The 140,988-nt window shown below is 37.7% G+C and overlaps 4 protein-coding genes across 14 annotated transcripts; 1 reads left to right on the forward strand and 3 right to left on the reverse strand.

Moving 5' to 3' along the window:
- Window positions 1–13,974: 13,974 nt before the first annotated feature.
- LOC117409475 (interleukin-31 receptor subunit alpha-like) lies at window positions 13,975–35,598 on the reverse strand. Of its 3 annotated transcripts, none has more exons than XM_058990407.1 (16): window positions 35,442–35,598; window positions 30,083–30,147; window positions 29,595–29,888; window positions 29,130–29,256; window positions 28,622–28,782; window positions 26,088–26,230; window positions 24,803–24,968; window positions 23,039–23,121; window positions 21,448–21,664; window positions 21,074–21,244; window positions 20,321–20,422; window positions 20,082–20,228; window positions 19,150–19,290; window positions 18,457–18,541; window positions 17,809–17,890; window positions 13,975–16,061 (listed from the first exon to the last, which is right to left on the reverse strand). In XM_058990407.1, the coding sequence occupies exons 2-16, from the start codon at window positions 30,135–30,137 to the stop codon at window positions 15,462–15,464; spliced, it is 2,574 nt and encodes an 857-aa protein (XP_058846390.1). In that variant the 5' UTR covers window positions 30,138–30,147; window positions 35,442–35,598; the 3' UTR covers window positions 13,975–15,461. The 3 variants fall into 3 exon arrangements, with proteins under 3 accessions (XP_058846390.1, XP_033871476.3, XP_033871477.3); XM_034015585.3 differs by having other exon boundaries at window positions 30,083–30,151; XM_034015586.3 differs by having other exon boundaries at window positions 35,438–35,598.
- Window positions 35,599–52,106: 16,508 nt separating this feature from the next.
- LOC117409552 (probable ATP-dependent RNA helicase DDX4) lies at window positions 52,107–76,401 on the reverse strand. 4 transcript variants are annotated; one of them, XM_058990412.1, is made up of 20 exons: window positions 76,279–76,401; window positions 73,751–73,799; window positions 70,258–70,371; window positions 69,651–69,731; window positions 67,878–67,925; window positions 67,319–67,411; window positions 66,960–67,031; window positions 66,558–66,614; window positions 66,371–66,415; window positions 65,890–65,934; window positions 64,327–64,466; window positions 64,036–64,188; window positions 62,372–62,526; window positions 61,590–61,719; window positions 60,042–60,208; window positions 59,591–59,736; window positions 58,991–59,090; window positions 57,780–58,050; window positions 53,880–53,987; window positions 52,107–52,990 (listed from the first exon to the last, which is right to left on the reverse strand). In XM_058990412.1, exons 1-20 carry the CDS (start codon window positions 76,351–76,353, stop codon window positions 52,910–52,912), a joined length of 2,130 nt encoding a protein of 709 aa, XP_058846395.1. In that variant the 5' UTR covers window positions 76,354–76,401; the 3' UTR covers window positions 52,107–52,909. The 4 variants fall into 4 exon arrangements, with proteins under 4 accessions (XP_058846395.1, XP_058846408.1, XP_058846404.1 ...); XM_058990425.1 differs by lacking the exon at window positions 70,258–70,371; XM_058990421.1 differs by lacking the exon at window positions 66,371–66,415.
- LOC117963651 (neutral amino acid transporter 9-like) lies at window positions 76,368–97,692 on the forward strand. Of its 2 annotated transcripts, none has more exons than XM_058990436.1 (16): window positions 76,368–76,432; window positions 81,390–81,445; window positions 81,566–81,719; window positions 85,343–85,472; window positions 85,756–85,877; window positions 89,823–89,886; window positions 89,997–90,090; window positions 91,059–91,229; window positions 91,332–91,391; window positions 92,165–92,362; window positions 93,533–93,640; window positions 94,289–94,395; window positions 94,536–94,649; window positions 95,210–95,358; window positions 96,112–96,201; window positions 96,753–97,692. In XM_058990436.1, the coding sequence occupies exons 3-16, from the start codon at window positions 81,580–81,582 to the stop codon at window positions 96,916–96,918; spliced, it is 1,713 nt and encodes a 570-aa protein (XP_058846419.1). In that variant the 5' UTR covers window positions 76,368–76,432; window positions 81,390–81,445; window positions 81,566–81,579; the 3' UTR covers window positions 96,919–97,692. The 2 variants fall into 2 exon arrangements, with proteins under 2 accessions (XP_058846419.1, XP_058846413.1); XM_058990430.1 differs by lacking the exon at window positions 76,368–76,432 and adding an exon at window positions 79,121–79,279.
- Window positions 97,693–97,776: 84 nt separating this feature from the next.
- LOC117963652 (SH2 domain-containing protein 4A-like) lies at window positions 97,777–115,688 on the reverse strand. Of its 5 annotated transcripts, none has more exons than XM_034904531.2 (10): window positions 115,451–115,688; window positions 115,198–115,271; window positions 112,132–112,477; window positions 111,279–111,438; window positions 107,116–107,278; window positions 104,475–104,616; window positions 103,997–104,192; window positions 102,574–102,704; window positions 99,238–99,458; window positions 97,777–98,799 (listed from the first exon to the last, which is right to left on the reverse strand). In XM_034904531.2, exons 3-10 carry the CDS (start codon window positions 112,304–112,306, stop codon window positions 98,707–98,709), a joined length of 1,281 nt encoding a protein of 426 aa, XP_034760422.2. In that variant the 5' UTR covers window positions 112,307–112,477; window positions 115,198–115,271; window positions 115,451–115,688; the 3' UTR covers window positions 97,777–98,706. The 5 variants fall into 5 exon arrangements, with proteins under 5 accessions (XP_034760422.2, XP_034760420.2, XP_034760418.2 ...); XM_034904529.2 differs by having other exon boundaries at window positions 115,198–115,341; XM_034904527.2 differs by having other exon boundaries at window positions 115,198–115,359.
- Window positions 115,689–140,988: the final 25,300 nt, after the last annotated feature.

Genomic DNA, 140,988 nt, shown 5'->3' on the forward strand with positions numbered 1-140,988 from the left:
CTTATGGAAACTATAATAAGATCTAAAATGGAAAATTACCTATATGGTAACAATATCCTGGGAGACAGTCAGCATGGTTTTAGGAAAGGGAGATCATGTCTGACTAACCTGCTTGACTTTTTTTGAGGATGCAACATTGACAAGGGATAATTGCAAAGCATACAACATGGTTTATTTAGATTTCCAGAAAGCTTTTGACAAAGTCCTGCATAAAAGATTAATTCTCAAACTGAACGCAGTAGGGATTCAAGGAAATGCATGCACATGGATTAGGGAGTGGTTAACATGTAGAAAACAGAAAGTACTGATTAGAGGAGAAACCTCAAAATGGAGCGATGTAACCAGTGGTGTACCACAGGGATCAGTATTAGGTCCTCTGCTATTCCTAATCTACATTCATGATTTAGATTCTGGTGTAGTAAGCAAACTTGTTAAATTTGCAGACGACACAAAAATAGGAGGCGTGGCAAACACTGTTGCAACAGCAAAGGTCATTCAAAATGATCTAGACAGCATTCAGAACTGGGCAGACACATGGCAAATTAAATTTAATAGAGAAAAGTGTAAAGTATTGCATGCAGGCAATAAAAATGTGCATTATAAATATCATATGGGAGATACTGAAATTGAAGAAGGGAACTATGAAAAATACCTAGGCTTTCATGTTGACTCAGAAATGTCTTCATCTAGACAATGTGGGGAAGCTATAAAAAAGGTCAGCAAGATGCTCGGATATATTGTGAGAAGTGTTGAATTTAAATCAAGGGAAGTAATGTTAAAACTCTACAATGCATTAGTAAGACCTCACCTAGAATATTGTGTTCAGTTCTGGTCACCTTGTTACAAAAAGGATATTGCTGCTCTAGAAAGAGTGCAAAGAAGAGCAACCAGAATTATCCTGGGTTTAAAAGGCATGTCGTATGCAGACAGGCTAAAAGAATTGAATCTATTCAGTCTTGAACAAAGAAGACTACGCGGTGATCTGATTCAAACATTCAGAATCCTAAAAAGGTATAGACAATGTCGACCCAGGGGACTTTTTTGACCTGAAAAAAGAAACAAGGACCAGGGGTCACAAATGGAGATTAGATAAAGGGGCATTCAGAACAGAAAATAGGAGGCACTTTTTTACACAGAGAATTGTGAGGGTCTGGAACCAACTCCCCAGTAATGTTGTTGAAGCTGACACCCTGGGATCCTTCAAGAAGCTGCTTGATGAGATTCTGGGATCAATAAGCTACTAACAACCAAACAAGCAAGATGGGCTGAATGGCCTCCTCTCGTTTGTAAACTTTCTTATGTTCTTATGTTCTTATGAAACACACAGATGATATCGTCAGCCTGTCAGCTGCCGACAAGAGCCTCTGGATGATATAACCATTATGACTCGGATGGTAGTCAAAGGCCAGTGGATGTTGCGGGACATGGAGCAGCTGATAACCTAAAGAAGCATGAAGTTCAAGTCTTGTAGTCGTCTGCACATTAAATCCAGCAGCTGTTATCACTTTTAGTGACTGTGAAACTCCCGGTCATCTCTTGCCATAAGCAACCTCATCTGGGTTTATATTTACCTTGCCATGGTCGAGCAAAGGGCCTGTATGTCAACTATTTGTTTAAATTCATTTGAACATTTTTTGTCACATGAACAGTTAACTGCAAATCATCCATAACTGATACCTGCATGTTTTGAGGACCATTTCTAGGCATTCCTAATTAAAGTACATTTCATTTTGAATGAATGTCTACATAACCAGAGATGAGTAAAGAGATCCTAAGCAAGGTTTGAGTAGTAAACAAAACCGTCATTGAGAAATTGAGACATATACTGCATAACGTTGCACTTTGCAGACTTGTCCCTTCAACTGAGCATAAATCCTGTGCTTTCTTTCTGATGAAAAAATAGTCTATGGATGTGAGGGGTAGCATATTAAATCACAAAACAGTAGGTTATACACTCTTGGCTCCCTCACTATCTGCTGCATTACACACCAGAAATGTCTAAAACAATGACAGCTTTTTGGCTATACACACTTTAGGATTAACAAACTATTATGATTCACTCAAGTATGCAGTCTGTTCTAATAGGGGCTGTTTCTAACAGAGGAGTGTCGTATACTGTATGTTGGTTTTATGCACTTTATTACTATGCCTGAATTATTTTACTCATGGCTTTGCTTTAGTTTCCTGGCTATGCTACAAGTGGAGGTTTCTCGGAAATGGATCCACAGCAACAACAACATTGTTGTTATAAAGAGCCTTTTTTTAATATACTTTGTTATATAAATTATGCATGTTTTTACTTTGTTATATAAATTATGTATGTTGACCTCAGTATAATGACTGTTAACAAGTTCTGCGGCATACAGGGCCTCAAAAGAAGCACTAATAACTAATGAAAAACAGACTGGCAACCACTGACAAGGGGCACGCACAATCTGTTGTTTTGAGTTCATTTTTAGTTCATAGTATTTTTTATTACCGAATGGAAATATATCCATGAATAAGGTTTCAGTTTGAAACTTACACAATTTACCGCTAGCCCCTTCCCTCCCATAACAGAAACGTCAATAAACAACATTAATTTAATTGCTTTACTTAGTTGTTACCAAAAGCACACACATGCCTGTGAGGATCGTTTCCATCAATCAGACCTATAGTACTGCAGCTGATTGGCTTTTCTGAGTCTCTGACTGGGTGGGATTGTGTGAAGCAAGAAATATTAAACAAATATAAACTTTACCTGCTATCACAAGGTTAAATGAAAGAGTGGAGGCGAGTGGAAAGTTATCTATACTAATGGTGTTGCACTGTTTTGATGGATACTGTTTACTGTATAAAAAAATTCAAGCAATACGGTTAATCGTTGTTACGAGGCTCTCCGGATAGAATCGCCACCACAATTAAACAATGAAATACATTTACTAAACTGCTCAAGCAATTCACACTCACTTTACATGTCGAATACATTGCAGTTTAGAGAGGTGAGTTAAAAAAAACCTGACCTGCCTTGTGTCCCAAGATTCTGGAGCCTGTTGACAACCCTATCTGAGAGCTAAGAGGAAAAAATTACCATGATGAGTGACGTGAATCTCCCTGCGAAATAAAACCCATGTTGATTTAAATGCACCGTTTTTTCTCTTGGTATGATCTCTAGAACACGTCTCAGATATAGCAACAAAGCACAAAAGTCTACAACAGTTTGCCATTCTATATATTACAGTTCCCTTTCAATCTCGAAATGTCAGCCATTAGGAGTTGGGAAATGACCCTCGTGGCACATGACTTGAGCTCATATTTAAAAAGCTGCTGATAGGCCCGGTGTGACCATGTGTCTGTTGCATTGTGGAACAAGACGCTACATCACACAACAACCTTCGCCATTTGATTCCTCACTCCAACCTGAGCAGGCGTGTCTTCACTTGCTCCATTTTTGTGAGAATCTCTTTCTCTTTTTGATAATAAAAGCACCTCACTATTCCTCATCAGAAGTCGGCTGCCCCTTCCTTTGGATGCAATGGTAGTTCTGTTATAGTTCATCTAAATCACACGGCTGTGTGGTTTTCACGACTGAGAAGAGGCGGCTGGATTTTGTCGACAAATTGTTTTGTGTCTCGGTTTCTGGTCTGCGTTCGCGCGTTGTGCCCTCAACAGAGGCAGCGACAGCCGAACACAGCCCAGCAGGCTCGGCAACAGCAGCAGCAAGCCTGAAGGACTCCGGCCTCAGGCCCTGTACCCGTTCAGCCAGCACCACCTTCTAGCATGGAAGCAATGTACCACTGATGCGTGGGTGCTTGCAACCGTCCACTCCGGCTACTCACTCCAGTTTCGAGCCAGACCTCCTCCCTTACAGGGGCTCGTGAACACTTGTGTTGGTGTCCCACCCTGTACAGGCCTCTGTCCTCACGCAAGAATTGGACACTTTACGCACAAAGCATGCAATTCGCCTTGTAGAACCCCCATGTCAACAGGAGGGTTTTTACTCAAGGTATTTTCTGGTACCAAAGCGGGACGGCGGGCTCTGTCCCATTTTGGATCTCAGAGGCCTGAACATATTCCTGAAGGAGAGGTAGTTCAAGATGCTAACTACCCGTCACATTCTCCAGTCCATCCGGCCGGGCGACTGGTTTGCGACCGTGGACCTCCTGGACGCGTACTTCCACGTTGCGATACGTCCTGTCCACAGAAAGTACCTCCACTTCGCCTTTCGGGGCAGCGAATTCTGTGTTCTGCCATTCGGTCTGTCTCTTGCTCCCAGGACGTTCTCGAAGTGCATGGACGCTGTTCTGGCACCCCTGCCGCTGCAGGGGGTCAGGGTCCTCAATTACTTGGATGACTGGCTCATCTGTGGCCAGTCGCGGGAGCAAGCCGTGTCTCACATGGCTCTAGTGACGGAGCATCTTACCCGGCTGGGGCTCACACTCAACCTGGAGAAGAGATCCCTGCAGCCGGTGCAAGTGACGGTTTTCCTGGGGATCCGGCTGGATTCCTGCTCCATGCTCTCTTCCCTGTCAGCCGACAGGGTAAGCGCATTGCAAGCCTGTCTGTCCCTGTTTCATCTCAGACAGTCAGTGCAGGTGGTGATGTGCCAACGGTTGCTAGGTCTGCTGGTCGCAGCCTCCTCTGTCCTCCCTCTCAGTCTCCTCCATATGCGCCCCTTGTAGGCATGGCTCTGTGCCCAAGTTGTTTACCCAGCCCGAGATAGACACCGCCGGCTGACGGTGTCTCAGTCATGCTGGCGTGCCCTGAGCTGGTGGAAGAATCCTCGCCTCCTCAGCGAAGGAGTAACTATGGGTGTAATATACCAGAGGGAGGTGCTGACCACGGACGCCTCCAACCTCGGTTGGGGGGCGGTTTGGAACGGCAGGGGGACCTGTGGGGTCTGGACTGGCAGGTAGCAGTCCGTCCACATCAATGCGCTGGAACTGAGGGCAGTGCACCTGGCTCTGCACCATTTTCAATCATTGCTGCAGGTCAGGCATGTACTAGTGCGCACGGACAATACCTCTGTCGTGGCATATGTCAATCGCTAGGGGGGGCTACAGTCCCGGGGTTGCACCAAGAGGCATTCCAGTTGCTCACCTGGGCACAACCGCTTTTTCTGTCCCTCAGAGCAGTCCACCTGCCGGGGGGTTCGAACGAGGCAGCAGACCTGCTGTCGAGGGGGCTCCTCGGTACGCCGAGTGGTGCCTGCATCCCCAGGTGGTAGCCATGATTTGGCACAGGTTCAGCAGCGCAACAGTTGACCTCTTTGCCTCAGGGGAGTCTACGCATTGCCCTCTGTGGTTCTCGATTCAGAGAGGCGGGGGCCCTCTGGGAATCGACGCCCTAGCCCACAGCTGACCTCAGGACTTGTATGTGTGACATGCTATACAAATGTATTGTGGTTTGTTCTTTTTTTTCTGCTATGTACTGTACAGTGCTTTGTGATACTTTTGTATAAAAAGTGCTATATAAATGCATTAAGTATAAATGTATGTGTGGGACGCACGCTTGGTCTGAAGTCTGCTGTTCTGTTGTTTAATTTAGGTTCAAACATACTTCTTTTTTCATAAATATCCTTCAGTATTATGGGACTTTGTTGTTTTCACCTGTGTCAATCACACACCTGTTTCTACTGCCTCTGATTAAGGATTGCTATGGAGTCATTCTTCCCTGCCGGTGTGAGCGGCAGCGTGTGCCGCAATCGTGTAAGAATATCGGGAAAGGACACTGGCTGTTTTGGGCTGTTCTGGGATGTTTATGCGTTGTGTTATTTTATAATTAGTTGTGTATTTTAAATGTTCATAATTCTTCATTTGCTTTTTATATGTCTGTAATATCTTTCCATGTGCCATTTCTCTCTGTATCTTTCTTTTGCTTTCTTTTTTTAAAAAATGTAATACTGTAACATGTATTGTTATATTTTGTTTAATTTCTGTAAGTCGCTTTGGATAAAAGCGTCCGCTAAATAATAATAATAATAATAATAATAATAATAATAATAATAATAATAATGGGAGAGGAGATTATTAAATAGTTAATTTGCCATATAAATGATATCCTTCAGGCATAATGTGAAGCTCAAACAAAATTGTTTACATTCTAGGAAAATGCCTTCTCACTAAATGACACTAAACTTAGTCACAGATCAAAATGAAACGAATTCCTAATCCCTCTCGTACTAGCATGTCCAGGTCATTCTGCACATACTCATATTTTTCTACTCCAGCTCCTTCTAGGAAATCAGCTGTATGAGTCATCTTTACACCAATGCAAAGTTCGCCCCCGTCTCCCCAAGCTGTACAACACTGTTAGTGTTACACAACTACGAAGGAAGTGACTTACATTTGTGCCTTATTTATTTATTTATTTATTTATTTATTCATTTGAAAGTTAGGTATCGTTTTGTACAGGTTCAGATGCCCTATAACTTGATTACAAATCAAACAAATCTACAGGTGTGTAATGCACCCGCCAGGTCAGTGTGCAAACTGAAGAAGAGTACAGTTAAGTTCATCCCATGATAGAATTCTAGAAAATACAACAGATTAAACTACAGGACAGAGTCGTTTCCATATGATGTGAATGAAATGCTCAGCGTACCCGTCTTTAGCAGCCACCAATGTGTTGTTGCTTTGATTACTGGGTGACTGGTTAGCTTTCACTGTATTGTTATTATTACTGTGATTTAGAGTATGTGGAATAACTTCTTGTGTTCTCACAATACATGTAAAAAAAAGTAAGGGTGACATACAGAGGTGCAAATTTACAGACAGACATTCACCCCCATACATCCCCAGAATATAATACTCTCATTAACATATGCTTGTTTAAACCAAGCTTGATCACAATTGGATAAGCGTGTTTTGAGAGACATGGACAAATGCGCTGGAACTGAGGGCAGTGCACCTGGCTCTGCACCATTTTCAATCATTGCTGCAGGGCAGGCATGTACTAGTGTGCACGGACAATACCACTGTCGTGGCATATGTCAGTCGCTAGGGGGGGCAACGGTCCCGGGGTTGCACCAAGAGGCATTCCAGTTGCTCACCTGGGCACAACCGCTTTTTCTGTCCCTCAGGGCAGTCCACCTGCCGGGGGGTTTGAACCAGGCAGCAGACCTGCTGTCGAGGAGGGCTCCTCGGTAAGCCGAGTGGTGCCTGCATCCCCAGGTGGTAGCCATGATTTGGCACAGGTTCAGCAGCGCAATAGTTGACCTCTTTGCCTCAGGGGAGCCCATGCATTGCCCCCTGTGGTTCTCGATTCAGAGAGGCAGGAGCCCTCTGGGAATCAACGCCCTAGCCCACAGCTGGCCTCAGGACTTGCTGTATGCCTTCCCCCCTCTAGCGCTGATCCCATCCTTCCTGGAGAAGGTACCGAACGAGTGCATGAGGGTCCTCCTGGTTGCGCCGCACTGGCCCAGGAGGATATGGTTTGCTGCTTTGAGCCAGCTCATTCAGGGACAGCTGTGACGGATCCCGCTACGCATGGACCTTCTCCGTCAGGCTCAGGGCCATCTGTGGCACCCAGACCCCAGGTCAGTCCAGCTGTGGGTCTGGCCCCTGAATGGGAGCGTCTGAGTGCCGTCGGACTCTCAGACTCCGTTATAGCCACAGTACAGAATGCTAGAGCCTCTTCAACAAGGTCTCAGTATTCTTATAAATGGAGAATATTCCAGGAGTGGTGCTTGGCAAGAGACCCACCTCCTGCCCCATTTCAGTTGTTTTGCAGTTTCTACAGGACCTCCTAGAGGAGGGTAAATCCCCCTCTACGTTGAAGGTGTACATGGCTGCAATATCTGTGTGCCACATCAAAATTGACTCTGTGTCTCCCAGAGCTCATTTTTTGGCAGTGCAATTTTTAAAAGGGGCTAGGCGGCTCCGCCCGCCCCTTAAACTGATGGTTCCTTCCTGGCATCTGGACTTTGTTTGCATTCAGCAGCTGCATGACGTGTTTAGTGCGTGCACCACCAGTAGGGAGTTGAGAGCCGCGACATAGTTCATCAAACATGTTCTTGTTATTAAATACAAAAGTTACATTCAATACCGGATTCGTGTCTTTTATTTAAAGAAGAACCGCACACATTGGAGGGCTTTATTAAAATGGATGTGCGTCTGGGTCATTTATTTATTTATTTATTTATTTATTTATTTATTTATTTATTTATTTTGCACCTTACGTCATAGACCCCAAGGTGCTTTACAGAACACATAATACACACAGCATAATAAAACATTAAAATAGCATAAAAAAGATAATAAAAAGACAATTTCAAATAAAAGTAAATACATTTCCAATCATATTTAAAAAAACAAACAGTAATATTAAAAAGACTGTAATAAAAAGGCCTGTGTATATACAGTGCCTTGCATAAGTATTCACCCCCCTTGGACTTTTCCACATTTTGTAGTGTTACAATCTGGAATTAAAATGGATTTAATTAGGATTTTTTCTCTCTGATCTACACAAAATAGTCCATTATGTTGAAGTGGGGAAAAAAATCTACATATTTTTCACAGTTATTTACAAATAAAAAACTGAAAAGTCTTGATTGCATAAGTATTCACCCCCTTTGCTGTGACACCCCTAAATAAGCTCTGGTGCAACCAATTGCCTTCAGAAGTCACATAATTAGTTGAATGGAGTCCACCTGTGTGCAATTAAAGTGTCACATGATCTCAGATTAAATACACCTGTTTCTGGAAGGCCCCAGAGTTTGTTAGAGAGCATATCTAAACAAACAGCATCATGAAGACCAAGGAGCTATCAAAACAAGTCCGGGATAAAGTTCTGGAGAAGCACCAATCAGGGTTGGGTTATAAAAAATATCCCAAACTTTGAACATCCGCCGGAGCACCGTTAAATCCATTATTAAAAAATGGAAAGAATATGGCACAACCGCGACTCTGCCTAGAGAAGGCCGTCCACCAAAACTCAGTGACCAGGTAAGGAGGGCCTTAGTCACAGAAGCAACCAAGAGGCCAATGGTAACTCTGAAGGAGCTGGAGAGATCCACAGCTGAGATGGGAGAAACCGTCCCTGGGACAACTATAACCCGGACGCTCCACAAAGCTGGGCTTTATGGAAGAGTGGCGAGAAGAAAGCCATTGCTGAGAAAAACCCATATCAAATCCCGTTTGGATTTTGCCAAAAGGCATATGGGAGACTGTGACAGAGATCGAATGAGTCTTAGTGTTAGATCTCCCTTTCGACCTGTGAGAGCACGGTGTACGAGGAACAGAGTACCCTTAATGAAATGGCACGACAATTTATTCCGTAGGGTAGATGGAAGTCGGTCAGTTCGGAAGGGGGCGGAGCTATGGCACCCGAGCTCAGTGACCCAGACGGTAAGCGGCGTGGCATCCGAGGACTGGAGGAGCGGATGCGCTCGTTAACCTCTGGGTCATGGGCGAGGGTATAAATAGGGGGCATGGCTTGAGTGATCTGTTCCTTTGCATATGGTTAACTCATATAACCAAGAAGGAGCCCGTATTGTGGAAATCGACCGTGAGTGTTTTTGTGTCTGTGTCCTAACACTGTGTGTCTTGTGTGTTGTTGTCTCACTAAAGATTACTGAGCACGATCCGGAGCTGCAGCCGCAGGCCAGCGAAAACCCGGACTTCACCACTCACCTTTTTCACTATCGGAACTGTCTTTGTGTTTGCACCTTTTAGCACTTGAATCACGCACTGTCTTTGTGTTTGTGTTTAGTGTGGGTGTCTGAACGGGACTTTGGGGTTGCGGGTCAAACCCGTAGGATTACAATTAGAAGTGATACACGCCGCTGTATCACTTCCAGCACTATTATTATTTACAGGTTTTGCCTTGAGGCTCTGGACATTTATTAAATTAAATAAACACCCTTGCACCTGTACCAACGTCTGTCTGTGTGATTATTCTGCACTGCACTCACCTGCACGTCATTACCACTTTGCCACAGAGACACAGCAAACATGTGGAAAAAGGTTCTCTGGTCTGATGAGACCAAAATTGAACTTTTTGCAAAACGCTATGTGTGGCGCAAAGCCAACACTGCTCATCACCCTGAGAACACCATCCCCACGGTGAAGCATGGTGGTGGCAGCATCATGTTATGGGGATGCTTTTCATCGGCAGGGACTGAGAAACTGGTCAGGATTGAGGGCAAGCTGGATGGAGCCAAATACAGGGAAATTCTGGAGGAAAACCTGTTTCAGTCTGCAAGAGACCTGGGACTGGGGCAGAGGTTCACCTTCAAATGGTAAAAATCCCAATTAAATCCATTTTAATTCCAGGTTGTAACACTACAAAATGTGGAAAAGTCCAAGGGGGGTGAATACTCATGCAAGGCACTGTAAATAAGTCTTGAATCTTGTCTTAAAAACAGGAAGACTCCGAGCTTCTCTGACAAAAAAAGGCAGAGCGTTCTATAATATAGGAGCCTGATAAGAAAAGTCCCTTCCTCCCATACTATTAGTATTTACTCTTAGAATAACCAAGAGCCCTGCATCCTGAGAGCTAAGAGTCCACTTAGGAATTTATGGGATCAACAGCTCTTGTAAATAACTGGGTGCTAATCCATTAAGGGCTTTATAAGTTAAAAATAAAATCTTAAAATCAATTTGAAATTACACAGGAATCCAGTGTAATATGATGATACCCAGCTATATTTATCCCTAAAAACAGGAATTTCTTCTGCCTGGGTGTTATTAGCTACTTGCCTTACAGACATCAAGCATTGGATATCACAACATTTTCTAATGTTGAATTAAAAAAAAAAAACAGAGGTTATGCTAGTGGGATCACAGAACCAATTAAAAGGAAATGTGGGATTACATGAGCTCGAACCTTGCAGTCTCTTCAAAACTTAAACTAGAAATTAAGAGTTTGGGGGTCATCTTTGATCCTGATCTATAATTTGAGACTCATATTAGGGAAGTTACTAAAGTATCTTTGTACCATTTGAGAAATACTTTCAAACTTAGACCAATTATTTCCGTATCTAATGCAGAGAGACGAATGCATGCCTTTGTTTCATCTAGAATTGATTATTATAATGCACTTTTTTCTGGTGTCCCAAAACATGTGACATCCCGCTTGCAGCTTGTTCAGAATACCGCTGCTAGAATTCTGACTAAAACCAGGAAGAGTGAACATATTACCCCTGTTTTGGCCTCTTTACATTGACTCCCTGGGCAGTATAGAATTGATTTTAAGATTTTGTTGTTAATTTACAAGGCCCTGAATGGATTAGCACCTAGTTATTTGCAGGAGTTACTGACCCTGTATCTTCCAAACTGCATTCTGCGATCACGGGATGCGGGGCTGCTGGTTATTCCTAGGGTCAATAAAAGCAACACGGGAGGCAGGGCTTTTTCGTGTAGATGTAAGAGGTTTGATTTCTTCTTAAAAATAATTAATCTTCTTCAGGTAAAGTAAATCAAAAATAGTTTATTCAGGAATCAAAATGCAAGCAGGAACAATGCAAATCAAAGGTGATACATCAGTGATCTCACATACAAGTGTCAGCTGATGGCGTTCTGAGCCAAGCTGAGCTTTCATGGCATCAGTGATGTATCAGCTGTGGGGAAACTCACCAGCCAAGGGATCCTGGAAAGTCCCTGCTAGGAGAAGTGGGCGGCGCCCGCCGTTACAATACTTTGTACAGCACAGATATACAGCTAGCTGACGTCATTTCCTTGACCAAATTTGGTGTAGCATGAGACAAAGCACATTAAAAGTTACATTTGAGAATGCATAATAACACACTACTGGAACACGTAGAACACGTTTTTTCTGATAAGCACGCACCTTGTGTGGGGCAGTATACACATTCCTCCAGTTAAATGGCACACGCTTTTACTGTTTCATCAGCCTTTGTTCCTTTTCATTATACAACACGATACTTATGCTTCCCATTTAAATGATAAAGAAATCATTGGAAATGTCTGTAAACATTGTGTGATTTTCCTGTGTTTAATGTAAGCTCTGAATCAACGCAGGGTTAATGAAGTCTTAACATTAAGCTGTACATCAGCCGTTTGCGATCACCAGCCTTGTTGTTCGACATTGTGATGCGTGGGTGTAGCGCCTTGCTGTCTGTGAAAATTGAGCAAAACTCTCTGTGACACCTTATAGCATGTCACTTTTAACAAAAGTAACTGGTTTTAGAACCAGTTTCAATTGTTTTGATAATGATTTGTATATAGGCTCAAAACAGCTTATTAAGCAGAAACAATTTATGTGAAAACAAAAATGTTATCTGTCCCGAGGTTACAGCTGCACTCTGAGGTATGAAGTCAGTCACACCCTACAAGGCCAGGGCAATACATAGGCAACAATTCTCACATAGAGCTCGTAAATTATGTAATGCTCTGCCTTCGTTTTCATGGAAGCTGGGACCATTACAGTTTTCAAGTCAAGACTAAAAATGTACTTTTATAAAATGGCTTTCTTAGTGGGTTTTAATGTAACTTAAAAATTGCTGCTTTTGTAGTATGTGTATACTGTTATTTAAATGAGCTGTGGCAGTTGTATGTGTGACATGCTATACAAATGTATTGTGGTTTGTTCGTTTTTTTCTGCTATGTACTGTACAGTGCTTTGTGATACTTTTGTATAAAAAGCGCTCTATAAATGCATTAAGTATAAATGTATGTGTGGGACGCATGATGGTCTGAAGTCTGCTGTTCTGTTGTTTAATTTAGGTTCAAACATACTTCTTTTTTCATAAATATCCTTCAGTATTATGGGACTTTGTTGTTTTCACTTCTGTCCATCACACACCTGTTTCTACTAACGCTGATTAAGGATTACTATGGAGTCGTTCTTCCCTGCCGGTGTGAGCTGCAGCGTGTGCCGCAATCGTGTAAGAATATCGGGAAAGGACACTGGCTGTTTCTCTCTGTATCTTTTTCTTTATTTTTCAATTTAATAGCCTACTGTAACATATATTGTTATATTTTGTTTAATTTCTGTAAGTCGCTTTGGATAAAAGCGTCCGCTAAATAATAATAATAATAATAATAATAATAATAATAATAATAATAATAATAATGGGAGAGGTGCCCATTATTAAATAGTTAATTTGCCATATAAATGATATCCTTCAGGCATAATGTGAAGCTCAATCAAAATTCTAGGAAAATGCCTTCTCACTAAAAGACACTAAACTTAGTCACAGATCAAAATGAAACGAATTTCGAATCCCTCTCGTACTAGCATGTCCAGGTTATTCTGCACATACTCATATTTTTCTACTCCAACTCCTTCTAGGAAATCAGCTGTATGAGTCATCTTTACACCAATGCAAAGTTCGCCCCCGTCTCCCCAAGCTGTACAACACTGTTAGTGTTACACAACTACGAAGGAAGTGCCTTACATTAGTGCCTTTGAAAGTTAGGTATCGTTTTGTACAGGTTCAGATGCCCTATAACTTGATTACAAATCAAGCAAATCTACAGGTGTGTAATGCACCCGCCAGGTCAGTGTGCTAACTGAGCAAGGGAACAGTTAAATTCATCCTATGATAGAATTCTAGAAAATACAACAGATTATATTTTCTACAGGACAGAGTCGTTTCCAAATAATGTAAATGGAATGCTCAGTGTACCCGTCTTTAGCAGCCACCAATGTGTTGTTGCTTTGATTACTGGGTGACTGGTTAGCTTTCACTGTATTGTTATTATTACTGTGATTTACAGTATGTGGAATAACTTCTTGTGTTCTCACAATACCTGTAAAAAAAGTAATTGTGACATACAGAGGTGCAAATAAATTTACAGACAGACATTCACCCCCATACATCCCCAGAATATAATACTCTCATTAACATATGCTTGTTTAAACCAAGCTTGATCACAATTGGATAAGCGTGTTTCGAGAGACATGGACAAATGTAAATGTGTATGTGTTTAGTACCACCTCCGCTGAAGTCTATCACCCCCACTTGGAATAATAAAATAAATTCCACAACATTACAATTTTTTTCTTTGACTTGTATGCCTGAGAGACATGGATTTTAGAATATTTTATTTTTGTCTCCGTTGTTTTTGTGGGACAAAGAAAAGGAATTACAAAATGGCTCTTAAGACATAATGCATTAATGCAGAAAGATGGGCAATGAAAAACCGTACCACATTAGGGATTAGGGTTAGGGTTAGTTTTAGGGTTAGACAAGATTGAAAAATTGCAACAAAACTGCAACATAAGCATAACAATAAACATTCAGTAATACAATCAATATAACATATTTTTACAGTTTTAAACAAAAAACTCAACGGAACTTTAGAAATGCTCTGCAATGTTTACCCCCACTTACATTGGTAGTGGAAAGAGAAAAATGAGGAGTTACTCTTGTAGTAAGCTATTACTTTAAACTGTGAACTCTGACACATATTTTGGTCCCTTCATTTAAATCCATGTATTAAATGTCACCTGACAACTTTGGGGAAAAAAACACTTCAATGCATTTTTTGTTGTTGTCTTTGCTTTACTCACCTTTACTCACATTTTAAATTATTAACTATGTAACCAAAAACACCACATGCTGGGTGGAGTATCTTTATATGAATTCTGGAAAACCACAATACATGTCTTTTGATAAGTCTGAAAGGTAGTTACAATGAATAAAGAGGATATATTTGGTTAAGCTATAGTTTGTCTTCAGACATGCATTTTCACACTACTATGTTCTTTCTGCAATAACATTACATTTGTCTCTGTATGAGGAGGCATAAAGCTATGAGCAGTGGACTGTATCTCCGGTATAATTATAATTATAGTGTCACTTGATATCTTCAAGTTCCCCTCGTAAACTTGAGGAGGATTCTGCCAAGATAAACAGAACAAGCATTCTACAATCAAGTATCAACAAGGTCTTGTGAATCATCGATATAGACGTCTCCACTCTGACTCGTACTACCATACTTGGACAAACTGCCTGTTATTGCTTGTCCTATAAATGTAAAAATATATTTAAGATGACATATTTCATACTTTTTAAAATTATTATACTTATATGGTTTTCTTTCAGTAACCTCTTTTTGTTATTCAAACTGAAGCCATTGATACGGCTGGGCCCTTTTCATGAAACATTCCTCAACTGACTGGTGATAGACCACACCCTTTTACTGTATCGTCCAGAGGAACGTCAAGTTATATTTAAAAAAAAAAAAAAAAAAAATCTAATAATGGCTGTTCAGCTATGCAATGGACAAGAGGCACATAACAACAATAATGCTTGTGGGACAGACTGCTCATTAAAATATTTTGCATATTTTAAAGAGAAGACGATTATCTATTCAGAGGTACCAGGATATTTAGTAAGTATGGGGTATGAGTGAGGAAAAATGAGCAATACAATACCCACCCCTAAATCATTTGCTGTTTCCATAATGTGTATGTACTATATCTCTCTCTCTCATATATATATATATATATTTATATTTCTGATAATTAAATTAACAGACATCAAACCCTGTTAACTGCCAGCATCTCCTTGTCTATTTTATATTCTCTTTCCGTTCCATCACTGCACTTGGATTGCATGAATTGCTTAAGTTGTGTGAAAACATGTCTACTGTAACATAAGCCTGCCCAGCACTGTTTTGTTTTGCATTACTCATAACACTTGGCTCAGGAGTTGTTCCTTTTTCATAACAAAGATAATGTTTGTTTTCTCTAACTACAAGCTCCCTGGCTTTGACAGAGTTCTTCAGGTACGCATTGACTGATGGGGTCTCCTCAAAAACATTGATCTCTGAAATGTCCTCCATGGGGCTCTCTTCATTTTTGCTGTATGAAGGAGACCCAGGTTCACTCTGCAACTCAGTGGAGGAGACTGACAGGAGAGGCTGATTCGAGAGTGACCGGTTTAACATTTTTTCTGCCAACATTTGCTTGCGATATCCATCTCCTGAAACGTAATAGTCTAATGACAATTGTGCCTGGCTGGGTCCTCTGGGAGGGTTGATCGGTGTGATGAGTTTACTCTCAGCGCTGATTATAGAAGGTCTCTGAAGAGGCAGATCTGAGGCGTTCTCAATGATTAACAAATTATACACAAAATTTTCACCGTCTTGCTTAGACTTGTTTAAATTGGCCTGTAAACAAAATTAACATTAATTAAAGTTATTTAGTGAACACTAATGCCGTTCACAGTTATATAAGCTATATTTGAAATATCATCAGCCTATGTTGGATCAAACAGGATACTCATCAATGAAAGTTGACTTTCGGACTTAAACAATAACATCAGTCTGCCTATATATTTCTACCATGATATCTGTGAGGAAGGCAGAAGCCGAAGCATTGTAGTTAATTATTAAAATAGTGAGTTTTCAGTTAGCAATTTTTTTGCAAAACTCCGAAAAAACTAATTCCAATGTATTCACACCCTTTGATAAGATAGTATTGTCTACAATGTGCTAGAAATTTCAATATGATAATGCTGAACCTAATTCTAGAAAAGTCTAGAAAATGCTGGATTGTAGGTCAACATTCTTAGAGTATAAACGGGTTAGACATAGGATGATTGCTGTCATTACCAACAAGTCAATATGGGAAAAAGTAAAGAGCTATCTGAAGACCTTAGGCAGAAAATTATTGTCATAAAGCTGGAGAAGGATACAAGAAGATTTCCAAGCATTTGAGTATCCCAATTTCAACTATTGTTTCTATTATCAAGAAGTACAAGACTCATGGTACTGTCACAACGCTCCCTCAGTCTGGAAGAAAGAAGGTTCTTTCACCAAGAACAAGTAGAAGAATTGTGAGGAAGGTTAATAACAATCCGAGATTGACTGCCAAATATATTCAAAGTGAATTGGCTGCAAGTGGGACTGGAGTTTCCATTTCAACCACAGGTAGAGTATTGCATTGTGAAGGTCTCAATGGGTCGCAGGCCAAGGAAAAAGCCACTCTTAGGAAAACGTCCGAAGGACAATCGCTTAAAGTTTGCAAAATGGCATTTGAATGATGGATATGAGTTCTGGTCAAAAGTTTTGAGGAGTGATTAAATAAGTCGAGCTATTTGGGCACGTTGACAGTCATTAAGTTTGGAGAAAGTCTGGGGAGCCATACAAAGAAAAGAACACCATATCTACTGTCAAGCATGGAGGTGGTAATATCCTTCTATGGAGCTGTTTTTCCTCTAATGGCACAGGAAATTTAGTTCCAATAGATGGTAAAATGGATTCCATACCAAAAGATATTGGCCAAATCATCTGAAATCCTCCGCTACAAAACTTGGTTTAAAGCGCAACTGTACCTTCCAGACAACGACTGAAAGCACACATCAAAATCTACTTCAGAATGGTTAAAGAAGAATAAAAACCAAGGCTCTGGAATGGCCTAGTCAAAGTCCCGATCTAAATACGATTGTGAATCTTATGAGTTGAAGGCAGCTGTGCACAAGAGAAGTCCTCAGAATTTGAATGAACTGGAACAATTTTGCATTGAAGAATGGTAAAAAAAAAAAAAAATCACTAAAGAATCATGCCAGAAGCTCATTGACAAATATCCTAATAATTTAAAAGAGTTATTATTGCTAAAGGTGCCTCAACTAGCTATTAAATTTAAGTTTCCTTGTCAGGGTATGAATACTTTCGAATCTGCATTTTTTGAGTTTTGCAACAAAATGCAGAAATAAACAATTGTAGACATCTATTGTATATGCTTACGCAAAATCCTACCTTTATTTCCTTTTGGTTTCAGTCCTAAATCTTTTTACAATGATGATACTTGTTACATAGAGGTTTTCTGAATCATGTGTATTATTGTTATTGGATTAACAATCTGTATCTCTAGAAGCTAATTGTTTCTCCTGGTTATAACATTTTAAATGTATACCGTAAAAATGTTCTCCAGTGGCATTTTACTAATACTGCTACGTGCAGGATCTGGTATTTCAGGAAGCAGATATTTTTTCGCCCTGCAGTGAAATAAAGAAGTACAATTTTAAACAGTGGTCCTCTTCACCCATTACAAACCTTTAGAAATGTTAATAACGATACATTTGCACAATCATTTTGCAACTGATGCTCTTCTCATGGTTCTACTACGCATGTATCATTGTTTACCATGACTCAACATGGTTTACCTCCTCTCTGGGCTTTACAATGCTTACCATTGCTTTTCCATGCTTGCACTATGTTTTACTACACTTTGCTATGCTTTTACTATGGTACATTTTTATAAGTGAAGTGACACACATGTTTAAGTCAAGCAATGGGACCTTGTGAAAGGCTAGGATACATGTCATACGCAACTCAGTAGACAGTGGGCTCTGAATCAGTAGTTATACAATAAAAGCTAATAGAAAGTGAAGATTTGCATGATAGTCAAAATCAAATTCCAGGGTGGCTCACTAAGGATGTCAATTATCAAAGTGTTTATTTAATATTTACACATGAACCTTAAAATAGCCACCGTACAATTCAATTTTAGTTGAATTTCACTGTAAAAAGTTGCAATATGTATATTCAAAATATTTCTTACATAGCAAAGGTAGAAATTCCTAAAATGATGATCGCGACGATACCCAGTCCAGCAGCCAGAGAGCTGTATTTAATAAAAGGGAGACCTGCAAAACAGAAATAACCAGTTCTGTTACAAGAATGCATGTGAAATGAGATGGAAAAGCTGCCTTGTGTGTATTCTTATTGATTTTTTAGACGAACAGCGCCCTCAAGGTTATGAGCATCTAGCCTGCTCTTAAAGCTTCATGTGGTTCAAGGCTCATCTTGACAAGAGGCAGCATTTCAACTAGTGAAAGAAATGACCTCACCACTGACTCACATTATAGCTACGGTACATGCCATCTGTGTATAGCTTTCCAACCACAGTACAGTATTTGTATTAAATAACGTGGGCGTCAGGATCTGTGCTGAAGATAGTCTTCACTCGTGGCGGTGCAATGGAAGTCTAAAACAAGTTGGTGAATTGTTGCCCCAGCATGTGGCCTCCATTTCACTTCATGAGCTTACCCTTCACATTATCATTATTTAATTAAAACTGGTGCTTTGCTGCATCTCAGTGGAGAGTACTGATACACAAACATGAAATGCTTGCAGCCTCTGAGTTACTGTACTGCATCTGCAGTGCTGTGACACCTTTATTTATTTTCTTAAGCTTCTAAACTGTACTTTACTGTACAATACAAAGATTTTATTTGGACTGTTAAATACTTACTATATCTGACTGTTGTAAAGAAAGTTTCAGAGCTGTTGGTCTGTCCCGCTTTAGTACTAGCCATTACATGAACAATGTACTTTGTGTTGGGCAGCAGAGAATCCAGCAAATACTCCAAGATGCTGCTGTTCACCGTTACATCTAATAAAGTTAAAAAAAAAGAAAACAATCATTAAAGCCATTTAAAAGTACAGAGAAAACAAAGTGAGGCTAAGATATCTGAATAAAAGGGGCTAAGTGACACTACTTGTTACTTGGGTTTCACATCACAGAGTTTAGGGGTCTCCCAGTGCATAGAGTCCACATCACCGACCACTACAGAGTTCCTGAAGGTGCAATTCATCACAATTAGCAGAGCTTGAGTCCTGGCATGGATGGCAGGAGAGTTTCACATTAAGACAGCACCTACATGAGTGGAACCCTTTCACTGCATGGTGTCCCTCATTTTCCATTTGCTTTAAATAAAAATCCCCCACTCCACTCCAAAGAAAACAGGTGGTTGATTGTATTGATTCTGTTTATTTGTCCTATCCGCCTTGTTGCTGGAGTGCCGGACACTATGCTGACTAACGATGCAATGATGGATTGCTCAGAGAGGACCCAATGCTGCCTGGTGTTTTGGGAAGCTTGAATTGAAGTACAGGTACGTTCAGCAGGTATAAAAGAGTGCAGGGGTTCCATTAGCAGGGCAAGCATTAACCATATATTGCATAAAGTATGACAGTGGCCTGTCAACTAGCCTGACCAGCTATTGTTTAAAATACAATTTCTTATTCTGCTTTATATTGTTTTATGGATGATAAAGGACCATAAAACTTGTACACCTTATTTATGGTGACAGCAAAGAATGTGTCATACTGCTGCAACATACCTACCAAAATTTGGAAATCGATTGTCGGGATAAAACTAGCAAGGACACAATTTGAACTTACAGGACTCTAGTCCTTTGTCATCTTTGTAAAATATAGTGTAGTTTGTGATGAATCCGTGGCGTTCATTCTTGGGGATTTCTCTCCACTTTATTGTTGCTGTGGTTTGTTGTACATTAAATGCCTGCACATCAGAAACTGGTCCTGGCGCTGAGTGAAAAAAGAAACAAGAATACATTATTTTGCACAAACTATTTTTTTCTTTTTTAAACCAATGTTAGACCATGTCGATTCTAACATACCTGCTTCCTTCAGGTATGTCTGCACTGACACCGGTGTTCCTGGCTTTCCATCAAACAGAGGGGAAACTGTAATGTTATAACGCTGATATGGCTCGGATGCACCTACAGAATGAAATACTGAATTAAAACAGGAAATCAATCATTTAAAAAAAAAATAAAAAAAGATAAAACCTGAATACGAAACTATTGCCATGGGTGAAAAATTGAAATATAGGGTCGAAGGGGCTGTGCCAAGAAGGATGTACTGTAGTGTATTCAACATTTTAGTCTGGTAAAGGCTGAGTTCAAAGCTGAGTCTGCTGCTCTTGTGCCCGCTATCAGGAATGTCTGACATTACGGTTACATATTACATTCCCGTTAGTACTGCATCTCTTCATAAATGTGTATTTCTCACAGCATTTCTCAGTGCTTTCCTTTAGATTGAACAATATTGTAGTGTACTGTAATTTGGTTGTAAGCTTTTGTTTTTAAAACAGAATGTAACATTACAATTGCATCTCAGTACTTATTAGTGGTAAAGTTACACATTATTATACAACATGTAGGTACAGTATAATAATGTGTTATTCCAATACCCCACCCCCAGATGCGTCACTAATGCAGTTGTTGAATGCAGTTGTTGAAGACTTGCAAGCTTCACCTCAGGATGATCATTGTGATGATCTTACAAAGCCTTTCACAGAAAAATAATAGTCAAGATGATGATTTTAATGATTTATCATGATGAAATATCTTAAAATACTCCAGTCTTACCATTCAGGGACACATTAGTTGTATTAGTATATTGCCAGTCTATTTCACAGGTCTCATCATCCATGCACCAATCAATTATGTATGTATTTACTGGCACATCAGGGGTCTTCCACTTGACCCATATGAGATCCTTATAAGAAAAAGCCTCTACTTCTTTCACTTGCTGGAGACCTGAAAAAAAAAAAATGAAGTGCCTGTTACACCAGAACAGTAGTACTGTTCCCCAAATGACAAAGTTTGAGTCATGATAAGTTGTCTGTATATTTTTTGATCCCAAGAACTGCACTTATTCACTATGAAAGGTTTCAAAACATTAGTTAGCACAGCTTTAAAACTAATATACAAATAAAAAAAAAAAAAGAAGTTAGAAGTACCTTTTTCACCTACTGCAGGAACTACCAATACCGCTTTGGGAGAGTCGCCAAAAGAGTTGAAAGCAACCACACTTATTTCAAAGGCTTCCTTTGTGAGATTCAGGGATGCCTTCAAACTGGTCGTATTTAAAACCAGGTCTGGCCAGGGTTTGCTCTTTGATTTGCATTGTACTTTGAACCAAAACGTGCCGTCATTTGAAGTGGGTATCTGTAATGCCTGTAAACAGATTAAACAAATTATTAGTTATGTATTTATTAGAAGTTACTTCTCCAGGATTAGTCCAAGTACCTCGTTCACAAGGACACCCAATTCTTACACATGGTTCTGTGAAAGAATTACTTTGGCAAAATAAATTTCGCTTTTAGGCCTGAAACCAGGAGAAACAGGGATTAATTGCACTCTGCTCTCGCAATAAAAATGAAAGTACAGGAGAGTCTTGCTCGTTAACATTTGTGTACTACAGTATATACATAGGGCCTGCAGAAATTCACAGAGGATTTTACACCAACCAATTTTACACCTGTTCAGTCTTCGGCTCTCCAAATGTCTGTTTAACCAATTAGAATAAAGCAGACTTGCTAATCTGAACTCCGGTAGCCCAAACTGACCTGTACTCAGAACTATCATAACAGAATGCATGCGGATAGCAGCTGCAAGAACCACACTGTGATATTATAATGCACTGATACGAGTGTAAAGCATTGACAGTTTCTGCATTTTTTATTCAACATTTTTGACTAAAATGAATGCATAAAACAAAGAGTTTGGTAAAGAGTATGATCAAACCACTAATATGAACAGGGACCTGTCCCAACTGGCTCGGATTGTCATACCGTGAGATCGCCAGAACAGCAACCACAGAAAGTCCATCATAGATTTGTTTTTAAAATAGAATTAGAACCTGTACATATAAAGTTTAAATTACACTTGATTTATATCATGACTAATGCATAATAAAATTGCTTCCTTTGTAAAATCAATCTATATAATTACACAGGTATGCAAGTTTAAAGCATTACATGTCACCACAGAGAATGAGCATTTGTGGTTGCTTAAAACAAGTGCCTCTGTCATTCACTTGTATTGGAAAAACAAGTCTGTTGTGGGCGGTCGGGCATAGATTCTTGTTTCATTATAGATTAACAACACCGCTGTAGTCTGTGGTAAACTCTAAGAGTTATACAATAAGGGATGGTAAATGTGTGCTTGTGAAGTTCAGGATATTGCAATGGTTCATCTTTGAATCTGTAAATATTCCCATTTTTATTCGTTTTGCTGCAATCTATTAAATGATTTATCTCATGATGGTATTTCTGTTAGTTCTGAAAAACATTTTCTGTATTTAGTATGCAGTTTTGTGTTCAGTAGCATTTCAGGATTATTGACAACCTCGGTCTAAAAGCAACTTAATCTAAATACACTGATGCTTCGACATGAGATGCTTTTTAACTTCATCATCATGTTCAGTGTTTCTCTTTGTTAAATACGCTACTTTGTTTTCATGCTTTTTTGTGGAAACTCAAGCTGGATAGATACAAATGATTTAGCTGACTTTTGACTGCAAACTGTTTTAATTATTAAAGAGTGTACCTTCCACAAGAGTTGAACCATCCTGTTTCCTTCTTCATCTGGAGCATTAATTTGTCTCCAAAGGTCTGGCTTTTCTGATGGCACTGGTAACAGGAAGAAATAACGATAATAACAAAAAACGAAAACGTCATCACAGTGAAAATATATATCACTGCATATTGTAACAGCAAATACGTTATACATTGTTTATTGTACAGCAGCCGTAATAAGTAACTGTGATGTATTTTCTTCTGAATATAAAGAAAAGCTTTCCGTTTCAATTTACAATAATAAGAAAACTATTCAAGACATGTTTGCTACAACTCTTACCTGCTGGCCAAGCCATTCTTTCAATGTGCAATGTCCAAAAAAACTGGGAGAAAAATTGTAATAAAAACCAACTGAACACAGCTGCGGCTACATCACAGAATACCATGTGACATGAAAGCCTCACATGACCAGAAAGTGTCATGTTACATTATCACTTCTGCTACCCTCAGCTAAAAAATACAGGGGTCAATTCATGGATATCGAATAATAACCTTGGCTTTGTGTGGGCCTATTTTTGTAAGTGCAGGTGGGGATCCATGAAATTTTGGAATAGCAAACATTGCAATACTATGGTTTCTAAATGTACCCTACATTACCAGGTATTGGTAGTATCATAAAATACCATAAATATCAGAATATTGCAGAATCCTAGGTTGTGAAGGTGAACTGAGTCACAACAACGTTCCTCCCTACAACCCAGGGGAGCCCAGAGACCAGTGCTGCTCAAACACAAAGACAGCATGAGCAGGATTCAAAACAGTAAGCTCCTAATAGCATGACTCACCCAGCACTACACTGGGATATAACATTAAAGAGTATGCCGCTTCAAATGCTATTTTGATTGAATTATTTACTTTCTGGCATTTGCAATACTTCTAAGTGGTTCACATCGTAATTGTGATGGAAAATGTTTTTTTCTGAACACAGTACTTGAGATGGTGCATGCGCAGAAAGCAGAGATTAGAGCTTCACAAAGTACATACAAGACAGGTGCAAATATAAACATGGATATATACAGTATATATAATAGCCCATTTGAAGAAGACCCAGACACAAGATCTGTAGTCTTCAGCACTTTCATGCGATGTTTTTTAAATTACAGAAATAAAAAACAAAAACCTGACTCACATGGAGTGCTAACTAAAACTTTTCACAGTTCCAAAACTGGACAGCTAAACTGTTTACCAGCCACCAAACATAAAAAGTACAACACAAACAAAATGGTTTACACACTACCTTTTTAACAACACACCTTGTGGCTGTGCAGGGACAGAATTTAACCCTATCCCTGCCAATCCCACAACACATTGTTTCCAGATCTGCTCTGCCACAATGTATATCTTTTTTTGGGACCAATTTATTGGAATTTCATTTTGATCATTGACTACTTCTCTGTAAATGAAATGTATTAATTAATTAATTAATTAATTAATTAATTAATTAATTAATTAATTAAACAAACGTATGTTTTAATTGAATACTATTTTATATAGTTTATATAATTAAATAAGAGGATTATGAATTGCAGAATCAATTAAGCTAATAATTGAATGTATCTTGCATTAATAGTTAATTACCGAAATACTGTATTACAAAAAATAGAGCCTGCAGTAGCCTACTTTAGATGAAGTGCATTTGCATTTGTACAGCAAAGTACAATACTTATACCATACTGCTTATGCGTCAGTAAAGGATTGTGTTCATAAAATGCTGTTTCAAATGTATTTTCCTCACCGTCTCCATGTGAAGTAGCAGTAATCTCTGAACTCCAGTCACTCCAATGGATTTGCATTTTATCTCCAATACAGCGAACTGACACAGTGTAGTTGGTAAAGGGCTTTAGATTTTCTATATCAAAAGATTCTTCTTTTTTTAGACTCATGTTGATAGCTGATACACTCTATTAAAAATCAAAACAAGTACAACGTATAAGTCAAGTTACTTTTCAAATATACTTTAAATAGGTTATAGCAAATTAAATCCATACATTTTACCCAGTTTTACCTGCCTCTGTATGCATACAAACAGAGCTTTATTTACAAAGTATGGTACCAGTTATACAGTATAATTTTTAAAAATCAGAAAATAAAAGTTTGCTATAACATGTCAGGCTGTTACGGGGTGTTACGGGGCAGTACAAGGTTACAATGCAAGATTAATATTTAAATACAGTATAGTTTATAGTAAGTGCAAATGATACTACTAAAATACAATATGAAATAGGATTCAACAAGTTAGGGTTACAGCAAGTTATACCTACAATGACATATTAGTAGCGCAATAGTGCAAGGATGGTGCATCAGCTGAGGATCCAGTAACATGGTGGGTAGAGTAGGTCAGGTCAAGTCCAGTACACCGTAGGAGGGGTAGATCAAGAGATCGACAAGTGCAGTCTAAGCAGCTGCTGCTGCATTTTTTAACGTGTGTAGGGGTGCTGTGCTAATTTATTTGGACAGTTAGTTTATTAACGTCAGTTTGTCTGTTATTTTATTATTATAGTTTATTAACATACACTTGCCTATTGCTTTTCTCTTACTTATTCAGTTCATTTCATATGTTAATGCACGTACGTCATGACAAGTAATACATATTTACTTATTCATATTGTGTCTGGTGGTCAGCTCCATCGTAGAGTAAACTTCGCCTAAGAGAAATGAATGTTTTCAAAGTCCATAGCACATAGTTATAAAAGTTTATTTCGTATAGAACTGTCTGTCTGAGTTTCTCACTGGGGCATGCAATTCTTGGAGGAGTCGTATATATCTACATCATCGAGTTGGATTTGTTTGAATTTTAGTAACTCAGAAAACACTGAAAGCAGAGTTTGTATGACAGTTTTAGTGTTTGCAGCCTCATTGTTTTGTAGTACATTTTGTAATTTGTTTTCTGTTGTCTGTCGTTTTGCTTTGTTGTGTGAAGAGAGGAAGGACGCTCAGCGTGATGACGTAATGAGGGAGTTTGTAAAAAACTACTGACGGTAAGCAGCGTCCAAATAAAACCAAATAAATGAAAAAAATACCCATTTGTTTGAACCAGTCTCTTGGTACTGGACTTCACAATTCAATCCTAAATTACGTGGTGCCTTTGGCCTTCCCCAGTTTACTCTAATGCTGCTCCTCAAGATGGGATTTTCCAAACTAATTACAGGCGGCTCCAGTTTCACTAAAAGACAGAAAGGACATGCAGGTCTATGACTAACAGGCTAATGGCCAGTATAAACTTCATATTGTAAAACATGCAGAGAAATAGAGATCATTAAAAAAAAAAAAAAGTACAAGACAGAGGTCAGGTAACATAACCACAGGTTTATTTTTGTTTCTTGTGAGCACATGTCAGCTATTTATGTTTTAGTTTCTAGGAATTACTGTACAATGGCATGATTGCTTAACCTGTGCAGGGATTACCAACAGAAAAGGTGTGTAAATGCCTCTGTTGTGGTCGATACAGCTTGCTCACTATGTGCATTCCATGTCTGGCTTGGAGTACATATACAGACGTGCTCAAATTTGTTGGTACCCCTGCACAAAAAACGAAGAATGCACAATTTTCTCTGAAATAACTTGAAACTGACAAAAGTAATTGGCATCCACCATTGTTTATTCCATATTTAATAGAAATCAGACTTTGCTTTTGATTTTTTATTCAACATAATATTGTAAATAAGAAAACAAATGAAAATGGCATGGACAAAAATGATGGGACCCTTAACCTAATATTTTGTTGCACAACCTTTAGAGGCAATCACTGCAATCAAACGTTTTCTGTAGCTCTCAATGAGACTTCTGCACCTGTTAACAGGTAGTTTGGCCCACTCTTCCTGAGCAAACTGCTCCAGCTGTCTCAGATTTGATGGGTGCCTGCTCCAGACTGCAAGTTTCAGCTCTTTCCATAGATGTTCGATAGGATTCAGATCAGGACTCATAGAAGGCCACTTCAGAATAGTCCAATGTTTTGTTCTTATCCATTCTTGGGTGCTTTTAGCTGTGTGTTTTGGGTCATTATCCTGTTGGAGGACCCATGACCTGCGACTGAGACAGAGCTTTCTGACACTGGGCAGTACGTTTCGCTCCAGAATGCCTTGATAGTCTTGAGATTTCATTGTGCCCTGCACAGATTCAAGGCACCCTGTGCCAGGCGCAGCAAAGCAGCCCCAAAACATAACCGAGCCTCCTCCATGTTTCACTGTAGGTATGGTGTTCTTTTCTTTGAAAGCTTCATTTTTTCGTCTGTGAACATAGAGCTGATGTGACTTGCCAAAAAGCTCCAGTTTTGACTCATCTGTCCAAAGGACATTCTCCCAGAAGGATTGTGGCTTGTCAATATGCATTTTAGCAAATTCCAGTCTGGCTTTTTTATGTTTTTCTGTCAAAAGTGGAGTCCTCCTGGGTCTTCTTCCATGGAGCCCACTTTTGCTCAAAAAGCGACGGATGGTGCAATCAGAAACTGACGTACCTTCACCTTGGAGTTCAGCTTGTATCTCTTTGGCAGTTTTCCTTGGTTCTTTTTCTACCATTCGCACTATCCTTCTGTTCAATCTGGGGTCGATTTTCCTCTTGCGGCCGCGCCCAGGGAGGTTGGCTACAGTTCCATGGACCTTAAAAGTTCTTAATAATATTTGCAACTGTTGTCACAGGAACATCAAGCTGCTTGGAGATGGTCTTGTAGCCTTTACCTTTACCATGCTTGTCTATGATTTTCTTTCTGATCTCCTCAGACAACTCTCTCTTTGGCTTTCTCTGGTCCATGTTCAGTGTGGTGCACACAATGATACCAAACAGCACAGTGACTACTTTTCTCCATTTAAATAGGCTGAATGACTGATTACAAGATTGGAGACATGTGTGATACTAATTAAAGAAACTAATTAGTTTGAAATATCACTATAATCCCATTATTTATTATCTTTTCTAAGGGGTACCAACAAATGTGTCCAGGCCATTTTAGAATATCTTTGTAGAATAAGCAATAATTCATCTCTTTTCACAGCTTCTTTGCTTTATTCTATGACATACCAAAGGCATGCAAGTATACATGATAAAATAGCTTTTAATTTCATCACTTTTCAGGAGGAATGAAGCATTATTTCAATGAGCTGTAAGGGTACCAACAAATTTGAGCACGTCTGTAGGTTACACATGAAGACCTCTCAGTAGTTGTCTTACAGAAGTGTGGCACATGGTTTTTGCTTTCTCTTGTTACATTTGCAGTATGGGATACTTAAGTCAGATGCACCAGACATTATGCCCATGTACAACCTTGCTTTTACCCATTTTAAAAGCCAATAACTAGCTTCAAACTACTGCAGACCTTACTCTACAAAATACACTGTTAATTACAGGGCTTGCGTAACACTGTCTCATGATGTGTTTCTAGTTCCAGTATTTCTAGAGGAAATGGTCCTCCTGTTTGCAACATGTGAAATGCAATTTGGGCAACCCCCCATTGTAACATGACTAACAGCTTACACTAGCCTCAGACTAATCTTTTGTCATGTTTTCTAACAGATCCAAGGCCCATTCATCCACTGGATTTGTTCAGAGATTATAAGATTACCTATATCTAATCCGAATACATGAAGAACATCAGAGAATGCTTCGCCCAAGGCATTTTCCGCTTTTACAGTTACGTTGAGGGGTGCAAACAATTGCAAATCCCCATCCTCAAACTGGTAGGTGTGGTGTTTTGTTCTATAAAAAAATATCTCACTGAAATCACTGAAAAAGAAACAAACAGTTAAAATAGCAAAAGGTTTCTTAGCTGCATAACGTAGTTAGTGATGCACACAGTATCACACTGTACTTAAAAAATAATGACCCAAATCTAGGACACACATCAAATAAGTTTAAAACCAGTCCAATACCACAGTCCCATCAAAAATAATGTATTGTACTATGAATTGCATCTATAGCATGAAGAATCCCAGGTATCAGCACTGTGAAAAAGGTTACCTTAACTCACACAAACAACATGCGGTTAGTTTTCCTTCGCCTTTAAAAGATTAGTGCAATGTTTTCAATGCCTCAGTTTTAAATACTTTTTTGTTTTTATCTCAAGCACTTACTATCCAAACGTGTATGTAACACTAAACTCAGTTTCCAAGAAGGTATTTTTTCCAGGGTCCCAGCTGCAAGCAACATTCTTCCTAAAAAACTGGATGCAGGAAATATTTTGGGGCTTTTCTGGAGGAACTGTAGAAAGACAAGAGAGAGGCTATTGATATGTTTAATTCTTGGATGCTGAGTGATCGTGCAGCAAAGCTGATTTTCTTAAATGGGTTACAAAAAAGACTCAACCATGCTTATTTGAACAGCCATTCACTGATCAGTCAGAACTTTAGCATTGTCGCAGGCTCTCAAGCATGTCTGATTTCTAAGTGTGCCTGGCACACCAGTGTAGCCATTAACACCCTGCCCTGGTGGATGTTAGGAACAAACGTGGTACTTCTTCCATTCACCGGGAGCAGAGTGACAATTAGCGTACCAAGAAAGTAATAAGTGACATTTTAAAAAATAGTCAAACTACTTACATCCAGCTTTCACATCGGTAACTGCAATAAGAATGTCTTTCCCGGCTACACGTAAATTGCATGACACATCTCCTGTAGGGGATGAAACGTTTCTAATGACAACACTGGCACCAGTTGAATTCATGAAACCATAGTGCTCTTCTGGGATCTTTTTTCCATTCAGTTTCCAGATTATCTTTCTAGGATCGTATGTCAAGCATGGAATGCCAAAGGATTTTGCAAAGGTTAACAACAAATCTGATCCCATTTCCACAACTGGATTCTTAGGAAAAATATCGCAGTCTTCATGTTTACCTGTTGAGTAAGAGAGAAAAAATAAAGGTAATGCTATATACCATGGTGATATTCTGCTTAATCCTTATACATTCTCATAACTAACAGCCATGTAAAATGTGACCACCATTCTACAAAGAAAAGTACAATTTGTAATCTCAGTGTTGCTATGGAATCAAGAAGATGGTGGTAATCAATGACAGCTGGAAACTTACCCTGACACGGGACCGTAAAGATCACCACGACAACCAAGTAAACAATGATCAACATTGTTCTTAAGCTACCTGTAAAAGAAAAATAAATAAACAAGTGTGGCAAAGTGGTGAGTGATTACAGGTGAGTGCAGAGCAGAGCGGATACCAAACAGACAGATAATGATTTCCAGGTGCAAGGATGTTTATTGATTTATTAACAATGTTCAGAGCTTTATGGCGAACACCTGTAAATAATAATGATGGAGTGATACAGCGGCGTGTATCACTCGGTAATTGTAATCCCCGGGTTTGACCCATAACCAAAAGTTCTATTACACCCACACAAAACACACAACACAAACACAGTTAACAGTGAGTGATATTAGTGCTCGTGGTGCAAAGACAGTTCTCCGTGAACAAAGGGAAAGTGTTGGTGTCCAGGTTTGATGCTGGCTGAATAGCGACAGCTCCGGATCATGTTAGTAACAGTCTAAAACAACAAACAAACAGTTTTTACTTCGACAGACAAACAAAACACAACACTCAAGTTTTTTTGGGTTTTTTTCTAACAGGGTTCTCCTTCTAGGTTTGATCTAACCATTTACAAAGGCACAGATTACGCTACGCCCCTATTTGATACCCTCCCTCATGACCCCTTGGTTAAGGAGCGCATCCGCTTCTCCAATCCGCGGATGCCACCTCGTTTCCCGTCCAGGTCATTGAGTTCGGGTACCGTAGCTCCGTCCCTTTTCTAGCCAGCTGACTTCCACCTACCCACGGGAATAAATTGTCATGCCTTTTAGTCCAGAGTACTCTGTTCCCTTTACCTCTCAGGTCAGGAGGGAGATCTAACACCATGTGTCATTCGATCTCTGTCACAACAAGGCTATGATGTTTTTTTAATAACTAGATCTAGCAGTAATTTTAGTCTTACAATTTTAGAAAACTAAAGCAATCCTTGACCTTTCAGTGACTTGCTAATACGAGTATACCAGCATTGGGCATATACATAAAAACAGCAGCCACCCATAACAATTAAAAGCTCAACAGTGCTACATTTAGAAATACTAAAAGAAACTTAGTCAATTCAATGGCAAAACATTCCGACTAGAAGTCTTTTTCAATGTCTTCAATTAAATTACTGGAATTTAATAGCTACTTTGAAAAGTTGGTCACTGAATTTTCTAAGTGCATTTTAATATTTCTAAAAAAAAATAATAATAAGCATGTCTAACACAATACAATAATATATGTATGTCTTTTGTTATTAAATTATTTTTTATTTACTTTCTGAGAAAATCCGCTTCTATATTTCTGTTGCAATAGTCATTAAGATATTTTGTTTCATTGACTGTACTTCACCAAGCAAAAACTGAACTTCCGGAACTTTCTAGATCAATAACATAAGTTAATCAATAAAGTAATTATGAAATGTAATGTCCATTTGGAAATTGGAAAAATCCATTACGGAAAAACAATTTCTTGCCATCTGAGGATCTGCTCAAATATATATTTACCAGAATTCAGAAGTAAGAAAACTGTAACAGGAAGTAACGCAATTCAGCTTTATGCAATACATTTCCTTCCTGTATTGCCTGATTTACTGGTCAAAACCCTGTACTCCAGACTTCTCAGCATTCCTGTATTTTTATTTCAAAAGCAGAACAATATTATGTGAATTCTACTACAGAACAGCATACTCCAAACCAATCATGCGTCCCGCACAATTAAAATCTTGTTAAATTTGAAATAGAACAAAAAGAACAATTTATTGTATCATTATTATATTTCCATTTAAAAAAAGTGTGCATGTACTGCTGTCTGCTGTTGGTCTCTTTGCCAGGACACTGCTGTTAATGAGGTTTAGGTCTCAATGCGTTTTTCATGGTTAAAGAATTATGAAATAAATAAACTACTTTTAATAAAAACCTCCTTTTAAATATAATGTTTTTTGAAATGTTTGTACTGCACTGATGAAGGCCAGTAGCCGCAACGCGTCTGTATGAGCATGAATTCTTTTGTTCTACAGTTTCATCAAAAGGATTTTTTATAATAAAGATACAAGCTTGATAGCTGACATTTGGTAAGTGCTTGGCGTTTGATTATTTAATTTTAAACATTTATTTGAGCCTTTAGCACCCCATGAATACAGAACATTGTTGCACATAGCTTTTTTCAACGTGCTCCTATTTCTTTAATTTAAATATAATTCACCCATTAACACCCACATTTATGATATGACACAATAAATAATGTCAAACACGCTTACCAAATTACATTAATGAATGACATATGCCTGTGTGTACTGTATACCATGGACTCAGCATTGGATTTGTTATTGTAGCGTTCTACAGGATGCAGAAAACTCAAGAGAGACGCTTGTTTTTTATTCAATGCTTTTATTCAGTCCACAGCTGTCAGCTCCTCAGGTCACACACACACGCAAATGGCCGGGTCCAGCTCTTTCTTATGCATATCAGGGTACCACAGCTGACACACATCCCATTGGTGCTCAGCTGCACCCTAGGACCAATGGGTACAGATGAACAACAACCAATGGGGACAGACAGACAACAGCCAATTACAGGGGAGACACAGAACACTTGCTTAGTGTTGGATAAGGGCGTCTGCTAAGAAATAAATAATAATAATAATAATAATAATAACAACAGACAGAGGTAAACAAAGCAGCGGCAGGAAATTGCAATTACAAACAGTGGGAAAGAGACACACACGGCACCTAAACACACATACACAGCAGGGATTACAGTGCACACATTGCCACATTGCCCCCATATTAGTCTCTTTTTGTCCACAAAAAGTTTGCAGAGCGCAATGCCAGCTCCACAATTGGAGCACCACTAGTCCCGCTGGCATCGCTGCAATCTGCTACATGTTTTCCAAGTAGCCACTGACGGTCAACACCAGTGGCGCTGGCAACGCAGTCAGGGTGCAGCTGGCGAGCGATGCAATGAGGTCCTCGAATTCAAGAACAACCCCTTGCTCCCCCCCCCCCCCCCCCCCGAGTGTGGTTGCCATATTCTATCCTTGGTGTCTCCTATCCCCCCGGCGGTTGACCATACAGGATTGCAGCTGATGTTCGCAGTTCCCACCCTATCATCAACAGGATGTAGATTCCTGCATGGCAGTGTGACACGCCAGCAGGATCAGTGGCAGCTGCAGATCCCCATCGCGGTGGCAGCATCCCTATTAGTACCGGTCGTGGAGGCGTGCCAACGTCTTAGTGATGCGGAAGTGCCCCACTCCTGGAGCGCTGTGGTTGGCTTGGAGCACAGTGTGTTGGAGTGAGGCAGGCACCACCAGCTGCAGGCGGGATTTGCCGGTGGCTGGAACTTGCCGTCAGCGGTGCAGAATGCCCTTCCGAATCCAGGGACGTCCACTGTGACCACAGTCCTTTCATGGCCTGGGAGAGCAGGGCTACTTCAGCCCAGTTGGGCAGGCGGTCTTCCTCCTTCCACCTGACGATCAGACCTAGTTCTGGGTCCTGCTGTTGCCGTTCTCACCACTCCGCAGTCGGCAGGGGCTGCACCTCCCTTACCGTCACCGCGTCCCCATCTTCTCCCACTGCCTGTCTTTCCTGTGCCTCTTGCCTATCGTAGTAGTGGCACCGCACCTCACTGCACAGTCTCCTGGACAGAGCGCCAGCGTAGCCGTGGCAGGGGGATAGCGATGATTGCGAACCCCTTTATGTAAAGGAAACTTTGGAGCTGTGTTGTGTTGGCCGGGGTGGGCCACGGCTGCACAGGCCTGTCTTTCTTGACGACTAAGACCACAGGTGCAGCCCAGGGACTGTTGGACTGCTCAATCACCCCCGCCTCCAGCATTTCCTGTATGATCTTCCTGGCTGCCTCACGTCGAAACAGCCAACGTGGTGGTTCCCGACTGGGTGGAGAGTGGCTGATGTTGATCCGGTGCTGGATAATCCCAGTCCGTCCCCCATTTTCCAGCCGGATCGCAAAGAGGTGCCCAAACACCTGTAGGAGCACATGGAGCTGGTTGTACTCTTGCATGTTGAGCCCTCTCCCTCGCATCGGGGATAGCTGGCTACTTTAGCCCAGCTGGTCTCGCTATCCCGCTGGAAGATGTCGGTCTGACCAGGGTGACGGTGGATCCAGTATCGATCAGCGCGGTGCAGGTTGGCACAGACAGACAGAGGTAAACAAAGCAGCGGCGGGAAATACAGAGTGGGGAAATTACAATTACAAATAGCGGGAATGACACAGACACATACAGCACCAAAACAAACATACACAGCAGGGATTACAGTGCACACGGATCGCTACATGACCTAGGCTATAGATAGATGACAAAGTGTGGAGATAAAATAGGGTTTGTAGCATACCTATTCACTATATAGGAATGTTACCATGTAAATGTAATATGTACAGTTGAGCTGGCTCTCCTGCTTTAAGTGTCATTTAGTGTGACAAATTGCCATTCGTTTTTCATCAGGGAAGTCTAGAGGGTATCTTTTGCAGTGCGTAAACAAGGGAGTCAGGAGTTTAAAAAAAAGATACAATTTTATTTTTTTCTTAAAAAACCAAAAAATAAACAAACAACAAAACACAAAAATAAACTCCAGGAGGAATCTCTTATCTCTCCAAACCTAACTAAGCTTAATTAGTTTCATGACTATCCTTTCAAATTCAGTAGAGTGCCAATATTGATGCATGAACGCGTAACAAAAAAGGAAAAATATACAGAATATTAAAATGCATGCACAACTACAGTGTACTGTACTGTACTGTGATAAAACAAAACAAAACAAAACAAAAACCGTGTGGACTCCACTTGGGAGAATTGCTGGGAACTACGCCTCCGTTTGCAAGAAATAGGCTTATGAAGTCTCCTCATCAAAATCAAAACGTCATGCCACGTATATTTAAAAGGGAATTACCATTATTTAAAATCAAAAATAGTCATATTTTCAGTTTTTTTTTTCCCTGGATTTGACTTTTGTTTAAACAACGTTCGGTTCAAATCACTCAGAAACCCCTCTGTTGATACCATCCAAGCCATGAAGGTGCAATGGGTGTAACACTCAAATGGCATGAAAAGCATTTATTAACTAGCTAACACAACAGGGCTGTAAGCGTTCGGCAAAAACAAACACAACCAAAATACTGCTCCGAGTTATCGTTGTGATCTTCTTAGTATAGCGCCATACCTTGCTCTCACAATACACATCTGTAACTATGCTCTATAAAATGTATCCCAAGCAAGTTCAAAATCTCTTTGAAATATTGAGAGGATTTTTTTTTTTTTTAATAAAGTTTTAATCTGTGTCCACATTCATTCTGCAGATAAAAGAACAAACTATTTCATATAAAAAAAGAAATACAAATAAATCATTACATACCTGCTGGCAGATCTTACCGTGAACAGCAGAGTTCACTTGTGAGTATTTGAGATTTCTATCGACTTCTCTCAATCTCGTCTGAACTTTCAATCCATAGCTAGAGTTCTTTATATTGACTCCTCCTTTCTTGGAAAAAATGGAAACTAACGTTGTTATCAAACTGGCAGCAACACACACACACACACACACACACACACACACCCCAGAATTTAGGAAATGTCAACTGACTCAGAAGAAAGTTTCGAAATGCAGGGGGTTGTTAGGGAAATTAGCAAGTTCCAAAGCATACATTTTTGTTTCCTCGTTATATTTGACAGGATACTAATTTCAGAATCCGAAAGTCATTGCGCAGATGTTCATTAATTTATCAGGAGTCAAGCTTTTGTCTGAGAACTAAAAAATAATTGCGAGAAGTAATTTTAAGTATAGGTAACGATTAAAAAAAAAAAAAAAAAAAAATCCTACATGGATTTAAATACTAATAAAAACAATGTGACTGTCAGAATACAGCACATTGAAAATATGTAATAGTTAATACTGGATTAGCATTTTTTTTAATGACAAATAATCATATCTTCTATTATTATTATAATAATAATACCAGTAAGAATGACACATGCCTATATTGAAAAAGTAATACTAGGTTACAGCATTTTGAACTGTTGAAGATATTGGGGATTGTAAATCGTTTTAAATGATTCATTTTACATCAACTTTTTAAGCTACCAGAATATGCTGTTAAATAGAGGTGCCCTTTTCCCCTTTGATTGGAATTGTCAGCCCTACATGAAAATGAACATACAGCAGTGTGTCTGTGTGTGTGTGTGTGTGTGTGTGTGTGTGTGTCTATATATATATATATATATATATATATATATATATATATATATATATATATATATATATATATATATATATATATATACAGTACTGTGCAAAAGTTTTAGGCAGGTGTGAAAAAATGCTGTAAAGTAAGAATGCTGTCAAAAATAGACATGTTAATAGATTATATTTATCAATTAACTAAATGCAAAGTGAGTGAACAGAAGAAAAATCTAAATCAATTCCATATTTGGTGTGACCACCCTTTGCCTTCAAAACAGCATCAATTCTTCTAGGTACACTTGCACACAAAGTCAGGGATTTTGTAGGCATATAGTCAGGTGTATGATTAAACAATTATACCAAACAGGTGCTAATGATCATCAATTCAATATGTAGTTGAAACACAATCATTAACTGAAACAGAAACAGCTGTGTAGGAGGAATAAAACTGGGTGAGGAACAGCCAAACTCAGCTAACATGTTGAGGTTGCTGAAGACAGTTTACTGTCAAAAGTCATACACCATGGCAAGACTGAGCACAGCAACAAGACACAAGGTAGTTATACTGCATCAGCAAGGTCTCTCCCAGGCAGAAATTTCAAGGCAGACAGGGGTTTCCAGATGTGCTGTCCAAGCTCTTTTGAAGAAGCACAAAGAAACGGGCAACGTTGAGGACCGTAGACGCAGTGGTCGGCCAAGGAAACTTACTGCAGCAGATGAAAGACACATCATGCTTACTTTCCTTCACAATCGGAAGATGTCCAGCAGTGCCATCAGCTCAGAATTGGCAGAAAACAGTGGGACCCTGGTACACCCATCTACTGTCCGGAGAAGTCTGGTCAGAAGTGGCCTTCATGGAAGACTTGCGGCCAAAAAGCCATACCTCCGACGTGGAAACAAGGCCAAGCGACTCAACTATGCACAAAAACACAGGAACTGGGGTGCAGAAAAATGGCAGCAGGTGCTCTGGACTGATGAGTCAAAATTTGAAATATTTGGCTGTAGCAGAAGGCAGTTTGTTCGCCGAAGGGCTGGAGAGCGGTACACGAATGAGTGTCTGCAGGCAACAGTGAAGCAAGGAGGTTCCTTGCAAGTTTGGGGCTGCATTTCTGCAAATGGAGTTGGGGATTTGGTCAGAATTAATGGTCTCCTCAATGCTGAGAAGTACAGGCAGATACTTATCCATCATGCAATACCATCAGGGAGGCATCTGATTGGCCCCAAATTTATTCTGCAGCATGACAACGACCCCAAACATACAGCGAAAGTCATTAAGAACTATCTTCAGCGTAAAGAAGAACAAGGAGTCCTGGAAGTGATGGTATGGCCCCCACAGAGCCCTGATCTCAACATCATCGAGTCTGTCTGGGATTACATGAAGAGAGAGAAGCAACTGAGGCTGCCTAAATCCACAGAAGAACTGTGGTTAGTTCTCCAAGATGTTTGGGCCAACCTACCTGCCGAGTTCCTTCAAAAATTGTGTGCAAGTGTACCTAGAAGAATTGATGCTGTTTTGAAGGCAAAGGGTGGTCACACCAAATATTGATTTGATGTAGATTTTTCTTCTGTTCACTCACTTTGCATTTTGTTAATTGATAAATATAAACTGTTAACATGTCTATTTTTGAAAGCATTCTTACTTTACAACATTTTTTCACACCTGCCTAAAACTTTTGCACAGTACTGTATATATATATATATATATATATATATATATATATATATATATATAAGAACTAGAAGTGAGAACTAGAGGAATTCTGTTCACTGTGTGTTTTTTTAGTGGTATTTAAAACATGCTTTCTGTCTAAACACGAAACACAGGTTTTAGCACTGTTGATGATCTTGTCTGAAAAACCGCAATTTGAAAAAAATCCACACATTTAAAAGTTGGGAATAGGGAATTGAGTCCTGGCAAGCCTTTGGGTGTGAGGAGTCATATTGTAGATATGAATGAGAGTCGGTAGGTTTGTAGTGAATAGTGGTGTTGATAGTGGAATTCTCAGCTGTGATGGAAATGTCTAAAAACAATATACTGGAGCCGGTCTCTGAGATGTCCCATGTGTATTCTAAAGCTGGGTGGGAATTTGATGCTGACTGAATGAACTGTTTCAAATCTCCATAAGAGGTAGTTGAAATTCTAAAGATGTCATCAATGTATCTGAGGTAGAGTTTCGGTGTATTGCTGTAAAAATGTGTTCTCAACTGATCCTACAAAAAGGCAGGCATATGATGGCCCCATTTTAGTTCCCATGCTGACAGCTCTTACTTGAGTGCAGAAAATTTCCATTAAAAGAAAAACAATTCAAAATGAGCACAAGTTCAGCTAGTCTCAAAAGGATATCTGTTTGGAGCTCCTTCACTATCCCTTCATGAAGGAAGTGTTTTAAAGCTATTGAAACTTCACTGTTGGGGATAACAGTGTAGAGGCTTTTAATGTCCATTGTAAACAGAATAGGATTATCACAGTGGTAGTGTTCTTTGAAATTGTCCAGTATTTTAAAATGCAGGAAACAGTCACTTGGTAGCGTTCACATGTATAAATATTTATTTTGGCACAGGATACTGCACACAAATTACAACTGACTAACACAGACTAGCAGGTTATAACATGTTATAAAAAGGTTATAATATAGATTATAATAGTATTTATAATGTAATATATAACATGTAATTTGCCCATTAATAACAATATATTGTGAAAATGTCAAGGTCAATTTATAAAGCTATTATAAAGTATCTTATAAGATGTGTTAATTACATATAAGTATCCTATTATGTACAGTGCCTTGCGAAAGTATTCGGCCCCCTTGAACTTTGCGACCTTTTGCCACATTTCAGGCTTCAAACATAAAGATATGAAACTGTAATTTTGTGAAGAATCAACAACAAGTGGGACACAATCATGAAGTGGAACGAAATTTATTGGATATTTCAAACTTTTTTAACAAATAAAAAACTGAAAAATTGGGCGTGCAAAATTATTCAGCCCCTTTACTTTCAGTGCAGCAAACTCTCTCCAGAAGTTCAGTGAGGATCTCTGAATGATCCAATGTTGACCTAAATGACTAATGATGATAAATAGAATCCACCTGTGTGTAATCAAGTCTCCGTATAAATGCACCTGCACTGTGATAGTCTCAGAGGTCCGTTTAAAGCGCAGAGAGCACCATGAAGAACAAGGAACACACCAGGCAGGTCCGAGATACTGTTGTGGAGAAGTTTAAAGCCGGATTTGGATACAAAAAGATTTCCCAAGCTTTAAACATCCCAAGGAGCACTGTGCAAGCGATAATATTGAAATGGAAGGAGTATCAGACCACTGCAAATCTACCAAGACCTGGCCGTCCCTCTAAACTTTCAGCTCATACAAGGAGAAGACTGATCAGAGATGCAGCCAAGAGGCCCATGATCACTCTGGATGAACTGCAGAGATCTACAGCTGAGGTGGGAGACTCTGTCCATAGGACAACAATCAGTCGTATACTGCACAAATCTGGCCTTTATGGAAGACTGGCAAGAAGAAAGCCATTTCTTAAAGATATCCATAAAAAGTGTCGTTTACAGTTTGCCACAAGCCACCTGGGAGACACACCAAACATGTGGAAGAAGGTGCTCTGGTCAGATGAAACCAAAATCGAACTTTTTGGCAACAATGCAAAACGTTATGTTTGGCGTAAAAGCAACACAGCTCATCACCCTGAACACACCTTCCCCACTGTCAAACATGGTGGTGGCAGCATCATGGTTTGGGCCTGCTTTTCTTCAGCAGGGACAGGGAAGATGGTTAAAATTGATGGGAAGATGGATGGAGCCAAATACAGGACCATTCTGGAAGAAAACCTGATGGAGTCTGCAAAAGACCTGAGACTGGGACGGAGATTTGTCTTCCAACAAGACAATGATCCAAAACATAAAGCAAAATCTACAATGGAATGGTTCACAAATAAACATATCCAGGTGTTAGAATGGCCAAGTCAAAGTCCAGACCTGAATCCAATCGAGAATCTGTGGAAAGAACTGAAAACTTCTGTTCACAAATGCTCTCCATCCAACCTCACTGAGCTCGAGCTGTTTTGCAAGGAGGAATGGGCAAAAATTTCAGTCTCTCGATGTGCAAAACTGATAGAGACATACCCCAAGCGACTTACAGCTGTAATCGCAGCAAAAGGTGGCGCTACAAAGTATTAACTTAAGGGGGCTGAATAATTTTGCACGCCCAATTTTTCAGTTTTTTATTTGTTAAAAAAGTTTGAAATATCCAATAAATTTCGTTCCACTTCATGATTGTGTCCCACTTGTTGTTGATTCTTCACAAAAAATTACAGTTTCATATCTTTATGTTTGAAGCCTGAAATGTGGCAAAAGGTCGCAAAGTTCAAGGGGGCCGAATACTTTCGCAAGGCACTGTATGTTATTGTATGTTTTATAAATTACTTTATTACAACTATATATATAATCACCCCAAGACTGTTTCATTCACTATTTTAAAGCATGCCACAATGCACTTTGGTTCCCTGCCTTTATATAGAATTTGTGCCCATAGCTGCCAGTCTGAAAAGGGTGCTTTTTTAAAATAATTATTGATTGATGATATCTATGAAAAAATACAGCCTTATTTTGCCTGTGTTCAAACTACTTTTTTTTCTGATTCAATGTCTGTTGATGTAAATTAAGTATTGCCATTAACAATATAACCAGTTTTAGAACATACGCCATGGCAAGAAACATTTTAACTTTATTATACAACACAAAGCTTTCCACTGCTAGTATTTTAAGTTATTTTCCAATTAACCATCCAGCCTTGCTAATATCACTCAAATTCTTAATCCCACATTTACAATTCTTCAAAATGTATCTTATGTTGTGATCATAAAGGTTTATGAATACCCTTAAAGACTGTTACTAGAAGAGCTTCCCTTGTGTTTTGCAACTTTATACACATTTTGTTCTACATGAAAGTGCATTCTCAAAATAATATTTTCATTTATTCCTGGAAACTGCTGCAATACCCAGCCCAGCCCAGCTGCCCGCTACACCCTCACCCCCAGAGCATGCCCTCCCCACAGTTTTAGATAGGCACCCATGCTGTTGGTTACACCAATGATATTTGGGCCTCTTTTATACCCACACAGTTTGTATAGGGTCAGTACAATTACCTTTGTGTTAGGTGTGCCTTAAAATTGCCATGGCACATCTCATTTTAGGTTACAGTGATGATGTAGCTGCACTGCTTAGCACACTATATGTTAAGGTGTGTTACAATTTCCCCTGGTTTTGTCCTCGGGATTATTCTTAGCAGTAAACTAGGAGGCTGTCCCCTCCAATTCCACTTCAAGATCAAGGTCACTAATGTTTTCATTTTGTTGAGCAGCATATAGTTTTTTATTTTAGTTTTTTTTATTCCACAGAAGCTGGGGCCACAGGGGATTTCTATTATTTCTGGATTATTTCCAGGAATCATTTCTCAAAAAATGTAAATAGAATGTATTCCTAAGGGAACCACTTTGACTGCAGCTCAAAAACATGTACTTTTACACAATTAATATCCTCTGTATTCCTCTGCACAGGCCTGCATGCCCTGCCCTTTTCCTATTTGCTCACTATTTGGCTATATAAAGAGTTTGGATAATCTGCCCATTTTTGGGCGGCAACCAAGGTGGCTAACATTTATTATTGTAGTGTAATTATAGATTTGGTGCTAATATTATTCAATTATTGTTATAATATTGTTGCCAAAAATTTGGTAAGCAAACATTCTGATTAGCTTCTACAGTTGAAAGTGGCTACTGGTATTATTCTAATTGCTTGTACAGTAAAACCTGTACAATTCGGTGTCGCTTGGGACCAGGAGAGTGTGCTGGATTACAGTTACTAATACTGTACCTAAAAAAGATAAAATGACAAAACTATTTGAACGCTTTAAACAATCTTTATTAATGTACAAACATAGTATAATAAACACAACACAACTTCAACCAAAAGCGCCAGCCTGTTTAAACCATTCCCATAGAAAGCTTCTTGGTACTGTCCCTGCATTGGGGGTTCAGGCACTACGCTGGTTTCTCTGTGTTGGCTTTTGAATTGGGATCTTTTATTTTCAGAATGTCTGAAACGGTTTGCCTTGCATTTTGAACTTTTCACTTTGCTCTTTTTGTGTTGGTTTTGTTGAGCGTTCGCCTAGTTTTGATAAGCGCACATTTTCTTTCAAGAGAAATCTTACTGTACGGATGTTTAGTCATTTATTTGCTGCCCAATTTCAAGTGCCGCTGGCGGTATGTGTGTGTATATACCCCACGTCTTACTTTTGTTTTTGTTTTTACTCATTTTAAACATAGAAAAGAAAAATCACATGACCCGGAGCATGATTACGCTGTTATTTTTACATTGATTCCACGATAGACAGTTTCTAGATTGTAGAGGGGATCCCACCTCTTATACAGCATGAGGGTGTCATGAAAAATAGTGTCCCTGTGGAATAGTGTACAGCATGACGGTGTCATGAAAAATAGTGTCCCCGTGAAATAGTGTCCTAAGTTCAGCCTGATTGGTCAGACTGTATACTGGCGTCACGCCACCTCCATGTTGGCCCACTCCAGTGTGGAGTAGTGGTTAGGGCTCTGGACTCTTGACCGGAGGGTCATGGGTTCAATCCCCAGTGGGGGACACTGCTGCTGTACCCTTGAGCAAGGTACTTTACCTAGATTGCTCCAGTGAAAACCCACCTGAATGAATGGGTAATTGTATGTAAATATAATGTGATATCTTGTAACAATTGTAAGTCGCCCTGGATAAGGGAATCTGCTAATAAATAAATAATAATAATAATAATAATAATTGTTTGCACATGAATTTCTTGAACATCAATTCTTATGTCAAATCTTTTGCAGTAATCGCAGAATTTTGCCAGGCTCGAACGACTCTTCTTCCAGATTTTTGAGAAATCTTTCTTGGTCTTCCTGGATCTAGTTGCAGTATTTCCTGTACAGCTGTGTTTGTCAATAACAGCCCACACAGTGATTTTTGGTAAACCGAGTCTTTGTGCTATTTCTCTGCCAGTTTCTCCTTTTTTGTTTAGTTGTATCACTGCCATTTTGAGATTGTTGCTGTACTCTTTAGTTTTAACCATTTTTGTTGCTTTTTTTGAATCACAAATTTCCAATTTATTTTTCAGCACTTGATGATTATGCATTTATTTATTCTATAATTTTCAGGTGTTGGTTTTCAATCATGATAATAGTCAATAATTAGCAACGAATGGGTTTCATAAGAAATATGTTGATTGCCCTACTTTTGTCAAAGTATGAAATTAGTTTTTGCAATTTTATGCATGTTATGTAAAAATGTGTTTTATTATAAAGCTGAATCTCTAATTTATATCTTTCAATAGAACAATTAGAAATTACAGAAACCACTTTCTTTGTGGTTTTTTCTTATTTCTTTTAACTGCCTAAATACTTTTGTCTGTGACTGTGTGTGTGTGTATATATTTACATATATACATTATATATATACATTATATATATACATTTATATATATATATATATATATATATATATATATATATATATATATATATATATATATATATATACACACACACACTTATTAACTTTTGTTGTTTATTTATTTTTAATTTAATTAAATTAGGTTCTCTAAAATACACTATTCAAAGAAAGCATATATATGACCATAACTTCACTGCGCTGAATTCTGATTCAAGTGCCTGTTTCCTCCAGACACTATTTCACTATAAGCAGTATTGCATGTGGCTTCGATATGAAATCGCACGTGCTCTCCATGCGCAGTGGACACTATTTCACGGGGACACTATTTCATGTGACACCGGTTTGTAGCAGGGCTGGATTAGACAGTTTTTACTGTATTCCATTCTTTATCTGCTTTTGTACAGACCTAATTAATCAAAAGAGGACTGGTCATAATTACAGAATGCACTTGTAGCATTTTACATATTTAAAAAAAAAAAAAAAAGACTATGCATAGTCTAATATAAATTAATTATTTTAATTCATATTTTTTCATTAATTATCTTATATTAGCACACTTATTTGTTATTGTGCAGTGTTCTTGGTTACAGTAGGCAGTGTATTGCTGTTCTTTACTGGAAATGCTTTTGTTTTGTTTATGAAAGGGGGGGGGGCATTCAAAAAACAGGCTACAGAATTGTAAAGGGCTAGTTTGGCAATAGATGGAAAATGTAACATCAATGGATAATGTTTCCATATCTGAAAGGGAAGGCAACATCTGCTTCTTAAATTATGTTTTTATCATTCCTTCCTAATAAACAATTTACAGTACTTTGATTACATTTTTTTGGGAACAGAAACCCATCAATCTTAAGATTGTTGTATCAATTAATAAACCAAAATAGCTGCATTTCAGGAAGGGGCCCTTTCAGCAGCCATACCCTTAAAAACTAAGGGCATGCAGACAATTGCCAGTATTTAGCTCCAGGGAACTGTGGGCATGAGAACCTCACAACTCTATGACACAGAGCAGTAGTTTCCCAGCTCACTGAAGAGTCAATGAAGTTCGCTAGAGGGTAGGGGGCCGAGGATCAGTTTCAGGCGCAGAGCAGATCAACTTAAATTTGTATTGCTCAAATCAGTTTCCTTACAGATTCACCCAATGGTGTCTTCAGTTTACATTAAAGCTGGGAAAAACACATGTATTTAGCGGTACTTTGATGCTGCAGTGCAAATTGATTGGATCACAATAAAGAACACTTCTGTCTGTGCATAACTGACTTGCAGTCTCCTCCTCCATGAAATCTACTCTTTATTTCTGACCCCGAGTTACTGAAAACTTCCCCAACTACAGTATGTAATTCCAAACCATTCTCCATGTAACTTGGGGCATAGGTTTAAAACAAAAACATCTGTACAGTATAAATGTGGGGGGAAATGGCATTTCTAAAATAAATTAATATCCATCTACAAATTATTCCATTTACACATAGTTACAAGGGGGCAGCCTAGAAATTGAAAGCCTGTGTGCCCCAACGTTCCTGAAATCTCGATTGCTTCAGCCATTTGAGCTTAGTAGAATGTATCATATTGTGGCAAAGTGGCGAGTGGATACAGGTGAGTGCAGTGCAGGTACAAATCATACGGACAATTACTAACAGGTAATGTCCAGAGCCTTAACGCAAACGCCTGTAAATAACAATGGAGTGATACAGCGGCGTGTATCACTCGGTATTTGTAAATCCCCGGGTTTGACCCGCAACCAAAAAGTCCAGTTTTACACACCAACACTAAACATAAAACACAAACACAGTTCTTAGTGATAGTGAAATAAGTGGAGTTTTACAGTTCTTCGTGAAATGCAGGGGTGAAAGTGATGTCCGGGTTTATGCTGGCTTCTGCTACAGCTCCAGATCGTGTTACAGGAAGTCTAGTTTAAAACAAACACTAACAGACAAAACAAACTCACGGTTTACAGTACGGTAACACAGGTTCCTTGTAGGTTGTTTCTAACCATTTACCAAGGAACAGATCACGTCAGCTATGACCCCTAGTTTAACAAGCGCATCCGCTCCTCCAATCCTCAGATGCCACACCGTTTAACATTCCCCTTACACAGTGCCCTCACAGGTCGAGAGGGAGATCTAACACCAAGCACCATTCGATCTCTGTCACACATATGTATATTTACTAGATCATCCGGAGCATCGCCCACTTCTTGACTGCTTAGAAGGTCCATTTAGACAGTAAGCACTTCTTGAATTAAGTCATCTGGTATACAACAAACAAACAGTAATAAACAACTTGGGTCACCAAAGTCCATCAAAAGGGCTATGTTTTGCCTAATGGTGGTACATCATTTTAAATGTTTTTAGTAAGAGTCGGCAAGACACAGATCTGAGATAAGGACTGTCTGGCTAATTCTTAGGAACAGGAAATGCAATTATTGGGTATTGGGAAGAGCAAGAACTTTCCTGTAACAAGGCTTAAAAGTTCATGGGCCTGGAGTTTAGCAGAATGTTTAGAATGTTTGAGTAAAATAAAGGAACTTCAGAATTTTAATTTTGGTATAAACCTTTGATTGTGTTCTTTAATTTCTATAAACCCACTTTTAATAGCACACTCTCTAAATGCTGAGAGCATCAAAATGGTTGAACAAAACATTTTAAAACGGTATGGTGTGATTTCATTAGAACTTGTCATCTCTCCCTTTTTATTATTATTGCTGTACTACTTTAATACATTAGCAAAACCCACACACTTCACCTCATAACTAAGGTGAATTTACAGGGAATCAAATTTGTTTTATTTTCAGTGGAGGTTGTATTGATTTTGTGGTTGTAGCACAAAAAAAAAATTATTAAATGGCTTTATGGAAGCTTCTCAAAATGCACAAAAAAAACAGATCTAGTTTACATTTACTGACCAGTGGACAAAGCCACTCAACTTACCCAGCTAGCCACCATTGTCATACAAACTTTACCCAAAAACCTGAACCCATCCTGGATTTCTTTTACCTAGTTATGCAATTGTTTTTTGTACGAATCCCTCCACTAATCGACTCATAAGAACATAAGAAAGTTTCCAAATCAGAGGATTCCATTCGGCCCCTCTTGCTTGTAATTGGTAATAATTGGTCCAATTAAATAATTTAGGGCACCGTTGGAACAAAAGCCAGGAGGGGCACCGGCCATCCAGGACCAGGGTTCCCCACCCATTATTATTATTATTATGTATTTCTTAGCCGACGCTCTTATCCAGGGTGACTTACAATTGTAACAAGATATCGCATTATTTTCACATACAATTACCCATTTATACAGTTGGATTTTTACTGGAGCATCTAGGTAAAGTACCTTGCTCAAGGGTACAGCAGCAGTGTCCCCACCGGGGATCGAACCCACGACCCTCCGGTCAAGAGTCCAGAGCCCTAACCACTACTCCACACTGCTGCCCTGCACCCCTGATTTAGAATATTTTATATTTTTTTCCTCTTTGTCTATGATTTTGCTATTTGTATCTTAGACATTTTACCTCCTCTTTGAATGTTCTCTTGCGGTTATAATATTGGAAAAACTTTTTTGAATTGGTTTTAGACCCCTTAGCAGTGCTCATTTCTATCTCTCTCTTGGCCTTTCTAACTTCCTTTTTGATTTGAGTTTGCAGTTCCAAGTACTCTTTCCGTGTACTTTGTTCTTGGTCCCTTTTAAACGCTCAGTCAAATGCCTTTTTGCTCTGAATACTTTTTGTAATTGATCAATTAAACCATTTTGGCAATTATGATTTGTCTACTTTTGGGATGTAATTGTTTTGCACCTCTAGTACTACATTTTTGAAAAATAGCCATCCTTTTTCTGTGGATGTTTTCTCTATTTTACTCCAATCTACTTCTGTTAATCTGTTTCATTCCTTTATAGTTTGCTTCTTGTAAATTGTAAACCTTAGCTTTAGTCATTACTTTTTGGGGTTTTAAAAAGCACTTCAAATGAGACCATGTTGTGATCTGAGTTTGCCAATGGTTCTAACCTCTGTTGTAGTTATTCTGTCTTTGTTATTTAATGAAGACTAAATCAAGGCATGCCTCCCCTCTAGTCGGTGCCTTCACAAATTGCATTAGGAAGCAGTCATTTGTCATTTCTGCCATTTTAATTTTGTCTGTCGTGCTCCCCACCGGGTTTTCCCATTTTATACAGGGGAACTTGAAATCCCCCATTAATATGGCTTCTCCTTTGCTGCATGCATTTCTAATGTCATTGTATAACAGATTCTTTCAGACATCAATCCTGTGTTTATCTTTCATCCAGACACAACTGCAGGAAGAATGACTAGTTGTACATCTGAAGGACGGATGCCACTCAGAAGCTATAGGATTGGATACATTTTATGAAAACTGATTTGTACAGTTTGATGCAGTTCTCTCTCGCCAATTACAAAATGGATTGGTGATTTCATTTAACCCAATTGGTCAATAGGTCCTTAATCTCCGGTAAAGGACTTCAAATGTTATCATTCAAACTATGTTTACTCACTGTTCCAAATCGAGTCGCCGGAAAATAGTTAAGTATTCATGTATTTTACCTTTTTTCAGCTTGAAAAGAAAATCTCTGTTCTATACATTGTCAGCGACAATACAGTAACCAAAATAACAACTAGTCTCCAGTTTGAATGACAAGTTGAAAAAAACAACTTTGTACAGTCTGATTAGTTTCAGCATATCACAGTAACCCCACAATGCCAGGAAGGAGGCTTTGAATAAACTTTATGAACACACTGAACAAAACAGCAAACTCTAACTGTTAGGACCCAAACAGTAACTTAAATACAGAAACTTATATAAATACACTCAAGCCTTAAATTAAAAAAACAAAGTTAGCTGTACTTATTTTAAACTATGTTTGCTTTTGTAATAGGTGTACCTAAAGTGAACAGCTGCATGCAAGTAGAAGATTTGTTTTTAGTATTAAGGCTATCGGAAATACCCACAACTAGCGTTCCCTCGAAGGCTGAAATGCGTGCAGTTTTTGCAGTAACTGGCAACAACCTTTGCACTCAGTTGACTAACTTTCGCAAGTTATTATAAATAATCAACCTCAATTGAGATTCCAGCCTCTCGAGGTAAACCTGTCATTTTGAGAGCATTCTTGCACATCGCATTAGAGCAGAGCTCGCTCGGGCACCAGCGAATCTAGTAGAGGGCAGGCGAAGCAGGCGTCTGGCGATTCTGCCTCTATAGAAAGTGCTGCTCGGTGCTGCTCATGAACTTTAAAGTTTTTTAACTAGTCGTATAATAGAATACTAAATCTTCCTGCATTATTTAGAAGTATAAATACTCAGGTAAACAAATAAAAATCACAATACTCACACTTTGGCGGTTTTAGAAATCAAGCGTGTTGAAACTGGTAAAAATGTAAATCAGCACATTAGTCAAAAATACACATTTAAGCGTTTATTCATCATGTGACTTCATTCCATGTCTGCTGAAACTCAACATGGCGGCTGCACCAACGAAGAAAAAAAAAAAGTTTCAGTAAGACTGAGCTAAAAGAAATCTGATTATATGAGGATGGTGCGATAGTATTCTTAAAGTTTTGCTGTAATTCGCATCATCAATGAGTCAATACCATTAAATATCATAGTGCTGTACATAGGATTACTCTCACATGATTGTTACCAGCTGGACTGTTACTAACCTTGCACATTTTTTTATTGTGTATTCTGTAAGTCGCCTTGGATAAAGGCGTCTGCTAAATAAACAAATAATAATTGTTATTGTAATGCCAGCAGTAAGCTAAACAGGTATTTTCAAAACACCTTAATTTGCAGACTGAACTGTGTTAGTGGAAGACTGTAAATATAATTCTTGATATTTGGTTTTCTGAACTGTTAGGTTTTCCTGCTTATTTTAATGCCAGCAATGAGCCAAGTGACGTCTGTAAACATTATGACAGGTTTGAAGTGTCTTCAGGTGCTTTATTTACTATTACAGCAACAAGAGTCTAATTGAAAACAATAATAATAATTTTGGTAATATTTAAATTTACTTATTTTAACTACCAACATTTATGTTCAAATGCCATATTTAATTATTACTACGTTAATAGAAAGCGGGAACAAATGGAATTGGCCATTTTCGAAAAACGCAATTTGGTATTCCCAAAAATAGAACAATTAGTAGCCCTAAAGATGGTTACAATTGAAGGCAGTGCAGACGCCAGTGTTTTATGCAGTAGTATCAAGCAATTTTATGCGGGCCACCAGTTAAGCATGTAGTCTATATCTACGAGAACAACCGACAGGGCTGCATAGGATCAGAGGATGATTCAACATCAGAGGCAGAGCCACAATAAATGTCTTGTTTAAATTTAAAGTAAATTGTCAAATTGTTGAGATACTTGTGTTGGAATATTGTTTCAACATTGTATAATGCAACAAACATATATTAAAAGGGTTAATGCATGGCTGAAGGTTTCTCACTGAATTTACCCTCTCAGTCAAAATGGCAAGTTTCTGAGGATCTAAAAGCTCAGAGGGAACGCTGCCCACAACGCTACATTAATCCACCGCTGGGATAATGAAGCCTGAAGGCTATCAAACCACACGTGGCATGAGCAAACTGCATTACTCATGTAATATTGAGAAACACTCTTACTGGCAACAAAAACTAGTGCTGCATAAAAATCACAACAAAAACAACCAGAAAATCCATTTTCTAATAACAATAGAAGCCATATAAGAGGACTTTCCATTCCTTTCTTGCCATCTTAAAAATCAATGCACTCTCCTGCACAGGTCATTTAACGGCACAGGGCTGGGCTCTAAAACTGCTAATATGACCACTTTAAATTCCACCCAATGATATTTGTGCTTTTATTTAACTGTATTAAGCGACCACCTGTCTAACGTGACCAGCGACCACAATTCTCTTACCCAGCAATGGACTCAAACCTGTATTAAGTACCCTTACACAGGGCTATTGTTATAAGAAAAATGTTTTTAAATGGTTCATGCTCTCTTGTAAAGGAAGAGAGAAAATGTGGAGAAACAAAAGGTCCTCCCTAGATGACAGAATTAAACTAATAAAAAGTCATTAAACTTGTAAGTGCCAGAAAAACTGCTTAACAATTCGGCACTAGAAAGACGCAGATACAGCACTTTGAAACTGAAAGAACTAGGGCTTTAAAGTTTGAAGTTATTTTTGTTCACTTGACCGTGTTTTGAGCGGATTCAATCTTAAACTGTTAATTTCTAAACAAAGTCGCATCTTTTTACCTTAATGTCCTGATTGTCTTGCTGATTCCGTTTCACCTTCTTCATTATTCAAACACAAGAGTAAGTAATGACATTAAATCACTCCCCCCCCGATGCTACTTTAATTTGCATTTTGTTCTCGCACTTGCCTGGGAACTAGGTAGCTTCCAATATGTCTGTTTCGTGTTGTGTTGTTCTTTCCCGCTAATTTAACAGAATGTTCTTCTCAATTAGGATGTAGCGGCTTAAGACTTAAAAACAAACCGTTAAAACGAAAATAAAACACAGAAAAACTCAAGTATGACTGTAGTTGACCCTTTTCAGATCTGTTTAGAGCAATGATCGTAACTCATTTCATACTAAAATGGCTTGCTTGGTCTTTTATTTAAATTTCATTAAAAAAAGCAGCATGCATTTAATCAATGGACTCTCTCATGTGCTTTTATAAGGATTTCAGTGCAGAATGTTTATAGCCAAAGATAAATCCAAACCTTTACTTGCAAGTCCTCAGCCACTGAATTAAAAACTCCCTCAAGTATAAAACTGCCCTTGACAAGGTGTTGGTCATTTATTCACACCCTTCTACACTTGTACAGCCTTATTCCATCTTGTATTGAAAACTGCCAAACCCCTTCCTCTAATGAAATAGAGTTAGTATTTGCCAATTGTTATGAAAATAGATTTAAATTAACATTGATCAATTACATTGAGTAAATCGAACAATAAAAGCAAGAATGATTTGTGTACTCAGGTACTCCAACTCACCCCTAATAACTGAAATGGTAAAAGTGTGCAGACTTTTAAAATGTACAATTTGACTGAAATTAAAATACTTGAGACCAGCCCCTTGGTAAAGACTCTTTCTTCCTTAGACAACCACACGAGAAGAAATTCTCCCATTAGTCTACACCCGCTGCATACTGATCCCTCCTGGTCAGCTGGACACAGTTCAAAAGATAACACTGAACATTGGTAATACTTCCTAGCATTATCCCCAAGACTTTATCCATGTAACCCATTCACTAGACAGGAGTAATGCCACTGTTGGAGTGAGGGTAAGGTTTGATTTGTTAAAGAAGAAACAAATGAGAATTAAACACTGAATAATGAATGCTTACTTTAATTTTAGTTTGTACATTCATTTCTGTACATCAACAGATCTTTTCATGAAATGTAAGCTAAACTATTTCAGTTGCAGTTAGGTCATATGTGGTTGAAACCACTGCTAAGCAACACAAACTAAAGACAAGTTACAAAAGGCAGACCTGGCATTTGAAGAAGACTCAAACAATTTTAACATATCAACCATGACATGATCGAAATAACTGCTTGGAGTATATATACACACACAAACACTTACTGCTCAACACAAGTGGATCACACTATAAAAGCAAATCAGTTAAATGTGTGCCGACCAGCCCTTAAAACACTGGCATCCCAAACTCAATTTTGCAAAGAGAAAAAATGAAAATAGAAGTAAATTATATAAAATGCCCAGCATACACATTTGTTTTTAGTTATTTTTACCCTTCTAATTTAAAATGGGAAAACCCTAAAACTAGGTTGGCCCCCCCCCCCCCCCCCCAAAAAAAATGCAATTCAGTTACTGTGTTGACATACGCAATGGTAAAAACACACACATGTGATGCTCCCATTTTTGAATATGCATACCAGTTTATGAAATTTTACATAAAGTTGAAACTTAAATCCAACATAGAACTTGCACATCTACAAAACAAAATAGTGATAAGTGCCAATCATTACAACAGAACTAACTTAAAGTACAGCAGCACTTTAAAACACAATGCTCTTTATATATTAACAAGAGAAACAAAACCATTCATTTCAATACACTTCTCTCAAATAAGTGTCATGCTCCAATAAGAGTTGTGTTCTTGTACAGGAAATCACTCCCAAGCGTCTTCGTCCACAGCGATTGCTGGTTGGCTTGACTCCCGATTTCCAAAGCTTCTATTCCCACCAGGGCCCTGTAAAGACAAGTCACCTGGTTTGCAATACACTTTAGCCAGAGCAGAACTCAAAAGGACACGCTGCAACAACTGTTTTGGAAATGTGCTGCAGCAGTAAATAAAACAATAAAAAATAAAATAAAAATAAAAAAAATGCTCCAGTTCATTCCAGCAGACACCAGGAAGGGATTCAACCTTCCCACACAGTCATCCAACATGGCATTCAAATAATGAAATCATAGCTGGTGAAAACCTTGCCCTCTGATTGGCTGTGCACTACACATACCAAAGCAAACGAGTACAGCTAAATGCGACAGAGCATATCCTCTTGGGACAAACCAAACAAACAGTGAAAACAAAAAACAGAAGAATGTGTATGTCTACATGTAAAACACCAAAAACTAACTTGTCAACTGCAACTCTTTAATAGGATGGGAATTTTGCCTTCAAGGAGACAAATATTTCCTATACAAGTTGTTTCACTTTTAACCAGCTCAAACCATAAAAATAATAATAAGAGTACATATCAAAACGTGTGTTTTACTGATTTTACCATGTTTTACTGGCACACAGGGGTAACATGATCATCTTTCTAATAGCAATTTTTGGGGTAAAAATAGCAATTATTTTAAAATCTGGTACCTGGTCACCTTCATTTTTACATCTGGAGTTGAAGGGGTTAATGGCGCTACATTAGTGTATTCTTGCAGAAATTAACATATCTAAAAATCGCCAAAATGTAAAGACATAGAGGTCAATGCCAAGTTCACCAACACATTTTGCATGCAGTGTTAACATATCCATTAAAATATGAAGTCACTGAGGCAATGACAGCAAGGCTAGGACATTGACACAAAAAGGGTTAATGACAATTGAACTGTATATACACTTATGTAAACACACATACTTTACGGGAGTCCACTGATGCAAACACATTTCCTCTTGGATTGAAGCCAGTAGTCCCATGAGCACTGAATGCTACTTCCTCCAGCCAAGCAGGAACTTCCTGTTTAGCCTTAAAAAAAAAAAAAAAAATTATATGTATGTCAATGTGAATTTCAAAAGGACAAGGAAAGCAATTCATCCTATCAGTAATTCTATCATCAGGAGTCTAAGCCAAATGCATACTGTCAGTTTTTATTGAAGTTTCTTTAACACTGAAATCAATTTATTATTATTATTTATTTCTTAGCAGACGCCCTTATCCAGAGCGGCTTACAATCGTAAGCAAATACATTTCAATTTATGGTACAATGAAAAGTATTCAACATTTAGAAGTGCTGTGCATTTCATTGAAAATAGTTGCAAGCAAGGCGGACAGAGATGTTTTAAACTCCTGCAGTGGTTTTGTTCGTGCACTGGGCGTGCTATATGTCCTATATGTCACACTCATTTAATTTGAAGTTTTAACTAATCAGAGCAGTAGTAGTGCTCTTTTCGGGTTATTAAATGCTTTAAAAATTGGATTGGTTGGTTGGTTGGTTGGTTGCGCAGACCACCAAGTAAAAAGCAGTCTGGGCGATCCAGTGCTTTACACATTTAACAGCATTAGTACAGATAGTGGACAAGAAAATGGAAACACCAATGTAAAGTCACTTAATAGGGCGTTGGGCCACTATGGTATCCCGCTCTGTGGAGTTCTCGGCAGACCGTTTTTGACGAAACTGGCTGCTCGTGCCCCAGTTTGAAATTTGCAGTAAATTGATCTGCAGTTGCTCGCCTGTTTTGCCTTGCACTTCGAATTAATGCACGGATATCACGATCCTGGAGTATGCGCTTCTGCCCACTGTTGCCCTTTACTGATGATGTCTTTCCCTCGGAGTTCCATGCCAACATCACCTTAGACACTGTTGCTCGTGAAACATCAGCAAGTTGAGCTGTCTTGGTCACTGAAGCTCCTGCCAAACGCGCCCCAACAATGACCCCTCTTTCAAAGTCACTGAGGTCTCCTCTTGCAGCCATGCTAGCCATAATTATAGGCAATCAGGACTGTCCAGCATTTTTATACATGACCCTAAGCATGCTGGGATGTTATTTGCTTAGTTAACACATGGGCCACACCTGTGGGGAAGCCCTTGCTTTCAATATACTTGGTGTCCCTGATTTACCCAGGTGTTTCCATTTTTTTGTCCACTACCTGTACTTCAATACAGTAATATGATTATGGTTAGTACACATTTAGCCTTCAGGCTATGCATGCATAAAGCTAAAAAAACTCCCACCACTAAATTCTAGAACATTCAATATATATCACTCTATACATTATAGCAATGCATCAATATAAAAGAGATAACATTCAAATATATGCTTACCTTCCAGTATATGGAAGTGTAGTGTAGGATATATTGAAAAACAAGAACTGTCTTCAAAATGCAGAGACTTGTTTCGACCAAACAGCAATCAGTTTTTCAGAAACCCTCAGAGCATGGACCACGTCAGCTTGCAAGATCAAGTTGAATGGTATCAAATGGGGTCTTGTTCTGGGCTTATACTGGATTTTCCCTCCATTGAATAAATCACTCAGCCTTGACATTTCTTATCTTTAATTTAATTATAAATTCTAGAATGACCTGGTCAACTTCTTTTTCAAAATAGACTGGATACAACTTCTTGCCAAAATATATTGGAACATGATTTCATCGCTCTCTTTTTCCAACTCCTCCTTTTTCTACTTTGTCAGGAGGACCAAAGTTCACAGAATCCTTGCTATAATATATATATACACAAGTATATGTGTATATATGAGCAATGTTTTTAATATGTAACACCAGCTCTATTTGATTATATTAAGCTGGGTCAAAAATATATGCCCCTCTTAGCCGCATATTATGTTACCTTTTCAGTGTGTTGTCAGTAGGCCAGTTTAACTTCATATACAAATGTGTGTTAAAGTATGGGACAAAGACTGCCTTTGAATAAGCATACAGTGATCATGTTAAGTATAACAGCCTTATTTAACTGTGCCATTCTTGGACTATGCCTGACCTCTCTGTTCCAAACAGGATTCAGACACCCTGTTTTCTTGCCAAGACTACCGTTTTAAGGAGCTCCCGAGTGGCACATCCAGTAAAAGGTACTCCGCGTGGAGTACAGGATGCGCTCCATAGTCTGGACATCACCGGTTCGAGTCCAGGCTATTCCTTTGCTGACCGAGGACGGGAGCTCAGAGGGGGCGGTGCTCAATTGGCCAAGCTTCGCCCGGGGGAGGGAGGGTTAGGTCGGCCAGGGTGTCCCCGGCTCGTTGCTCACCAGCAACCACTGTAGTCTGGCCCTGCGCCTGCCGGCTTGCCTGTAAGCTGCCCGAGAGCTGCGTTGTCCTCCGACACTGTAGCTCTTGGGAGGCTGCATGGTGAGTCCGCAGTGTGAAAAAAAAGCAGTCGGCTGACGACACACGCTTCGGAGGACAGTGTGTGTTTGTCTTCACCCTCCCGGGTCAGCGCAGGGGTGGTAGCGGTGAGCTGAGCCTAAAAAATAATTGGCCATTCTAAATTGGGAGAAAATAAATAATTGGCAACGACTAAATTATAAAAAAAAAAAAAAAAAAAAAAAAAAAACACAACTACTGTTTTGATTAATATGAAAGACCATTGTAAGCACTGGACAGTATACTGGACAAAAAATCCCCCTAATTCGTGGAATGCTCACTATGACTGCCAGGTTTTCTTATCATAGAAAAGACCTTGGATTCAAATCTGTGGACTACAAGAAAATCTCACTTTGACTGCCAAAAAGAACCTTCCATATCTAGCACTGCTCTGCTTGCAAGCAGATAAGGGCACAGCTATTTTTCTGCAGATTTATTGTGTACTAAAATTATTGAATACAGTTTACACTTTGTCTAACAGTTTGTTTTTTATTGCAGTAAAACCTTTATATAAACTAAACATTTATTCTTTAATTTAATGGATACTGTAATTTCAAAGATTGTTTAGTTGAAGAACTAATTCTTAAATTGATTAAATTAAATGCTCGCTCCTGCTTTTACTGTCTATTTGTATTACAGTAGAGCCTTAAACAAGCAAAAACACTTGGTAGTTTAAATATTATGTTACTTATTAGATCAAAATACTTAAAGCATTATTTCTCTTCAGAGTTTTTTCACTATTAGATCAGAATACTTTATTTAAAACCTCTATGCTTAGTAACAACACAATCAAATAAAATCATACAGGCCTTTTTAGTTTCAAATATCGTTCTCTAAATCTGGTTAGCTGGGCTCCCATCTCTACATTCTCATTCCCATCGTCAGTGGGCAAAAACAACTGAATCTGGGTCCATCAAAGAACCGCACACCCTTGCAACTGAAGCCTTCCATGCAAAAGGATCTAATGACATAGCACAAAACGGGACGTGCCAGAACCATCTGTGACAGTCCACAACATCAGGGTATTGAGCAAACCGGAAAACACAGACAACTTGCATCCACAGTTTACTGTTCATAGGCCTGTAATACTGTACCCTGTTTTTTCTGAATGGTTGACAAAGTGCTTGCAGGAATGTTGAAATCTGCAACATCTTTCTTGTACAGTTGTTCATTATCCACTCAGCTATTCGAACTAGGGCGATTCGGTTTATTCAAATTTTTTTTCTCTCCAAAAGAATTCACAAAAACAGGAAATTCGTGTAAAGTAAAATTAGTATTGCAAGTAAACTTACCGTAAGTGACTGCAAAATTAGTCTGGGACCATGTAGAAAACGTGTAGTATCAAGACAATAGTCTAACCAGAGTTTGCTTTCATGACAATTAACTAAATATTTTTAAATATAAGCGAAATAATGAAATGAAAGCACATGAAGATAAACTTACATCAGAAAGAACCTTCACCAGGGAACGAGCTATAGGAGTATCAGATTCTGGGTCGAAGAAGGATATTGCTTTGCCAGTGTTTCCACAGCGCCCTGTGCGACCAATACGGTGGACGTATTCGTCAATGGAAGAGGGGAGGTCAAAGTTTACAACATGCTGCACATGCTCAATATCCAGCCCCCGAGCAGCCACAGAGGTTGCAACCAGAACAGGACACTTCCCCGTGCGGAAATCTCCAAGTGCTTGCTCCCTTTCCCTCTGTTCTCGATCCCTTCAAAATGAAACAATGACATTTGTCAAAGTCAACACATTCCATTTAGTTTGTAAACAAGTTTATTTGATACAACAAAAGGTTAAAACAATGCAGCAGTGAAACAAATGGTTTGCTGATAAGCACTATGTTAATTGAACAAATCATAAAAACACCTGAATGCCCACTGGAAAGCCAGCATCTCAGAAGTGTGCGGTCTGCATCCTTCAGTACGGTTACATGAACATAATTACAATATTTTTCAATATATATGGTTTTCTGAAAAGTAATTCAGATATGAAGTCATGTAAAACACAGGTTTTCAGAAAACGTATTGAATACCGAAAGTTTCCGAAAAATACCACCTAGAATATTCCAACAGAATTTCTGAAAACAATAACTTGTCATGTAAACCCACTTCAGAAAACGTACTCTGATAGTGTACCGACATCGTTCCCACACACATGATTATTAAAGCAACTATATCCTACAGAAGCGTCCTAGTGCCAATGAAAAAAAAAAATTGAAAAAAAAAAAAAATCTCCTAGCTAGGAGAAAAAAAGTCCTACGTAGAAAAAATCTCCTAGCTAGGACTTTTTATCTCCGCCTAGTTCTGTCAATTTTCTTTTTGACTTCAAGGCGAATAAACCTGGCTTGTTTTGTGCGGATGTCACATTTGCACCTTCTGCAGATACTAGCTGTCAGCACAGCGATTGCCCAAAAGGTTTGCCAAGTACCTGATAACTTGGGGAAAAATGAAGCAGAATCTGCAAATCGAGGCCACATCATACATCCCAGGGACATTGAACTTGAATCAGAAACTGGAACTGCCAAGCACCATATTCCACATGCAAAAATGTGTACTGTGTATACTGAGATTCTCTCTCCCCACCCCCGATTTTATCCCTATTAAATTTGTTAAGACAAAAAATGTAAATGCGGAACACCAAGTATAACTTACCCGTGAATACTTGTGGTTGGGATTTTTTCTTGACAGAGGAAAGTTGCAATGAAGTCTGCTTTTCTTTTAGTTTCAACAAAAACCATTGTGCGTTCCGTGCCTGAAAGAGAATAGTCATCTTACCAATCCTTTATTTTACTTAAATCACTTAACATTTTAATGCACCCCACCCCCACATAATGCATTATGCAACTTAAAATTGTTTGCCAAAAATAGTAAACCAGCGCTTGCCTCAACGGGAATAAAATCTAGTATTATGGTGCTTTGTACAAAGTATACAGCAGAAACCTAAATTTTAAGCCACTTCACTTTCATATGGCACCCATGTCATGGTCACCAACACATTTGGCGTGTAGTGTTCATAATCTTGCTAATATAAAGAATACATTAAAATGTCTCAAACTACTGACACAAAAATGATTAATTTAGCTTAGGCTACACTCCAATACCTTAAATGTGTGCTTGAAAATACCCATACATAGTTTCTTCAAATTACCACACTATTCCCTGAAGTGCATTGTGACACCCAAGTAGCAAAAATAAATAAGTTAGGGAAGAAAATAAAATTGGATGGAGATAAGGTCATTAAAATCATCTCACCTGTAGTCTGAAGCATTTCAACCAGCTTGTCTCTCTTTGAATATTGAGTAACTTGCAGCACATTTTGCTCCACATCACTACAAGCACCTCCTACTTGACCAACCGCAAGGAATATGTAGCCAGGCTTTAAAAAGTCTGCAGCTAGCCTTTAAAATTCAAAGACGAATAAACAGATAAAGTTGGGTAGTTAAATTGTAAAATACCCTATAGATGAATTAACTAAATTATGCCTTGGTGATGTTAAAAGTCAAATGACTTATTCCCCAATACAAGTGCTGAAGAACTGTTCCTTCACTAATGACAAACACATGTGTGATTTGGGATTGTCAATACATTTTTATCACATTCTAATTGAAATGGGTGTGAATCAAGTCTGGAAAAAATGTTGCACAGTAAAACTAAAGGTGAACAAAAATCTGCACCCAAGTAGTTGAAATAATTTACCACATACTTCTGAATATCCTCTGGGTAAGTGGCACTAAACAAAAGAGTCTGCCGTTCTTCCTTTGGAGGCATGCCAGGAGATGCTACCAGCCTGCGCATTTCTGGCTCAAATCCCATATCCAACATCCGATCTGCTTCATCCAGTACAAGGTACCTTAGTTTGCTTAGTCCGACCTAGGTAAAAAGCAGAAGGGAGCACATGTAGCACAGCCACTGAATAGGACTGTGGTATACTCTGGTTTCAAGGATTTAAGAACAAAGCATTAAGGATGCATAACATATGAGGAGGGGGAAGATAACTAGGGGGTCTTTTTCCTGGGTATGTTATGGTATAAAATTGATTTTGTGGACATTTCGCAGACCTGTTTAAAACATTAAATAAACATAAGTAGATATTTCAGAGCTCTATAAAAGCCTAAAAATAGTGGTAGTTGCTTCCTAACTAAAAATGATATACTGTGATTTGTTGAAAGCAAGCATGCACCATCCTCCAGCAGTTGTTGCCAACATTGTGTCTGGTGTGAAGACTTTCCCATGCATTGAGACTGCGAGTTCTGCATCCACTGAATTGGTTGGAAGTGTAAGGCACCGCTTTGCCAACTTAAACAGATGTGGAAATCAATTAGAAGGTCCCAAAACTCTGTTACCCAAGGGCATCTGGCATTATTTTAATAAAGGCCATATATGCAGCACGTTCGTGGTCAAGTTTGTCCCATCCAGGAATTTATTTCTTGTGTAAGGGTATATCAAAAAAAGAAAACTTGCCTATTTCGGGTTTAAAATTCTAACTACATTAAAAAAAAAAGTAAGCAGCAGGTTGTTTGAAGCGAGGTGGCTGTGCTACATCATACCTGTAGTACTGATTTAACTTGGCTACAACCGACAGGAATACTTTTGATCTGCGTTGACTTTCAAGTTTGTTTTATGAAAGCTGTTATTTGTTTTAGGTTCTGTTTAGCAGCCTCTGTAGTAGCCTTTTGTTTAATGTGTGATTCTGAAACTAAATAGCGATCGATCACATTTTCTCCAGTCACATTACAAGATGTGCAAAACAATTTACCTCCACCTGCATATAAAGTTCCTTTGGAAATTTTAGCAACCTAAATAAAAAAAAAAAAACACAATGTAACACTGACTTTATCCCACCTCCTACTGTACAATACAGTACAGTACGCAGAAAAGCCAGTACAGACGCACGGATAGGCTGATTAAAACATTGTCGTCATGTCAACAGTAAACAAGAAAGTTAACTGCTTTGGAGTTATTTTTTTTATGTTGTTATTTGCCTAAGGACTAAAATAAAAAAAAGCCTATCTACAGAATTAAGATACATAGTTTGCATTGCTTGCGATGTGCAGTAGTTCATTTAATCTCTTCAACTCCAGATGCAAAAATGAATGTGCACTCCAGGTACCTGATTTTGAAATTGGCAAATACCAATTGCAATATTCTAATTGTTTTTGCACTTCATTATTTAGTATAGCCATAGGTATTGACGCACAAAACAAACAAATAAACCGAGCCAAACAAAAAAAAGCTGGCGCTGGGTCCTTACCTTTCCTCTACCAATGATATCCATGAGTCTTCCTGGAGTTCCACACAATACGTTGCATCCTTTCAAAACTTCCCGTATTGTGTACCCAGTACTTATCCCGCCATACACTACAACAGGCCTCACACAGGTTCTGAAAAACACCAGTATGGAGGAAGGCAACATCCGTTATTACTGCTATGTTAAATCTCATGTATCCCTTTGTGTTTCATGTTAACTGGAATGTTCATTGTTAAACCGATTAACTTACAATTCAATTACGATTAACTTCATTGGTACTGGAGAATTCCTGGTATAGCAGAGGTTTAATGTAAATGCAGAGCCTTAATGCTTAACTAGAGGTTTACACCCAATAAAAACTTTTCTATTGTTTAAAAATCTCCAGAGTACATTTTGTTTAAATGCTTACTTGGTCCCAATAAATTTACAAGCATGTACCATAAGAACATTTACTAGATCTTGATAGCGTCCCACACAGCTGCAGCGGCTGCTGGAACCACCCTGGACATGGATGTTTTAATAAGCATTAGAGAAAGCAAAGCTGAAGCATTGTCAGCACAAAACAAAAACACCACATGGTGATCAATGTGCTGCAAAAATTGGATCAAAGCCATTTAAAAAAAAAAAAAAAGACCACAAAACGCTTCCAGGGAAACTTGAACACACCCAAAACAAAAACACCTAAAAAAAAAGTCTTATCTGCCTTCCAGAAGGACTGTGTGAAGCGTGCAATGCTGCATTTCTCTTACTGAATTGCATAAATTCAATACATTTTCTATACATACCCATACGCAAATTTCCTAGCCTCCAAGTAGATCTGGTTTATTAGCTCTCTTGTTGGAGCTACGATTATTGCTTCAGGCTCCTGTAGTTCACTGAACTTACTAGCAGCAACTCCATCCTTCATCAATTGTTGCAAGATCGGCAACAGAAATGCTGCCTGTATTTAAAATATAGAAAGGGCTTGTCAGCATTAGGACTCTTACTTGATTGTTTTATTCTTTAACCAAAGCCAATGCAAACCCCTTAACAAGAAACCGGTTCAACACAAAGGCTCAGGAATTACTAGGTGTGTATTTTTATTTATATATATATTTTATATATATATATATAAAAACCACAACCATTTTTCTATAATGGTTTAAGGTGATATGGGTGCGTTTCTTTTATTCACCATTTGTACATCAGTGAGCCACTGTGTTCATTTGAACTAACTAATGAACACAGACATCAAGTTCTGAAAACTGCATGAGATTATCCTAGTAGGCTATTAAGTGACGTCATGTTTAATAAACCGTCCTACTAAACAATGATCGCTAGCAAACGTGATTGTCAGTAGATGAAACAGATACTCAAATATCAGCAAGAACAAGGCACTGTAACTTTTCATCACTGCCTTCCTATTAATTTACCAAACCAAAGAGGTAACAGCAGCTATTATCCATCGTATCGGTCAAGAGAAACGCAGTAAGCACACACCAATGCAGAGAATCAGAAAGTCTATTTACTACTATATAACTAATAAGATGCTACAGGCATTTGTATTTTTTATTTTAAACGGTATTGTAAAGGTGTTGCCGTCTCCTCGAGTTGATAGTGTTGTAGGAATTTTGGTTTTATGTATTCAAAAATTAATAACATTTCATTCCCACTTAAAAAAAGTCCCCTAGATGCCGTTTAACTTTGCAACGGTGTCATACCCACCTTAACTTTTCTTCTGTCCTTTGTGTTCATTGCTGTTAACATGCAGTCCAATGGGCGGGCATTGCATGTTCAGTGGGCGGGCACTGCATGTCTTAAAACGCACTCGATTGGCTATTGCTAGGTTACACTTTGCTTCTCTTAACTAATAGGATGCTGTTCAAACTGATAAAGATGAAGAGGGTTGCAGTTGTCACATCCTTACCCCCTATCGTTCCAGACTGAGCCCAGTCAATGTTAATATTTTGGTGTTTCTCCACAGTAATTTGAAATAAAAAAGCAGCCTTATTTTGCTAAGCCTGTGTGAGCTGGAGTGAACACTACTTCGTTAGGTAGTGCCTGATAGAACTGTAGTACCTGTGTTGTATTTGTTTTAAAACTTTCATGTTATTTTTCTTGTTAAAAAATGACTTGAGTGTATTTCTTTAAAATAGCCATTTAAAAAAAGGGATTACAAAAAAGTGACATTATACCGTGGTATGACGATAACCGTGGTATATTTGACGGTTACCATACCGTCAATTTGATACCGTGACATCTACACACAACTGGTGTGGAACAACAGTATTGGGGCAGGTATGTAGAGTTGACAAATGGGTCATCATTTAGTTGGATGACAACATATCAGCTAACACCACCCTGTTTGTTATAAATCCCCAAATCCTTTTATTGAAATTGATTTATTTTTAATACACTTAAATGCCAAGACGTAGGACTCTCACAAGCCTTCCCCTTTATTTGCACTTACAGTTTTTCCAGATCCTGTCTGCGCACATGCCATTACGTCACAGCCTCCTAAAACTATCGGAATGCCATGCTTCTGAACTGGAGTGGGCTTGACATATCCCGATTTACTGATATTCTTGTTTAAAGTGTCACATAGTCCAGCCTCGTCAAAAGTCTACAGCAAAAAAAGAAAAAAAAAATTAAGAAACTAAGAACTATGCCAATAAAACAAATATTTTGGAAGCGTCATCTCAAAAGTAGTATTTCTCTGGGTGCTAGTACCCTTCTTAGAACTAAAAGGACAATGACTAACCATTATTGCCAGTGGAGCATTTCCAGATACATCCACTAGGATATCATCATATTTGTTAAAGTTGATTCCTGTCTCGTAATGAGCAAAAATCGTATCTTCTTCTTCCGGAGGTGGAGGGGGTACATAAATCACCTTGGGACCTTCGGAAAAAGAGTTGGCAAAACATAACGCAGACATAGTGGAGGGCAAGGGTATTGAGAAGGTGCAATACTGCATGACCAGAGACCAAATGTGTGCTTGTTTACGAAGTAAAGAGGATTAAACAACTCGGAACGATTCATCTTCTTATATACTATAAACCCAAATCACTTTATTTAAGGCTGTGTCATGCTTAAATCACCAGAGGCTTGATGGGGAGTATATTGCCATGGTTGCTGCAAGCATGTGGACTGTGCACATTTGTCAAACTAATTTTAAAAGGCACAGCAGACATCTTATATGAACATTTAACCCATTCAAACTGAACATTTGAAAACAAAGCTGAATTTCAACAGTTATGCATTTTATTTGAAAATGAAATAATTTAAGTTAGCATTACTTTACACAGAGATGCCAACTATTAATTTTATTTAAAAAAAGCCAGTGGCTGCTAGCCCCTGGAAAATTAAAAATAAATGTTCCAATAGAATTGTGTCTCATACGTTTTGTTATATATGTTTTTAAAACATTTATTATCAAGAAACGAGTGGATAAAAGCAGATAATGTTTCACAAACAATTTAAATCAATTACAGATGGAATTAACTTTATAAATATTTATTGAGAAAGTATTTTGAGTAGTGTCTATTAACATTTATCATGGCATTGCAATTTTACTAGGTTTGCTTATGGTAGTTAGCATTTAGCACTGTTCTGTTTATAAAATATTGCTTTTATAATAGAATACACTGTGTATATGTTTAAGGTTTATGTACAGAAACTGATATGCAAACAATATAAACACTCTATAGAATTTCTTTTCAAGATGGCAAGACAACTGGATGAATCACTGTTGGCAAATACTGGCACCTGATTCTGGTGTATATGAATCTTGATAGTGATTCAGTTTATATAATATACGTGTTCACAGTATATTTAAATAAATGCTCAGTTCTAAACCATGTGTTGTGTTTATTTTAACAAAAGAAATTTCAGTGAATGTTGTTGGGTCTTCAGGTAACAGAATAAAATATTTTTGTACCTTTATCTCTTTGAAAACCCCAAATCTACTGAATAATATTTTTAAAACTTACATTTTTGAAAAAATACTAAAATAGTGTTTATAAAATAAAAAAAAAAAAAAGAGAAGATGTTTTTATGGTTACTGAAGTACTTTAGTGTTCCCCAGGGTGTTCTGAAAAAAGCACACCAATTCCAAGATACTACTGCAATAAATTGATTTTTTTGTGAAATTTTAAAGCAAGGCAAAACACCAGACTAAAGAGATCAGAATACTAGTATGCACCTTAATAAACAAATACAATAATACTGTTCAAAGCTTATTCAAATATTCTATATTAAATCATTCCATTCAAAACTATTGTTAATCATTGTAACACCTTAATACATTACAGACAACACATACCTGCATTTTCACCACCTTCATCCTCTCTATCAGACCTATAAGGTGCTGGTAAAAAAATACTAAAGTTTATTCAGAAGTTTGCATTCAGGTTTACCAAAAACAGCTTAAAAAAAAAAAAAAAAATTTGGTTATTTCTAGTGGAATAAACTTAAACATCACACCTCAGGTGAGCAATGTAAACGGGCAACAAGACTAAACAAATAAAAAAAAAAAGTAACTTTACAACAGTAAATTAATCAAACACATTAGCCATGGGTTCTCAAAAGGAAAAACAGAGCCAGGCTATAAATGGACAGTAAATACATGAAGCACGGCTAGCTTTGTTGGGATGCTCGGAGATTTTAGTGGTGTTTTTTTATTCTTAGTGTAGCGACTGACATGGCTGCGGTCTATTTGGATTATGTTTTATATTCCCAACGTTTTACTCATGATTCACAAAAAAAAAAAAACATCTGCATTATCTGAGATGGACCCTCTCTACCTTTTTCTGAAGAAAGTACTTCTTCATCCCTTCCTTTATAACCTCCTAAAAACAAAAACAGTTGCCATTATATTCCAAGGAGCACTGCTGTGTTAATCAGTACACACAACTTGCAATGAAGATGAGCAGTCGGTACAAACGGACGTAACTGATTGATTCTCCTATTAAAACATGTAAATTGAGTTACCTCGAGATCCTCCCCGGCCAAATCTTCCTCGTCCTCCTCCTTCACCACTGTCATCACCTGCAACCAGAGTAAAGAAAAGATGAACCCTCTCTCAAAGCGCGTAGGGTTTTCAGAATAACCACCGCCTAATACTGGATTTGCACCAGCTTTTTTATTAAATATTATTTTCAGGTATTATCTTTCAGTAAATCTGTCGTACTATAACAATATAAAATAAACGATAGCGATACATATGCACACAACACACCACCCTCCACACTCCCCCATCGGCCCTACGTGCCACAATGAGGCCAGTGCCCCCTACTACCTTGGAAGTAGCCACATACCTTAAAACTAATTGAAAATCCTGACCATAACGTACAGGTTCAGTCAGTAACATGTCCAAGGATCAAGACAACAAACCTGAACGACTTCCAAATCCTCCTCTTCTGCCTCCAAACCCACCAGAGCTGCCAAAATCATTGTCTCCATTATCTTTAAAAAAAAAATAATAATAATAATAAAAACCACACAACACATATACACAGGAATGTATGCAAACATACACTGCATATACCTGTAGCACCTCACTTACAACACTTATATACCAAGTATCCCTATATAGATCATCCAGTCTTCAAAAGAGTTATATTTATACAGTATGTCCACGAATAATAAGTAGTTAAAATGGAAAACTCCAAAAAAATCCATGCAGGCTTGTACCTCTGCCATTTGACACTTAACCAACACTAATAAATAACTGAAACTCTACTGTCACTCACCCTGCCGGAATCCTCCTCTCCCTCTTCCAAACCCACGGCCGCCTTCTCTGCCTCGTCCACCGCCCGATTCAAAGGAAGAACCACCCCTGAATCCTACAGCCAAAAAACACATGAAACACTTCTTATACCCCACAGACGCACAGCTGCAATAACTGTACTAGAGAGAGAGTACACCTGTGTCGTTAGGGTCAACTACCGAGATCCACCCTCTACCCAGAAACTGGAGCAAAAAGCTGCGCCTCATTGACGGCATTGATCAATAGAGTGAGACTACGGAGTGCTGCTATAGACAAAAAAAATATACAAGAATAATTTGAGCTTCCAGGATAGAGATAGCACTAGGATTACATGCCTCAAAGTATTCAAAAAATGTTTCATATCAGACAAATGGTTTATAAACCAAATGGAAATGTGAAAGATCTGTATCATGAATATGTCCCATAGGTTAAAAAAACAAAAGTTACTAGTAAAAAAAAAAAAAAAAAAAAAAAGATTGAGAATGCTTTGTGGTGGAGGGGGGCAGGGACAGCATTTGACTACTACCTGGCAGTAAACATACCTCCACCACGGTTTCCAAAACTGCCTCCCCCATTTTGATAGTCAGCGCCTGCATGGAGAAAGCATTGAGAAATCCCAATGTTAATTTAGTCAAGAGATCAGGTGCATTCTGCCTAGTTATATTTATAGTCAAGTAACAGCTCAGATTATACGTGCTGTTTAACAAGCTATACATTGATTATGCTGCATTTAACATGACTTGAACCAAGAGTAACTCAAGAGAAGTCTCACTCCGTAATACACACACCTGATCGACAGGGCCTGGGGGGGGGGGGGGGGGTCCTTACACATTGTAGGGCATATATTTAATTAATGTATATCAGCAATCCCTCTTTTCCATATTAGACTTACAACACTTGCACTGACTCAAGTCCAACTTGATTACAGGTAAGCTTGATTACAGTTAACCTGTCCAAGACTTTATTCAGACTGGAAACACGCTTTCTATTGGGCTGGGACATTAAACTGCTGAGCCGAGACACATGAAACAAGGTTTTAAGCCAAGATCTTCACTCAATCTCTCTGTGCTTCAGCATTACACCACAAAAAAGGATTTACCAAAATAGTATATCCATTTCTACAGCAACAAGGATGCATTTAAGTTATCTGGAGACCTCTGCTGTTACCCAAAGACATTTTACAAGACATCCATTATCACCTATCGAGGACTTTTCAAATCCTCTACTCTGCCATCTTGTGGGGAGGAAAAAAAAATCAAGTAATACCAAAAACATCCAGCAGCATTTCCATCCCTGTAGATAAAAACCCTCTCCACGTACTCTTAATTCATAACATGCAAGAGTGACACCACCATAAACTACATTCAAACCAAGTGGGGCAACTTCTGGCAGTCTAAGAACTAGTGTAGGATTATGGATGTGCAAATACAGAAACAGATTTAACAAAAATATCAATCTTTAACCCTTTGCAGTCCATTGTCGGACTGGGTCCGACATTGCAATTATTCCTCACAGGTCCTTTGTCGGACTGGGTCCGACATCATTATAGCAACGCAATAAACGGGTGTTTAGTCGTTTTTTCTCCGGAAAAAGCTGAGAAAACCATTCAATTGCCGAGTGGGAGCGACAGGAGCCGAGATAAGTCGGGGGGGAAAAAAAAAAAAAAAAAAAAAAAAAGGCGTATCTCATGAATAGTCATACATGGTATCAGGTATCAGATAATGGGGCGTTCATAGTAAACAAGCTGGCTGAGTGCGTCAGCGCACAGAGACTATCATGGACATTTGCAGAGCTTTTTTCAGATGTTATAGTAATAAAATAATGACTTGGATCGCATTATTGAGGAGTTTGGTGATAAAACTAGTAATCCGGAGATGATCGATCGGTATGTACGACTATTATTATTATTTATTTCTTACATAGCTGAACACTATAGCAAACGAAAGGGTGGGGCGGGGCTGGAGATGCCTAGTGAGTGCTTTGTTGATATGCAGGGCCATTTAAACCCGTTTGACTGTGAAAAAAAACACTTTTAAACAGCGCGTATAAAATTAACTGCGCGTGTGAAAATTAATTAGACCTGGCGTGCCTGACGCGCAGTTAATAAATGGACTGCAAAGGGTTAATATCACGTAAATACATGCCATGAATACAGGAGAGGCGGGGTTCAGAAAAATATGGGCAGGGTTAAATGTCCTTGCATCTTAACATATTAACAATGCATGGTATATGGTCCGCATTGGCATAGCATGTTTTTATAAATTGCTCAATATGCAACCAGCCCCATTTGCTAAATCAGTCTTTATACTTCTTACCTCTTTGATTCCCAAAGCCACCTCTTCTTCCAAAGCCACTACTTTTTTCATTGTTATTGTTCCAGGAACTATTTTCATTACCTGCAAAAAACAAAGGCATTTGTGTGTGTGAGTATATATATATATATATATATATATATATATATATATATATATATATATATATATATATATATAGACGGAATGAGTTCAATACTACGTATAGGAAGGGTGAAGACGAGGGAAGAGGAGGCGATTTGTACTTGATTGAAAAGACACAGTAACCATAAGCCACCACTCAGGAAGACCACACACAAGATATTGTATATGCAGTCAAATATTCTCTAGAAGTACACCTCAATTCTAGCTGTTTTCCAAAACACCCTTATTTCTAAATCCCATACTGCAGCCAGTCGCCATCTGTGACAACATACAACATAAAAAAATAAGTATACCCTTTATGACCTTGAATTCAAGTAGAACTGCCAAACATGGTACACATTACGGCATGCATCTTAGCCCAGCCCCAGTGCATGTCCAAATATTTATTAAAACTAAAAACATATGCGATACAAAATGTTTCACATCTCACAGAACCCACACACAGCACGGTCATGCAGTCACTTGCCATCTTGGTGCTGCTGCTGCGCAACTGAAGTACACCAGCCGTCATTATATGACTGCATCCGATGAAATGCGGCTCCCTGTGGTTTAAAAGGCTGTCCATAGGATGAAAATCCTCCTAGAGAACAGTGGCCATATAAAAGCATTAATGCTACACCCATGACACATTGTGGTTAACCTAGAATAGTTACACCCAGCGAGTCCAAGCAAAATGAAAAAAGTATTTAAAGTCTCTCCTTTCATCAAGACATTGCTTTCATTGAATATATTTGTACCATTACTCCATAACATCCAACTTGCTAAAGTTAACAAGTGTAGATGAACAGTTCCCAAGACATTGTAGCCTTTCCAAATCACAATCCACAAAAACATGCACAAATAGAACACCTCATGAACTGGTATGAGCTTCATCCCAATCTGATAATCAGTTCTGCAGATGCTGCGTTATAGGACGGCAAACGTGTGTATGTGGCTAATATTGGTACGAGTAAAACTGAACAGACCGGGGCTGAATAGTTAAGGACTGTTTACCGTGCTTTGAGTGCTGATATAACCCATACAGACAGTCCTATAAATCTATGATATACGGCTTTATTATTAATATGCAAGAGAAAAACACTGCGATATTTGTTTTATACTCATTACCAACCTGTATTTAGTCTACTGTCAATTTAATTGAAAAAATTGATGACGATAATATCAACAAGTTACTAATTGGACTTTGCAGTTGAATGGAATTTAATTTTTTTTTTTTTTTTTTTTTTTTTTTTTTAAAGCAGATGTGTTGATATGAAGAATATAGCACAGTAAAAACTGGAAGATGCAGGGTTGATGTCACGAATAGGGTTTCTCCGTGATAAGCCATGGAATACAGAAGGTGAAAAGTATGCTCCAATTGGCTGAAAGATCCTGAGCAGTCTATAATATTTGTTAATCTGAACAAAACAAAAAGCACAAAGAATCATTTGTTGCAACGGCACCTCTGATGGAATAGTTTGTTAACAACCACCCCAACCAGCAAAGCTGCTGGGTTTTTATACATGTGACCATCTCCAAATTAACAATAAATTAAATCAACCCAACCCAGAGAAGGTCACATTCCGCGCAAGTTTTTGTTTGTATGGCCGACAGTTATACAGCAGAGACGAGCTGCTAACACCGCCTCTGCCAGACCACATTTAAACAAAACACAAAATTCATTTAAAATCATACAACATCCTCTGTTTAAATAAACTTAAACAATACATTTTAAATCAGAATACATTCACCCGTGCCAAACAAACACCACATTTTATCAGCTGGACTTTGCCCTGCCCCCTCTAATTATGGCAGGGCTTTTCCTCTGCCCTGCCACAGTAACATACAGGAAAGGCCCTGAAAGGAGCCTCCGCTAGAAGAGGCAGAGTGGCAGTTTGTGTGCACACTTACAAACGTGTAACCATGAAAGCCAAAGTACAATCTGTTATGTACAAATGAAATGTGGGGAAAATGTTAGTTGACATAGGTTAGGACCATGATTTAAATGCACAACAGAGGGAGGGTTCTCCACCCCTACACCCCCCACCCAACTTAAGATGCACAAATTCACTGAATTTAAGCAGCCAAATGCACTACTTTGCATTTTGCTGAACACATGCATAATGCATCAGTACATCATTACCTACATCCACAAGATCAGGGGTGTGCAATTCGTATCGCCCGACGCCCAGGACAACAAGAGTTGCAGTTATGAATTAATTAGTCACTTAGCAGACGCTTGTATCCAAAGCGACCTACAGAGTCTAGGTGGTGAACTATGCAACTGCTGCTGCAGTCACTTACAATAGGAAACGGTTTAGTGTAAAATGTCTTCTGAAGGTAGGCAGCCACTGCTCTGTACTGAAACACACGCCCGGGTTGGGTTATACTTTGCCTGTTGGACAAATAGTTTTTATGTATTCATTTTTCCTATGTTCATTCTGTTTCTAGAAAAATACTACAGTATATTTCTAGAGAGCCACGCAAGTTTCTGAAAACTGAATTGTGGAAGTTTAGCACCTACACACAAACATTTTAAAAAGTGTTCACTTCCGATTGGCTAGCTGTAGAAAAAGGCGATCTTCCATTGATTACTAAGAAACCAATAAATGGCTGCAAGAGCGCCTCTGGCATGGCACAGGGCTAATCTTTTAAACTCAAGGTATTCTTTACATTTTTTTGTAAGTTGGCAAATAAGTGATGCTGATTTCTTAATACATGATATTTAAATGCAGCAATCTAGTAAAGTTAAGTAAAGTAATAAAAAAAACACCCATAGGTCTCCAAGGTATTAGCAGATTAGAACAAAATTGTGTCGTGTAACTTATTTGAGTCTCCTTTGTGGTCAAGCGTGTACCTGTTGGGTATTTTTTTTATTTTTTAAACAAGTCAAGTTTTCTGTTTGGAAGCATTTCAAAACACTTTCCCTGGCAAAAAAATGTAAGGATTTTTTTTTTTTCAATTTTAGTGTTGCTTACCTAATTTGCCATTTACCACATACTTATTTATTTTCAATTTAAAACGCTCCATAAAAAATTATCTTTATTATATTTGAACAGAAGCGATATTAGTTATGTATTGGACATGCACAATCCATTGATTTGTGAAACTGTTAAAACATGAAGATTGACAGATTTATAAATGACAGAAATTAAATGCTTATGAGATCACTGTACAACATTTTATTTCAAAATAACACTGTAAATCTCATGGCAATGTGTTTATGTATTAATTAATGTATTTATTTCAGAGAGTAGTGTAGGGAAAGAATGTTGCCCTCCCCAAAAAAATAAAAAAGCCATCAGGGTTGAAAACAGAATCACCAGTGTTCCAGTTAGATGACAAAAAATAGCTGTAAAATGTTGTAGTTAAAACAACAAAAAGTATATAATAGAAATAAACAAAGAAAAACACCATTTTGTCTTTGTAGAATTTCATTGCGTACATTTTGGTAGAACAGTAGAAAATACCGAAAACATTGACAGGTTATGCACAAGTCCTCTAAAAATCTGGGGTTCAGCAGATACAAAACAAACATTACGAAAAAAAAATTCTACAAAGCAGCAGCAGGTTTTGTATTTGTGATGCAACAAACTAAAACACCTGTACATCAGGAATTGAATTCAGCTTATAGAGAAAGTGTGGAAAAAAAACAAAACAGGCAGAAGCTTTTTTTTAGAATTTCAGTAACTCCCTAGTATTGCTTATTATAGTTGTACTGTTAGTATGTTACTTAATTTATTCATAACTTGTAGGATTCCCAAATCCTACAAGTTATATTCTAATTTTTGTGTGTGTGTTTTGTGCGATGGGGAGGGGGAGGGGGCAAATAGATTAAGGACAAGTAGTTTTTTTCTAGCATTTTGTCCATTGGACAAGAAGTTTTTCAAAAATTGCACACGCCTGTGGATACAGATACCTTAATACAGCCCCACATTCTGATACTCTTTCTCCCCCCCCTCCCCTCATATTTTTCCTACCTGCAGTAAACGTATTGCTTTTGAAATCTTCTTTCTTGCCAAAGTTGTCCTGTGAAGTAAAAGCAAGCAGTTACATATTTGACTGAAGAGCAAGAGGGACGATAATCTGATAGAATGCAAATGCCTGGAAGTCCAGAGGTGCTGTATTAACACTAGCACAATACGATGACCCCAGCTTCATGCAGCAGTTGTGATGGTGACCAAAGGTGTGCGAGTACTGTTGACTAAAAATATAGCTTACAACAAAACCCTGCATTCAAGAGATTTAGAACAGCAGAAAAACTAAAATACACTTAAGGTTTGTGTGGTGGACATGTGCCATTAACGAAATGAAGTTAAAAGAATTATAATAAAAGGGCTGGAACTCAGCAAAAGTCAATATAAAAAAAAATAAAAAAAGGAAGTGAAAAGGTTACCGTTATCAAGCTGAAAAGAGTTTTCTTTGTGAACTACAACAAAACAATGTTGTCTTTCGCCACTCAATGCCTACGTAAAGTTTTGAATGAACACGAACAGATTTTTTTTATCGTTCACTGCATCTTCTTGAGCAGCCGCATTCACCCCGATAGATTCGGTTACATTACCTTCAGGATGATTTAATTGACCTAGTTACATGAGCAGCTGATATATCTCTTGACTTCAGTTTTGTACTGATGCAGGGGTCAGCTGCTGCTGGGAAAACCAAGTTTATTTCTCAAAATGACCAATTTAAGGTGACAGAATGCATATAAATACATGGGAGTAATTAGGAAACATTTAGACAATTAAAAATGAAATGTACTGCAGCTTACTTGATTGCAGTAGAAAAACTGCCACTCATTAAACTTAGCTTTCAGATTGTGACAATGGAGAAGAATGGTTTGGAAATATCTAACATATATGATACTGTGTTTTCTGTGGTGTATTTAATATCGAAACAGAACAAACTCACTGAAACTTAACCTTGTTTTTTTTTATTGAAGCAATAAATGGTTTACATGTACAGAAAAAAAAACAAAAAAAACAACAACACATAAGAGCTGACTGCACATGCTCTCAGACCAGGACTCCACTAACAGAGCATGTGAGCTGCAGCAAGCTATTTCCCATATTACAACTGGACAATTAAAAAAAAAAATGGCACCCAGCAATTGGATTTGGCCACTGGCTCCTAAGGCAAAAAGTTAGTCTGGAGCCATCTAGGCTGCTGGTTGACACACAAAAAAAAACACAGCATTTCTGAATAAATAAATAGTTACTAATAAGTTTGGCCTTGCTCTTGTTGCCCTGTATTGGTATTTGGAAGCTCACTAGGGCTGCCACCTGCCGCTATAATTTCATTACACTTTAGGACAGGACAGGGTTTTTAAGTTGCCCTTAAACTTCTTAATTAGCCGAATCATTGTGATAATACAAATCTTACAAAATAAAAAAGCATCTCTAATAAACATGTGTGTAGGTTTATTCAAGATACTTTTTGTAAAATTAGTATTTCAGTTATCAATATTTAAAAGTTGCTCTTTATATCCTGTTAATTAGTAATATAGCCCTAATTTATACTGACTCTCCAATTAAATAACACTGATCAGGTGTTCACGCTGTCTGCTGTCAGGAATAGTGAACAGCTGATTAGTATTAATGATTTGAGCGGGAAAAGGCGATATACTATTATAAATTATAAATAAACTTTAAACTATTAACAAAATAAATACATATTGATGGTACTTATTTAATTTGTTAAGCTTGGTCCACACCTGAGCTATCAGTTGCATGCAACCAAGTCGCTTATGTGTACGTTCCTGCAACCAGTTGTTGAAGTGGAGCCGGGCTCTACTTTCCAATCAACCCCCCGAGCGACTTCTGTAGACATAGGCGATCACGTGGCAATTTGTGAACGCTGATTGGTTCTTATAATGCTGACTGCACGGCTTGCATATCCTGTCATAAAGAAGGGCTAATTTAAAAAATGTCGGCAGTAGAATGTAACGGTTTCGTCCAGCTTTTACGTGGCTTTGTTTTTTTTTCTTTAGGGAATATGACATTTCAAACAACAGTTGAAAAAATAACAAGCGCCAAACTCTTCCTCGTTAGTTACATTACGACCTGACCAAAAAAAGTGTCACCTCTGTTGTCAAAAAATAAATACAATTGAAACTTGTAGACGAGGGACAAAAAAAAAAAAGTGTCAACTTAGTTGTCAAAACCAAAAAAAAAAAAACTACTTCACCTTGTAGATGGAATAAAAAATTTAAAAAAAAAAAAACCCTGTCAGATGTGGACAAAGCAATTGCTTGTAACCCAGTTGCGCGATTTCGGAAGCGATTGGGTTGCGCAACTGATCGTTCAGGTGTGGACCCGGCTAGTTTAAAAGCTATTATTGTATTGTCATGCTGCCTCGAGATAATTAAAATCACCAGAATCAATTTAGCAAAGGTTTAGCGCTCAATTCGCGTGTTAATTTCCTTCAGTTTAAAGGCAACTTCAAAATCCTGTTTTGGCTCTCTGTGCTCCGGAATTATGTACAGATCTACTGTAGTTTACTGCCTTACCATTATATTTTTGTTTGGGAAAAACGAAGGAGCACTCGATGTTCCAACTTCATCGTCCCAGTCTTCATCTGCCATTTTTTCTGAATTCTAGGTTTTCTTTGAGGCTTAGAGAGGATGGACCTGTTGTAACTGTAAAACAGTACATTAAACACAGGTTCGTGTCCAGTATTCCATTTAAACTGGTGGGTGGGTGACCTCAGGAGGTTTCTGCAGGTTTAATACACACACACAAAATACTTAAACTTGCAATCAAAACATCACAGGCAATTTGATCAAAACAATTGTGATATTTAAATGTAAATACGATTTTCACAATGCATGAATTATCAGGGAGACAACGTGACCAGAAAAGTTTCCAAAATGAGCGGGCCTGACTGGGGCAAGTACAGCACAATCGTCCGCCAAACATTACAAACAAAAGTTGTAACACAACTCTCACTCAATTGTACAGTATGTCAGCAGAGAGACTAGATTTTCACAATGTCCAAAGATTTACACACGACTCAATGTGCGGGCTAACTAATGTTGTACAACTAATTTCGCCAACTAATGTTGCAATAGTTAAAACAAACTAAAAAAAAAAAAAAAAAAAAAAACACACAAGTGGGTCTCAAAGATCAACTTCCATCATCACCAATGACTTTGTATTAAATAATTTGGTATTAGTCTATGGTGCGTTAATACGGACATACTCCACACAGCATACTCTGTCGAACCTGTCTCCGTATTATAAGACGATTAGCTTTGCTTAAATTTAATCAACAAATGTATGCAAAATCACCTTGCTGTCTCATGCAAATGAACATTTAATGTTTTTCATTAGTTAACTTATTTGCATTAAAAAGGAAAGGCTTACATACATTTTGCTTCAGTTATTTGGGTCCTAAATGGTCACATAATATATTTTAAGCAAACCATCCATTACATTACATATCTTAACATAATGTGTCATGTATTATGTTGTGTGACAAAAACTAACTAAAACGAAGTACTAATTTAAGCAGTGAAAAAGCATGTACTTTGAAAAAACAAACAGTATACCTCCCACAAGAATCACGAAGCCAGCTCCTGTTTGGACGTGGGTGAAAAGAGCGAAGAAACTTCGGAGAGATAAGTAAACGCGAACGGAACGGCGGGAACGTACCACGTGAGAAAGTCGTGCTTCATTTTTTTTTTCTTATTATTATTTTGTGTATGTGAGGTCATTTATTTTACCTCACTAGATTAAGTGTTTATATATACAAAAAAAATTATATTTATTATAATTATTATTTTTTTAAAATTCAGGATTCCACCTCACAAACCCCATATCCAAAAACGCATTAATATAACTTAATTTTTATTATTATTATTATTATTATTAATAAACGGAACATTTGTGTCACAGTACATAATGCATTCTGGGGAATGTAGTGTATTGGAGAATTGAACACGTGGACATTTCATTTGGTGTAGAGTTTTATATGTGTTCTTTTGTACTGAATTGTATGTGTGTTCAGATAGTCTATGCTTGACAGTTACATCAGATTATAAGGACCAAACAGAAACAAATTGGGTCTTTATTCAGTTCTGTTTGAAGAAGGAATAACGCGCTATTCGGAGCCATACAGCACAGGCAAATGAGTGGGATTAATACTTTGAATCCTTAATTTTTGTGTTTACAACAATCCTGGTCTGCGGGATTGCAGCCACGGTTGCCAAATCCGCTTATATAAACGGAACTGGGCTTGATTTTTGAGAGGCGGTTGGAATTTGAGAGTCGCGGGTTGAAATGTGCATAAACACCCATACTCTAACATGGGTTGCGCTTGTTTTTGGGTTGTTTTGAAAGGCAGTGCCGCTTTGTTTTCTCGTGAGACTTGGCATCACTGATTGCAGCCCATTCCTGGCACAGAATCTGTAGGGTGTCTCGGGAAGTGGGTATACTGGGAGGATTTCGCGGGGATTGGTCGATTGCTCAATGAGGTTCATGCCAGGAGACTGGCCAGGCTATATGATGGCAGAGTTGTGAATGATGCCATGACCATTTATCTTTGGTTGCAGGGGCGGTGTAAACTGGGGCACCAGCTTCCTTTAAAATGCAGCCCTCTTTGGATAGATGACCATGGCATAGACAGGCAGAGCCCCTCTTGAGAACGTTGCTGTACCGGGCAGAAGTTACTGTTCCTTTGCAGCCCGTCAGCTGGGACTGTTAAGTACAGCAAAGATAAGAAAGAGAATCATGGCTTCACAACTGTCATGGCCTGTCCAGTCACTGGACATGAACCCCATTGATGAGCACGTGTGGACAAGCCTCGACAGATCCTTACGAAAGCGTCCCCTAGTAAACCCACTTCTGGTGTTACGCCAAATAATAGTGTCTTCGGAAGAAAAGCGTCTCATCTAGTCAAGCGCGCATGCAAATTCATTTGCGTATGCTTAGTTTATTTTTTCCGCAATCATAAAGTCTTCTTTCTTTTTTTTTCAATAACAAATATATTTCTAAAATAGTGTCAGTGAGAACTATTTTTGCATCCGCAGCACATGATTCACACACATTGCAAGGTGAATGGAGACGGTATTCAGCTCCGCTACAATAATGCACTAGTAATTAGTAATACGATGTTCTCTGATCTTGTAAAACAATTAAAATATCAAATCAATACAGTTATACAATATTTAGCACATTATCACTTATTATTACAATTGTGCTTTAGACAGTATTTGGCACCAAGTCCCAAACCGACTGAACCTTGGTGTGCAGCAACAAGCTGACCACTTGAGGTTTATTCGGGGAATTGTAGTATGATTCAAGCGCCACAAAAAAAAAAAAAAAAATGACAAAGACCTAAAAGACTACAGATCCCACGAACCAATCTGTTTACCAAGCATGTGCAGTTTACATTTGTGCTCGTTTCCTGTTTTCAAAGTACTGTATGTTGGTAGTGTTGTAGCCTAAGCTGCTAGCTTCTGCTACCGGTAACGGCACCGGCTTCCCGAGGCAGAATCCCAGCATTTGTAGGTAAGTAAAAGTAGATTTGACGTGGGAATAAAGAGCTGCAGAAACATAATTGACGTAAGAATGAATGTGATGGTGATGGTCAGATAGTAAACAACATGCAGTAATGCATTGTGATACGTGTATATAGTTAGAGGACAGCAGAAGTGTGCAATTAAGCGGTTTGTTGCTTACCGTGCTGTTAAATATGACTGGGTCAGCATGGTGCAGCTGGTGGTCGAATTAATATGACGTTAATTCGATCATCAATGAGATCAATACATAGCATTTCCTCAACACACGATGGATTCCACACATCAGTGAGCATACCCTTCTCTCACATTATTTTACTCAGTTGGGACACGGATTCTCCAAAGTACTGTAAATATTAACTTGCTTTTCTTGTTCTGAATTTTGTGCCGTTGCCTTCAATTCGATTATATGTTTGACAGGGTGCTTTCCCTAGCTGTGTGTCTCCTGGAAGCATTCTCTGGTACTTTCCACATTGTAGGGATACTTTTTAAAGTAATTAGGGTTAACTTTGTCAACAAGTTGTAAAAAAAATACTGTATCAAGACCTGGTTTTATTTTTGTCATGATCGTGTGGTATTCTTTTTCTTAACATGAGTGCTAATGTAAATTGATGTATGTATGATTTAGTTTGTCACAGAGCAGCATTAATACATTGTAGTACACTAGTTAAGATACACAACAATCTCATGCACAGAAATGGTAAACTTGCAAGCAGCATGCCCTATTTAGGATTTTATTGTCAGTACAAGTGAAATGTTTGGCGAATGAATAAACTTTGTGGATCGAGTAAGTAACTTGTACTATTACACACACTGATACTTTTATACTGTATGGAAACATTTTAATAATAATACCCATTGCTGATGTAGTTCCTGAAAGCTCAGTGGTTCTAAAGGTTGTGAACAAACTAGTCAGCCGGAAAAAGGAGAAGCTGAATAGATAAAGCAAGACCACAGGTGCTGGGTGTCACACAAAAGATGGGCCGGCAGACAAATGCACAGAATAATTAAAGGGGGGATTATCTGCTGAATAAGATGGCTTTAAATAACAAACCTAATTATGGAAGCAGATCAGTTTTTACAGCAAGTCTTAGAGTATCTTTGAAAAAGACATAAAGAGACATCAGATATTTGCAGGATCTACCACTTGAAAAGTCATATTGTTGTAATTTCTGCTTTTAGATTCTACATACAGGCACATGGGATTCGCATGCTCTTTGGAATGTTTGGCTTGACAAAACAAACTTATCCTAGTGTGGTTGAGCATTCAATGACGCTGCGCTTTTCTTTACATGGATCTCTGTATTTCAGTTGAATCACAAGCTGCAAATAAGACAGTTTCATGCATTCCAGGTTTTACTACAAGCTTAATTAGCCACAGTGTATAGGTAGCAAGCTCTGGTGTGTCTTATTAAACTCATAGTAAAACCAGGAATGGATCGCACTGCTATGCATGTGTTCTTATTTATATTCCTGAAATAGTCATTGTATTAGATCTTACTAATATTTCACTTGCACAACAAATACTTTTCAGAAACATTTAGACATGAATTACATTTCTAATACAGTCACAAAGAAAACCTTATTCTGGTTGCAAAAAAAATGTAATCTACTTATCTGGCCTAAAATAAAGTTCTGTTTTGTGGGTCCCGAAAAAACAACACTCTTTAAACAGTTATAGGCACTTTGTTTAAAACAGTTATCTACTGGACTAAGAAGATTTTTAGTTTAGTTTTACTTTTATTAAAATTACATAGCAGAAGTAGGAAAGCAGCTGTCTGTGAAAACGACTTTCATTTTGTTGTGTGAGGTGACCAGGTAGAAAACCTTCTCAGAGATCCATTCTGGTGCTCCAAAGCTTTCATTTTGTTATCAGCCACATAGAGGATGTTTTTCAAATCTCAGCTACTGTAAGTTGTGCGGTTTTTAAAAGTCAGATTGCCTACCAAGTTTCAAGTACTATGTTACAGAAACAAGGTGTAGACAAGCGCATTTTGTCAGCTATCAGTTGAAATGAATTGGAGTTTTCTTTTATTTGTTTATAATTAAGCTAGACTCTGAAACATTTGAAAGCATGTAATCTGATTTTTCTTTTCTTTCAGTCTTATAGTTGGCGACTTTCGAGATGACATATAAATGAAAAGGTCCGGGATGCAAGGTAAACAACCACCCGTACATGTATCAGATCACATTTCTGTTCAAATAGTATTCAATTGAAGTGTTATTAAATGATGACACTGTAGATAATCTGTTTAGTAACTTCTTCTTTTTCTCCTAGGTTGTGCTTTTTAAATGAGGTTTTCTGTTGGTGTAAAAACTCAAACAAGCATGGAAGAAGACGGAAAGCCACTACTGGATCCAGTTAGAGCTGAAGAGAGCTATGTTGAGGCAGATCAGAATGGGTTAGACTCACTGGATCCAAAATCTAAAAGGTACGCATACTTAGTTTAATCAGTAAGAGAACAATAATAGTGTGTACACAACTACCGGTTGTGAAATGTTGTTTTTTTAATGCAGACTTTTCCAGCATTATATCACCGACATGCATGTTGTTTGTACTATTTTACCCTGGTTCTGTGAAGCGTAGTATTTCACAGGGAAAATATAAAATAAAGAATGACTCAGGATCGTAGAATTAAAATTGCATCTGCAGTGAAAAACACAATTTTGGTATTCAGGTCAAATTCTTACCTCACTTAAAAACACATGATGGCATTTACCACGTCATAAAATGCAGTGAATTTAGTTAATAGTTAAAAAAGAGAATGGACTCTGTCCGGGTTCTGTTTTACAGCACTGTTTTACACAAAATAATACATAAAATACATGTTGATATTGCTGGAAATGCATTATTCTAGATAAACGTAGTTTAAAATAATCTATGTTCTTCCAGTGTTTGGAAGGAATGGCTCATTCGGGTCACATGTTAAGTTATTGAAACACTGTGAGTGGGTTGAGTGTTTTGTGATTTCATGGTTTTGTCTTTACTGGCCATTTATAAAGCCACTTCATGGTACATTGGTGCGCAGTTCTTCCACTGTTAATGTATCACCAGCATGCAATTTGTAAACCATGCAAATTACTTCAAATTAATTTAGCAGCAAATGGTGTATGCTACAGATAATTACTGTTAACAATCCTGTATGATAAATGCAACACTCTGCTTCGTGCTGATCAAGTACTGAGATCTGAGACAGTCCTGATTCGGAAGTTTGTATATAGGACGCCTTGCTGAAATGAGTGATAATCACATCCTGTTCATTTTACAAGACGAGAGCCAGATAAGTAAGGTGTATAGTTCAAGGTTTCTTAAGCACCTTTGAGTTGTTTGGTTCTCATAGTGTGGTAATAAAGTAAGAAGAACTATGGTAAATCCTAATGGTTTTAAATGCTTTAGGTGAATCTACATTCTGGACACTTTTTTAAAACAAGTTATTTTTACTATGAATCTGGTCAGTTTGATATCATCAGACCCATGTTTTCCTCTGCCATGGGATTTCCCTCGTAATAACGTGGCTATTGATGGTGCACTGATTTAGATGAGGTAATTTGTACCTTATCTTAACAAACTAGAGATGGTTCGTAGTATTTTTTAATACGTTTTAGGCTGCTGTTTGTGGCTGGAATATATTTATAAAATTAAGAATGATTAAAAAAAAAAAAAAAAAAGTTTTATAATGGATAAAGTACTTCCAAATGATTCCTTAGACTTTATTCTCTTTGAAACGATGCATTTCTGTTGTTAGATATTTGTTTTTGGTTGTGTTACTTTATTGGTATATTTGTATATTTCCAGTATTCCTAATAATCAGTAGGACCTTTTATAAGTACACATATTCCTGTAATGTATGTACTCCTCAAACCGACATATTCTGCCTCTGCAGTAACTATTAAAATTAATTGTTTCTTTATAGTCAAGTTATTCTACCTCTTGCTTTCCATTTAAGGCTATATGTTCAGTGCCAAATGTGCTCAATGTAGATACCACAGCAGTTATTATGTTTCAAGAATGTAATAATCTGTGAGATCCAGAGGTGGTAGGAGAGTGTGAAAATCCTAAACAGTCGTCCGAGGGTTCCTGAAATGAGGGGCAGTTATATCTGCAGTCTCCTCGCTCTTCATAACAAGTTCTTATGAAATAATCTCTCAGCTATTTCACAAACCCCCGGCAACGGATGGTGACGTTTTCAGTGCAATCAAAACCTCAGATACTTCACAGAGTGTTTGTTCATTAAGCAATGCTGACAGCTTGAAGTTGGAGATTTATTTTTATCAGTGGGTGGTCACAAGCTCTCATACTTTCTGCACTGTGGCTCAAATAAACCCAGAGGTACTAGATTGCCACAAAATGGTCAAGTTAAACTAGACAAAATGGGAAGATGAAAAATCTAGATTTCTGTGACGTTGAAAACTTGCGTCGCAGTTATGTGTCTGTGTTTTTATAACTCGGCCCTCTTTGTAGCGATCACATCTTTTATACGGCTGTATCCATGTTAGTTTTAGTTGTTGTGGAAATTGGTTCCTTGGTGGTACTTGAATTTGGTACAATATGACTTAAATGATACATTTATATGCTGTGGCAAATTAATAATGTACAGAATTAAAGTAGTGTCGAATGTCTCTGAGTTGAAGTGTTTACTGAAGTTTGTACATGTAAATGTCTTTCTAGCAACAGAACGAGCATAGGACAGATGCAATGAATGAGGATTGTAAGGGAGATTTGTAGTGTATTAAGAAATTAACAATTGGTATTCATTAGAGTGCATAAACCCTGTGTGATATTATTCTCTCAAAATAACATCAGATTTATAATTTATAACAAATCCAGTAATAGATCATTACTCTTGATTCAAGTTCTGGAGTGAGGTATACACTGTATATGAAGGCTTGCAATTGAGAGTATTCAGAATTATTTAAACAAAAGTGATTTATTCGTACAACATGACAAAATATAAAATAAACAAACATTAAGTAGTACTCCCTTAACACTTCATTTTAGTTGTAATGTAAGCTAAAGAAATTACATGGGAGCTCTTTTATAGCCTCCTCAGACATATCAAAAGATGGATGAGTATTTCAACTCTTTGTTGCTATACATTTACAGCACAAAGCAAGTTCTGTTCTTAGTTCTATATTGGCTAACCCGGGTCACTGTTCCCACGGCAACGGTTTGAGACATTTAGCAAGATGTCTGAAGTAAATTTGGCACATTTCCCCCTCATGTTTGGCTTTAGGTCACCAAGAGTGCCTGGGAGGTTGTTCACAGGAGACGTTTTAGTGTTCTCAGAGAAGGCAGTCGAAAGGTGTAATGACCTGTACAACCTATATAACAGCCAGGATAGCTGTTCTCCAAGTACTCTGTGATCCTGATGTGTTTATAAAATTTAAAGGGCCTGAGTACAAAGGAATGGTTGGGGCCTATCCTCTTTTTGAAAATGTCCAAATTGCCAGTCATTCTACATGTAGCACTTTTTAAGTCAAAGTGAACAAGCCAGTACTTGCACAACTATAGGCAATTGCAATATCGTGGAATTCTAATTAAAGCAGTACAGAAACGTTTCTGAAAAGCATTACTCAGATCTTTTTCCTCTGCTTGTTGCATAGCCCTCCTGTCATTTTCATTTTCATTTCCTTGAAAATTTCAGCAAGTACAGGGGAAACTAGTGAGTCGCTGTGGGTAAATTGACCAAGTCTTGCATTTGTCTTGTCACTGACCCCATGTTGGGTATTTGTCATGATCCATTTTGAGTACAAGGCAGAACTTGCCTTTTATTTAAAACTGCCATGTTGCAGAAAGAGACCAAACACTTTAAAATGTGGGCTATAAATTTGCAACACAGTTGTATTTTATTATTATTTATTTGGTTTCTGTTGCTGTTAGAAATATAATATCTCAAATCTCACAAGCCATGGCTATCTATTTTTGTGAATGCCTAAGGTAGTCTTAAGGTGTTTATTTATTTGGTTCTATATTTACTGTAGGGGATATTTGTACCAAGTACAGTATGGATACATGGCTTTAGCAGCTTTTGTTTTTTGTTTTTCTCTTGTTCAGGCCTTTTTATGTGGAGCCCAGGAATATTGTGGACGAGGATATGCAGGAGCGAGTGTCTGCAGAAGCCTCTGTGATGAACAGCAGAATGCAGTACTACAGCAGATTAACAGGCTCCTCCGACAGGCTGCTGGTAGGACTTTGTTTCCTCACATTTGTTGCTCTTTCTAAATTCCAATCAAGTGGATCAACTGTTTACAATCCCCTAAATCAAATATGTTATTTTTGTTTTCTGGTAAGATTATTGTGTGCATTGTTCCTTACTTACAAAGTGCGCTAATGCTAACAGTTAGGAGTAAAAAGCTTACAAAAAGTGGCCCTAAGCACACATTCTGTGCTTATAAGTACTGTTTCAGTACAGTAGCTGTTACCAGTGAGTGCACTTCAGTGTAAAATGACATGCCTTGTTCTTGCAGATCCCTCCAGATCATGTGATTCCTGCTCCTGATGAGATCTATGTTTACAGCCCTTTAGGAACTGCTTTTAAAATTCAGGGGAATGCTGATGGGTCAGGAAAAAATCCCAGCATAATCACCATGTAAGTGTACCGCATTATAACATGCTCAACAGCTGTAACAAGTAGAAACAGTAAAGTGAGCTAAACAGAACGCTGCACGCAACACGTACTGTAACGGTACATTACTGATATTATCGAGGAGAAAACCTTTTCGTAACGTTTGTTTGCATGGTGTCTTTCTTTGTTTCATTTTCAGCTGTCAAGTCCCAGTCCCTTAGAAACGTGTTCCATACATTTGTAAAGTTTATGCTGTAAACAATCTGAAGCATTCTCCTAATTAGAAACATCCTCACGTGTAAAATTGCATTTCTTTCTGCATCTGTATTTTAAACTTGCCCTTGTGTAACTCGTTTTGCTATGACATCTCACAAGATTCTCTGTGTAATCAGACGTGACGAGACAGAGTTTGATCTTAAGGAGACACACTGATTAGTTATTGTTTTTTCTACTTTAAATGGGGACATGAAGATTTTTCATGCACCACACTGTACCAAAAAAAGTGAAGACATCCTGGAACCGTGTCGCAGTCTGTGGTAAAGGTCAATATCTAGGGTCTGGTTTCGTGAGTGAATCTGACACAGGAAGGAAAAGTGAGCTCTCCCTCAAACACCCGGACGTCCTTAGTAATGGGTCAGAAAAAAATAGTTTATATCTTGAAGCCTTAAAGTGGTCTGTTATCAATTTGACTATCATTTGTATAGTAATGCATATTTTATAAATGTGACATTCATTTACACTTCAGTTCAACTGTGTACTTGTAGACAGGGGCATGAGCTTAGGTATTATTATTATTATTATTATTTATTTCTTAGCAGACTCCCTTATCCACCTTATCCAGGGCAATTTACAGTCGTAAACAAAAATACATTTCAAGAATCATCAATTAAGAGCAAGATAAAATACAATGACTTTGGTTCTAGCAAGTACAAGTATGACAAAATACGATTCAATAACAGAGCAGATAACAGTGTCAGTGATAGTTACATCAGGATATAATTAAATACAAAATACTACAGATTAAATAACACTTGACAGATTATAGTACTCTAAAGTACAGGATTAAATGCAGTAAAATAGGGAGCAGATAAGAAACCAAAATAAGTAGATACATTGTCTCAACAAAGAAAATGCACCCATGTGCCTGATTGTGTGATACCCAGTAAGCAGCCTGAGTTTATTGCCTTCATCCCTGTATTTAAGTTGCTATGGGGAAGGACATCATTTTGATATACAGTCAGCACTCGGATATACGACACTCGGATACACGTCAGTCACTTTTACTGTCCTTGTATTAAGAAACAAATCAATCCCCATTATATATATGAAACAAATTAATGCACATGATTTCGGACTCCGTCACCAGTTTTCTGATACAAAGCCCATCTCTTCAATGTTACAATCTATTTGATTATGCGTCACAGGTTGTGTTTTTTCTTTTCTTTTTTTGCATGTGCAAATCAGTCAGTCTTTATTGTGCATTTACACAGCGCTTCCTCCAATTTCACCTGACGAAAAGACAGCAACAACAAAGCGAGCGAGAGCTACTGTCATGTGAAACAGTTCATCTTTAAACAGCTTTGGGATACTGTGATGTAAAACAGTTCATCTTTAAACAGCTTTGGATACTGTCATGTGAAACAGTTCATCTTTAAACAGCTTTGGATACTGTCATGTGAAACAGTTCATCTTTAAACAGCTTTGGATACTGTCATGTGAAACAGTTCATCTTTAAACAGCTTTGGGATACTGTCATGTAAAACAGTTAATCTTTAAACAGCTTTGGATACTGTGATGTAAAACAGTTCATCTTTAAACAGCTTTGGGATACTGTCATGTGAAACAGTTCATCTTTAAACAGCTTTGGGATACTGTCATGTGAAACAGTTCATCTTTAAACAGCTTTGGATACTGTCATGTGAAACAGTTCATCTTTAAACAGCTTTGGATACTGTCATGTGAAACAGTTCATCTTTAAACAGCTTTGGATACTGTCATGTGAAACAGTTCATCTTTAAACAGCTTTGGATACTGTCATGTGAAACAGTTCATCTTTAAACAGCTTTGGATACTGTCATGTAAAACAGTTCATCTTTAAACAGCTTTGGGATACTGTGATGTGAAACAGTTCATCTTTAAACAGCTTTGGATACTGTCATGTGAAACAGTTCATCTTTAAACAGCTTTGGGATACTGTCATGTGAAACAGTTCATCTTTAAACAGCTTTGGGATACTGTCATGTGAAACAGTTCATCTTTAAACAGCTTTGGATACTGTCATGTAAAACAGTTAATCTTTAAACAGCTTTGGATACTGTCATGTGAAACAGTTCATCTTTAAACAGCTTTGGATACTGTCATGTGAAACAGTTCATCTTTAAACAGCTTTGGATACTGTCATGTGAAACAGTTAATCTTTAAACAGCTTTGGGATACTGTCATGTAAAACAGTTCATCTTTAAACAGCTTTGGATACTGTCATGTAAAACAGTTCATCTTTAAACAGCTTTGGGATACTGTCATGTGAAACAGTTCATCTTTAAACAGCTTTGGGATACTGTCATGTGAAACAGTTCATCTTTAAACAGCTTTGGATACTGTCATGTGAAACAGTTCATCTTTAAACAGCTTTGGATACTGTCATGTGAAACAGTTCATCTTTAAACAGCTTTGGGATACTGTCATGTGAAACAGTTCATCTTTAAACAGCTTTGGATACTGTGATGTGAAACAGTTCATCTTTAAACAGCTTTGGATACTGTCATGTGAAACAGTTCATCTTTAAACAGCTTTGGGATACTGTCATGTGAAACAGTTCATCTTTAAACAGCTTTGGGATACTGTCATGTGAAACAGTTAATCTTTAAACAGCTTTGGGATACTGTCCTGTGAAACAATTAATCTTTAAACAGTTTTGGGATACAGTGATGTAAAACAGTTCATCTTTAAACAGCTTTGGGATACTGTCATGTGAAACAGTTCATCTTTAAACAGCTTTGGATACTGTCATGTGAAACAGTTCATCTTTAAACAGCTTTGGATACTGTCATGTGAAACAGTTCATCTTTAAACAGCTTTGGGATACTGTCATGTGAAACAGTTCATCTTTAAACAGCTTTGGATACTGTCATGTGAAACAGTTCATCTTTAAACAGCTTTGGATACTGTCATGTAAAACAGTTCATCTTTAAACAGCTTTGGATACTGTGATGTAAAACAGTTCATCTTTAAACAGCTTTGGGATACTGTGATGTTTTTTTTTTTTGTTCTTTAGTTGCTTTTACATTTACATTTGTAAGTGAACTGTGACATTAGGGCCTTATCAGGCACTATGTTCTGCAATTTTGAAGACTGACTTTGGATACTGTTTTAATTCTGGAAACGTTGTTGTTGTTGGGTTTTTTTTTGTTGTTTGTTTAAATATTTTTCTAAATTGCATTGCCTTTTACATTTTACGCAGTTCTGTGCATGGGTAGCATTTTGATTTCATTTTGCTGTTGGGTCGTTAATGGGGAATTTTACATACTGCTAAATACCGAATTTGTACTGTATTGCAGTCCGCTTGTCCATTTGTCTTTTGGCAAGTGATATTTTCAGAATCCTATCGTTCTGAATTAAAATACTTCTTCTATTGAAAATCTAGTACTGTACCAACAAAACCAACTACAGGACGTCTAAATGGAAACCTACTTATTTAAAAACACCGTGCTTTCAGCTATGTATTTTTGACATTGTATCTTTTTTGTGTTCCCTGAAAAACGGACAAGGGTTGGAATGGGCCAAAAAGAAAAATACAATCCGATATGCGTCGCACTCTTTTAACCGTCACTGACGTCCAGATTTGATAGGGTCGGATATGTGAGTGCTGACTGTAACAGTTTTAACCACTAAACTGTCCTGCAACACTTTGATGGGTCTGCAGCTTTATTATAATGTTCCTGCCTTTTAACTGCTGTTGAATTATTTCAGCTTTGCCATTTGGAATACTATGATGGGAACATCTATACTTAGCATTCCATGGGGAATCAAGCAGGTGAGTTCAAAGCCTCTTATTTTTATTGTACTGATAACTGAAATTCAAATGCCCCTGCTGCTTATTGTTGACTCTGTGTTACATCACACAATGTTATTTTATTCTTGCAGGCAGGATTCACTTTTGGAGTCATCATCGTTATTCTGATGGGCATTCTGACTCTTTACTGCTGTCTGAGAGTGTTGAAATCTCGTGCTGCAGTACGTAAGTGAACTTTTACATGTTCCGAATTAAAACTATAAACTAAAAACAGTTCTACAGGGTGGGTAACTTGGGTCACTATGGCATAAGAACAATATATTTGTGACTGTCACTGAGCTGTAGGAGTTGGTTACTCGGTGGTATTGCAGAAGATGATTATCAATTTGATTATTTATTGCAGTGACTCTGTATGAATGAAAACATTCTGCCTGGTTTCATAGACACTAAACTTGGAGTAACATTAGATTTCCCACAATTAGCGTGCTAATCAGCATTTATATATATATAAAATGTTACAGTAAAAGTCAGACTCTGGTCAGTCTTAAGTTTTACCAGTAAATGCCAACATTTACCAAATAAGGTGGTAAACGTCTGAAATTATGAAGAAATAGATTGCTTTTCAGACATTTACCGGTTAATCTTATGATTTACCAAAGTGTATTGGTAAATGTAGGTGTATTATCGAAGAATGTATTTATTCCTACATATAAATTGTCAATTAACAAAATAATCATTAATGCCGAAGAATATATTTATTTCTGCAAACACATTTTCCATTAACAAAATAATCATTAATGATCTTACAGTAATGCACAATTGAGCAATTCAGCATGGTACTGAACAACATTGTGATCCATGTATGAAGAACAACCAACGTTCTGGTAAATTTCACAATGGTGTTGAAGGATATTGTACTCCAATTATGATGCTAATATTAATGAAGACGAGGTTCAGCACTACAGTTGAGTTTTTTTTAAACGTAGTGTTTCAGTGCTGTACAGACGTTCTATGTCGTTATCTGTTAGTGCTTCAGCTTAAAAAAAAAATAATTGAAGGACAATAACTAATACTGCATTATTTTGTAGAAATGACTTTCATATTGTGTGTTTCAGTGTTTCATTTCCTTTTAACTGTTGATTATTTGCTGCAAGATAACTAAATCTGACTTCTGTGTGCATTTGATTTTCCAGCTTTTATAGATACATCAAGCTGGGAGTTTCCAGATGTTTGCAAATACTATTTTGGTTCGTTTGGACAGTGGTCTAGTCTTGCATTCTCAATGGTGTCTCTGGTCGGTGCAATGATTGTCTACTGGGTGCTGATGTCCAACTTCTTGTTTAACACAGGAAAATTCATTTACAGTAAGTTACTACTGGTATGATACTTTACCTGTGCTGTTAGAAATGATACCACAGAAATGTGCTGGACATACTTCTAAAACCTATTCCTCTTTCTGCTTGTAGATTACGTTCATCATGTTAATGTTACTGACACAGATGTTGGCACAAATGGAACTGACAGAGGTAAGTAAACTTATGTTGTGCTATCTTTTTTAATTAAGGATTACTTTTATGCACTTTACAGAATTATCATAGATTTTGCATGGTCAGAATCATTTAAAGGTGTTCGTCTTTAAGAATTTGTAATCCGTTGCGGATTGGTGAACCAATCCCACATTTGCAAGCCCTGGCAGACCCTGTCTCTGAGGCATAGCTGTGGGAGGAGTCAGAAATCCACTTGCTGTACAGTCTTGTAATGTGCACTGTGAGGAGAACATGTAGGGCACAATTTTAAAGCAACAGCAAAGACAGCATTTCTGAGGGATCTACAAAGCCTTTGCAATAGTATAAAACTACTGTGGGAAGGAGGAAGTAAGGTATTGTTCTGACTCTTGAGTTTTTATACCGTTAAAGTTAGCCTTTGCACTTTTTTTTCAAAGTTGGACCTATAAAGTTCTAAACTTTGATTACCTCCACTGGCTTACCTGGGAGAAATCTTTTTATATTGGCATGTCTTATATATACTGTCCAGGGCCAGGTTGTGGGTAAGCTCACGTTTCCACTGTGTTAACACTGTAAAATCACATACAACAGAAGCAGAACATGCATGTAATACATGTTATAGATCTCTTCTTTTTTTAAACTATATACCGAAATGTCTTTGGTATCCTGTAGAAAATACAATACTGTTCCATCTTAAAAATTCAGGCACGGCAATAGAGGGGAAAGTTCAAAATCTTATTTTTATCATTTTTGATAATGGTGTTGTTTTTTTTTTTGTTTTTTTTTATTTTCAGTGATTTGCCCATTTCCCAACAAAGAGCACCATGCAAATCACAGTGCTGATGAATATATGACTTATGGCAATAATACTGAGGATGTTTTTGACCAGTGGTGGCATAAAACCAAAACTGTACCCTTATACTTAATTATTCTGCTCCTGCCACTGTTGAATTTCAAGTCGGCATCATTCTTCGCAAGATTTACTTTTCTAGGTAAGTTTAATTGTTTACTTTTCTCACCTCTGTGTGTGTATGAATGTACATACAGTGTATCACACACATTTTACACATATTCTCTGTAAGTCGCCTTGGATAAAGGCGTCTGCTAAATAAACAAATAATAATAATCAAATTGTGATGAAACTTGGTTCGGACATATTTAACACAACTTCTTGAGAGTGTCAGACTCAAGGGATATAAGGAGAGGCCTGTCTGTGTCTGTGTATATATGTACATGTGTCACTTTTACATTTTTACTTTTCTAGAGAACTGCTTATCCTGTTTGATTAAAAAATAATAATAATTATATATATATATATAATAAGAAGAAAGTTTGTCTGTGTCTGTTCCTTTATTTATTCAGACCCGGCAGGAGCCAGTGCAACCACACTTTGCATGGCCTCCTCTTTCATCCAGGGGAAGGTCGAGGGCTATGTTTGGATTCAAAAATTTTGCCCCCCCTGGGGTATTTTATTTAGTAACCCCATTGCTGGAGCACTACAGTAGCCATGTATCTCAAATTAAATAAAACCCACAAAACCAAAAAATAAAATAAAGAACACAAATTAAAAAAAAATAAAAAATGGCAACAATCAAAAAAAAAAAAAGTTAAAAAAAAGGAAAGAGCGCATTTTGCGACACCCAAGATCGGTAATTTATAGAAAACCATAAGGCTACCATTCCCCAATTTGTCATGTATGAAATATTGAATTTCCCCAGGCAATGCCGGGTACTTCAGCTAGTATATATATATATATATATATATATATATATATATATATAATACACACACACATAAATACAATATGTATTTAAGTGGAAAAGACGATAAATAAAAACATGTGTTAAAAAGACTGTTGAGATTTGTGGTGAATTTGTGCTCCCATATTGCTAATAATTTGGAATACTCAGATCAGTTGCACAGAATGCCCCTTCCTCATTGCAACCTAGGTCTTGATTCTGAAAATGATTTGCTGATTGTATGATTTAATAACCAATTAAATGGATACAGGCATTGATATATACATTCATAGCACCTGCAAAGCAAGTCTGTTTTGAGTGTTTGTGTATGAAGGATTGTAGGACTGTTCTATTTCTGTCAAATTGACGTATTTATTTGTTGTCCTGTTTACATTGACCTCTTTTTTTATTTTTTTACCTTAGGTACAGTTTCAGTGGCGTATCTGATTATTCTGGTAACCTTGAAGGCAGCCCATCTGGGATTTCACCTAGAGTTTCACTGGTTTCATTCGACAGACTTTTTTGTTCCAGGTAAACCCTATGAATAATATTTTATCATCAAGACACTGAGAGAGTTTCAGTGCCTCTTGAATGTAAATGTTGTCTTGATTGTAATATCTCCCCTCTTAACCGGTTCTCCTAAGCTTTCTTCCGGTCCTGTGGTGTATCTGCAAGACATGGAGAATACATTGTGAATTCGCATTCAGTCAGCCTTTGTCCTCTCAGCTCTTTTTTTTAGTTGATCCTGACTTTCATCCCTGCTGGTGCACCAAGCCTTCTCCATTCCATCAGTGCAAACATGAGTTACTGAATTGCCTTCTAAACAGCATTAAAATGGCTGTCTCCCTCGATGGGGTTAAACATAAAAAGTTTCTGCTCTACCTCATTAAAGAAATGGAAAGCAGCTTTGATCTTTCGTCGTTCTTTTCAACTGTGAGGATTGATCGGATTTTTAAGTTTGTGGCTATTAACATTATCAAAGTGGTCTTTTTGTTTATGCCGAAGTTGGCCAGAAAGTGGATTAACGCTGTAGGCCCCATCTCTTCCAGTTTCATGGTAAAATTGATCTTGTTCATGGTTAAAATTATTATTATTGGTAGAAGTATTGTTTTTGCATATATTTGTTTTATATACGTTTTTATTTTAATACCCTGACTTTTTTTTTCTTTTTTTCTAAAGAGTTCAGGTCGCTGTTCCCACAGTTTACTGGAGTTCTTACCCTTGCTTTCTTTATTCACAACTGTGTGATCACATTGCTTAAAAACAACAAGAACCAGGAAAATAATGTAAGTAAACATATCTTTGCTTAAATAAAATGTTGTAAGCAACTTGAAAATGTTCCAGTGTTGTTTTCCCTTGTTTGTAAACATACAAGTGCACTTACTAAAATCATATTTCTTCCCCTTTGTTATTTCTTTATTTTTAGGTAAGGGACCTCTCTGTTGCTTACTTGCTGGTTGGACTGACATACCTGTATGTTGGGATTTTGATATTTGCAGTGTTTCCCTCCCCACCACTATCTAAAGACTGTATTGAGCCGGTAAGAGAATTCAAAGATTTTTAGTGTCATTATCTGCTTGTCAGTGTTGATGTAGTGCAAGAAATGTACAGTAGGTGGCAGTAAAACAACAATAACCTATACAATATTTTTTCTTTGTTTTTTTTTGTGGGTGAGTGGATGAGAAGGGTTGAGCGCTAGTCTCTCGTCCTTGTATCCATTTACATGGATGTTGGTATTTTGGACAGTACTGTATATTTTATGTTTCTTGGGTGCATTTTCTCAAATGCTTAAGTGGAGACATAACGCATTCTAGATCCCAGAAACAAAACAAAAACAAAACAAAACTGCTGTATAAATCTTAGTCTCATTTTTGGTGAACTTTATTTTTGTATGTTGGCTAAATCTGAACAGATCATAGAAGTATCTTGAACCCATAAACAACAGGTTGACTCTTCCTTACAATGTATGCCTCAGTCTAGCGTTCTTACAGTATGTATCACAGCGGAATTCATGGTTTGAATATTCATACAGCTAAGGTTGTGCAAATCTCAAAGACCTGTTTTCAGCTACTTGCATACTTGCTGTTTTTCTTTTTACAGAACTTTTTGGACAACTTCCCTAGCAGTGACATTCTGGTGTTCATAGCCAGAGCATGCCTGCTGTTCCAGATGAGCACAGTTTATCCATTGCTGGGCTACCTCGTTCGAGTCCAGCTGATGGGACAGATCTTTGGGAAACCCTACCCCAGGTTAGTGTGCTTTTATTATAGTTGTAAAGGCAACTATTTTTTTTTTTTTTAATAATTTGGAATCGGCATTTGTATTTCACCCCATTTTCTCCCCAATTTGAAATGCCCAATTTGTAAGCCTGGCTCACCGCTGCAACCCCCGCACTGACTCGGGAGAGACGAAGACTAACACACGCATCCTCCGAAACGTGTGCCGTCAGCCGTCTGCTTCTTTTCACTCTGCAGCCCCACCATGCAGCCACCTCAGAGCTAGTGTCAGACGACCACGCATCATTCGTTTTTTTGTTGTTGTGTGAGCCGAACAGACTTGATAGGCCTCTGACAATCGTTGAAAAAGACTTCTAGTCAGAACATTTGTCATTGAATTTAAGATTATTTTAATATTTTTAAGTTTCACATGGAACGTGTCTGAGTCTGTGTATTATGACAAAATACAGCCTTAAATCACTTGAAAGAGGCACCTCATCGAGGGCATGAAATGAAAACCCTTTAAAGACAAGCAGTACAGTGCTGTGTAAGTTTACCTATGTTTGTTGAACCTGGTGTGGGGGAGTTATTTTGTTAGGCTGCATAAGTTGATTGTAATTATTCTTGGGTTGTGGTGTAGACTTTCTACCATAATAGAAAGGTTTACTGTAATTGCTAAGTTTTCAGGTAACCTAGCAGACGTTTCCCAAGTTTTTCACATAAATGACTTGCTGTGTAAGATTGTCATTATTTGAACCTGCTGTATGCTTTATTTTCTTTTTAAAGTGTTTTCCACGTGATGACTTTGAACCTAATAATTGTGGGAGCAGGAGTCCTCATGGCAAGATTCTACCCAAACATAGGCTCTATTATCAGGTACATGTTGGTTTTCTGTGTTTTTTTTGTTTTTTTTTTAAAATGTTTTAGTACATTTTAATACTGTCAAAGTGATCAGTTACATTAGTAATGTAGAAGGAATGTTGTGGATGTATCCATGGTCATTGTTTGTTTTTTTTGTTCTGTATATGACACTGAAAATATTTAGTTATGCTTGGGCAGTCTTTGTATAAAGTTATATAAATGTTGATAATCCACAGTTTAATTTTAGTAGAGCATTACAGTTGACATCACCAGGGAATTCTCCTGGAATGAATCAACCACCACTGTTTTTATTGGGTTATTCCAGGATATCCATGCAGGTAATGCAGTCGCTGCTGTAATTGCGTCTAGCCATGTCTTATCGCAGAGGGGAATAGGGTTATAAAATAAACCACTTAGTGCTGAGTTAAGAAAAAAGATGGATTTTAATCTACAGAAGGATTAAACGTTGGTGGCTGCTTATTCTCATTCTGCACATTAATGTGTTGTACTGGAATATTAAAGAAGTTGTGTGTAATGTGTATTTTCATGTGTGTTTTATTTTGCAGGTATTCTGGAGCTACCTGTGGTCTTGCCTATGTGTTTGTGTTTCCTTCAGTCATCCACATGATTTCACTTCATCGGTCAGGACAGCTCCGGTGGCCTTCTGCTGTTTTCCATAGTTTTCTTATTGTATTGGGCATTGCTAACCTGATTGGACAGTTCTTAATGTGAACACAATCCCCACAAAAGATCTGTTAACCATGTTGTTAGCATTAATGGTAATTCGGTTTTAAAACATTATTATCCTTACCGGTATTATTATTATTATTATTATTAAAAAGGGTTGTTGCAATAATTGGAGACTACCTGCTGATCATCAAATACAGCCAATCTGAATACACTTTAAACGCAATACAGAAGGTATACACCGTTTTTTTGTTTTTTTCCCTCATTTAGGGCATTCTTTTCAATGTTAAGGATTTTGTTCTATAATGTAAATATGTATTTTGATACAGTGTTTCTACCTATTATGTGCACTGTAGAGAACTGTACAGTTTGATTTGCTGCATTCCTCTATTCTAATAGAAGGGAAAAGGTGGCCTAGCTTCCACTGTACAAATGGGTTTCAATGTGCTCTTAGTAAGGGTGCTGAAAATGTAGCACATGCAAGACATTGGGGGTGGCACATGTCTCTATGCACATTAAAGGAATACATTTTAAAATATCTGTACATTACATTAAAAATCAGAAAGGGAAACACACACACATGTTTTATGTATGGACACTATTATTTTTACTTTTAATACCCAGAATGGGTAAATGTGTTTAACAACATTTTGTTCTAAAAGCTAGTACTTTTGCTAACTGATATTGCTACAGACTTTTTGTAAAATTGTAAAGCACTCATCCGTAGTTGAATGTTCTATAAATCCCAATGTAATACAAATATAAATTGCAATTTTAGTTGCCATGTTAAAATGTTATTAAAGGTTATTATCAATGCCAGGACTGGTATGGTATTTCTGCAAGACACAGGTATATGTCTTACTGAACAGTTGTGTGCCTTTCTTTTAATGAAAAGTCATACAATTGTATTCACATCTTTATTAAATGATATACTCATGATATATTAAAAACATTTACTCATTTAATCACACATCTATTACACTTTTTCTTTAGTCCAGTCAATTTTGTTCAGACACATGCTTTTTTCTTACCATACATTATGTACACAATAAATTGCCTATTTTTTATAAAACTGTGTTTGATTCACCCTGGCCATAATCACAAAATTTATATTGAAATAGGTATTCACCACTAAACTTTATTTAGTAGAAAACAGCATTGACATAAAAATAACACTAACACGCACTGTCTGTAAGACATTGAAGTGATTAAAGTAAAAATGAAACCTCTGTATACAGATAGCTTACTTGGCTGCGATACTTCAGAACTACAGAGTAAATCATCATTCTACTACTAAGGCCTTAACAGGTTAATTATTATTTTTTAGTTATTTTTTTTTACTGTATATGTATATTTTAAAAAAAAAATGTATGGAAAACAATAATATTGGTGTGCACAGTACAACTTCTTTTAGTTTGCTGTTTAAAAACAAAATAGTAGCAAATCATACAATAACAGGGATGGAAATAAAGACTCCTATTCCATAGTAGTTTAATCCATTTTTGGTTTTATTATGTTAGTAAGACACACCTGAGCTTGTTACCTATACACTGTGGCTAACCAAGCTCATAGTAAAACCTGGAATGGGTGAAACTACTATGCAATAGGAGGCTTATTTCCATCCCTGACTCCATAAAAAGCCACAAACTCATCTTTTGAAGACAGTGAATATAATTGTTTACCTCTAGCCTTTGCATCCGGGTAAAAGATTACTTTATAAGTTCAGGTGTGTTACTTTAGTACAGAAGTCTATGACCACAAGTACAACATTCTAAAACCACAGCAGCCAGTGATTTAACCTTAATCCCTCATGGCATGTTTTAGCAATCTCTGTCATTGAAAAAGATCAGAGTAATCCAGGCAATTGCCCATCTGTCCACAGGGTTCAAGAAGCTGTTCTCTTCCCATCATAGTAATTGGCTCCACCTGTTGGAAGAAAGAAATATATTACACAATTTACCAACGAATCTGGTTAGACGCACTTACAAAAAGCAGCAGCTAATTGAGGCGCTGCAAAAATTATAAAATATATCAATTGCAAATACAAAATAAGAGCTACCGCTTTCAATAATCAACTTTTCTACATGTATATAGACAAGACAGGTTCCTATACTCTTAAAAGCTATAGCATTTTATTGCAGTTGTATAAGTGATTCTCTAAATGAGCAACATACATAGGTACTATTTCCTAGATTGATATCTGGAAAATGGTTTTACGATGTAAAAGAGAAGGTCCATGCTCTTGTCACCAAAATATGGATGGCCTGCTGTGAGTACACAAGCTAAAAACAAATCATGAATTTGCTGCATGTTCCATAAAACAAACTTCAAATACTGGTGCACACAGAAACAAGAGGAGGTTACCTTGTGATACTCAACAAGATCAGATAGCGTTGAATGCACCAGCTGCTCAACGCCAAGAAAACAGTAGGAATCCTCTGAGGCATCGATGAGAAAATGTTTGAAACTGTCTTGGCATCGGTAGGAAAGCACGTAGCCCATAATCTTCTCACTGACTCGGATCAGAAAGGATCCTTGCCCCTTTGAGCTGAGCAGATCCTCTGCCTCCTCTCTCGATATGATGCCTTAAGAAATCAGGAAAAAAATAATGATTTAAAACAAAGGCTGAAAATGTAAAATATTTTTGTAAAGCTTTTCTAACCATATGAAGTCATTTACCGAACACCTGGGGTTTCAGAAAGAATGTCTGGGAATGGAAAAGTGTTTATAAAATTTAGACTGGACTAGAAGTCCTCACATTTGATCCATAATTATAAGTAGGGGTCTACTTAAAATCGCAGTAAATGTACGTATTTTTCGCGGGTAGGTTATGGAATAAAATTAGAATTTCGCTGACCTGTTTAAACATTAAATAAACTTCAGTAGACAATATTTCAGAGCACTATAAAAGCCTACAAATAGTGGTACTTGCTTCCTTACTAAAACAGAGTGCTGTCATTTGTTAAAGGCAAGTATGCAACATCCCCCAGCAGTTGCTGCTGACATTCTCTGTCTGGTGTGGACTTGCCCATACATTGAGACTGCACATTCTGCATCCACTGAATTGGTTGGAAGTGTAAGGCAAAGCTTTCTCAAGTTATACTTTATTTATTTTATCAGTACCGAGTCAAAACAAAGAAAACGTGCCTATTTGGGTCTCAAATTCTAACTGTGTTTAAAAAGTAAGCAGCAGGTTGTTTAAAGCGAGGTGGCTGTGCTAGATCATACCTGTAGTACTGATTTAACTTGGCTACAACTGACAGGAATACTTTTTGTCTGCGCTGACTTTCCAGTTTGACTTTACGTTCCATTTAGCAGCCTCTGTAGTAGCCAATCGTTTAATGTGTGGCTATATTCTGAGGCTATATAGCGATCGATCACATTTTCTCCAAAGACACATTACAATATGTGCAAAACAATGACCTCCATCTGCATGTACAGTTTCTTTGGGAAATATCTTGAAACGATCATCAGCCAAAATATACCTGGCTTTTTTTTGCTTTGTCAGTACAGGTCACAGTTGTCAATTGAACAGTAAACAAGAACGTTAACCGCGTTGGAGTATTTTTTTGTAAATGTCATTTGTTTAAAGACGTTTTTTGTTTGTTTGTTTGTTTGTTTGTTTGTTTGTTTGTTTTGCCTAAGTGCAATGCTCACAGGACGGCAAAAAGCCTGTCTATAGAAGGAAGATACGTAGTTTGGTTCGCTTGCAGTGTGCATTTAACACCAGTTTTTTTTTGTTTTTGTTTTTCTCTCCGTACTTGTCCGGTATGCATTGGCCCCTAAAAGAGGTGAATTTCGCCGTGACCTCTCAATTTCCGCGAAATCACGATTAAGGTAGACTCCTAATTAGGAGCATCTAAAGCACAACATTATGTTACATTAAAAATCCCCAATTACATAAGGTATGAAGAACTGAATTACACTGTTAAGAAACCACAACTACTGTACTACTTACACCTCATGTTAAATCCCTGATATTTCAATTGGATTCAAGAGTAAAAGTTTACTTAAATGTGGAGTACAATTCAGAACACTGTATATCAGACACTGGCTGCATTATATTTTTGTTCTGCTCTTTCTTACCCACCCAGATAACTTTGGAAGCTAAATGTCATATTCTAGTTCAGATCTTCATAAACAATCCCGCATCAGTTGGCCTACTTGATTTCTTTATCAAACTTCAACAGAATGAGGAATGCGTTTCATGTGGTGCTAAATGCAACATTTCTGACTATTCCTGTCCAATGAGATCCCTCTCGGTCCTCAGAACTGTAAAATAAACCCCAAATCCTACGCAAAACAGGCTTCAAATAATTATCAAATAAATAAGTAGTTTAAACAAGTCTGCTGCTTAAGTCTGAAACACAACTACGTTTATAAAGAAGGAAAACTGTACTGAACTCTCTCCACACACACTCAGACAGGGATTAACATCCGAGTCATGGGCACCTCTATTGGAATTTTCACCCATGTTATTGATTTGGGCTTGTCCTGTGTTTCAAGGGGAGAAGGAAACTGCCACGCTACAGTAGGTCAGCAAGGTGGACCCTGACGAAGCTTAAAACAAGGGATACGGAAAACATGCAAATGACTCTTACCAACAAAACCACGAGCAGAGATGTTTGTGTTTTTCTTTTTAGGAATAACATATGTTTCCTAATGCTGTACAGTACAGTACATAGTTGGGGACTTTAAAACAGGGAACTAAAATGTTAATATAGGCAACAATAATAAACCAGTGTTTATTTAACCAGGATAATAAATCATTTGGGGGGGGGGGGGGGGGGGGGGGGGGAGGGAGAAAGACTGTCTCATGATGTTTTGTTATGAATGGTGTCCTGGCTCAACATCAGCATAACATGACAGAACTACAGTGAATTCATATGAAAATACAAGAATACACCAGTGGGTTAAAATTGAATAATCTAATAAAAATGCCTGCAAATGTTAAGAGTTCGTATTGCTTGCACGTTTTTAAAATAGTTCCTGTCGATGTAAACGATTTCAGACTGTACAGACTTGTAAATGATAAAGACCAACGGGCAATCTTTTCAATAGTTTTCAGTAAAGTACCTGACCCTACCTACAGGAGGGCTATGTGCAAAATACAGGAGAAAAGGAGCACAGGTCTCAGGTGGGGTCTTAATACCTGCTTGGTATTAAGGGAGTGAAGTTGCACAGGAATCAGTGTAAAATATCTATTTAATCAAAATAAATGAAATAAGCTAAAGGTTTTTAAATAAAAAGAATCAGATTTTAGCCAAATGCAATCCAAAACATCTAGAGGAGGCTAGGAGTGTATGAGTTTGGGAACGATCAAGGCAGTCACCTTGTTCATCATGTAGAGTGTGATGACAGACAGCCGGACGGATGGACATGACTGGCACGAGGGTCCCCTTATAAATAGACTGGTTTGATCTGAAAACCATTGTGTGTTAAATGTTGCAGACAGGATTATTGTTTGACTGAATTTTGTCTTATTATCAATAGCTACTGTAATAATATACTCAACAATGCTGAATTTAAAAATACTAAAAGAAACTCAAATTCAATGACAAACATTTTGACTTGAAGTCATGAATTTCGTTTATGGTTTCAGCCTATTTAAACCCCACTGAGAAAGCCTGGGACGAGTTAGGAAGGACACTTCAACAGCACCAAGGACAACCTCAAAAAGCAGACATATATGCAGCTCACCATGAAACCAGGGTGCAAGACGCTCAGTGTGCTTTTCGTAGCCAGCTCGAAGCGGGATCTGCTCTTCTTTAAACCACCTGATGATGACCTCTCGGGTCGAGGTAGAGAGTGTCCTCTGGAGTCCTGACTTACTGGAAATCACAACAGGGAAAATATTACTTGGCTAATCGTTAACCTCGTAGGAAATGATTAGACTGCAGCAGGTGTAATCAGCACAAGCAAACAGGTGCTTGCTGGGAAAGGCACAAGGTAACCGTTTTCATTTTAACACATCTTCTACCAAGGTGGAAAGACAAACAATGCACGTATCTCAGGTTTCAGCAAGGCTGTGAAATATTAATATTTATAACACTGCAGCTAATCCAACAATGTCAAACCAAACTGAAACTCACTATACAATACATAGTTATTATTTTTTCAGTTACAACCACATGTAAATGATACTGAACAAAAGGCTGTTCACTGCTTACCACAATGTAAATTCAACACTAGATTATACAGTAGTTTGAAAGAAAAAAAATTACAAATCTTTATCATTTTAATTATATTTTTAATGTTAATTTGCTTTGCTACAGCAGCAATTGCATATGCCATAAACAACCTCCTATTGGTCAAGGGAATACCTTTTAGGTTCAAAGAGAAAATAAGGATTCAATGAGGGATAAAGCTTGTGTGCACACTGTTAAAACATTAGGGAATGTAAACCAAATTGTAAGAAAACAAGGGCTAATTTGCAATGAACTAGTGTGCACTGAAGAGCCGACTGAAAGACTATACCAAACAGTCAACTGGGATCCACATGTTACGTTGTCAGTTTTATGCAACGTTACAATGAATGTTACTATGATTTTCATTGGTCATTGCCAAGTAATTGGCCTGGACAGGTAATTATTATTATTATTATTATTTGTTTATTTAGCAGACGCCTTTATCCAAGGCGACTTACAGAGACTCGGGTCTGTGAACTATGCATCAGCTGCAGAGTCACTTACAACTACGTCTCACCCGAAAGACGGAGCACAAGGAGGTTAAGTGACTTGCTCAGGGTCACACAATGAGTCAGTGGCTGAGGTGGGATTTGAACCGGGGACCTCCTGGTTACAAGCCCCTTTCTTTAACCACTGGACCACACAGCCTCCTCTTACGGAATTAATGGAGAACATATTAAAATATAGTTTTGAATTGAAAAGCAAGGGTGCTTGACTACAGAGCATTGAACGTGTGTCATAGCTGGCCTTATAAACAGTAAGGCTTGTGTTTATTTATTTATTTTTGTTGAAGTGAAGTGAGTGACATCAAGGAGGTTTGAAAAAGCTATGCACGTTTTGCCATCAACATTTTCAAAATTGTAAATGTAAATTTGAAAAAGGCCATCATCGTAGTAATGCACAAGCCCGTATGTAGACTGATACGCAGCTCTTACCTTCCAGTCACATGACCACGTTGGATGTTATTTCTTGGCTTCGGTTTTGGTGGAAGAGGCTTTCCACCACCAAATGCCTTTGACATGGCCGCCACTCTACCATGTTCAACAGCCTTCAGCGAGTGACGCTTGTGGTCATCTCTTGCTTGTTTCGCAATAGACCTCCTTCGCACATCTGCTGCCTTAGACTTCCTCACTAACCACAAAGACAAGGAGTGCTATAAGCTTTCTGAACTTCAAAACGAGTGCTATTACAGTACAGAACTATTTTCAGTCCCCTTAGGGGCAATGGGAATTTCATTTTATTATTAATATTTTTTTTATCCACTACATGCTTTGCGTTATGGAGCTTTTCCATACAAAAATAAAGGAACACAGATTTTTACAGTAATGCTGTATTTTTGTACCCCAACTAATTTGCTCATGAAGACATTCCTGCTATTCTATTCATGTATTTGTTATATCAAATGACACCTACGTGACTCCTGCCACTCCTTGTCTTCTCTCTTCTGCACGGTTTGTTGGACTTCCTTGAGGTCCATATAAATCTGCTGGGTTCTCTCTTCCTCTAATCGTTTCAGTTCTTCCTCATGTCGCCGTCTCTCTTCTTCCTCCTTCATCTGAAATGAACAAGACCAGTATGTAACATAACCATCAACAAGAGCCAGGGTTGGGTTGGGGGGGGGGGGGGAGGGCAGGTCAGGAGGTTAGGGGACAGAGGGAGTAGAAGAGGGAGGAGAAGAGGGTGGAGGTAGCAGAGTCTACAGAGAGTTGGGAGAAGGAGTCGATAGGGGGGAGGTGAGAGAGTGGTGGAGGCAAGGACAGAGGGGGAGAGAGAGCGGAGGTTACGGCGGGAGATGACAGTGGGGGTAGGTGCAGTAGGGAGAGAGGGGAGAGACATAGAAAAAAAGAAATGAAATAGTGATCAGAGAGGTCCAGAGGGGTGACAGAGAGGGTGGAGGGGTAGCAGGCCATGGAGAAGGTGAGGTCCAGTTGACGGCCAGCTTTGTGGTCTAGTAATGTGCGTCTGAAGAAATATCCTGGAGTATATTTTTAATGGAGGTGTTAAGACAGGATCCGGTCAGAATGTTTAACTAGCTAGCTTCCTGAAATTAATTATTATTAAAGTTAAAATGTTGAATACAATCAAATGAATACCTAGCACACTTTCTTTTTACTTTAGCCTACTGGTAACACAAAATAAATCATGCTCCTGCATTGTACACATTGGTGTACAATGCGAATAAAAGATTATTTTAAATTGAAACTAAATGATTTTAGGGTTTTTTTATTACTTGGCCTACTTAGTAGCCTAGACAATTAACACACAATAGATTATGGTCGTATACAGATGCTCAGAATGAGCTGGATGGGTTAGTGGCACATGTGTGCAGTCTATTGCACTGACTTAAAATGTCTCAAATACATTGAGCACAACTGGCAACGCATGAGAAAAAGCGGACTGGAAAATGCCAGCAACAATTGCAACTGTTTAAAACATGCTTTAAAAGTTCTTAACAAATTGATGCAATTGTAAGTGTCGCAATTGCTGGCAGCTATAGTACATCTCATTATAATATTTGAGAACCCTCATTTGCACTATATCGGTCCCCTTTTTGCAAATTTATGCAGGAATGCCCATAATTGCATATTCATGAACAGCAAAGAAAAAACACTGCCACAAAGCATTCTGTTAAAGAAGTCGCTAACAGCATTGTGCAAGTTTAGAACATTTCAACCTGGACTTCCAACTCGTTTGCAACTGGTTTGTGACTATTGCGACAGGCGCAACACTTTAGTGCATCTACCCCTTAGTGAGTTTGCTAGTTCTCAAATACACTGTAACCACATAAGCAGGGGGGTTGTGGTGACATCAAGCACAATGGGTTGGCATTTGAAAAAGGCCTTAAATACCTGTAGTCAAACCATATCAATTTGTCCTCAATCTCGACCTGAGCTCTTGAGTTGCTGGACCCAGCCTTTGCAGCTCAATCCAGAATCGAGACTCTGCCTGAAAAACCCTCACCTACTTGACATGCCCTACCTGCTCTGAATTAATTACATCTCAAAGAAGAGGGGAAGAAAACATTAACTGCCTGAAAAATAGATGTCATAGATGAGTTGAAGTAGAATATGCATGTACTAGGTGGTTTAGATTTGTATGCCTGAATAACACAGCAGTGTTTCATGATAGTTTTTCTTATAAGAACTGAGTTCTCAAAAATAGGATTTTCGTTTTAAAACAATCACTGTAGGAACTACTTTCAACACTTCTTTTTTGCAAAGCTTAAAGAAAATAGGATGACATTCGCAAATAGTATAAAACTCTGTTGTAAACTGTAAAATGTTTTTTAAGATTGAGATGCATTCTGAATAGAAGCGTTGCATGTTCTTAATTAAATATAGCTTCTCCGAAGGAAGCTGTTATTCTAATATGAGTGTCGTATCTGGTTTTTTGTCCCTCTCAAAGTCTATTGGGTTTTTCGGCTAATTTGACTCAAGCCCAGTGCATGAGTAAAACATTTTTAAACCACCTGGAATACTGTTCCTCTGAGCTCTACCTTTATAAGGCTGGAACATGACAAAGCACAAGTAGGCATTGTACAGAATTGCAAAGTAGAGTAAAGCACATTAATAAACATGGTAAACCAGGGTAAAAGCATAGTATAACCACGGAAAAAGCATGATACAACTGCAAAAATACCATGGTCAACTTTTATAAGAGAATATAAGAATATCAGAAGAGGAATCTTGGAATGGAATCTCCCACAGCCCCAGATGTTTCTTAAAATATGTTTCCTAAAAAGTAGCTCGCTGTGTGCTGCATTCACCACATACGGAGTAACAAATGCCCTTACAAAACCTTTTGTAAGGGTATTTCTTGTTTGTATTCTGTAACTAGTCTTTACCTGACACAATGGTGTCAGGTAAAGACTAGTTTTATTTTTGTGGTTTATTTTTAAATATCACTGGATTAAGCATAGTTTAAAATATTTCACCAATTACCGCTTTTATAATTCAGAATGTATTCATTTTAATAATATAACTACTAAGTTTTGTACAATTTCATGTTATCATCACTCCATTAACTGTTAAGCCAGGTACTGTATGTGGTTCACCTTTAATTCCAACTCGGTTCTCTTCTGTTCAGCAGCCTCAGTTAGTCTGGCTTGCTCTTCCTCAATAGCCTTCTTCTTCCAGCTGTCTAGAGAGCTGTCAATCTGGGGCTCCAGGGACAGTGCATTGGAAAATCTTTTAACCAGCTCCTCCTCATTCCTTTTCCTTAAAAAAAAGTGAAAAGTGGATTCAATATTCCATAAATACGTGTAGACTCCCCAAATTACTTTACAACACAACACACTTATTTTACAATTAGGTGGTACATTTAAAAAGCGTTCGAGATCTTACCTTTTAAAAAGATTGGTACACATTTAAGTTCATCTTTTTCCAATAAATCATATCTTACATATTAAACAATCTCGTAATGAACTCAGCCCAAAGAGCTCTAGGCAACCTGGCATGCCTAAAGTTCCTAAAAAAGGAAGGTTGCTTCACTCCAGTCCGGGTATGCAGAATGCTGCTTTTCATGATTTAAGTGTCTCTACTGTACAAGTAAAATAAACAGGGAAATCTGAAGATGGTGAAACGACTGCAAACATTTTTAAAACGTTAAAAGCCATGTTCATGTTTATTATGTATGAGGAAATCAGAGATACTGTACTAAATAATGCAAATTAAGAGCTCTTGATATAATGTGAATGGATACATACAGTACTGCAGAAGGGAACTGACCAAAATAATTTAGATACAGGAAGGTAATCTGGTAACCTGTGTTGATGCAGTTGATCTGTTTTATTGCCTATTGAAATTGTCTGGAATTAACTGGACAGATGAGTTAGAGTCGTAAGCATGCGAGACCACTTTAACTAACAAAGAGCCCTGAGCAATGTTTAAATACAGGTAGTGCTTGCTGTCTGTGTACATAACAAATCTGCAGATTCACTCACCAATACATGACATGGCATCAAGGGTTTAAAAAAGCCCAACCTTACACAATACAAACACTTACATATATAAACAAACAGTATGGAACTGATAAACGTTTGTTTCAACACTTTCTCAGTCACACTTTTTGTAGTAAGGGCTACCTGTAATCTACTCTTACTGTCTATCTCGCACACATGTTGGATAATATCACTGGCTGTAGGTGGGCACACAAAATATTGTCATCTACAAATTATCTACAAATGCTTTAGCCAAAATGACTCCATCTGTGCGAGGTTATCAAGGGGGGAACTAGGTGGTTTAAGAAATTAAGAAAACAAAAAGGTAATTCCATTAATATGCTGAAATGGGGATGCGAAATGGAAGCCATTGTCTTTGCTATTTATGAAAAAACTAAACGTGTATTTGAAACCGAGAAACTGAAATTTTAGCTGATTGACGTCTACAGTGATCACATTATTTTGCAATTTCAAAATGTACAGTACTAAGGACAAGGTCGGCAAAGCTATCAGATTTGCAGGGTTAATGTACAATACAGAAACTAAAAAACACACACATACTGTACCAAGGAGGGGCATCATAATCTCATAATACATAAATACTGTACATAGGTTACATATTTATGGTACCTAAAAAATGAAGAACAGGTTTGCCGCTGTACATGCTTTGAGCTTGGTTAGCAGAGGTGGGAAATTAGACAGCAAATTTTAGAGGGAGTGCCTTAATCTGATAAACTGCCACCTACTGTAAATAGAAGTCTGGTAAATATGTAACCAAACCACTCCCCTGAACCTCCAGAACGACATGCATATTATAATGCTATAGTACTCAATGGCTTCAACTGCAAACCTAAAAGTATGTTAGTATTATACATGATAGCTATATAGTACAATGAAAACCCAATTTAACCATGAGCTACATATAAAATGTGTGCATGTGATAATGTAAACGTGATATATGTATAGGCAGGTTTCTATACAGATCCCAGGTTCTGATGCTCTCACTCTGGTAAAGGATGTTGGTTTAAAGGTTTTATCACACGTGGATAAGCGGTTCTCTAAACCTATGTAAAACGGGTGGGCGCCATTGTACAAGCAATAAAATAACCTGACTGAAGGTCCCCTGGACTAGATGCCATATAATCTCACAGAATTACTCTGTCGGTATTTCAGATCAATAGAACAACACAGCAGCACAGCATTCACATCGTGCATCAGTTCTGAGCTACCTGTACAGTACTATTAAATACCATTAACTTAAAACACTCTTTCAAAACCAGTGCGAGGGGAGGGGGTTATCCAGTATCCACACTGCACTGTATTATTTTTGTGATTCATCAATAGAAACCATATAAGCCCATATTTTCAAAGCTCCTACTACAATGGATATTAAATTAAGTGGTTACTGGATAATAGTTTTCAAAGGCTTGTTAATTATCCCTTTAAAATTCACAGAAAGAAGGAAAGAAAGCAGAAGCTCACAAAGTAAAAAAAATAGCAGAGTTCTTGCTCTTTGAAGCCTTTCTGTTATCTGGTAGCTGACAGAGGTTCATAGTGAGGTCATGTTTACTTAACAACAAACACTGGTCTACAGCTATTGGAATTATTGAATGATTGCTCTAGTAACCCCTTTCACACAGGTGAGTTATGACGGCACTGATGCGGCACTTTGGTCTGTGCGAATTGCCTATACCGTAACAGAGCCGTCATATTGTATGTCGTCTCTGAACTACCTCACGTAAGAAGCAACAACGCTTCAAGAAACTGGCCCCGATCAACGATCTAGTCAGCCTACCACTTCCAGACTTCCAGAGCCAATCCTATAAATTACCTTCCCAGCCATCTCCTCTCTTCAGCCAGTAAACTCCAGGTTGGAAACCCTATCTTCACTCCTATTCAATTTACCATCTATCCTGCCACACGAGTCTTCCGATCAGTTCCTGGTCTTCATCACACACTGTCATGAAAACTGCACCTCCAGCTATCTACAATCAAAACATACCAGGCATCCAATTCAACCTAAGACTAAACAGAATCAACTGGCCGCCTATCACCGGACTACCGCAAGCATCTTTATTATTATGTAGAATTCAAAAGTCCTCACCCAATCCTAGTAAAGCAGACTGTCTTCAACAAGGAGTCCATTCACTACCATAAGATTCCTTTGATCTGTTGCGCCCACAACGCCATCTTCAAGTGCTGTAATACGGTATATTAGAACTGCTCCAGAAGACCGAGCTGTTACTCAACTAGCCATGAGTCAATAGAGTAGGGGGCTGGTATATTGTATTCATTTATTTTGTTTATTCCTGTACTTAAGTGCACTTAAGCTTCATCACGGTCCACCCCGCTGGTCCTGGCATCATCAGATCAGTTCCTCTTTCACAGGGTGGTGGCTGCTTCTCCCCCGAACAGGCAGGACCAGCGGCCAAATGGTCCATAATCACCTCTCACCATACCCATACAAGCAGTCATGATCCCCACATTGAATTGCCAAGATTTTTTTCATCACCCTATAGAATTAACTACGTTTGCTTCATAAAGTCGAATGAAACCTCCTCAATAATGTTACGTTAGCATATTGAATTACTAACAGCTTTGCAGTTTCCCATATATTTAACGAAAAACTGACAAATTACAAAAGATTTGACATTTTCAAAATCTAACATGAAATAATGTACTACTATTACGGCTTCTGGTACACTTTTGCAATATCATTTTGTTTCTTTGATTACATGATGTTAAATAAAAGATTTAAAAATTATGTTCACATTTTTTTTTTTTTTTTTTTAATGATTTATCAATCCTAAAATTCTAGGTGATGCAAAACATTTCCCCAAAGCTGTAGAGTTTACTTTATGAATCAGCATAATATGTGAACATAAATAGACTACACTCACATATTGAACATTTGTGAGGATTATTGACAGGCCTTGACAATAATACATATTTTAAGCTACCTGTTCACACAAAACCAAACATATAAACTGCAAGTCAAATATTTGGAAATGAAATTGTTTTTGTTTCACACAAGAGACTGTGTCAGGTACAGCAGAACTGACAAGCTGCACACTAAATACCAGATGAGAATGACCTGGGCTACTTTCTCAACCTTTTATACAATTCAAATGAATGTATTCCTCTCCGATTAAGTTTTTTGCACTCTTTTTAAAATAGGGTTCAATTACTTTATATAAATAAAAAAACTGAAGAAAAAGATATCAAAAGAATTGGATAACAGCAGAGCACAAGGTGAAGCACTGCGAGTGAGCTGGTACCTGATCTCCTCTGCCTCTCGCTGTGCTTGCTGGCGTGCTCTCTCTGCCATGATGTCATCACAGATCTGGTCGTAAGTTTTGTCTTGAAGGTGTTCTCCCATTACCCAGACCCACACATCACTGTCTGAACCCAGCAGCCACTTCACTGACTTTTCATTGGCTGCAACATAAATCAATGCATGTTAAGACTTCTGATAATTGGACTATCAGCTGAGAAATTTAAGTTGAATGCACTTTCCTCAGCTCTATCAACATATTTTTTTCCTGTGATTAAACAACCAGCTAATGGCAACCAGCTAATGGCTAAAAGTGGCATGGTTTTACCCAGAAGACACTGAGAGAATGAAAGTGCAGAACAGATAAGATTTATGGAAATATTTTATTAGGCTGGTTATTTGACACACGGTACCCAAGAGGAGGTCATTCCACCCTGAACACATTTTTTCTTCATTAGGCAGAATTTTGGAACAGACCGTTTTATAAATATTGATGCAGGTTAATTGAGAGTGCCTAAGTAACCTAGCCTCGCAGTTGATCAAGGTGTCAGCTACAATGTTTTATGAAGTCTATACTTGCTAGTGTCATTCTAAATGATGCTAAACTAAGTTTAGTTTGTGCACACAGTTGAACAAGATATGCAAAAAGCTTTTACTAAAAAAAGGAGATTAATATGAATCTGGTATATAGAGCAGTATGTATTTTTTTATTGTGTACTAGGTGTACCAATGGGATCCTTGGAGCTCATGTCTTCACAAAAAAGAAAATAATTTTAAATGGAACCAGCGTTTCACATATGCAGCCACTAAATACTATACATGTTTTATCAACTCAGTGTTTAAGATCCAGGTCTTACCTTTCTTTGATTTCTTCTCCAGCGACTGCTCTTTCTCCAGCAACGCCTCTTTTTCCTTCCATCTCCGAACTTGCTCTTCCCTCATTTTAAAGAAGAGGATCTGTTTTTGTTCTTCATTTAGCTCAGCCAAGAGTTCAGGCTCAATGCACATATCGGCCAAAATCTGCTCCAACATGGCGAAAGTCACGCAGCTCAAGCTTGCTTCAAAGTCTTCTAAAAACACAGCAAGGACCCACAGTAGACACTTTACTCAGCACGCTGAGAAATAACGGCAGGAACTGAAGGCTGTAACTCTACAGCTTCATTTGTAGCTTGTAATTATATCCTCATGAAGGTTGTTTCAATCCTGCAAGGAAACACTCATAATTAAAGTGGAGCCATCTCAACTTTTTCAACACTGCAAAACTGTGCATAAGTCAAGGAAAGACAACTCTATTCAACACAGCAGACCTAGACCCATTTCGAATTTTATTTATTTATTTAGTTATTTTTTAAATCCAGGTTTCTCGCAGGGGGTTATTTCTGTATATGTAGCCTACATCGTGCTGAAGGAGTTAATCCCTAACAAAGAGATCTTATTTTTATTTCTCAAATACAAAGCCTGCGATATAGGTACCTGTTTTCAGGATAAATCGTTATTCATCAAGTCAACTAATGATTAGATGTTCTTCCTGCTAGCAGTACAGGCACTGGATGAAGCTTACCAAACCAGACTGTCCAACCATGGACATGAAAAGCAAAAACAAACACCACAAAAAAGTCACAAAGAAAAAGAAAAGTTTAAGTGGACTACACACCGCTTCAGGTTTTTTTGTGTGTGTGAATGAACAGGTTACATGTTTAAACACTAGCCTACACATTTGTTTTTGTACTTTGACTTGCTTCAACCAAAAACTACTGAATGTCCGGCCTTCACCAGAGCCATCCGTTGACAGCCCTGCTATACAGTATTGTGCTATAGGGTTCTAGGATGGTGAACGTTTGTGTTTGTCGAAATATGGGCACAAGCAGAAGTGAAGGGGCTGTGGCTGAAAGCTGAGGTCCGTTTAACTAATGTCAATATTACCCATACACCAACATTCACCGTCCTACAACTCTATTATATACTGCTTTATAATTAACACACAACTTACAGACCCAGCTAGATTTGTTTTCTAATCGTTTTACCTTTATTTAGTTCTTTGAGAGTTTCATTGGAAAGGGAAAAGGTTGATGAAGAGAATACCGGTCAGTGGCTAAGCTACACAGACGATTGTGATGTCACCATTTTAAATGGACTTTGCAGTTTAATGGAATTCCTAGAGGTGCCTCAGGTATGATTTTTTAAAGCAGAGGACATCAACCATGCCGATATGGCGAACACATCACGGTAAAGTGGCATGGTTGATGTCATGAATAGGATTTCTCTGTGATGTGTCGTGGAATACACAATCCTGAGCAATCTATAATATATACAGCATATGCAATTGCAAATGGTTTTTATATGAAGTTTACCTTTATTGTATTTAATTATTAAATGCAAGGCTTTGTATACAGCAGCAATAGAACTCCAAAGCAGGCTATTTTCATTAAGTCCCATTATTTATTACAAACACAAAATCTACGATCAGGAGTCAGTATTAGGAGCAGGTTTGGGGTCCATTCCTGTTTTTTTTTAAATTCCAATTCCATTTTCAATTCCTAACCCCCATTGGGGTTTGTGAAAGAACCTAAAAATGACTAATGTCTATTTGAAACAGGAATTACTGACCAAAACACACAGGTGACATCACACAAGGAAGTTCAGTAATGACAACATCATGGAACTTTTTTCCTAGAAATGTTTAAACTTTCAGATAAGAGAATGTTAATCAGTTTAAACTGTAAAGTCCACCTACATGACAAATGCGGCAGAATTTCCCCACCCACAGCATTCAGATGTAAACTCATATGTTTATAGCAAGACAATTGATGCTGCTTTTTAAAAACAAACAAAAAAAAAAAACATTTTTGTTACTACAAACACAAGCAAAAATAAATAAATAAGGAAAAAAACATGCTATTCTTGGAATAAGATATTCCTACAATGTGCTTGTAAAATGAACTACCTGCGAAATTCAGAAATGCAGCAAAGAGAATTTATAGATATACTGGTTTATAAATGTGTTCTTCATTACATTATCTAAATAAACATAAAAAAAACATTTCAAAAGCATACATGGTAAAATACAGAATTTTTTTTTTGTGTGAACAAAAGAAAGCACCGCAGATGTTAGAGGCATGTCACCTGCTATGGAATAGTTTATATCATGGATATAGCCAGAGGTTAAAACAACTTGGCTTCAAATTATTATTATTATTATTACTAGACAAACACAGGAGAGGGGACTTAATTGAAAAATAAAAAAAATAGAATACTGATATAAGACCAAAAATCAAAGAAAAATAACTCAATGCAAGTCACATGGCCTCAATGTCAGCCATCACATACATCAACGCTATGGTTACCACAGGTTGAGCATTGTACTCTGCAAATACAGCATTACGTTATTAAGTCTCTACCATACGAGTCTTTTTTTGCAGCGTGGCTTTGTACATTTACTGCCGCAAAGTACATTTTTAATACATTACCTATAAAATGACTTTTTTATTTTTATTATTGCATTTAAAATCGTGGTAACTTGAGGTATGGTAACACACAAGTCCAAATCAAGAATCATTAAAAACAAAGAGCTATGACTTATTTATGAAGCAAATTAACGCTGCAGTGACTTGCAGTCATTTTAAACGGGCATTAAAATAATAATTTTAAAACCGTATTCTTCACTGTTAATTCCATTAATTCGTAGTTAAGCCGTGTGCTTTATCAGCAAACCTTCTTGACTAGTAAAATACTAGTGTTTACATTTCTCAAATGATATAACTTACTTCATAATGTCACCCTGTGTGGAAACTACCAGACCTGACCAGTTTATTAAACAACTGTTTTTTATTTTGTTTTACAGATTATTGAATACAAAAAAAGATATTTAATTATATTAAACAAAACAAATCATGGATATAGATTTTTTTTTTGGATAAACTTACCAAAACAACGCTTTAAGTTGGGTTGTACTTCAGGTCATTCAAAATTATTTTCTTCTTGACGTCGATATATTGTCCTGGAAAGTTTAACTGGCATTAGTTCTCCACAGCTGCGAATAATTATTTTTCGCTTCCCCCTTCAATGCTCTTCAAATGGAAGTAACACTACAGAACAAACATGAGTCATGACGATTAACCCGTGTTTTGATATGCGTCGCAAACGAATACGGCGAATCATATTTAAAGCTCTTCTTACCTGTACCAATGCGTTGTTATTCATTATCGTTATCATCACACATATTGCATGTTTTCAAAAACAGCCTGCACTCACTGAGTGGGGGGTTTGATCCGTAAGTAAGTGTGATTGCACACAATCCACCCATCTCACGATTCACCTTTTACAACATTTCCATTTCCTCAGAGCATAACCTGTAAACTGCATACAGGTTTCAAAGAGGGGGGAGGTATGTAATAACTGCCCCAGAGGAATGTTAACAAGCTGCACTGGAAAAAGGTCTGGTTAAGTAAGGGGAAGTATACTAAACAATTGAGGGATTATTTAGCAAACATCATTGACGTACTGGTATATTGTAGTAAAAAAAACTTATTTTTATTATTTTTAAATGTAAGCTTTTTATCTGAGTATAATTTTACAATTAAACTGTATATTTTATTTTTTTATTCCGATTTTATTCCGGTTTTTTTTTCATTTTTTCATTTTTACAAACCTGCTTTTTATCTTAGTTTTTTCTCATTCTATAATAAAACCACATTTTTTTGATACTTTTTAAATCTAAATATAATTAAATTTTGTATATGACTGTTTTTCATTTTCATTTGTATTTTTTTTTTTTTTTGTGTTTAGCGCTTTGGGATCCTTGGGGTGTAAGGCACTATAGAAACGTGAATTGCATTGTATTGAATCAGAGCTCTGCTAATACAGTTTCCCATTAAATGTAGTGTTCCCACCTGTTGTTATACATCAAAAGGCCCAATACCAAAAAAGAAACTGTGCCTTAAGAGTGTGTAACTTGTACTGTATTACACACGTGATGCTCCAGTGCACTTAAATCATGAAACAGAGCAGGACCTTGAGGTAGAGCAGGGCTTGGCAAGATATTTTTTGTTATTCATATGAACTTGAATCATTTTTCAATCAGTCTACAGCTAGATACTCATTCTTTTCAATGCCCGAGAGTTTAGTAATAGTATAAGCAAATTATCTAAGCTAATAATTCATGAGCCTTGTTGATTTTTGTGTGTGTTATTGTTGTCTAGCCAGGACATCTTTGTAAATGGGATTTCAAAACCACTGAATATGGAAATGAAAATGAAATCATGGCTCTGGACAACAGACAGTGACCTGGGACCATCAGAAACAAAATCCACTGGCAGCACGGGAAAGACCCAGGATTTGAAATGCACTCAGTGGCAGTGTTCAACAAGGTGTACTTAAGATTGTCCCAGTTTTCAGCCTACAGTGCCAGTTTTGCTACTGTATTAAGATTTGTTAGCAAGTTAACAGAAGACTAATTTATTACATTGTAGTAGCACCATTCAGAAATACAATAAACAATCTTATTTGTTTAATAATTCTGCTTATGTGTTTGTTAATTCATATTGTGTTTAACTTCCCGGGCCATGTCTCACTGACAAAGCCCTTGCCTCAGTTCCAGGATGAGAGGCAGTCTACACAGAAACATGGCTTGATAGGAAGACTCCAGGCCCTTGCCTCAGTTCCAGGATGAGAGGCAGCCTACACAGTAACATGGCTTGATAGGAAGACTCCAGGCCCTTGCCTCAGTTCCAGGATGAGAGGCAGTCTACACAGTACCATGGCTTGATAGGAAGACTCCAGGCCCTTGCCTCAGTTCCAGGATGAGAGGCAGTCTACACAGTACCATGGCTTGATAGGAAGACTCCAGGCCCTTGCCTCAGTTCCAGGATGAGAGGCAGTCTACACAGTACCATGGCTTGATAGGAAGACTCCAGGCCCTTGCCTCAGTTCCAGGATGAGAGGCAGTCTACACAGTACCATGGCTTGATAGGAAGACTCCAGGCCCTTGCCTCAGTTCCAGGATGAGCTTTCCATCCTTATACATTTGCTAACAATTATAAAATGCCCTTGACAAACCCATAAAGAAGTGTTCCAACCCATGCAATATGTTTCAGCACATAATGCATTTTGTATGTATATATCACCCAATCACCCACCCTCAGGTGTTTTGGAGTAGATACACACTGTAGTGGCTACTGTGCTCTGTTACAGTCTGACTCTTTTAGTCACATTTACATATACCTGTTGTATTGGATTTCCAATGTCTCCAGGAACCCCTTCCCTTGTGATGCAATTGCATATTGTGACTTAGAAGAGTAATCATGTGTTGCGTGCAAACCTTTACAGTATGTTCAAATGGAAGAATTTGTAGCCCATAATCTGGTCACATGATTTACAGGCACCTGTAGATCTATAGCTTGGGATTCTGCCATTAGCCAGATTTATAATCATAGGTGTTGTGTTATATAGATATAGGTGTGGGAAATTTGCTTTGGTGCTCATATTATAGGGGTGTTTCCTTACTTTAATTATACTCTAAGCTGTTAATGTCCAATATGAATTGAGCAAGAAACTATTGTTGCAAACATTATATAAAGTTACTTGTATTATAGCAACATTTCTTCAACATTTTCTATTCTTCCAAACACTTTTGTGAAATAAGTGCATAAAAAAAAAAACTAAAGGAAAAATTCCATGCAGGCGCCCTGAGCATGCACCCAGCGCGTGTTTATTTGTTAAGATGACGCATTGTAATTGGATAGTAAGAGTTAAAACTGCTCACAGCGCTCTCTGACTGCTCCGGCTCCACAGGTACATTTTCAGAGTGTTTCAATATGGCTGCTGTCACTCTGGCTGGGGGGGTCGGTTCAGACCCCTTCATGTTAAGATAAAAGTAAAAGCATAGGAAAGTGTAATAAAACACAATGAAAGCACGGTAACATGTTCTATAATAAAGTTTAATAAAGCACAGTGAAAGCTAAATCATAGCTAAGCATTGTAAAGCACAGGGAGGTATTGTAAATCATATTAATAAGCATGGTAAACTATTGTAAATGCATAGTATAACCATGGGAGAATCATGGGGGGAAAACTGCAAAATACTGTGGTAAACCTTTATAAGGACCCCCTAGGGGGTTATTGCACTAACTCTTTAGAATATTATATTTATAATTCATTTTAAATATATTTAAAAATAAATAACCAATATAACTGGGTAGTTAGTTAAAGAATGCACTAAGGACATACTTTGTTTCAGTCAAATATCCAGTGTGAGAAAATGACTGGAAGATGTCACTTCAGCAGACAAACGCTCCATTTTCTATATTGAAAGAGTATGAAAACACAGTGGGAGTTAGAGTCAACATGTCCACTTCTTACAATCTGCACCATTCATATTTAGCCAATATTGTTAGACTTTTTCTGAAGCAGTGCTAGATTTGCCAGGAAATCCAAAAAAGAGAAGCAGGAGGCATTCTACAGCTGGTCGTCAAACTACGGTTAGTGTTTACAAAGTAAAAAAATAATAATAATGAGATGTTAATGTGAAATTGTGTTAGTTTTGGCAGTATCGTTGCAGTGGTACTCAGCAGGGAAGACTGAGTAGGAAGGAAGTACATGGCAGATTGACCTCAGGGAATATACAGGCAATTAAGAGACCTTTGAGGGAAGCTTGAACTCAAATTTCATGGCTTTAAAATGCCCCCTCCCCCCCCCCCCCCTTTTTTTTTTAAACAGTTGAAGTTTCCCTTAAGGCTTTGAATCATTCTGGTCTCATTTCTTAAGTTGTTCCCTGGATACTGCCTCAGTTCACATGTTTGTTTTTTTTTTCCATTTATGTGATTTGTGTCCAGACTCAACTTTGTTCAATGACTCTGTGTTTGGTGTGCTTATGGAAAATCTTCGTAATGAGAAACAAAAAAATAGAAATTAAATGAGAGCAGTGGTATTTATATTGGAGTAGAAAGCAGTGATGTACAGTGTGAGGTACTGCTGGACAATTACTGTTAACTACATTAGGAATAGGAATACCTTGATGACAAACCAACAAACCACGCTGGAGCCAGTGACCAAGCTTCTTTGTTCATTTTCCAGTGCTCACAAGGTTCTGTTTAACAAACAATGTGGAAGGTTGTCTGCGAAAAGAATAACACATTTTTTTTAATTTTAATGTTTTTTTTTTCTTTTTTTCATTTAATTTGATTTAAATGATGTTTCTAAAAAGTGATTATTCCAGATTATTTTATCAATGTAAAATGACAAAAACTGCACCTGTGTTCATGTGTCACCTATGAACTGAGGTTTAGCATCACATTGCACTGAGCTACCTAACTGGTATTTCATTATTATTTGGCATGTGATTTCATTGTAATGTCAAACAATCACTGCTGTTGGAATCAGTACAGACACCTGTCCTGTGCTACAAGCTGTGGCGTGTTCAATGAGGCCAACAAAGCTGTTCTATTCTGTAACCATGGTAACCCAGACACTTCTATATTGCAATGACAAGGGTAAGGAAATTAATTATCTCGCACAGCATTTTTTTTTTTGTCAGCAAAAGTGACCAAAAGAGAACATTTATTTTATTATATAGGATTTAACTGCCAGTTACTGTACCTCACATACACTGTGGTTATGGACATGTTATATCAAATCCAAGTTTTTTTTAACACAATCCCACAACAAATAGGTTATATATCTCTAAAACAAGCTTTTTTCCTCCCCAAAATGTATCACCTTGTAGATTATGTTAAAATATATATTCTGTTTAAATATATACTGTTGGAAATACAAGTTGGAAGACAGCACTTTCAGCAATGCTGTGGTTATATTCTGTTTTAGACACAAGATGGCGATCACAACGAAGTTTATCCTTAAAACAGTTCATTCATCACTGATGTAAAATTACAAAAATATTGCTTCCTGCATTGTTATAAAAATATCCTCTACAAACATAAAACTCTTTTAAGTTGAAAACTGGCCATTTAAAAAAAAAACATGCTGAACAACCTAGTGTATTAAATCTCTTGAGAATAATATAGTGGAGGCAGTAATATGCACTTCACAGGTTACTCCATATGGAGAATTGTTCATCTAAACTTGGTATGAACCTGTCATAAATTAATGAGAATATGAGATTCTGGTGATATAGGGAGTGTCTGTCTGTCCATCCATCCATCCATCTGTATGTCATACTCATTCACACACTCACTTGCAGCCAGTTATAAATGAAACCTTCAATGTTATAAGGGAACATTTTTCTGGACAGCTTATGGGTAAAGAAATGTAAACCAGCAAATGAAACAAAGGAGGATTCATTTAAAATGCTGCTGCAAAAACACTCACTAAATAGCTCTTGCAAGACCTTTGCCTGAGAAAACTGCAGTGATTTTTTAAACTTAGAAACTTGTTTGGTATCAACTGGTATGACATATGTTGACTTGGTATCAACTTATTTTGAAGTGTACAAAAAAAGAGCAGTTTTAATAGTGTTGATTTAATAATTACTGAATGTATTGAACAATAGTCTTCACTTCTACTGTGCATCCCATCTGTTAGGAAATCCATTGCAAAGTGTTCATTTGCAGGTCTCTTATGCAAAACCTTTGCGTGATAGAAGTTTATGAGCAACCACACAGATGGTACTTTATATTACTTTAAATACCAAATGAATTCTATGCACACCAAAAAAAGATGTGGAAGAGTACATTTGTACCGTTTGAATGTTACAGCCTGCCTCCAGTAGATTGTTGATTGTTCAGAAACATAATCAGATGACTCACTTATGTGGCCAAAAAACAAGGAGAATCAAGCCTGGATTTTTTTTTTTAAATAAATAAACAAAGTAGATATTGTAAACATCCTTTACTATCATTTTCAAACTGAAACACATGTGCAAAATAGAGAGCTGCTGTGTGTGTTGCTAAAGCATGGGGAAGGTTATGAAAGAAAGATAAACAGACACCATTACTTATGTTTCATATTGCAGCACAAGATAAGCCAGGGAAGCTTCATAAATTTGGTAAACTTGTTATATTATTCTGTTGTTTAAAGTAATATAATGCCTATATTTCTGTCAATATTTCAACAAACTGGATTGTTTTAATTTAGATGTATTTCATAATTTCATATAATGCCTGAAATTATCTAAATTCTTCAGAATATTTTCCTCCACATGCATAACTGAATTTGTACTTAATGCCATGCGTGACGCAAACTAGTGTCTATGGGAACATGTTACTTATTTATTATATATATATATATATATATATATATATATATATATATATATATATATATATATATATATATATATATTGCCCCAGTGCAAACACTGCATGTGTAATATGTAACCTTACAATCTCACAGAAAATGTCAACGCTATGTATTATAAATGTCATTTTGTTGATGAACTAGGTCATCATCAATGTGATAGCTAACAACCTCCTGTGCCTACAATAATATCTACACTTGGGTTTCTTTGTCACCTGTATATGGCTGAATAAATTGTCTTTCTACACTATAGTTACACTCATACTAAAGGTTTATTTTAATTTGTATAATATATTCCTTCTGCCTGTAATTAATTACATTAATGAGGGAGCAGGACATGATCTCAGTGCCCCTGGCTTGCAGCCTGACATGGTATGTGTAATGGTGTGTTAGAATCTCCTCGCTACTGAACTTTATTCGCCTGCTGATTTCAATTTCTGGTCTGATGTTTCACAATCGTGCGTATGGTGCATTGGGTTAGTATGCAATGTTCGTCATTTGGAAATACCATTAATATTCATCATTCAGCTTTTAATGAAAACCGTGTGGTGGAGCTGGGCACAGCCCTGAGAATGGCTTTATGTTACTGAGCTCATGTCTGTATTAAGACAATCAGGGAAATCAGGGCAATTTAATCTGTCATCCATTGCTATACAACACATCCCCATGAACGCACCAACAGGGTTGGGACAGTCTGGGGCTAGTTCACCTCATCACGATTCAGCAGCCACTACAGATCCAGCGCCAGACAAGTTCAGAGAGCTCTCTGGCTGGGCCCTTGCCTCCAGGGTTCACCAAGCTTGGTAAAACTCATCACTTTGGTTTTGCAGGTGAAAAGAGGCAATTGGTTTGACAACAGGAATTAGAATTGAGCATTTCAAATTGTGTATAAAAAATGTATAAAAAATAAATAAATAGATGCATGCCTTATGGCCCTTATTAACATTTCAGAACTGTGGCACTGGTACAGAACAAGCCACACAAGGATGCTATAACTACATCCTATAGGGGGAGCTGTTGAAACCCATATGAGCACATGTGCTAAAGACCTCATACTTTCAGCTTTCTATGGTGGCAACATAAACCACAGCATATGTTGATATACACCATGTGACTTTATGCCAGCCTTGTATAATTCAATTTGGATTTGTTATACCTTTATAACTCTTGGTTGTGATTTAAAAGTATCAGTAATCTAGTATACAATGTTATAAATTAAAATATGAATCATTGTAGTAAGTAGTATTCAAAACACAAAGACATTCTAAAAACTTAGGTTCTACCATATATTCCTTACAGCCTTATGACGCTGTTGAATGATTTTATATCAAATTGCTTTAATTATTATTATTATTATTATTATTATTATTATTATTATTATTATTATTATTATTATTATTATTATTCTTTATATATGCAGTTACATCTACTGAACAATCCTCAAATTAATCCCAAAATGACTTGCTTTTCCACAGAATTGGAGCACTAACATCATCTCTTAGTCATGGGGTGCAGTTTTAAGGGAATAAATGTTTCCTGCTTCCTTTTGGGAAAACTATAATTTGGTGATATTTACAAAATGGTCGATCTTATCACAGTGTGTGCGTGACACTCATTTTTAAATATTTGTTTTCTTATAACTATTACAAGTGAACCGTGTAGACATGTAGTACATTAGAGGCACTTGCTTTAACTGTTCCCCAGGAAAGATGAGAGATTAGCATACAAGCTCAACGGGGCAGGTTGACTGTATCGAGTCACAGGAGGACATGAAGAGACATTAATACTGTAAAACAGCTCACAATGGGAAAATGTAGTGGTGAGTGTTGTGATGTGAGGTTGGGATTTTATTTAGGATCGAAACCCCCAGAGCTAAAAAGCATGTTGGTCTTTTGGCCTGGACCAGCATTTTTTGTGCCACATTTCCATGACATTCCATTCTCATCTCCTTCCAATATCAAACTGGGGCTGCGGCCGGTTCCATCTGCAGTTAATCTGCAACCAGATATAACACAAAAGTGAAAGGTCACGTGTATGTATCATGTTTTTTGTTTGACTGCTATTTATGAATTAATTCACCAGCCTGCAATATTTCCCTGACGGTACATTATACTTACAGCCTTGGTTCAGCCGATATATTTGTTTCTGCAGTTGAAGATTTAAAACCAGTGCACTGGACACTCATTAGGTACGTAACTTCCACTATTAGGTAACTTTCACCAAGGGGGTAGTAAGAAAACACTAATAAGAAAACACTTATTAACACTAATAAGAAAAAAGAAAATCCATCCAATTCAGCATTACTGACATTCACAGTTGCAGTTGCATTTGGGGTTATTTACCATTCTTTAAAATCTCGACAAAGCGGCTCTTTATTTGCCAGTTGCAGTTGCAGTCTGGGATACAGATTCTCCGACTGGTCAGCTGCTTCATGGTTTGTTCACAGCACCGTATGTCCCTACTTTCTTTCCTAATAGTTCATCATTAAGTGTTTTATGTTCAGGCAGTTCTGGTTTTATTTTTTCCATAACCATAGCTTTACTGAGTGATTAGAGGACAGCCACAAGAGCTGTTGGCATCTGTGCTGCCTTGCCGTGCTCAGAGGTTAGTCAAGAAACCGTGGCAGGAGCTGGGCTGGGAGCCCATTTCCCAGAAATCCATTCACTGAAATGGTGTGCACTGAGGCTGTTACTAAACAGGAGGAAAAAACTTTCACTTTATTGTACAATTCTCTTTCTTTTTAGGTCTGGAACTATATAGTACACGACAAAACAAGAAATGACAGGATATTTGTAGCAATGAGGGCAAATACATGCACCTCAGTTGCTTCGTTCTTCTTTTTATATATTAATAATGCTAAAAAATAAGTAAAGAAAGACAAAAGTTTTTTGTCTTCAGTTTTGTCTAAAATGCTTATGTTATGATTTTTTTTTCACTGGAGTAAGGTACATCAGAAGCACAAATGCTTTAAAATGGGTATTACAAATATAGTGCTTATTTTCAAAGTCATTGAGTACATTGCTCAATTTTTCAACTGGGAAAAAAACCTGGGAAAGTCATACAAATAACCCTAGTATGTATTTAATTGAAGGCAGTTTAAGTAAGTTAGGTTGTTTATTTATCATTTTGTAACTTGGAAATGTTTCTTTTTTTTTTTTTTTTTTTTTTTTACCTTTTCCAAAAGTTGAGTAGCCATCCTATAAACTTATACAACTATCAAAACGTTATTACATTGTCAGAGTATAAATGATCACTCGACATCTGGGGAGGTCACTGGAGGCCAGTGTTCTCTGGTTGTGTTAGCTGCCACCGCGTTTCCTGGCGTGAACTTCAAGTAAACCAGGAGGGAGCTCAACCCCTGTCTGCTTCCCAACACACAAGCACCCAGACAGAGCCAGCCGTCTGTTCCCGCTGAAATCAGGACCAATCGCTCCCCAGTACTGGCAGACAGCATAAACTGCCTGTTTACATCATCACTATTCTGTTTCTGATGAGTAAAACTAAGGCTCCTGGTGACAATGAGAAGGGCAGGTTGGGAAGGTACAAAGCTCCCTTGTTTGATACACTGCTTTCGAGGCAGACCCACTAAAATGGAATAAATCTGTGGAGTGTTTTATTTTACACTGCAGCGGGAGTCATATCCACAGTTTAATGCAGAATGTAAACCAGCTGTGAGCCGGAGACAGTAACAATTGATATGGTAAGTTCAATGTTTGGTGTTTTTTAAATACTGCGGCAGAAAGGATTGTGTTTCATTTAAGAGATTGTGAAAAATGTATCATGTATTGCTTGAGTAAACCCTTTAAAATAAAAAAGTTCACCGTAAAAGTTCACCGTAACACTGCTAATTAAAAAGAAAGGTTAGTATCATTATAAAGGTTTTCCCCTAATTATGAGTGTCAAGATTTTTCCCTTATTATCTACAGTATTTGTCTTTTCTGTGTAATCAAAAATTAACAAATATTTACAAATTCCTCAGATTTCATCTGAGATGGTATTTGATGCACTTGGCGAGGGAAAACATGTAAATGTTTATCTTAGGAGCAAACACTTCTGCAAAGTATAAACTGACTAAGAAACAGTAAACCATTAGGAGGAACAGTGAAATAACACTGATGCAATCTGCCATACAATTTTTCTAAACAGCTGCAGGTAGGAATCACAAGTTTGTCTTAACAGATGAAGAATGTGATAAACCTTAAGAAGATAAAGCAGATTTCTAATCAAATCGTCAGGTAGGAATCTTCAAAGCCCACTTATGTCTTCACGCTTCTCTAGAAGATAGGGTAACATTTAAAAAAAAGTACAAATGTACACAATTTACATTCATATATAAAGCTGAGCTGACAGCACAGTATTAAAAAAATCTTTGTGCTGGGTGAAGACACCCTGCTGAGGGGTGGAGCGACCCCCTGACACAGAGGAAGGAAGGCTGGACATGACTTCCTGTCAGCTCAGCAGCACCTTGGTACCCTAGGCCCTTAATGAGCAGGAGTGACAGAAAAGGCTGGGGAGCATTCTCCAGTGTTCCAGTTCCTGTCCAGTGTCTGGCTAGAGAGAGATACATGTAATAGTAATTAAAGAAACTTCTTACAATAACTTTACCCAGGTACCCAGGCTTCTACAGGTCTGTTGACTTCTATGTCCTCAGTTGTCCCTGTATGTTTTGGTATGCATCTTACTTCAAGCGTCTCCTGTATTTATATACCTTTGAGAAATAAGAAACACCCTGTCTAAATAGCACACGCTTTAGAGTGAATGGGATGTCCTTCATGGAAATGGTTCATTTGTTTTGCAAATGTACTTAACTATAAAACACCATCAAGAGACATGCATAAATACTAAAATAAACTATTTTGAATTTTACTAGTTTATTTTAGTGTTTTGACATGGAAGTAGTACAAGTCAGTTTCAGTCACAATGGACAAGACAGCAGATCTAAAAATCGAAGAGGCAGTATCCCATCAAAGCACTTCTGTGAACCTCTGTAGCAGGGCAGAGGAGAGCCCTGCACGTAATTAGTGGAGAGCAAACCCCTGCTGTTAAATGTATTATTGCGGGGTGTATTATTATTTTAAATGTATTGCATTGTGTTTATTTAGAACCGTTGAATGTGTGTTATTGTTTGGCAGTGTGGAAGGGGTTAAAGCCCCATTCCACTAAACTCATGTGGAATGTGATCATCTCCGGATTGATTAATTTATTGCTAAACTGGAGATGGTCACATGTAGAAAAACCTGCAGATTTGGCTGAACACGGTGGGTGTTTGAGAGGAGGAATGAGAGTAAGAGAGAGCGAGTTAAAACGAAAGCAAAAAGAAAATTAGATTATAAGTTCAGTGAAGGTTTACTAAAAAAGGTTTGTTTAATTTAATTTTTGAATAAAATAACGCGCACCAGCTCATAGATTATAAGATCAGTGAAGGCGACTGCCCAGCCTGACCTAAGTATTGGTTTGTTTTTGTGTTCGCGATTTGTTTTGTTTAACCGATTTATTTCGCACTGTGAGCAGTGTTTTTCTACACCTTTTATTTATGATTGTTTGAACAAACACGCGCACCAGCACTTTCAAACCGCCTGTGTCTCTCTGTCAGCTTCCTGGTCTGGGGACATCACCACTCAGCCATCCTGTCACATGTGGTGCCCAACATGGGATTATAGCACCTCCACTGACCCAGGCCAGACAGGTACTGCGCGTACACATTTTTTTTTTAAGACTAAGGATTATTTTTTTTTTGGCTGGAGAATATGGAGAGATACGAGGGCTGACTGAGGGACCCCAGCACGCCCCTGTGGCTGAGAATGGAGGGAAGACACCTCCTGGGGGACAGCCATCTGGATATCCTCTTGGACTTCATCAGGCTGAAGCCAGAAGTCCAGCTGAAGGGGGAATTCTGTGGCTGGAGCCCAAGAGGAGGGAGCTGCCGGCTACAGAGAAGGGGGGGAGGTCAGGAGACCACCTCCACCAGCAGCAGTTTCACTGTAGGATTTTCTGTTGCTGGAGATCAAGAAGAGGGAGGTGCTCGCTACAGAGAAAGGGGCGGAGGTGAGGAGACCACCACAGCCACAGCCCCGACCACCACCCCTGTGCCACAGCCCGGCTCCTGGGAGTTGGATCCCTCGACCTTGGCGCCTAGCCACCCGACCTTCATGTCTGGACCTATGGTCACTGAGCCTGACTCCCAGGTTGTGGCACCACCAGGCACAGTTGGTCAACTGGTCTCCTGCTCCGCTCCCCTTGGTAGCTCAGACTCGCTGCACGGTCACCTGGGCTCACACCTCTGCCTGGGGTTGCACCTGCAGCCGACTTCTCACCTGCCTGTGCTCCCAGACTGTGGACCAACCCTCCCTCAAGGATAATCTCTAAAAGTGTTATTATTCTTAATACATTATTTCATACTACTAATTAATGGAATAACACGAAGAGACATATATACATTAGCCTTACCTCTGTATATGTAATATTTATAGAATCAAAATGAAATCTTGGCTTATCACTTTTTTGGCTTATCACTTTTTTTTTTTTTTTAAATAAAAAACACTTTGTAGCAATGTGAAAAAAAAAACTTTATAAGAAAATCTAATTTGATTTCAGAAACTATAAAACAAATGATCCTGTGTTCGTGTGTATATCTGAAACATGAGCATTAAGGAATGCTTATTAATTAATCCGGTTACACAATAATTGCATCATTCTTTGGAAGTGCAGTAATTATGCTGTAACATTTTCCACCACATGTATCATTAAATTTAAACAAAGACCCAACAGAATGAGCATTACAAGACATTAAGGGCAGTCTGGGTGGTAATTTACCTAAGGCAGAGAGTTTAACTGCTGGATATACAAATACAATAAATTAACTACACTGTGGTTGGTAATACAAAACATCTGCCAAGCAAACCCCAACTAATGCATCTGTAACACTTTAAAATAACGTCTGCAAATTGATAATGAATTCCGACTGAATCCCACAGGAATCACTCTGGAATATTCTGAAGTAATTCATTTTGAATTCTCCCCCGTTAATTTATGTTGATTTAATTACCCGTATTCATTCAATGTTCCTTTGTAACAAATTATGCTGATCACATGTACAGTATAAGGGATGCATTCAGGGGATTGTGTTAATTCATGCATGCCTTACACATTTGATCAACATAATTTGTTACAAAGAAACATGGAATGAATATGGGTAATTAAATCCACATGAATTAACAGGGGACAGGAACTTCATAAGATATTCAGGTGTTATTCCTGCAGTACCCAATCGGAATTCATTATGAATTTGCAGCCAATAGTTTGCAGAGTTGAAAAGTAGTTATTAATGGCATTGATTTTTATTTCCTATCACTTTACATAGGTTAGATATACCGTCCTATCACAATATGCTACTGTCTATTCACACAGTCCTTTGATCATTTCTGCTAGTCACATGCATTTTTCATTGCTACAGCCTTTTGCCAAGATGTATCTTTTTTTTTTAGATAATAACAACTTGTGAAAAGCCACACTTATTTTAATACTATAAATATTACATACAATACACAGAGGTACATTTAATATATACATATGTTTCTCGGCGTAGTCCCATTAATTATTGGTAGGAAATACTGTAGTCATTACTGGAATTTATGAACATTTCCATTTCCATTTCACTTTATAAATAGAATCAGATGCAATGCATTAGTGTGAGCTTAGTGTTTGGTACACTGCACTAAATCTTAAGTCATATATTGGGAAAAAAATATATTTGTAATTTGGAAGCGAGTCAACAGTCTAATGATTTCATCCCGATGAGAATACTCCTGCTGCATGTGTGTGAACGCAAAGGTTATTAAACTTGTTTCACATTGTCGTTAAAGCTTTGTAGGAAATGTGAGCAATTGCCATTCCAAACTAAAACAATTACCTAACCTCCACAGCTATGGTTCAGAAACCCCAGGAATCTGAGCGCCCTCGGAATGGTTCAGCCGAGCTCATCACAGAACAGGCTTCACAGATGTGTCTCTTTAGAAATAAAAAAGCAATACTTTACCCATTTCCTTGAGATTTTCAGCACAAACTGTGCAAACAAAAGCAATAGTATATCCATAGAGGCAGTGTGGTCCAGTGGTTAAAGTCAGGGCTTGTAACCAGAAGGTCACTGGTTCAAATCCCACCTCTGTCTTTCACTGACTCACTGTGTGACTCCGTGTGCTCTGTCCTGCGGATGAGATGTTAAATCAATGTCCTATTGTAAGTGACTCTGCATATAATGTGCAGTTCACAGCCTACCTCTGTAAAGCGCTTTGTGATGGTGGTCCACTATGAAAAGTGCTACATAAAAATAAATATATTATTATTATTATTGTCAGAATGAATTGTACTAACAGTAGCCTTTGGCATTGCTGATCAGCAAGTACTATTAGAACTGCAGTTTTTCGCCAAGACAGAGACATGAGAAAACAGAGACAAAAACGCTTCTTGAAAATTAGACTGTTTCACTTAAAGTGGAGAAAGACTATTCTATTACTTACATTCAACCTCATCAACAGATTTGCTATTATTTAAACAATAACTTGTAGTTTATCATTCTTTTCACATAAGAATATGTGCTTTCCATGCCTATTTTTCCCTTTCTTTCTCTATGCTTTTCTACATTGCCATGGTTTACTAATTAAGTGCAACATCATCATATCCTTTTCAGCACTTTAAAGCCCCCTCACTAGAGCTCTCAGAATCAAACCTCATATATTCCATATTGTACATATAGTACATATATTCCAGTGTAGCCCCACGCAACAATCTGCAGCTAGTGGATGTGAAAAATAAATGAGTAATGAACAAATGTGGCATTTCGTATAACCACTAGGGGTAGAGGGACAGGTTCATGTTTACACTGTGGTGTACCAGATGTGCTTAGTTTAGACATGACTCAGAGAGCTCCACTGAGGTCATTGGTGTGCTATGAAAAGTTACCATTATGGTAATACTGAAACAGAACATTATGCCAAGTGAATTTAAACAAGAAGAAGAGTGCTTTAGTAAGGATAATATTTCCTATCCATACCGAGTTGCTATATAAACTTTTATAAAGGGGTGGGGAGGCTTTATCATCAAAGCATTTTTGCAGAGGGTTTTGAATGCAGAACACTTGAGAGTACTACAAAGACCGAATGATGTTTTGTCATCCTTTATCTGAGTAAATCTCGCTGGTGCAAGCGTCTCGTTTTTCAGCACTGATCCCATGCCAGAACTTGAAAGCCCTCTCATTAGACAAGGTCAAGCAATGTGAACAAGCTGACAATTGTTTTGATCCATTCCAGTAATGTTTGGTTATGGGATGGCTTTTTAATGGACTGCTGTCTGCTGCATTACCCGGTTTTAATCAACGCTGTACTCATGGTCATGTGTGAATCATTAACAGCTGATAACATTTGTATGTCAAAGCAGCTGAATAAAGGTCTGCATGTGATTCCTGTTGACTCTCTACTGTTACATAAGTGGGGGTTTAAGGGACTGTGGCAAAGTGGTTTGCAGTGCGCAGGTGTAGAGGTGATGCAGTGCTCAAGACAATGACAAACAATAAAGTACTGGTCACATGGTGGTTTGTGTATAATCCAAAGTCTGATGACAACAGTAAAGAAATGGAGGTCTGGCAATACACAACGATGTGTATTGCACAGTTCAATAAACACAGGGTTCAGTCCCAAAATAATAAACACAGTATTAAACACAAACACAAAACATGGACACGGTCGCAAATCCAGAGTGAGTGTTGTAGTGCTCGTGGTGAAATGCAATTTTAATCTGTGAACATTGGTGCAGTGTTGTCTGGGTTTGTGCTGGCCTTAAGACAGCTCCAGATCGTGTTAGCTGTCTAATAATAACAAACAGTACAATTAGACGATACAAACAAACAAAACACTCATGGTTATTTTACACTCGTCCTTCAGCGGTTCTCTCTTAACCATTACAAAGGAACAGATCACCTTGCCACGTCTCCTTTTATACCTTCAGTCACGCCCCCTTGGTTAGCGAGTGCAACCATTTCTCCTCCAATCCGCGGTTGCCACATCACTTTCTCTCTGGAGTGATGACTTAATTTACCGCAGATGTGCCCCCTTTCTAGATGGCTGACTTCCACCTAACCCTGAGAATGAATTGTCAAGCCATCCAGTCCAGGGCACTCTGTTCCCTTACACTGCATCCTCACAGGTTGGGAGGGAGATTTATCACCAAGAATTATTCTGTCTCTGTCAGAAGGACTCAGTCACATTTATTAAGGTCTTTATACCAAAGTGCATTTGGCACTGTTTTATTCAAAGAGGAATAACAAACTTAATGTTACAAAATAAACTGGACTAAAGAGGAAATTCTTTAATAAATCTGCATTGGTGAGCTTTTTTATAGGGAAGAAAGGAACATTAAACAGACGATAGGTTTATCTGAATTACCAGAGGCCCTAGCAAAATTTGTATTTGTTACTATTGTCTTGAAACTAATTCTACTACTTGAGTACAGATGAAGCTGGAAGGTTTGTAATTGCCAGGATAATATAAACTGTAACCAATATTTAAAAAGTACATTTTGAAGAATACAGCTTATAGGAAACCCAACTAACCCCATGCAGATCCAGCTGGGAAATACTGCATCTTGACTTGGCTATCCAAAGTAAATAATCACATTTATTTGTGTAGGACAAGATCAATTTCAAGATTCAATTTTATTTTTAAAATTATTCTTAAAAGCTTTTCCGTTATTATCTCAGGGCATAATTCAACATTGATCCGCATGTAACAAAATCTATTTTTCCAAATACCTCTGTTGATCTGTTCCCACTGTATAATATTATATAGTTGGTTTGCTTTAGCAAGTGACTGATGTTTGCAGACTGAATGGGACATTCAGTGACCATGCAATTGGTTTGAACCTCCGCAGGAATAGTTATAGAGCTTGTATTTAACCTCATCTCACCATCAGGGGCCAGAATTCGTAACGGCAGTGCATCACGCGACGTTGCCAATTACGTATGCCTTTTAGGTAAAGATAAAATTACTTGTAGTATATCCTGTATTTACTTCAATCAACATAAATATCATAAGGTCAGAGGTACCTGTGCAATAACCAAGTCTTTAAAATTCTCTCATTATTAAAGCAGGGAAGCCCCACTATCTTTCCATATTCACTTCATGTAAGTTTTAAACTTCCATTCGGAAGGAAGGACTGCCCCCCACGCACGCTACATCACATATCAGTCAACTGTAAAAAATACAAATTGACATGTCACCTACACCACTTTCCATTATCCCACCAGTGGGGTCTATCGTCTCGTCCAAAGTAGTAGACCCCTTAAACCAAGTGGGTTTGAGGCCAAATGTTTAATCTTGAACCATACTCCATAATCATCAAATAAGTACCATTCATTTCAAAGTCTGTGCTGTAGGGGTTTGTCCTAAACTACTGAACTGTGTTACAGGCATTACTGTAGGTCCCCTTCTGGCCCTACATCAAGTAGTTCCTTATATGCAGTACACTGTATAACGAGAGTGTAATCGTACCCATGATGTTTAGAACAACACGCGCACTCCAACGTTGTGAGAGGACGATATTCAAAACAGAAACGTGGATTAGCACACAACATTCAAACTTACAGACATTTTGGGGCATCTGGGTGATTTTATAGCTTGGCAGACACTCAAAACCCAAGTCAAGCTCACAATGGCGGGGGTCTCAAGGTCACACTGACTCAAACAACCAATGTTGTTTCAGACCATGATTACTGAAGAAAGCCACAGTAATGTAGGAGTGACCTCCCTCCTTGTTTTCAAACCTCTTCCTGCCCTCAGTGAAAGGGCCCTTTGTTTTCTACTTTTCCTCATCTGTAATGAAGTCCAGTTGTACATAGTGCTAGCTGCATCAACCACTGAAAGATGTTCCTTTACCTAATGGCGTTTTTATTATAGTTTGGCTTATAGGCAAGCTGGATGCAAGGACCACAGTGTAGTTCATGGATCCATAAATAATCACCTATAAACATTTTATTTAGGATGCTGTCAGCAACAATCAATAAGGCAGTTTATTATTCCCCAATGGGGATGCATATCTGTCCGTCCAACTGCCTTTTTGTATGTCATGTACGAGTTGCATAAATCTAGAGAACTGCATGTCCAATTGTGATACAACTAAAACTATTCTTTGACAGACAGCCTCCACAGACCATAAAAACTAACATGTGACATAGTGCAACTCCACTGTATCCATGTCGACAGGGATATGCAGTCTTGATCTGAAACATTTTAAGTTTACTAATAGATACACTCCCATAAGATGTTCAATGATGCTTAAAAATGACTAGTCATATATTTTTTTAAAGGCTTTATTCACGTCTGCCTCAGATTTATCGAATGTGTTTTGCTTCCATGCAGTACTTGTGAGGTAATAGTTTTGCCTTGGGTGCCATGCTGACACAGAGCTTCTTTTGTTACCTGTCAACCGTGGTAACACGCATGAGAAAAACAAGCTGACCAGATGGAAAACTGAGAAGTAGGTCGAAATGCTTAAAACGACTTCATCATGAGGACTGTTTTAAAATGTCTGCCATACACACACAGTGTGCAGGCGATATACAGCATTGCCAGTGTATCAGACTGCACACCACACTGTTAATTTCAGAGGTAAATCTTTTGGTATATTTATGTCCATGTTCTGCTTTTTATATAATTCATTTCTGTGCAAATAAATAAAAAGAAAAAGGCCAGCAGCAATTGCCAGGGTTTAAGTATTTCAAAATACAGAGCTGCCTCGATATTTCACGGCTGGATCTTTCACTAATTTGGTTAATTCCCAGTTAGGCCATGTTGACAGGACAGTATTGTTATTAGCTAACCTGAGCTCTGAGGGATTAGACAATAATTCAATATTACAAGTAGCAAACTCCTTGGTCACCTCTTGTTTGTGCAAGGAGCAGCTTTTAAGCAGTTTAAGTTTATAACATGTTAGGATTCATTGTGGTATCCTACTGTATGTGTCCTATGAAAACTCTAATACATGTAATTTACTAACTGCTTTGGAAACAGTGCAATTTAGCATGTGCAAATTTAAACCTATTGTGAATCTAGCCAAATCCTACGCAGCCACACATCCCCACATGTGGTTGACAATGCTCCTTTCAGACCTCCTGTTGTTTGACTGAAATAGTTCCTTAAACACGTTTTAGTGCAATTAGGCTGACCTTTCCAGAGGTCAACATCTGTGTCTCTGCATGTTGTCAAGATAGCCTGAAATTATTGTTTTAATGCAACTCTTGTACAACACCCATGCACCAATATACACCAACATTAATAACATGCCACATCCAACATATAACACAAAATACACACAGGGGCGGGGCACACTGCCACAGTAAGACAAATATCAATAGTGGGGGGTAGCTTAAGTCTATACATTTAATGCAGCCTTTGCAAAATGTAGACAAACAGGTCTGTCCAGAATGATGTTCTTCTTGTTCAAACTGATTTCACAAGGCAAAACTTAAAACAATGTAGTAAACAAAAAGTCTAGTGCTAGTCTGAAATGTAATGTCTGAATAGTCTTTCAAAATTAATTTGAATATTCAATCATTCCAAATTAGCATAAAAGCAAATGTACAATTGTGGCAAAGTGGTTAACAGTTTGCAGGTACAGGTGATCAATAAACAGACAGACAATTATAATCCAGGTGCAATGTGGTTTAATGTATTTTTTTTTTAATCCAATGGCCTGATGGCAAAACAACAGTAAATAATAACAATGGTAATGAAGCCATACAGCATCATGTATTGCTTATTTGTAAACTGTGGGTTGGCCCCGAAATAATAACAGTCCTGTTTTTAGTTCACCCACATGTAACACACACACAAACACAAACACCAGTCCGCAGTGCATGCTCTAGTGCTCATGGTGAATACAGTTCTTTATTATTAACGACAAACAAAAACAAACACAAACAAAACACTCACGTTTCACAATACAGGTTCTCCTTCTGGTCCTTTAATATAACCATTCACAAAGGAAAAGATCACATCGCTACGTCCCCTTTTTAAAACGTCACCCATGACCCCTTGGTCAACGAGCACACCCGCTCCTCCAATCCGTGGATGCCACACCGTTTCCTGTCCGGGTCATTGAGTTTGTATACTGTAGCTTTTCCTCCTTTCTAGATGTCTGACTTCCACCTAACCCTGGGGATAAACTGTCGTGCCATTTAGTCCAGGGTATTCTGTTCCCTTTATGCAGCTGCCTCGCTGTGTTGCTAGGCATTTTAAACTGTGAAATAAAGTCCACAACATTTTCCACAAATCCAAACCCCAGGAGTGGATTAACATTAGAGATAAATTAAGAAGGGAAATCATATTTAACATCTGGCACAGCCAGAGAAAACAGCAGCTAAGCAGGCTGAGTTCTGAAGAAGAAACAAAAGCAGTGTTGGGGGTGGGCTATGTGATAAGGGAATGTCTTTACCATCAATGCAGTTATTTTAGTTTAGTTTGTGATAAGCATTATTTCCAACATGGGTGTAATTTGAAACTGATATGTAATGCAAGCAAAGGTGAGTCAAGGTCATCAGAAATGTAGTAATGCATCCAAGATTTTCATATACAGTTCACAAGATCATCTGCAGATTAATTTGGAAAACAGGGGATTTTAGATTACATTGAATAATGTACTTTTTTATTTAGTTATTTTGCTTTAAATGTTATAAAAAATTTTATAAAAATGTTACAGATCACATGGCAGTTAACAAAGTGTTAGGTAACTTAACATGCCAAAAATGTGAGTATTTTGGAAAAAAAACAAAAAACAAAAAAAACTATCCAGATATACCCAACAGGCATTACACACCTCTTGCACATGGCATCAAATCCCCTGTTAGGGAAAAGCATTCAATTCATGTCAGAATAACTGTATCTATTGAACCAAGCTGTGAAGCCAACCAAGTGTGTTCTTCCCATTATTCTGTATATGACATTTCACTGCTTCTGCACAACAGTGCTTCAGTGACATCACTCAGTAGCGCTCACAGACACAGACAGGCTTATAGACACCCCCCCCCCCCCCCCCAGATCCCAAAGTCATACAGTTACATTGATAGTAACATGACTTCCTGAAAGCTGTTGGAGCTTCAAGCTCATATTGCAGCCTACATTTTGCTTAACTATATTTAGATGGTACTTACAGAAGTTATATCTGAAGGGGCACACATACCCATGGTAATTGGTAATAGCTTAGCCTGCCATGCTATCGTTCTCCCCCCAATTCTCCATTGGTTTGGTCTGTGACGTCTTAATCCTCTGCAAATGCATGCATCACCAAGCCACATACAATCACACGTACCATTTCATTCAGGGTTTTCTTCAAGGCACTTCTACCCCGGATGTGGTTCAGCCACTGAGGTGGATACAAGTGGTCTAAATGGATTGTGCCCATAAGGTCTGACTACTGTATCAAGGCTACTGTACTGTAGGTGGATAGAGTGCTCTACACCAGTCTGTTAGGTCACATTTTCACAGTATGTACAAGCTTTTTGCATAACTTATATTTTGCCACTTCTCAACAGATACGTTTCAATTGCTCAGTACTTGAAGTCTTTTTTTCACCAGCCTCTGCAACTCAATCTAGCAATGATAAATTGGGTTCAGAAGAAAGTCTAGGCTATGGACCAAGAATCTTGATGTTTCCACCCCACTGATAAAACATCAGCATCACCAATAGAATACACTGTTGTGAAATTCATAATTGCCAAATTGTTGCAGAGAAATGTTGTTAACACATTGCACAATCATACCTCTTCTCACAGCCAATAAGCTCTCTATATATATAATTTTCATTTTACAAACCACTGAAGACTTAAAGCAAAGGCTTAATACATTTGGTCCAAAACCATTTCAATTTTGTTTGCTCCAAAAATCCTTTAGTGTATCTTGGGCAGCAAATAATGAACAATATGGCATGTGAATTGGTCTTTGAAAGGAAACGTTTGTTTTAGATCAAGTTAAAAGTTATGTAGTGCATTGACTAAAACATTGCTGTGCTGTTTTACATTGCCTTCCCTGTTATAGAGAATCAGGGCCTCCAGTCTATGACACAACGATGTACAACCACCAACTAGCCACATCACATGAGGTAATTGTTTCCATTTGTTGGCTAATTGATTAAACCCAGAGAGGCTGGAGTGTTTTAAATCACTGTGGAAAGCTACATTAAGAATCATGTATACATCCCCTGTTATGCTTTTTGAGGCTTTGTCATTATGATCAGTTCTTTATAAATAGTGTTATCTCTGATAAGACTGGACAGCATACCATGTTAAAAGCAGAGCAAAGTGTAGTAAAGGTGCGTAAAAGGATACAGAAGTTGTGCTAATAGTATATGCAGCATGATAAAGCACAGATCAGTATGGTAAAATAAAGTCTGCATTTACCCACAACGTGAACTATAAAGTTAGTATACGATGTCGGAGGTACTGCCATTATACACTAACTGACCTAAAAATTGTGGTTTTGTGCAACTTTTTCGATTACAGTAACACCAAGGAGAAACATGCAGGTAACTATTCCCATGCCTGTTGTGAAGTCACTGCGTTCCGTCTGCTATCCCATGATTACTGCACACAACTGTAAACACAGCCTTGACAGGACCAGCGAACTCTATTCTAGACAGAGACCAGAAAAGCTTCAGTTCACCTACAATAAGCTCAACAAAAAAGCCAATACTATGCATTGAGATCGAACTCCACACATGAGTTTATATACACAGCTATGGCCAAAGCTTTTGCAACACCCTATAGAATTAACATACTTTGCTTCATAAAGTCGAATGAAACCTGCTCAGTAATGTTATGTTAACATATTGCATTACATACCGCTTTGTAGTTTTCCATATATTTAACATAAAAACTGAGATTTCGAAATCTAACACGAAATACTGTACTACTATTTTGGAATATCATTAGTAGTTTCTTTGATTACATGATGTTAAATAAAAGATCAACATTTTGTTCATATATATATATATATATATATATATATATATATATATATATATATATATATATATATATATATTTTTTTTTTTAAATATTGTCTCAATCCTAAAATTCTCTGTGATGCAAAACTTTTGGCCAGGGCTGTAGAGCCAATAGACATGGACACCCATCCTTTGGTACAGTAAATCTCTACAGGAAAAAAATGGTCGTATCCAGTTGAATGTGTGTTTAACAGAAACATTTTAATGTTGTTTTTTTTTGTAAATGGGGAAAGTACAGTAATCAAAATGGAAAGGCACCATAATAATAAAATGAGTCACAAACACAGCAAGTGTTCTGCTGATGTGTGTTGCACTTTCTATACAAGCCATTTGTACTGTTAATCTCCAATGATGTTTCCAGGAAAAAAAAACACAGCGGTTTGATTAATACAACCTGTATTGTATTTTAGGGGTCTGGGAAACAATAAAAAAAACTCCCTTGCATTGCTTTGCTTCAGTCTTGCACAGTCATTGTGCGTTCCTTGTTTTGTTTGCATCATTCAAGCTTAACTCTTGTATTGTACAATAAGATTGTTGTCAAAGCTCATGGCACTGTAAGTGAACATTCATAACTGCATAACACAGTAACACAAAGGCAGATGTTTGTTACCAAGCACAAGATTACATCATTCCTAAAGACACTAGAACAGCAGAGGCATGCTTCTGTCTTGTACAGTACATAAGGTATTTATTCCCTCTAGTTCTCTTTCTGTGCAGCAGGAAGCTGTGTGGCAGACAGGCACTGAACAGTTAATTGAATTGAGTTGGCCCTGGGCTGTTGGTATGGATGAATAGTTTCTAAGGAAACAAACCCAGGAAAGAAATCATTTCAAATTGCTTGCACTTCGGCTGACTGAGTGGAAACTTCATTAAAGGGAAATCACATTATTTCTTCTGCTTCAAGTTTTTAGGATTCATGTTTTAGTGTACTGGCAATAAGAAATTATCATTAACATTTTATTTGAACTCAAAAGGCATACTGTACTGTGATTCTTCTTAAAAAAGCAGTAATAAAAACGATTCAATGGCCTGGATGGTTTATTATATTTAACAGAATGTGATGTGTACAACTGAAATAGTGCATTTTGAGTATTTCTTAGTTTAGCACATTTAGTAACCCCACAGTAAACATAAAATCTAATACAATATATATATATATATATATATATATATATATATATATATATATATATATATAGATAGATAGATAGATAGATAGATAGATAGATAGATAGATAGATATAATGCACTATTTGTATAACTATAGTTATACAAGAAAAATTAAACAGACTAACAATATCTAAGATTAATATCATGTAATTTCCTAATCAAACTGGATTTTTTTTATAGATGAATTTTTTGTACAATCCACACCCATGAGAATCTATTTGTATTAGTAGAAGATGTAGAAGCATAACTGCTTTATAGAAAAAAAAAAACATAATGTCCTTTTTGCTGTTGAGCTTTCCTACACAAAAAACAATATTGTGCATCTGCCAAAAAATATTAGGAAAGGGGGTATCCATGGATCCATTGTTTAAGTACATGAAAATATGATCTATTACATTCAGGGACCATACATCATACAGAATAACATTCAAGAACCATACAAAATATAAGATGATCAAAAGCTGACAAAGTATCAAGTGCCAAAATAATTCTATATTTACACAGAGGGAAAAGACACTTTACTGCGTGCAAGTTCTTCATTTCTGTATTATAGAACTCACAGTAACTATAGCCTCTTGTGTTCAAGGCTTATAGAGAGCAGCTTTGCTTTTCATCCACCGTCACTTCAGATTTTTTTTTTCAACATGCACAATGATTTTTTTTTTGTTGGATTCCTCTGGGGGAAAAAAGTTGAACCACAGGACTTCAAAGAACAACTGTGGGGAACAAGAAGTGATTTATCTCATCACTACTAGTCCTTTTAAATAGATGATCTCTTTGTTAACACATATCTTACTTCCTAACATACAAATATATGACGTATAGATTTTTTAAAATCTTACTTTTAAGGATTTTTTTGGCGGTAACTTAATTTTACTAGCTTACCAACATGTTAACAAATGTGTTTCGCTGATAGTTAATGTAGAGTTAATATATTGCTAAACTTTTAAAAAGTACTGTTGTCTTTTAAATTAAACTGATTTCACTAATATGGTCGAGTTAAGAATCATTAAGTAAGGGGGAAGGGGGGAGGGGGGGCATCTGGAAAAACCAAAAAAAACATTTTTCTAACTACAGTATGTACAGTCTTGGAATTAGTACATTTATTATGGTATTAGCAGTGTTTGTTTTTCTGCTTTGCATTAAAATTAATATAAGACCACTCCCTGAAAATATGCATAACAAAAAGATTATGTGGCAAGAATAAATGCTTACAATAAAAAACAGAGGTTCATATATAACATCATATA

Source organism: Acipenser ruthenus, chromosome 2 (genome assembly GCF_902713425.1).
Source record: "Acipenser ruthenus chromosome 2, fAciRut3.2 maternal haplotype, whole genome shotgun sequence".
Lineage (NCBI taxonomy): Eukaryota > Metazoa > Chordata > Actinopteri > Acipenseriformes > Acipenseridae > Acipenser > Acipenser ruthenus.

Bases quoted from the DNA above. Each gene is read 5' to 3' on its own strand.
- LOC117409475 (XM_058990407.1), bottom strand. From the start codon at position 30,137: ATGTTGATCATTGTTTACTTGGTTGTCGTGGTGATCTTTACGGTCCCG. The intron at 23,122-24,802 runs GTGAGGAAAATA...TCCTGTTACCAG, and splicing joins TGCTACTTCACATGGAGACG to TGCCATCAGAAAAGCCAGAC. The intron at 18,542-19,149 runs GTAAGTATTTAA...TCTGTTTTGCAG, and splicing joins CTTTACAACAGTCAGATATA to GTCTCCCTTTTATTAAATAC.
- LOC117409552 (XM_058990412.1), bottom strand. From the start codon at position 76,353: ATGGCAGATGAAGACTGGGACGATGAAGTTGGAACATCGAGTGCTCCT. The intron at 67,926-69,650 runs GTAAGAAGTATA...TTCTCCATGCAG, and splicing joins TGGCTTTGGGAATCAAAGAG to GCGCTGACTATCAAAATGGG. The intron at 66,615-66,959 runs GTTTGTTGTCTT...CTCTGGTTGCAG, and splicing joins AGGATTTGGAAGTCGTTCAG to GTGATGACAGTGGTGAAGGA.
- LOC117963651 (XM_058990436.1), top strand. From the start codon at position 81,580: ATGAGGTTTTCTGTTGGTGTAAAAACTCAAACAAGCATGGAAGAAGAC. The intron at 92,363-93,532 runs GTAAGTTTAATT...TTTTTACCTTAG, and splicing joins CGCAAGATTTACTTTTCTAG to GTACAGTTTCAGTGGCGTAT. The intron at 93,641-94,288 runs GTAAACCCTATG...TTTTTTCTAAAG, and splicing joins GACAGACTTTTTTGTTCCAG to AGTTCAGGTCGCTGTTCCCA.
- LOC117963652 (XM_034904535.2), bottom strand. From the start codon at position 112,306: ATGTTGGAGCAGATTTTGGCCGATATGTGCATTGAGCCTGAACTCTTG. The intron at 107,279-111,278 runs GTACCAGCTCAC...CTTTTTTTTAAG, and splicing joins CGAGAGGCAGAGGAGATCAG to GAAAAGGAATGAGGAGGAGC. The intron at 98,800-99,237 runs GTAACCTCCTCT...TTCTTCCAACAG, and splicing joins ATCTTGTTGAGTATCACAAG to GTGGAGCCAATTACTATGAT.